Source organism: Lepisma saccharinum, chromosome 2 (assembly GCF_977018435.1).
Source record: "Lepisma saccharinum chromosome 2, izLepSacc3.1, whole genome shotgun sequence".
NCBI lineage: Eukaryota > Metazoa > Arthropoda > Insecta > Zygentoma > Lepismatidae > Lepisma > Lepisma saccharinum.
In genome coordinates this window covers 4,854,547-4,998,725 of record NC_139230.1, presented here as the reverse complement: position 1 = coordinate 4,998,725, position 144,179 = coordinate 4,854,547, and the positions used below count along the sequence as shown (strand labels likewise).

Here is a 144,179-nt window from a genome sequence, read left to right as displayed (position 1 = left end):
ATTAATCTTGCAATTACCCATTCCTTTCAGGAAACGTTACATGCCTCTATGCAGTTCTGCAGTCTGAGATAATGGTAAAAGTAATGAAGTTAATTTTTGAAGTGAGTCTTATTTGAAAACAGCTACCTAAAGTTGTTCCGGCTAGAGAATGAACTTGAGGAAACCCAGATTTTCCGCCTCCAGTTCAAGGGGAGAAAGGCGGTGTTGCTACCGGTTGCTACACGTCTAATTTTTGTCCAGTCGAACACGACACCTCTTCCTGTCAACATGCCCCCTTCGCTCGCATTTCAGGGAGAAGCAGGGATCGGAGAACTATTCGCTTGCTGCGCTGCGGCAACCATTAGGCACCGCTGTGCTTGGCCTTGTTGAGGCTGCCACCTGTTTCGAAAACGACTCGAAACGAAAATTTTGGTAACGCGTCACCACGGTAACTCGACAAAGCCGATTGGTTCAGCGGTTCATGTGACCCTCTTTGGCTTTCGACAGAAAAGATAAAAATATAATTTCCAAGTCCATTCTCCAGCCGGAACTATTTTTTTTGTAGGGACCTTGATTTTTCGCAAATGCCATAACACAGAAAAATACTAATTGTTGTAAAAGAAAAGTGTTTGTATATGTGCAGTGGCATGTTCTAAATACATTTTTCATGCATCCGAAATGGCGAAATAACTCGAATTTGACACAAAATGCGAATTGAAACCTTTTCCGAGAATTTCAACACAACGTGAACTTCATAATAATAATAATAATAATAATAATAATAATAATAATAATAATAATATAACGGAAATTCAACATTACTCGTGCTTTAGGCTTAAAAAAATAAAATGTGCAACATTTACGCGTATATGACATGTACGTTTTCCAAAATTGTATCCTCCAAAAATACTAAGGTGCGTGCTATACATGAAATAATTCCGACAGCCACATGCAACCCCGTGGAAATGGACGTTTCTCACAATTTTTCACCTTCTATCGGAACGTTTTACATCACCGTGCAAAGCGGCGGGATTCTGGCAGGAGGTAGAGTGCCCATCTACTGTCACATGGGAGACGTAAGAGCGGTATTTGTTCCGCGAGAAATAGTGGAAAATAACTTTCCTCAATAATATTTTCCAACGCATGAAACTGTCACGAATAGGTGTAGCCCATGTGCCCTACAATTTAAAATACTACTTTAAAAACACAATGAAGGTATTATTTTAGGTATATTTGGCAGGAAAGTGTGCTAAAAGAACACAGACATATAAAGAAATAACACCAATTTTTTTAAAAAATTAAAAAAACACCGAAATATCTAGGATTACACTTGATCTGAATCAATTTGGAAATATCTAAAGTTCCCATGCGCTTAGCTCTATGCTCTTTGCGCCAAGACCGCAGTGCATACGTGAGAACCAATGAGGCGAGTAAATCGGCCACTACAGCTTGCCGAATCACTCCTTGACAGGGTCACTGTCCACTGCATGCCCATGGTTGTTCCTCTCTGACAACACCCGCTTGCTGAAAATAGGAGTTTTTTTTTCGACATACGTAGAAGTGCCGTGACAGGTTAAGTTCGGATACCAGAAACATGGTGCAGAATGTATACCGACTTTAAAATGAACATAATAAGAACCAAGATGATAAACTATCGTGTGAGAAATCCTTGAGCTGGCTACCGCGAAAGGTCCTTCCTTCTAAAAAACTGCGCCAGAGAGAGGTGGGGGCGGGGGGGGGGCAACAACCTCCCTCTCGACCAGTCCACCCCCCTTTTGCGCCCCCGTACCAAACAAGATAGGCTAATCTGGAGACTGGGCCTACAGTTTAAAGGGAATTCGAGCCACTATATGCCTACACAGAGTATCGAACCCGGGATTCCTTTACTACAAGGTGACGACGTCCCACATTGCGCCACTGGGGATGCCAAACTATACAAATCGTAAAGTTCCCCGCGCCCGTGCCATGAAGGCTCGATCTAGATCATTTTGGAGGTGATGTGATCAGCATCACGATCCGGCCGCCTTTACCCCTCAGGGTTGTCCGAGGTACCCATTGATTTGAGGCTGGGTGAGCCCCAGAGCCGCTTTATGCGGGGACAAGGCCGGAGACTACCATTTTTAGCCGTGGATATATGTGTTTGGTGTTTTTGTTTGTTGCCTCCCCAATCATTTACTTTCTGCTGCCAACACTGCTACTGCAGACAATTCGAACACCTTCGTTCAAGTGACCTCACACTCTCGGGCGGAAACAGCAAAGGGCTAGAGCAAACATCTTAGAACACAAAGTAAAGAATAATAACAACAACGTGATATCAACACCAACTTAATGCGATTCAATTTGTTCTGCCAGTTGAACTTACCCGTTCGTAGAAATCACGTTTTCAGCCATCGTATACTTCTCCACTGAAGCCAGTTTCAGCACAACCTTTCCACACCACAAGTGACCAGAGTCAATTGGTAATAAGTTTGTCAGAAGCAGAAATGATAACATTTGCAGATAACAGTCAACCAATTACAATGCAGGGTTGAAGGCTACGCAACTTGCAATAAGACACCTCGTGTCCTGTCATACACAATCGTAACGTTATTTCATACGTAGATAAGGAAGGGTGGAATGTAAGGAAGCGCACTTCCATTGTTTTCAAATTCCGTACCAGCCACAAACACCATATACTTCCCGTCTTCTATGATTCTTGCATTGCAAAACATCCTGTTTCAAATTGGACTTCTTGCATTGAAAGAATGATCTAATGTGCACTAGTATTTTGTCAGTGCTCGAAGGTGCGGTACACAGTGGTACGTACCCTTCCCACAAGGGATGACTAAGTATTACAAGAATGATTGATAGCTTTTTATTACAACAAACAGAAAATGTTTGAGTAATCCTTTTCCAGATAGTAAAGAACAAAACAAAGTTTAGCCGGCTCCCGTGGCGGAGCGGTTAGCGCATCGCGCTGAGACGCCAGGGGTCCCGGGTTCGAATCCCGGCCTGAGCATGGATGTTTGTGAGTCTCCATTCGTCAATTTCATCACATCATCACTCACCCCATCTTCGCAAATTAGCCAAAAAGTTGCACAAAAATCGAAGCAAAATAAAGCAAATCAATCAATCAAAACAAAGTTTAGCATAAACACATTGATTGGGATGAGATTTACTAGATATTTAAATGAGTCGACATCGGAAAGCGAATCCGAGGTTTCTACAAGGCAATGACATTAACGATGATTTTGCACAAATTGGTTAATCGGAACTGGACCTACAGTTTAAATTGGAATCCGAACCATTATGTGTGCCTCCACGGGGTATCGAACCTGGGATCCCTACGCCATCGTGGAGGCCCTCCCCCCCTGCGGGTGAGTGTGTGTGTCAATGTGTGTGTATGCACAGACACACCCGCACCCCCCCCCCCACACCGTGTCCTTGTCCCGGGTTCGATACCCGGTGTGGGCAATTTGCACTGTGGTTTGAATCCCACTTTAAACTGTAGGTCCAGTCCCGATTAGCTTATCAACCAATATTCTGTGCCCCTCCCAGAAAAAAATCTAGATCCGGCTATGGGGATAGAACTCAGATTACACGAGCAAGAGTGCTGAGTGACGAACACCAGATCTCGCACCGACTGTCCCATGTTCGAGCTCTGCTGTGGGCGTATGTTGTTTCTTCGTGAGTGTCTTTCATCCGCTTTATCTAATCATTCATCCCTATCATCGTGATTGGGATAAAGAAGCAGAAAAGCGACGTAAAAATAAAAAAAAATATGCAAATTAAAGAAGAAACACGAAACCAAGCCCAATTCGATCATAACCGGTTCTGTATTCCCTTCAGAGGACATTGTGAGGGCCAAGTTGATACCTCTGGTCGGGAGGTCGCTGGTTGGAATTCTATGGTGTGCATCCTTCCTATTTTTTTTTTTACTCGGCACACACCCCGGCATGGTACATTTTAAGATAACCAATCGAAGAAGGAAAGTGTGAAACTTAATTCTCTATTTAGGCACCAAAATATAACACGTATTCTGATGATCCCGGATAATTCATGAAATAATCCCTAATGCCCTGGTCTCTCGACTTCACTTTTAGCGTGGGAAGTTCCGGATTCAATTTCCGGTGGGAATCCAAAAGTATCGTATTCAGCAATAAATGGCAAACACCCACAACCCCTTCTTCCAAAAGACAAACATATAATTTCTACAGAGCCTCCCCGAGGGCGTAGTGGTCACGTCACCGCCTTGTAACGAAGGGTTCCGGGTTCGAATACCGATGGAGGAACAGTCGGATCCCACTTTAAACTGTAGGTCCAGTCCCGATTAACCTTCCTGTGCATAAAGTGGACTCAATTCAATCAATTCAGTATAAGTCCTATACTCCTAACACAACAAATATTACAAATAAAATATTTTTTTAAAAAAATATTCAAAACATCGAGCAGTGAGTGGTGGCTAGTAGTTTCGAACCTCACCAAAATCTCCCTACTTACAATTTCAACATGCAGGATCGCAAATATTCTCAAACATTATTCCTTATATTTAAGTTTTATGTTATGTTCTCCATTGCTGTGTTGGATGAATTTAGTTCAGGGTGTAAAATCCTGAAGGGGGAGGTTCCCCACCAATAATCTTGCCCTAAAAGATCCCCCCACCAAGAGTTTTGTTACAAGAACGAAGATAAGCAATTCGTTTTAACCGTAAATATAATTTATTAAAAATTAATCAAAAACACAAAGAAAGAAGTAAGGATAATGTCTGTCTTTTTGTTTGTTAGTGTTGCATGCTTTCTCTTTCTATCTCTTTGTCAAGAGACCATTAACAAATGTACGAGTACTTACTTACTTACTCCACGGCTCTACAGCCCATGCAGGGCCTTTGCCTCCTTGGTGATAGCTGCCCACTCATCTCTGTTCTTCGCTCTAGTTCTCCATTCTCTTATGCCCATTCGTTTAAGGTCTTCATCCGCCTGGTCAAGCCATCTCTTCCTGGGTCTTCCAACACTCCTTGTCCCTTCATGTTTCCCTTGGTAGATCTTATGTACTGCTCTGTCTGGTTGCATCCTTTCTACGTGCCTCAGCCAGCTAAGGCGTTTGGATCTTATTTCACTTGTTATACTTGGGTTCTGGTAAAGTGTTGCTAGTTCTTCGTTTGTCCTAATTCTCCAGATGCCATGTTCATTGATTGGTCAATATATCTTACGTAAAAACCTTCCTCTCCCTTATATCTAGCATTTCTTCTTCCTTTCTTGTCGGACACCAGGTTTCCGACCCATACATCACTATTGGTATCATTATGGTTCTATGCAGTCTTAGTTTCAGCTTTCGGTTCACTTGCGAGGATTTTAAAATATTTCCAAATGCATGCTAGCATCTGTTGCCTGCTGTTATTCTTGCTTTTACATCTTCGGCAATGTTATTATCTTCTGTTATTGTTGAACCTAGATATTTGAAATTTCCAACTCGCTCAAACTTTTGACTGTGTGTTTCGAACTCATTTATAGTCTGATACGTGATCTTGTTTCTTGTTGTTATCATGTATTTTGTCTTATCCTGGTTTATTTCCAGTCCAATTTCGTGTCCACCTTGTTGTAATTGTTTCAGGGCTACTTCTAGTGCTTTTGGTGTTCTGCTTAGTAAGGCAACGTCATCAGCAAATGCAAGGTATTGTATTGTCCTATTTAAGATGGTTCCTTCAGGATTTATTTCAATTTTTCTAATTACATTTTCCAAACTTATGTTAAACAGCAGTGTGGAGAGGCTATCCCCTTGTCGTAGTCCTTTTCCAATTTGAATTTCTTCGGATAGTTGGTTTTGTATTCTAATTTTACATTTCGAATTTCTTAAGGTCATTTATGTCAATTTTACTAATTTTTCTGCGATATCCATATCTCTCATTATCTTATAGAGTTTGTTTCTTTGTATACAGTCAAATGCTTGTTGAAAGTCAACATATATTTGATGTATGTTAATATTGTGTTCAAAACTTTTCTCTAATATCATTCTTAATACAAAGATTTGGTCTATTGTTGATCTATTACTTCTAAATCCGCACTGGTAGTCCCCTGTCAGTGTTTCTACGGATGGTTCTAGTCTTCTTGCCAGAATTTTTGTAAATATTTTGTATGTCACGTTAAGGAGAGATATGCCCCTATAATTCTTACAACATGTCTTGTTATTCTTTTTGTGTATCGGACATATTATTGCTACTGACCACTCCTTTGACATTTCAGCTTTTTTCCAGATCTGTTTAATAAGCTCAAAGATTTATTTAGTTCTGGTCCTCCATATTTGAGCATTTCAGCAGTAATTTGATCTTCTCCTAGTGCTTTGTTATCATTAAAGCTTTGTATGACTCTTGTGACATCCTTTAGTTCATCCCATTGTTGATCGACATTCTCTTCTTTTCTCTGGATTTTTTATCAAGTTTCACATTATATTTAGTCTGTCTAATCCCTTGTTCAGGGCCTCCCCCATGGCGCAGTGGTAGCGTCGCCGCCTTGTAATCAAGGGGTCCCGGGTTCGATACCCGGTGGAGGCACAAGTGGTTCGGATCCCACTATAAACTGTAGGTCCAGTCCCGATTAGCCTTACTGTGCATAAAGTGGACTTAAAACACCAAATCAAACCAAACTAATCCCTTGTTCATTCTTGTGTTTGAGATCCGCTGTCTAATATCTGATGGTTACTAGGTAACGGTCACTCGGAGTCCACATCTGCTCCTGTGTTAGCTTCGTACTTCTAATATATCACTGCAATGTCTTCTGTTTATTAATATATGGTCTATCTGATTGTTTGTCATACCATCTGGTGACTGTCAGGTAGCTTTATGTATGTTTTTTGTGTAGGAATGTCGTGCTACTCACAATCATATTTTTACTGGTAGCAAAATCTACTAGTTTTTCTCCATTTTCATTATAGTTTACGTGTAAGCTATGCTTCCCAATAGTTGGTTTATATACATCCTCTTCCTATCTTGGCGTTGAAGTCTCCAAGAATTATTATAACATCATGTTTTAGCTGTTTATTATATATACTTTCCAGCTGCTCTTAAAAGTAGTCTTCTGCTTCCTCAGTTGGTGCATGTACAGGGATAAGTGTGATATTGAAGAGTTTCGCTTTTGTTCTTAATTTGCATGTAGCCTACGTTCACTGATTGGTTCAAAATCTATAACAATCTGTTTTATTCTTTTTGTCACTGAAAAACCACTTCCAAAGGTATTTTGACCATGTCCACTTTAGAATATTGTGTAGTCTCCCGTATCAATGATACCTCTTCCTTTCCATCTCATTTCTTGTAGTGGAATAACTTCGATCTTATATTGCTCCATTATTCATTTGAGGTTATTCAATCCTCCTGCTCTATTATGGGTTCTCACATTCCATGTTGCCATTTTCCAATCGTTTTTCCATTTACATTGCCTGTGTCGTACCTTCATATCCATCCGGCTGCTATCATTTGGTTTCGTAACAAGGATTATTTTTCTGGGGTTGAACTGTTAATCCCACGCCCAACCTGGTAAGGGATTGCCTCTCACAGCTCCCAGGATCTCTGCTTTTCTGTCAGGGTTTTGTCCCTTAGCCTTTGAAGATCCCTCTTCTTACTACAAGGCAGTAGTTTGCTAGTTTTGGTCCGCCCCGGATCTCTCCGGTACCTTCCATATCTGGAAGGCCTTCCCTTATCCGCCACCTAGGGAGGCGCCAGATGGGGGACTAGCAACCCCTCATGGGTAACAAATGTACACCAATAACAAAATATGCACAATAAAGGTAAAACAACAATGCAAGACAAATTGCATTGAAGGCTAATTGATTTATAATAATTAGAAGCAAATATAAACGAAACCTTACACATAATAACACAATATACACTATTTATTGACATTTTGAACCAGTTGGTAAAGGACTTAGTTTGCCATTTTATAACTAACTGATACATATAAAAGCAACAAATGAATTCCTTTATACAGGACGTCATTTTAATGGCGCCCACGGACCATAGAAACGCGTAGAGGACATCAAAACAGACAACTTTTCTCCGTCACATTTTTCTTGTTGATGCGTCATTTCGGCGCTGCAGTTGGTCAAACAAAAAGTTTTACCTCCTGAATGCTGCCAACCCAACCCAACATTTGATCGCATTTGTGATGCCAGCATTCAGGCGGCAAAACGAGCTTTCTGAACGACGCACCAACGAGAAAAATGTTACTGAAAACAGTTGTTTGTTTTGATGTCCTATACGTTCCTGTTTCGTTTCGTTTCTGCGCATTAAAATCAGGGTTGTTAAAGGTCCAGGAATTTTAAATATACTCAATTCCGGTCCAGGAGAGAAAATCAGCAAGCGTAAATGGGTTGTGAACCATAAAGAACCTTTTATCTGTAAAGTATTTCAATTCGGTCCAGGAACCTTTTTTCCCCGATCAATTTAAATACGGTCCAGGAACCTTTTTTTTTCGAATCAGTTTAAATAGGGTCGAAGTTCCGTATTGAAATGAAACAATATGCAACTTGGATCGATTACGGACCTGACGATAAACAATTATCCACTTGTGAGCATGAAAGACTAATCCAGGTGCTGGCTGTCTCGAGAATCTAAGGTACAAGGTAGAAATGGGCGAAACAAACGCTGCGGTCAATTGCCCCTCTCCATGTAGCCCCATTCTCTCTCGCGCGTTCCTTCGCTTGGTTGTAGCATCACTTCCCGTCCCTATCTGTTGTGATATCTGCTGGGAACACAGCATCCTCACGTCACCTCATCGACGGCTCCTATTGGCTGCGGTTCCTGGAGCGGATGCCAGAGCAACACGTGAGTTTGTTTGAACTCAATGTGACGCCACACTAATATAGTCCATTGCGTTATGTACAGTAACTCTTCGACAAGGAAGTTTTTTAACCTGACCCACGAGAGAAAAACAGCTTTTTGATTTATTCCCTGCGCTACGTTATCTACAACCGCAGTGTGACATTCTAATGTAAAACGTACTCGCGGACATTTTTAGAAGGCAACTTTTTATAGGTCAACCCTGGTCCAGGAATTGTAAATAAATTAAATCCCGGACTGGGAGAAAAAGTCATCAAACGTAAATGAGTTCTAGACAGTGTATAGCCGGCCCCCGTGGCGGAGTGGTTAGCGCATCGTGCTGCGACACCAGGGGTCCCGGGTTCTAATCCTGGCTTGGGCATGGACGTTTGTGATGTCTATTCATCAATTTCATCGTATCATCACTCATCCCCATCTTCGCAAACTAGCCAAAAGTGGCACAAGAAGCGAAGTAAAATAAATCAAATCTAATTCAAATAGACAGTGTATAACCTTTTCATATTAAAAGCATTTCAATTCGGTCCAGGAACCTTTTTTCCGGAAGAATTTCAATTCGGTCCAGGAACCTTATTTTTTAAAAAAACATCAATTTAAATACAGTCCAGGAACCTTTTTTCAATGTAACAATACGAAACTTGGACCGAATTTAAATTGTGCGAGAATGAAAGGTTCCAGTCCCGCAGCGGAACCCAATAGAACCCATGTCCTTGTTTGAATAGAGCATGCCGCATTTCTTTGTGGAACGCCCTTTGCCGCGGTCATATGTTTGGCCGTTGTGCCAATATTTCCTTGTAAACATAATTTTCACACTTTTTCCCACTTCAATAACTCCGAATGGGTGCCGTTTTCGACATTTCGTCACATGAACTTTTGTGTTTATTTTCACTTTTCACCTCCTAAGCGTTGGAAACGAACTTTAGTAACACCCTGTATATATATGTAATACACACAGCCTCTCTATGCATGTACTCTCCCCCCCCCCCCACACACACACACACATATATATATATATATATATATATATATATATATATATATATATATATATATAGTGCGTCCATTTCGATCTTCAGCCGAGAGATCGGGAGAAGAGTGGCGGGCGGCGCTGACGGAGATGCCGACATTTGCGGCCTCTAATGCCCGCTTATTTTTATGGACATATCCAGACGTTTATAAAATATTGCAAAACGAGCACTAACCTGTGTTATAAGAGTACGGTTTTAATTTTAGTAGCTTAGTGGCTGTATGTGCTGATGATTTTGACACGCCCATCTCCTGTGAAACACGGCGTAGAGGTTTGTTTGGAGAACGTTCTAACGCTGCACCAATTTCATCGAGTTTTGCTTCGGTTAGAATCCGTCGTTTTTGCTTAGGTGTTTTAAAATTTAACGATACAGTTTCTCGTAATTTAAGGACAAGATGTCTAACCGTATCTCTATATGGAGTTGAAACGCCTGAGAATTTCTGTACAAATTGCCTACACACGTCTCGACACGAGTCTGTTTTCACGTAAGTGTCATACATAAAAATTATTTGTTCTAACGTGAACCTTGCGGCTGGCATTCCAATCGTCTCACTGACACAACACACATATACACTGCAATAACACAAACATGTAAGGGCAAGTAACCAAGAATAACACACTTGCGCACAGTACGAAATTAACACGCTCTTTGTTTACATCTGCTCGCCACTATATTCACAGCTCTGTCTTCATCTAGTCGCGAAGAAACAAACTACTCGAGCTCGGAGATTTCGGATTGCAAGGAAGCTCACGAGAACCATTGACTTTTAACGGTTTCGTCTGCAGCGTAATCTTGATACCGTGTTGCACATTCGAAACCTCCAAACGATCCCCATCGACACAAAACTCTTTCAAGGATATAAACTTAAGCAGGACGTTCGTTACTGGTCAAAACTATGATTAAAATGTTTTATTATCTGTGGCTCTTAACATCGTTTCTAAAGCGTATTTATTTGTGTATATAAGGGCAGAACTTGGATGAATTACAGAAGAACTTTTGCGTGTTATAACACAGGTTAGTGCTCGTTTTGCAATATTTATATAAATGTCTGCATATGTCCATAAAAATAAGCGGGCATTACCGGCCGCAAATGTCGGCATCTCCGTCAGCGCCCGATCTACGCTTCGCCCGATCTCTCGGCTGAAGATCGAAATGGACGCACGGTATATACCGTATATATATATATATATATATAGGGGAAAAAGAGATTGTAAAAATAGGTTGATAAATTGGAAAACCTGCCCCCACCCCCCCCCCCCCCCCCCACTCTTGAATAAGTTCAGACGTCCCTGCATGTATCTGCAGATATAATATGACTTAAGTAAATGATCACACTGCGAGCGAAGCGAGCAAGAACATTTTTAGAACTATTTATTTGCAAACTGATAATGCATATTATTAATTAAACATAGCAACAATACTTTCATTTCACAATATCCCACAATGTGTACTCTTTACAATCTTGCTTTGCTCGTTCGGTGTCCTCTTTACCTCAGCACATGCCCCCTGCCCCCTCCTGTTCTATCTTCAGTTAGAAAATATGCATACATATAATTTTAATAGTTCTATGTTGCGAGCGAGTTCCAAATGCTGCTGGTGTTTTCAAATCTCTGTTTAAACAATGATTCACAAACTGAAATCAAATAATGAAACTCTATATAGAGCATGGCCACGAAGACTTTAAAATATAGTGGGAAGTTGAGATGCACGTTTGATAGACACCTGAGGCCTCCCACATGGCGCGTGGTAGCGTCGTCGCCTTGTAATCAAAAGGTCCCGGATTCGATACCCGGAGGTGGCTCATAGTGGTTCGGATCCCACTTTAAACTGTAAGTCCAGTCCCAATTAGCCTTACTGTGCATAAAGTGGACTTAAAACACCAACTCAATCAATTGATAGACACCTGGTATTGCTTTTGAATGAAATCGGTCAAGGAATTCCATATTGAAGTTTTTTTTACCCTTACAAAACATTGGAAAATATGCTTGGCGCTGTTGAGAGTTTATCTTTCAAATACTGAACGAGAGACTCTAAGGATTTGTGCCTCTGTGCCTTAAAGAAAACTAAATAACATGTGCAAATAAACGCATGGCATGTTAGCTGCAAAGGGAAGGCAAGGCATTTTCACTTCTAATTTGAGGTAATGCTTTATTTTAAATTATTTAGAAATTGAATAGCATTTATTTCACTTTCCAACACAAAGAGCACAATGAAACAAGCGAATTTTTTCTCTCCACGTTTTCCAGCAGGCAGTGGCAAGCACCGTCGTGCCCCCACTGGTGCGCCTATGGTCAGATGTAAATTTAGGACTTAATGTAAATAAAATTTCTTTTTATGTTTAATTCCTTATACTTCCTTTGCTTTCTCTGAAAAGTTGAAAAGAAAAATGAATATGTTATTATGTCAGGGAAGAGACTAGATAAAAAGAGGAAGACAATTTTTATTAAATCTATATCTTTGCAAACTGATAATAACTTTAATAGGGTGCCAGTAATTTCACAGGGCACTACAACGTTAACGCTTTTTTTATTTATATCTGTTTTTCTTGTTCGGCAGCGCATTTGTCCTTTGCGCCCAGGCAAACCCCGAGCGACCTCCCCCCACTTTTACAACTCTTTCCAATTTCTTATAAAATATAATTTCTTTTACAAAGGTAAGAACTCTTAGAGCCACAAAAATTGTCACACACATCAACTATAGACGTGAATGAATCACTTAGGTTTTTCATGAAATACTTGCCGTTTTATATCGAATAATCGGTCAGTAAATTTTATATTACGTAGTACTTTATGAATGGTTAGTTGATTTGGTGTTTTAAGTCCACTTTATGCACAGTAAGGCTAATCGGAACTGGACCTACAGTTTAAAGTGGGATCCGAACCATTATGTGCCTCCGCCGGGTATCGAACCCGGGGGTACTTTATGAATATCCGGTGGAAGAAATCATACCTACATATAGTGTCACTGCTTCTCTACTCGCCACTTTCGGTTTCTTTCTATCCGGTTTCAATTTCTCGATCTTTTTCAGCGAATTTTGCAGTAAAGTTTTAGATATTGTTACACTAAGTAGAACGACAACACACGATTAAAAAAAAAAGTTGGGATATTCACTTTCTCATTGCTGTATGTTCAAAATACTAGACTAACCCCTTCCTTCTGAAGCTAGTTGAGGAGGTGTCGTGAGCGTCTTTCACCGAGAGCCTAATTTCATCTTTCTCATATTTTGATAAATAATTTGCACAGTTGGAATGACATGCCAACTTCCCGGAGTCGCGGTGATCTAGTCTGACTGCCACGCAGGAGACCCGAGTTCGATTCCTAGGGTGGGAATTTCTCCGGCCTTGTTTCCGCATAATGCGGCTCCGGGGCTCGCCCAATCTCAAATCAACAGAGATAACTCTGCGGTGGGGAAGCTGACCGGAACGTGGTGCTGATCACATCACCTCAAAAATGACAGAGATCTCCTAAATATGCCTACACGGTACGGGGAATGAAATGCAACGTTATAACCTTTTAAGACATATACAAAGACGTATTAAAAATATCCTCAATGCATCATTGATCGCAATTTCCAGATAACTTTCAAAATTTTCGGAGAAGCGTTGATCTGGGGAACCCTGTCTTGACCACGACTGTGGCCCCGGGCACTGAAAGATAAGTAATTTCGAGATAAGTTATTGCCAAAATTGCTGCAAGAGCAGATTGGGCCAGGCTGTGGGGCGTCAACTTTCACCTGAGGATCTTGTGTGTGTTTGCGTGGATCTCATTCACAAGGGGCGGCTAATTCAAATTTCTCTGATATTGATAAATAATTTGAACAGCTAGAATGAATAATAGCAAATACTGTGACATTTTACGACACCCATGGTAGGTCTGTAGGTAAGGGGCATAGGTGCTGAATTTTGTGAGGAAGGGTTGGGGGGGGGGGGGGGCGAAAGTTCGAAACACTGGAAATAACTTTAGGTGAATGGTAGAGATAATTGAGGATGGGAGAAATATATTGTTTCTGTTATGTTGGGAAGGGGCGCCGTAAAGTTGTTATTCCGTCACTGAGGGAAGAGAACCGATATGATCGAGACGTTACTTGTCAGTCTCTCGTCTTGTCTGGAAGGAGAGGTTTACCAAGTTCTCCGTCTTGTCTCCAGTTGTAAATGCTTATCTTGTACTGGGGTCTCGTCTTGAAGTGTAAATATCCGTTATGTTCGCTTCTCCTTCCAGATTTTACAGAGATCTGTGTCATTCGTCTCGTTTCGACAAGTCTTGGAGGATCTAGTCTCGACTTACCGTTATTGTTAAAAGGTCGTCTCGAATATTCTCCACCTTGAATTTTTAAGTTAAAAGGCTCAAGCTCCATGTGGCCCCCTTGTTCCGAGCCCTTGCCACGTAGTTGTAGATGGAAAAGAAGAGATTTAAAATGAATGCCCCCTCGTCTCCCACCGGGATACACTGTGTTTTTTATTTCACATCGACCTCGCCTGTACGTACAAAACTTGGTTTCAATGGAAACCTGGAAAAGGAAGCAGCGAATTCCTAAGGGGATAATTCCACGTTACACTTGATTTGTGGAGACGTGGCTGCAATTCTAATCTGCACGTCAATCTTTATGTCACGTACTTCTTGCTGGTAGCGAAAACTTGAAGCTACGTTGATCCTACTAGTGCAAATATTTCTTTTCAAAACCAGAGATAACTTGGAAAAAATATAGTCTACTTTAGACAGGCAAGAGCGCACGCACCCATGCAATGCATTCTCACCGATATTTCATCGATGAATTGGGATCCCTCCAAGATAATATCGGAGTTACACCTACGATAAGAACCATACAAATACAGTAAAAAAAATATTGAGCAAGTGTTCCTAATTTCTTTATAACCAGCTTAAGAATTGCATGAAATGATCCCTGGTATAATATCCCGCACACCCCTAGTCTTTTCGGGTGCTTGTCTTTTCATTTTCCTTTTTTCAATTCCTTGTTTCTTCCAGTTTTTCTCTTTGCGAATCATTGACGTTTTAGGTAACCATTCCTTTCAATTACCCGTCTTTGCGGTCCCTGACTTTTCGGTTAGCTGTGGTTGTGGTCAGCTTTCGATCAAACTTCAGGTAAAGGATTGTCAGAGAGTTGGTTGGTTAGTTAGACACCTTCTATGATGAATTTCACCCAACTTTTAAGTAGAAGAAGATATAAGCTGGCAATTCAAGCTCTTCACAATTTATCAGGATCAAATTCTTGCTGGCCTTGATATCCAGAAAAATACATGGAAAACTCATTAGAAATTTTGGTCACATTAGTTGATTTCCTCACAAATGCCTTCATATTTCAGTAAACAAACATCAATGATAGATGGAAAATGAACTGAAGAGCTCAAATATATGACTATCAGGCGCGTGCCCAGGATTTTCGTAAGGGGGGGGTTATGAATCCAATACATTTTCCAGTTCACATTTCAAATTTCTTGTAATAAATTAGATAATTAATATACTTGGATTTTACCCCAATGAACGCAATCAATGTATTTGCTATGGATGCTTCATGTTTTTATTGCATCATATAAAAGCACCTGCTTGAATATTTCCAAATTATTAATATTTTATATTTAATTGCTCAAATATAATTTTTAAACAAAAAATATGTACACTCAACATTGTAACAACATTAAAGAGATTAAGACTACTTGATGTCTTAAAGACAGTAATAAATAAGGTACCACAGTTCAACAATTTAAATTCTGAAATTTAGGCACCGAGATTTCTGTGCGAGTTCTGACAATATGTCGTCACAAGTAACTTTTATATCCCGGTGAATGTTCAGAGCAGCTAACCCATTTAATCTTTCTTCGCAAATGGTATGTCGAAGATAGGTCTTCAACCACCTCAAAGTTGAGAATGATTTATCATTTGATGTTGTTGTTACCGGGATTGTACATAATATGCGCAAACGTGTTTACCCAGGGAAATATTGCTTCACTGCACATATCAATTGCTTCAAGAGCATTTACTGGACGTGTTTGCATTGCTGCAAGATGACGATACCACAGTCTCATTTCAGTGGGAGCGTCGTCGCCTTGTAATCAAGGTGTCCCGGGTTCGATACCCGGTGGAGGCACATAGTGGTTCGGATCTCACTTTAAACTTTAGGTTCAGTCCCGATTACCCTCACTGTGCATAAAGTGGATTTAAAACATCAATTTAATGAACATTGTACTTGTTGTGGAGATGATTTTGCTAAATATTGTGTACATTTTTGGCATTGTATTATTATATTATTGGTCAAAACATTTGTTTGACAGTCGACAAACAAATACGAACCCCTTCAGTAATTAACATTTTCTACTACAGTGTCATTAATGTGTCATATTCATTTTCATATTAGGTCTATGGAGAGGAATTTTGTATAATGTTAACGTTATGGAACTGCGAAACCAACAGTTGAAGGGGCCACTCCCCCCTTCCCCTCCGAAGCCCAGTACCGCACCACAGGATCTGTCACTGAGCCCGACAAAATCTTGCCACACAGTGCTCGAAATAGAAATTCGTAGCCGAAAAGGGAGGGGATATTTGATCGATTTTGGAGATACGAGGGGGTACATCCTTGTATGGATCAACATGGAGACAATACAGTAGGTGGAGGATGCTCAATATGCAAATTATTCTAATTGGGGGTATGATTTGTGAAACTTTCTTAACTGGAGGCAGCATCCCCTACTTCGACCACTGATGCCAGAAAAGATGCTTTCAGAAAATGAATTTATTACTGCACACACATATTACTTATTGTATTTGTTGCGTTTGTACAAGAGAAATATTCAGAAGATTTGTAAGGAATATTTACAGTTAATAGGATGCCTATCTAGTCTATCCCGTGTCGTAATACAAATTTTATCCCTTTCCTACAAAATAATAAAACTCTCCATGGCAACCGTGATTTTATAATGTGGTTGCATACATATACACTGTATAGTAGCACCAAGCTTTCTGGGACCTCGGAAAATACGTGCCACTGCTCCGACGCCAGGGTTTCAAATGCCTTGGTGGATCTATAAGATAGGTAATATCGTTTTTCGAGGGTTCGTGAACAAAACAAAAAGTAAATGATTGTAAAGTCCATTTTATATTCAGATACGTTAATCGGGACTGGACTTAAAGTTTAAATCGGGATACGTACCACTGTGCAATGCACCTTCACAGGGGATCAAACCCAGGACCTCTTTGATTACACCACCATCGGTGAGGCCCCTGAAATCATTGAGGGAACTTGTTCATCTTCATGTTATCTCGCCCTGCGAAAGTTTATTGGTGACATCCTACACACGTCTTCCAGACATACACACGCGGGCACCCCCCCTCCATGCACACACACGATTGTATGCTTACAGCACATGCTGTGGTCTCCCAGAAAAACAATTCTAAATCCGCCTATGGATATATCTGCTATCAAATAATGAACGTCACTTACCTCGACAGTTCCTTGACATAATTTTGCAACAAGGTTTGCAATAACTTCTGTTATGCCTTCTTGTTGAATATCAAGAGTCTGAAAGTTCGCACGTTTCACTCTTGCAATTCGGATGGAATTCCTCTGAACTTAAATCGACCATTTATGACGTTCTATTTGTGGAAGGTGAAGCTTCAACTTCCATTTTTTGTTTCTTTTGGAAATAATCTAATACGTATTTCTCCTCTTTTCTCTATCCATCTTTAGTTCCACGTCAAAAATCTATTACACACGCAGAAACGTAACACACAACACGACTACTTCGACTTGCTACCTTGCAGACTGCAACTCGCTACAACCCCAGTGAACACCAGGACTTGGGACAAAGATACCGGGCGGTCGAATGTCTGAACCATGCATCCAGCTTGGTCCAGCTCAAATTACGTCACCAGTGTTGACAGCAACCAGTAGTGTCAGTGTCAGTAGTGTTGGCAACTGCTAAATTATTTACGCACAAATTCAAGTGAGATGTTTCACACATGTTACAAGAAAATTCAATAAACTGAAGGCTGAAAATTGGTTGAGAAAAAAATATCTAATTTGTAAAGAGCACAAGAGTTACCCCCACACCCCCTATACGCCTTCATGGCGTGGTGGTAAGCACAGGGGAACACTTTACCTTTACCTTTTTACAAGAGTAAAACGTATAATATTTTGGCATATTAATTGCTTTTATTTTGTTTATGAACTGACTGGGCCAGTTGGGCTATTGTTGCATCCTTCACCCCTCCCTTCCTCCCGGCATGCTATTGTACAAAACATCGCTTGCCTCCTCCTTCGTAAAACCATGCTTCGCTACTGCCTGCAACAATTATTATTATTATTATTATAATTATTGATATTTTGAAATAAATATGCATCCAGGTGCGAAATAAGATTTCGACTTACTTTGCCTACTAATTGTAGTGATTCAAATCTCACAGAACTTTGCTCTGCTGGCATAAATGGTATAACAAGGGGAAAAAAAGGAAAGGAAAGTTAGCAGCACTGTCGTAACAGGAAAGGGAGGGTCATTCTCCTAAGAGGGCCATCGTGGGTGAAAGAAAGGGGAGGAGGGATTCCTTCAGTTCGCATTCCAAGGGTTACGGCTCTTTTCTTGACCATACTGAGAAGGAAATTCTCCTTTCTTTTCAGTGACTAAGGAATGAATGAATGCTTGTGCATTGCTGTAACTCAACTCCAATATTATCAAAAGTAATTGAAGAAGCAAATACATTTCTCATTGCCAAATGTAAACATTTTACAATATTGACGATTTATGAAATAAAATGTATTTCTGTTTTGAATTTTTTTAAATTACGAAACCAATGGGGGGGGTTTTAACCCCCACCAACCCCCCCCCTGGGCACGCCACTGATGACTATATTGATGCTGAGATCAAATAATACTGTACAGAATTGGCAAGTGTCCAAGAAATAGATGATGGGTTGAACTGTAATGAAAACATTAATGAGAACCAGCTCAAGAATTCCTTTCTTTCATCTCTTTAACGTTAACCCTCTGTCACCTGCATCCTCATAGTAGCACAAATGTCCCGCTCACAGCAGTTAATGCCACCCTATCAAAATCAACATTATTTACATGAATTATTGATGCAAATCGATGTTGAATTACACTAGCACTTACTGGAAATCAGGCGAAATATATATGAACGCAAACATGTCCATTTTGAACATTTTTATTACCCGTTAAAGGAAGTAAACTTTAAAAAATTAGAGAAGGTGTCTCGTAGTTACAAGATTATACTCTTGAAGCAAAAGCACCAAAATATTATTCTAAAAATAATTAAAACTTTGCCATATAATGAAGGAACTAAAAAATATACTCAACATTCACAAAATTTTCAACACATTTTTCAAAAATTTTCAACATACTTTTTTTTAAAAATGAATTGAAATCGTACAACTTATATGGGCTCAGAAAGGAACTATTTGTTCAAAAATTCTCAGTCAACATCTTACTAGCTCACAGAAAAAGCAATCAAATGTATGAAAAAAAACCTTGAAGAAACTTACAAAAAAATTAAAATGTTCAAAACCTCAGTGTTTCTCCTAATTTTACGAGATATATGTAAAAAAAACGACATACTGACTCCAAGAAAAGGAATCAAATGTTTTCTCTTTTCAATATCGTTATTTTGACAACTCTGACATTTCGTATGGGTACTGCAATGGATTCTGACTACAAATAATTTGCATCCCAAACAATGTGCTATCATTTTATTCTTCTCATTTCTGCCAAATTCATGGTAGGAAACATTCCTGCATGCGATACCGAGTGCCACCTAACGGAGACTGGTCACTTTACAGGCATGTAAGAATGCCAGAAAGAAGGTGCAAATGCCTCTATGCTTTCATGGGAACAGTGTAGATAGGATACCTAGTGCTTTCCCGGGTTATGGAGGGTTAATACTTGCATATTTCTTTGCACTTCAGTAGCACAGCTCTTACTGTCTACTGTTATTATTAGGTTCTTAGTAGTTAACTTGATGTTCCCGAAACAAACGTTTTATTACATATAGTCCTCTGAAGCACAGCAGTGTTGCTGGAATATGAACTGCATTAGTTAAAAATTACTAAATGCATATACAGGCCTCGTGATGGTGTGGTGTAACATTGTTGTCACCTTGTAATCGAGGGATTCTGGGTTCGATACCTAGTGGAGGCACATAGTGGCTCGGATCTCACTTTAAACTGCATGTCCAGTCCCGATTAACCTATTTGCATAAAGTGGACTTAAAAACTCAATTCAATATGTACCCTAATTGATGTATTCATTCATTCAGTACATATATCAGTCTCATTCACACAGCACACTCAAATTTCTTATGCAATTTTTTTTATAGTTTACAAAAATTAGCACTTTTCATTATTTAAAATGTGCTGTAAAGTTGCAGTAGTTTAGAACTATATTGTCTGTCTAACCTGTGTATCTTTGTGTACAATACCCAACATTAATGTTTCAAGCAAAAAGCATCAACTACAGTCACAGACGTTTTGTAGATGGTCAATTAACATTTCAAGTGTATATTAAGGGTACTACAGATACAAGACAAAGTCATGAACCTAGACAGCAATGTTATGGAGATGATGGTAAAGAATATTATGTTATTAACCCTGCAATTCTCTGTAACATATTTAGGGCGACACCTGTCATGTAACCTTTTAACTGTTCTTGAATTATGAAATACACTGTGAAGTACACTGTGCATGTATGCTGAACATCCTTTCTTTGTCCTTCTTTTAAACTCAGTCCTGCACTGTAGCAATGTGGTCTAAGGCATCATGCTTTTGGCTCCAGCTACAGGATCCGTGCAGGTTCGAGTCTCCTGGGGAAAGCGTAACAACTTTTCTCCTGAGATTTCGGCCCATGTATGGGACCAGTGGCCACCCACCATCGTGAGGAAATTGGGGAAGTGCGAATGAGTAGTGTAACGCAGTCAAGGAAACATACGACGACGACTTGGGATTCATCGTGCTGACCACACGTCACCCCGTAACTGGTTGGATGATATCCCACCTTGGTAGGTCGAAGTGAGGCTGGCAGTCGGTAGGCCCTTGTGGGCTGTTGCACCAGGGTAGGTCTAAGCTCAGCTGTGTAGTTCTGCAACACCTCTAAATGATGCAATATTGTAAGGTTGACGTCAGTAACATGCTTGGGTAACAGTTGTCTACGATGCATCTGAATCTGCTGTATGCTGTATTTACACACATGGTAAACAACAGTCAACCAAGCATGCGACTGATGTTAACTTCATAATATTATGTCACTTAGAAGTGCAGCAGAACCAGTGAAGATGTCAAAGGGGGGAGGGGGGCAGGTGCTCCCCAGCCAGACACTTCACCGCCCTTCCACCCCCCCCCCCAACTGACGTTAATGAAATATCAAATAATAAGAGAGTTCATTGCAAAGAGTACGATGATTTTCACCTTTCCTATGTGGTGTATTCTCCATATATCTTTTCCTGCTTATAATACCAACTTGACTAACAAAAATTAAACAGCATCAACCTGGGCATTGGTGATTTCTCATTCATTTATATCCTGTAATCATCTTGATTAACCAAAGTTTAACCAGTTTTAAGAACTGCAAAAGAGCGTTAAATGTGGATGGTTTTAAGACATCATGAACATTCTGAGGACCACAAAACATCATCTGCAGTAAGGGCAAATTATTCTAATAATGGATCATTAGTGACAACGCTAATTAGTGATTCAAAAGTGATTCAAGAAAACCGACACTGCAAGTCAGTTGTGGATGCATCATGGTTTCTTATTATTCAGCGACTTGCTCTTTGAGATGATGATGAGTCTGAGGTAAGTCTTAGCAGAGGGAATTTCTTGGAACTCTTGAAGTTAATTTCAAAATGAGGTGATATTATTCGGAAATGGAAATGTATTGAATGTGAACCTTAAAATGAAAGTTACACTCAAAATTCGATTCAAAGCAAATTAATCTGCGTGATGTCCACACTTATTCTCAGCGAAATATGTCAAGAAGTGGACGAGGTGAAAGTATTCACACTAATGACGGATGAAACAAAATACATTGCAAGAAAGGAACAGGGCAGATATTTGTATCGCGGGCAGATAAAATAATGCTTTTTAGGATTTACCATGCTTCAATCATTACATGCAGGTTCGCTCTTTTCACATATCAAAATCAAAGAACTTATTTCCACGAACTCCATAGATGCCTATAATTGTGTAGCACAAACATACTTTGAATGGTAGAGCAAAAGGTGCAACAGGGTCATAATATTTCTTGAATTATGAAATAACTGTAACCTTTTTCAGATTTTTATTCCTGTGATATCATTTCCCTGAAAGGTGAAGTGCAGATTTTGCCCAAAACTCTTCAGCGTTACAAAGATGGAACAAAAGTAGTCCACTTAACGGATTTCTTTGATATCCTAGGAAAGTATAAATTGGCATTTCATAAGGTTCACACTCTAGTTGTATTCTCTGTAACAATCCCAGTTTCCAATGCAGTGAGTGAAAGAACCTTTGAAATGCCTTGCTCAAAACAGGACGCTGGATGCCAGCTGCCTCATTTGGCTGTCCTTGCTATTGAGAAGAAGGAATGCCAAGTCTTGAATGTACCGAAGGTGGGCAATGTGTCCTCCAAATCACATATAGCAGAATTGTTATGTAGGGGAATTGCACTTCACTAAGTGACTTTTGTTGTTTCTAATACTTAAGAAAATTAATTTCTTCCAACATCATGATTATTTTCAAGAAAATCAAACTCTTCGAAACATTTTTTCGTCATTTATATTATTATCTTATAACTTGAATATTTATAATAGTTTCATCTCAAGAAAGAAGACGAATTATAAAAAATATAAATGGGGAACCTATTTTATACCATTTTCTGCCTGCCTTCCAATACTGAAATAGGCTACTAGAAACGATGTAACTTACGGCAGTTCAAAGGCATAAAAAATAATTCATCCCTTTATTAAAACAAATCATGTCAAGATAAAATCAAGAACTAAATTTACGCTGTAAACGTCCACTCTGAATAAAAGACAAACACAGAAAACCACACATGAATGTAATAACAATAATAATAATTATTATTATATTTATTATTACACACACATATATAGTATTTTTGGGCATTTTAATGTTACTGGCCCCTAAAATATTTTCTCTCCCCCCCATCACTGAGCAGAACTATGGGGCTGAAATTAGAACAAAGACAAGAAAGAACATTCAGCCACACAAAGGGACACACACACAGCGTAGTTCATGGCGTTACTATCTTGCAATGAATATTGTTGGGTGACACTGGTTAGTAACATACATAACGGAGGGTTAAAAAAAAAGGCTCAAATGTTCCAGAATCAAGAAAAGTTGTTCTAAGGCATGAAACAAAACACACATCTTTAGCTCTTGTGTGCAAGATTTGATTTTCAGATAGAATTCCCACATTCATATATCTTTACAATGATATATATAGGTATATGTAGAGCTCAATTAAAAAAAAAATACCCCATTCTTACACCTTAGTTATATTGATTGGTTTTGGTTTATTTTACTTCACTTTTCTGACATGTTTGGCTAATCGCGAAGATGAGTACGCTCACAATGAACACCCATGCCTACCTTATTTGTAGAAATTGAAATGTATTTTTAGGTTAGCACTTCACTCACAACCCTCTCTTTGCTACTTTTGTAACAAGTATGCATAATTGCACCTACAAATGTACCATTCATTCACATAGCATTTCATTTCAATGCAGTGAATCTTTCTGAAAGTCCACCAAAGTTTACTGCTGGCCGGTCTTGTGAAAATGGGTTACACTTTCTTTATTGCACTTATTTTACGTTACTTTTCTATCTTACTGTAACTACAATGATGAACAGATAAGTGTAAATACAAAGTAACATCTACACCTTACTGTGATCTGACTTGGCAGCACCAATGCCAGTTACCTCACTACATCAACCAGAGGGATGCACTCGGCACTTAAAACAATTAAAAAATGCATTTAATAAAGTTGCAGCTATCAGAGTGCTGTTGACAAGAGCAAGTTCAACAAAAGTTGGTGGTGCAGCAAGAGTATGCCCAGGGGAAATTAATATTAAAAATAAATTCTACAATATTAATATGAAAAATAAACATTAAGTATCCCATATTTCAATGGAAGAATATTTGACAATAAGCAAACAAGAAACAAAGCTTACTAAGAGATGTGCATGACACTACAGTGAAGATAAATGGATAAATAGTTATCGAGTCCGACTGTGTGGGTGTGTACGCACATACATGCACACACACAATCTCATAACTAAAAAGTACAAGATGCCTTCGCTGTTTGATATTATGATTTCTAAGCTTCAATAAATACTAGGTCATTCAAATATGACGGGGACTGATTTTCTTTCTCAAACAACCTGCCATAGGCAGCAGTTGTGCATCCTTGGGAGAATAGAGCCACAACCCCTACCCTCCCTCCCATGCAGGAAATTTTGCAGACTCAAACAACAGTATGGGGAAGTGTGTCTCTCATGAACCTGCGTGTTTGAGTGGTGTAAGTACTTCAGAGAAGGAAGAGAGCGTGTGGAGAATGAGTCCCAGCAGTCATCACATGAGTGGCGGCCATACCGGTTCTCCCAGACCCAAGAAAGCACGGATGACCCGTTCGGTAGGAAAGTGATGGCAACGTTTGTCTGGGACTGGCAGGGGGTTATCCATGTAGACTTTCTTACAGATGCCAGAACAGTCGCTGCAGCTTATTACTCAGAACTCCTGACAACAGAAGTGAAGGAAAAGATCCGATCCAAGTGGAAGGGAGGTGAAAAGTCAATGCAATGCCTCATACAGCCAAAACAACTATGACAACCCTCAACAAATTGAAATGGGACCTTCTGCCACACCCGCCATAGTTTCCCGATTTGGCCCTAAGTGATTTGTACCCGTTTGCTAGACTTAAATGAGACTTGGACGGCATGAGGTTTGCGGATAACGACACCGTCATCAGCAGTGTTTGGGAGTGGATACGCAGCCAACTGAAAAGCTTTCATTAAAAGGCCATTAAGATGCTTCCAGAATGTTGGGAAAAATGTATAGACTCTGGAGGGGAGTACTTTGAAGGGTGACATGTGAAAATAAGTATTTGACTATAAAAAAATTTGGTAAAAAAAAATCAGTCCCGGTCACATTTGAATGACCTATCTGCGTTTCCATCATGAGAGGACTTAAAATTTGGATTGAAAGTAGTAAATTTTTCCCACCTTGACACCATATAAAGTGGCTCTGGGGCTCACCCAGCCTCAAATCAATGGGTACCCATTGGCAACTCTTGGGAGTGATGGCAGCCAGAGCATCGTGCTGATCACATCACCTCCAAAATGGTCAAGATTGAGAATGTGTTGGGCCTACTCCCACACACCCTAAATGTGCCTTCATGGCATGATGCAACATGCATGGGGAACTTTACCTTTTTTTTTTACCTGTCATTCTAACCTCTAATTGTAACATTTATCCTAAACCATATTTTGATAATGACAGCCATGTTAACACAAGCTATTAAGTATTTGTATTTTTGATATTTTACATTGCTTTACTGCCACTTGTGGTTAATTGCGACGATAAGGAAGAGTGGTAATTAGATGAAATCGATGAACACACACTTACAAAAATAATAAACATCCATGCCAAGGGAGACCTGAACCCAGAAGCTTGAGTGGCAAAATTGAAAGTCAACCACCTAAGGAAGAGTACTTACTATATTACATACATATGAAATAAGATTATGGTAGTGCATTAGAAATTAAAGGAGATATTGATAATACTTGAACAATTACACATGCAAGTGTGTTAAAAGCCAATTTGATGGAATTGTTATCAAAGGCTTGAATTTATTAAATACATAAGTTAGAAAGGATGGAAGTACATGCTGTGGGCTGGCCCACAAGGGAATAGTTACAGTCACAAACAGGTAAAAGACGGTAGAGTATCAAGTGGAGGTGGTGAAATGTGCAGGCCAGGGAAGAGCACTGTTTAGACAACAGTCCAGTTCAAAATAATTGTAGTTGAAGGACTGCAGCTCTCAATGACATGAACGAGCTCGTCAAATCTTATTTTGAGAGCATCATTTTGTCTGCCTCCAAATATCAACTTCTTTTTTCTCAATATGCTACAAAGTATTCAGAGCTGGTTTGGCTCAGACTGCCACGTGGTTCAAGTCCCAAGGTGGGAATTTTTCTACAACATCCCCACACGGAGTGACACGAATTCACCCAGCCTTTAAAAAATGGGTACTTGTAGGTAACCCTGAGGGTAAAGGTGGCTGGAACATGGTGCTGATCACATCACTTCCACAAATGGGCAGGGTTATGAAAACCTCCACATTTCCTGATAGCCTTCATGACAAGTTGCAATGTGAACAGGGTAGCTTTACTTTATTCCAAAGTATTCAGATTTTAACCACATTCTTACAGGTTGTTGAACTAATGCTCTATAAACCTTAAAATTCCATAAAAAAATCAGGAGTTGCAAATGAAGTGTGTGGTGATGAGAAATAATAAAGTAATTGAATATTACCTCTGAAAACAAACACACCAGTAAGTTTAGATAAACTGGTATAACTGACCTGTAAAGTTTGACATATGTCAGTGGTTGGGTAGGAAATATGGAGGGAAACATGCAAATTGTGCACAAAAATTGGATTCCACTTCCGAGTCAACGATATTTAAGGGCATGCTTTAAATACAATGAACTTGTAGTGAAACTGCAATTGTACTAAATGAATACCAGTCAATTTAATTTTTAAAAAATGAGATTAAAATATTTTATTAAAAGTTAGATATAGGGTGTGTATTATATATATATATATATATATATATTTCTAGAAGCAGCAGAGGGGTGAGAAAGGAAAATGCATGGTCACAAAATAATTTTTTATGTAACATTATACAATTATGACTGAAAAATACCGCTGTGTCAAATGCTTCATTACAGCTTCTTACCATATCTCATATATATATATAAATTAAATACTTAACTATACTACAACTTTTGTATGCATTTATGGAAATATGTTTTGTGTTGTCATAGCTAGTATATATACACCATGTTTGCGTTTGTTCAAATGTTTCAGTACAGGAACATTCGAAACAAAGATGGAATGCCTTTATATCAAAAAATGATATGTACTGCAAGAGAATCTGACTCTGCAAGTTCCAACTGATTTTCCACTCAGCATGCACCAATACTGAATATTTCTGGTACTCTATATATTGTTTGAATTACAGAATAAAAATAAATGGAATCTCTACATCAGGACTAATGTCATTCTATGCCAACATGACTCCTAGTCTTTCCACAATATGGAAGTAAATGATAATGTGGGAAAAAGCTTCTGCAACCATTAGCACCTCTTGAAAAACTGTAATGTATTTCAGAATAATATCAACCAGATAAAACATTTTGCTAACTGTATATCAAGAAGGAAATCTTGTATATAAGTTATCAAAAACTGTGTACTTGAGTTAATAGTTAATGTAGATTTGCATTTATACTAGGTCCTTCAAATATGACCGGGACTGATTTTTTTTTTTTTTTTTTCAAACAACCTGCCATGCGCAGCAGTTGTGCATCCTTGGGAGAATAGACACACAACCCCCGCCCTCGCTCCCATTCAGGTTACAACCTGCTCAATCGTGTCTGGATGTTGCTAGTAATGAGGGAACAGAAGATGCCGTGGAGAGTGGAACAATGCATTGTGATCAAATTTCTCATTGGAGAAAACGTCCAGCCATCTGAAATTTTGCAGAGACTCAAACAACAGTATGGGGAAGAGTGTCTCTCGTGAACCTGTGTGTTTGAGTGGTGTAAGTACTTCAGAGAAGGAAGAGAGCACGTGGAGAATGAGTCCTAGCAGTCATCACATGAGTGGCGGACATACCGGTTCTCCCAGACCCAAGAAAGCACGGACGACCCGTTCGGTAGGAAAGTGATGGCAACGTTTGTCTGGGACTGGCAGGGGGTTATCCATGTAGACTTTCTTACAGATGCCAGAACAGTCGCTGCAGCTTATTACTCAGAACTCCTGACAACAGAAGTGAAGGAAAAGATCCGATCCAAGTGGAAGAGAGGTGAAAAGACAATGCAATGCCTCATACAGCCAAAACAACTATGACAACCCTCAACAAAATGAAATGGGACCTTGTGCCACACCCGCCATAGTTTCCCGATTTGGCCCCAAGTAATTTCTACCCATTTGGAAGGCTTAAATCAGACTTGGAAGGCATGCAGTTTGTGGATAATGACACCGTCATTGGCAGTGTTTGGGAGTGGATACGCAGCCAACTGAATTTTTTTTTATTAAAAGGGCATTAAGATGCATCCAGAATGTTGGAAAAAATTTATGGACTCTGGAGGGGAGTACTTTGAAGGGTGACATGTGCAAATAAGTATTTGACAATAAAGGATTTGGTAAATAAAAAATCAGTCCCGGTTATATTTGAATGACCCAGTAATATAAATGTTCATAAATTAAGTAAATTAAAGAATGTAAAAAGGCTATGTACTGAATATGATCACGAGTTTTAGAAATATGGATTTTAATTAAAAATGTTTAGATACGCTGAGTGAGTGGGTGAGTATGTGTACATGAATGATACCAAAAATTCTGCAATTCATAATTGTGATGTGTTTTCCAGCAATGTTGCTATGAGGAAATTTAAAATTTAGCCATGTTAATACTAATTACACTCTTATATTAATTTATTTACCTTTTTTCAAGTGAGTATCATTGTAATGATTAATCATAACTGAAATATATAACTGGAGCACATAACAAACATATGAGATGATTCTTCAATACGCTCCTTACAAAGCCAAGATTAATTCCAGTGAATACTTTAGTTTGCACATTAGAATAGGCCATGCTAACATTCAAGGCTTCTGGAAATGGGATATTCTTTCACGAGTATTACTTAAAATGTTTGTACGAAATAATTCCAGATGCAGAAAATAGAGCAAGGTGAAAATAAGAAATTTTACTTACTTCATCACCTGAACATTTTATGCATTAAGGGTTATGGATTCAACTAGAGTTGAATATTCTTCAAAATTGTGCATCTTCCTAATTTATAATGAAGAAATTCTGTTTGCATCTTATAAATAGTATTTGTTATGTGTATGTTGTGATAATCCTGTTCAGCATTGTGTAAGATGTTTAGTTTCATATTTATAGTTATTTTTTCAATTGTTATTTTAATTATACTAACTCTAGAATGCAAAAGACACAAACAAATAATGCACCAATATTATGTTATCAGAAGAAATTCTTTATAATATATTGTTAAAAATAGAAGTTTCAAGAACATAATTCAGAATCGTAAATGCAAAACACAACTCGAACAGCAAACATTATAAGTTATATTTCTTCCCAAGAACCATATATGTTAAGTAATTCTGACCGGAGAGTTGTTAATTGAAAAGAAAGTAAGTAAACGCAAAGAATGAAGTATGACTGAAGAACTAAATGCAGGTACTTATAGAAAAATCAGGAAGCACAACTTAGGTAATACACCCTGCTATTCCCAAGACAGAGTGAAAAATACAAGTATATAATTTTTTTTTAATCCTTGCCGAATGTGATTTCAAAATGTGCTTATAATGTACATGCACACTATTATGATAGAATGTTGCCTTCCCAGCTTTTGTTTTGTCTTTTCTTAGCTCTATTGTGAATAATATACGTGTAAAATCGCCATAATTAAACACAAAGAGATCAAAGTCAAATTGCAGTGCTTAACTAGATGATTTACACTAACAATGAAAAAAACACAGTGAAGCTAAAGGAAATGGATACAGATATAAAAATAACACAAGATGCAGTACAATGAACAAAGGATTCTTCTTAAACAACATTGAATTTACAAATCTAACAAAACAAATATAGTGAAAAGAACTTCCTGAGCTACTGAGGAATGCAGTAACATATGAATACATACATAAGTCAACAAGAAAATAATAATAATATGGATTGAAACATCATTCATGAAGTTCATTGAATGATTAACTATTGCACACAAAAAGCATAATAAAGAAGAGATTGGACCATGTTCTAAAAAATATTTCTAATTGCAAGGAATACATATTTGTCAGATTTTACATTTTTACACTGTAGATTTGAAAGAAAACAAACTTAATTCATGAGCAAACTCTGATGATAAAAATTACTGCATTGTGTATGTCATACACATTTCAAAATATTTATACAAGCATAATTTATGTTTACAGAAAATGCATATTTAAAAATTATGTAATTACAAACAGAGATTTCACATTATAATTACAATTACTTCCTAATTTTTATAAAAAAAAAATCAATAAGGTATGTCTTCAGCACTTTTTAACGAATCAGTCTTTTGCTTTATATTAGTGTAAATAAATTCAGTAGTAAAATACTGATTTCATTCATACATATGTATATCTGTCTACATGTATATATAAGATGCTCATTAACAGCAAAGAAATACAGCCTTCCCATGGAAGTTCTTTGCAATTTTACAAATCAGAAAATTCATTTGTATATGAAGCAAAATATAACTGGGCAAGTTCATCATGGAAGCAATGTAAATGCACAAAAAGCAAATACATACATATGTACATAACATCTTGTACTTTAACTTTGGCCACACCTGATAATGTTTGTCCATAACTCCATTTAAAAAGTGGATCATAGACACTCCTAACTGAATCCAGACAAGATAAACTACTTTAAATTGACTATACTTAATGATTCTTCAGTATTCACTACGGAAGGATTGTTCTAACACATCAACAATCTTACATATTGTGGAATTCCACAGATGTAGGACATATTTAATTCAAACCTCCCCCAGTGAAGTAACATGAATGCTTGCTGAAGGAAATAAAGTAAGAAGAGCCAGATATTCAAAACAGCATCAACATTTGCAAATATGTGCCTGACATTCAAGAGGCACAGGAATAAAAATAATAAGACTGGGAATTTTTCATGACAGCCACAATGCAAGTAGCGGAGTACACAGTTTTTATTCAATACTAATGTTAGGAAAATTCATTTTAATTTAATGAGGGATGAGAAATGGGAAGAAGCTGAGAGGTATAAAGGGACAGAAGGCAAACCTCCACAAGATTTAATTAGCAATAAGTGAAAATGAGCACGTTAATTATTTTTATTATTTTCAAGGTAAGTGATCAGTTTGACAAAATCTCATTTTCAATTTTACCTCATGAGGTTTGCTATACAAAAAAGTCAGTTTTTGCTCCAAAACTGTTGTGCTGTTTTAAATTTTTCATAGCCGTTTAAAATCAATTTTTCACATTTAAAAATTGGAACAGTGGAACCTTGATTATATGTTTCTCATGGAACTGTGCCTAATGAACTTACAATGTAGGGAAGACTATAATCTGGGAAAATTTTTACTTCAACTGGAACCAGAAAAGTGAACTGCATAAAGTGTGGAAATGTAAAATCTGGGAATGCAAATTCAAAGTTACATTCTATTCCTAAGCTCAAGACCAAGCTTTCATTCTCATGGATTGTGTCAGAAAATTAAATGATGTTTAGTTCATGGCAATATGGCATCTGCCTGTTCTTTAAATATCTTCATCAAGAGCTGCAAAATTTTCACCCAGTAATATATGTACAAAATTAATGCACACAATATTGTATTTTTACTTCAACAGCACGAATGTAAATTAAGTTACCTTCTCCCTACTTATCCCTCTGATCTAACAATACTTCCATCAAATGATAGAGATCTATGACTGACATTAGAAAATAGAGTTTCTAACAAAAAATACCACATCCAGAACTTTTCAACTAAAAATAATACAGAATCATAAGTGAAACAATGAATATTCTCTTTGAATAAATTTACAAAGTTGAAGGTTGAATTAACTTATCACATACTTTCAATCACTAATTTCCTAGTTTTGCAATTGTTTGATATTATAGTAGTGTAATATTATTCTGGCACCTAACTAGGATTTTTGTTCTCAGTGTTGAGCAATTTGAAATTAGCAGTTAAACATATATCAAGCAATTTTCTATTCATGGACTCTAATGAAATATTCAAACTAAAACACAATTTGCAGTTTAATGACTTTCAATGCATTCCATATACAGTGAAACCTCAATTTTACGCTTTTCAGGGGACCAAGCTGAAAAAATTTAAAGTGGGGGAAAATGTAAAATCGAGAAAATTCTATAACATTTTGGTATGTTCGGACCATCAAGATTGAATGTACAATGGGGGAAAATATAAAATCCGGGAATGTAAAATGAGGGTTCCACTGTAATTGGGAGATTCTCAACGTGTTTTTTCTAATTGAAAGATATAATTTTGATGCAAAAGACTTGCCAAATTATGCACCCAATTTAATCCTGTTTCACTTTCACATGGAACTACAAGATAGACAAAAATAGGAAAATATAAGAAGAGTAATTTGTAATATAAATATATCATCGTTAATAGTACTTCTCATTGATAGCAATCATTAATAAATCAAAATGCTGGCAGACACTACATAACCATGAGCAGATTAAGTGTTACCTATTTGAAAAAAATTCAGAAATAGTCCATGTGCGATTTCTGTTGAACGTGAGTTTATCATCAACAAGATGCTCCCCAAATTTATTTATTTCATACATGATTTCTTTAGAACTTGCACTTTAGCTTTTATAATGATGTTGCTTCCATATATTGCATCTTTCCATCATAGGTCTTGTGTACTGTTAGAAATTACAATGCTTGATTGTCATATTTTAGTTATAACCCATTAATATGAATTTAAAATAAAAAATATCTGATGTATTTACTAACAAACTAACAAAGGTGCAATGTATGAAACAGAGCTTACAATTTATATTCCAACAGTCCACACGCTCCTCAGTAAATGTGCCAGTGAAATTTTCTGTGTAAAGAAAAAAAAAATCCAACTTGCAAATGAGGAGAAAAGAAAGATAAAACCAAAAGTGTAACCAAATGAAATACTGAGTAAAACTTATTTTTTTAGCAAATTAAAACAATTGAAAAAAATTAAGTTTTCTAAATATTGGAAAATTACTAAAAACAAAACAAAAAATTGAAGCTTAATTTTAAGAAGAAAATTGCTTCAATACAACAGGATATATTATTTCAATTAAATAAAAATATGTTTCATCCTTACAGCACATGGAACAAGAACAATAAAATGCTAAAGTTTGAAAGGATTTCATGAAAGATAAGAGCATTGACTTGATTCGAAGAAGCAAAATTTGAAGGTGAAGTTACGTTAGAAAATATCAAACATCTGTTGAGCTACTAAAACACACAGAGTTTGATAGCACAAAAAAAGAAGGTTATCACTGAGTTATGTTGTTCCCCAGCATTTCATCAATGGATCCAATCAGGTATCAAGTTAGTACGTATCTTCAGCTCAAAAACATCAAAATGAAATATGATAATTAAAAGGATTTTTTTTCTGTCTGATGAGGCTACTAACAGCTTTAAACCAAAATATTCACACATGGCTTGTGAAACATTATTTAAAAGTTTTTTTTCTTATGTACCTTTGACATTATCCCACACTCATTTTTCACATCACTTAAAACTATGTGAATGTGATGCACTTCCCCATTTTCCTGCACATTTTGAATAACACAAAATATAATATAATGAATGTAGATGTCTCTTTCAATATAAATAAATGGATAACAACTGTTAGCTGATTTTGCACAAATTTTGGGTGGCATATCATAAACTTAAATAGAGAAGCAAAATATATTGAAATGGAGTGTGCCATGCAACATAATCATCCAGTTTTCTTATTTTCCTAGGTTGCTCAACATGCAGTAAATCTTGTCTCGTAACTTTGGGCCCCAATTTATATGCAGATTCATGCAAAAATGATAACCATGTTGAAATACTCTTACACATTAATGGTGCACCATTTAAATTTCTTCATGGTTGGAAACACTAGCTTAATAGGAGACAAAAGATAAGGTCAAACCATTAGAATGTATAATCATTGTTAGGTGCCTATATCAATGGATCCATTATACTGAAATTTTCTAAGCAAATGAGGAGACATAGTTAAGCTTGGAATATACCACCCGATCACAAAACATAAATTATGCTGAAAATATACAAGTTAATATGAATGCTGGGCATATGCCAACCAATTACAGGACAAACATAATGCTGAGAATATATGATAATTAGGAGACATAACTAATGCTGGAGATATACCACACTCTTAGGAGACAAAAATTATACTGAGAATATACAAGAAAATTAATGCTAGGGATATACCAAGCAATTTATAGCCAAAAAGTCATGCTAATACGCAAACCAATTTGGAGATTTAAGTAATGCTGGTGACGTCAATTCAAATAATGCCATCCTTACACCAGACAATTTGATAAAATTTATGGAACCAATCACAGTACTTCAGCATGTAATATCAGCAGCATGAAAAATAAATCTTCATTTTCTTTTTAACTGTTTGAATTGTTTTTTTTCACGAAGTGAATATTATTTTACCAACATTTCCAGTGATCAATTTACCAAACAAATGGGAATGACAAAATCATCAACTCCTTAGAAACTTAATGTAATTTATGTGCATTAATTGCAATGCCATTAATTCATCACCTGATTTTAATACACAACACAATCCAAGGAAATTGCATACATGTGAAAAAGTGTTTTCAGTTTAATATTTGATGCGCCAAAAGAAATGTTCTGGGTACTGTTATAAAAGCAACTGCCACTCTTCAAGATAAACTCCCATCAATCATTCATCACCATAAGCAAAGCAGATATGGACCTAACATTCCCCATCTCACTTACTTATAAATACACAGGCAAAATTTATACATGCACCCAAGTTACATCTCTAATAGCAGGCAGAATAAGGAGCTTTGAAAATCACACTCCATTCTTTAAAAGTAAAATAGGGAAGGGTGTTTGCAAATTCATGTTAGGTAATGGAAGAAGAAACACAGAATATAAATGGCGGCAACTATAATATTAAAAAAGAAATATGTGATTTTCTGCTAATAAGAGATAAACAGATGTTTGAAAAAGACGAGAACAACGTAACATTATACAGCACAAATTCAAGAAAAGCAATGTGAAATGATGTGCTGTTTATTATCTACAGACTAGAGAAGAATTAATGCTGCCACATGTCTCCAGTACAATAAAGAAGGATAATCGGTAAGTATTTTAACATAATTGAAAACCAGAGAATCATACAGTCTGACAATAACAAAATACATTATTTCAATTTGTTTAAAAAACTATCATGAATAATTTATACATAATATATACTCAAAAAATTGACCAATGTTAAGATAATTTTTAATGTGGCATTGCAATACATGTGTGCTATTATTTCTGTTTTAAAATTACAATAATAATAATAATAATAATATACACACATATTTCTCTGAAATATGAACGAAAATACATTAAGCTGCATTTTTCATGGCCTGTGCATCTTATAATTTATTTGCTATTTTCTTCACTGATGGATTTTTAGTATAAAATTTCATCACTATGACCTTGTATTGAAATCAACTTTGAATTTCATAAAATAAACAAATACATAAACATTTTCTCTTTTTTTGTACATATACATACTTGTAACTTGTAACAACTTTATAAAACATCATCACTATGTGATGTATGAGATTTCTACCTTTACACAATTGTGCTGCTAAAGAGCTGCAAGCACACTTGTCACACCATTTCTATGCAATGTAATGGCCATTGTCATATTGAATTTTTTTCATACTTTAACTCTACGAAAATAACTTAGCGTCATTATTTGGCATTTGATTACTGAACAAGAAACATGAGTATGTTTGCACAATCAGCCGTCAACATGTCCTTCAGCATTCAATTTTCACACAATACACAGTCAGTCTCCTGCACTGCAGGAATTTATATATTATGGACATAATTATATTAACTACACTGAAAATTTCTTTACAATTGCATTGACCTGTTTCAATGCTTTTTAACCGATTCCTTTTGTTTATAATAACCAGCAATTTTAATAACCGGAAATTTTAACTCCCTATAGAAGTTACTCAGCCGTAACATGCCTTATAGAAAAAACAGTATGTAGCACTAAACATTTGCAAGTGCACTTCCAGAGCACCAGACACGTTACTTTCTTCCAAATATCAAGACAAGCTCTCTTCTTCCAGTCCTTCATAAAGAAAATTATTATTACTACATACAACTACTTCTCTCTTTTCTTGACTTGAAATTTCAGTCTGTATCTGGCTGATCATTAGATGGGCTCTTATGAATGGATAACATTCCAAAATGGAACACAACTACAAACTTGTATATTGTTACAATAAAATAGAACAATGCTACCAACGGCAGCACTAAGAGCCACTGGATCCTGGAGGTGCTGCATATCTGAATTTAGGATCAGCATCACCTTCGCAGATATACTTTCCTAATGTAAAAAAGAAAAATAGAAAACAAATGCATTAATTTATATATATGTACATAATTTATACTAATAATAAAATTTAGCTCTTTCAAAAGTAAAAGTGTTTCTAATACACACATGAAATATGCTTATGCATCTGCACACCCATTTCCTACCAATTTCAGTGACCACTGTTCACCACTCACATTGGAGCTTCCAGTCCTACTATATTAATATCTTACTGCGTCTAAAGTCTGTAACATGAATAAAATTGCATACATGAAGTTTCGTGTTTTCACGTTGTGAACCACATGTTATCTTTTTCTTTTTCATTAATTTTCCACAGCCACTTCTTCCTTCATTACCTGAGGATATGGTACTCCAAAACTACCCAGTTTGCAATGCAGAAACACAAAACTTTATGCAATATTAAAAGCATGTTTACTGCATCCATCATGAATAAAATTATTTCACTAAAAGAAAAGCACAATACCCAGCAAGCACTACATAAAATAGCCAGACTTAACTCTGGAACAAGATCTTTAAGGGAACTTTCACACCAAAGTGATAAGCGACATGGGCCCTGCCAGTCTGTAAAAACACAATCACCGTGCACCAGCAACCAACAAACTGTGTGCTATTAAGAAAACGTTCCAGTCAGAGGATGAAGCAAGCGACATGTGCAAATTGCCTAAGTCTCTTCAATAGAAAATATTGCATTTAGTTCTGAAGGTTTCTTTCTAAATGACAAGTGTCGCCTTGTAGCTTGTCACTTCAGCCTGACAGTAAAAGATATAAAAGGTAAAATACACATCATGAGTTTTCAATTTACAGATTTACCCAGTGCATGATTCACACACTAATCTGACAAAAATGTCACATTTAGTGATCTTGACAAGCTTTACTTAAAAAACAAGACTCTCTTCCCTCTCCATAATAGCTTTCCTTCAACCAGTGTTAATTTTTGTTACAGTGCAGAATGAAGACACCATAAAACAGTTCCAGGACATGGTTTCTGAAAAATTTTAACTCTACACTCGAGCTTCTTTCCAGTACATTTTCAAATTTGATTTGTGAACTATGCTGGCAACAAACTCGAACACTAACCATTATCCGGTACTGTAACAGTAATCCATATCTAGGAGTTCATCATCATCTTTCATCGTCTCCTGTCTCTGGCTGGGTAGGCATAGAAGTCAAGCCTCTCCATTTTTTCCTGGTCTTCCACCACTCCTCTCTTTCCATGGTGTTCCAATCTTGTCCTTTCTCCTAACACTCTCCACTATCTGCTCTTTTCACCGACATCTTGGTCTCCCCCTTGGCCTTATTCCCACTCCTTGTGCATTGTAAGCTGTTACTGGTAGTCTTTCTGCATCCAGTCTCTTCATGTGTCTGAACCATCCCATCTGTGCCTGATCTATCTTGTCCTGAAGCTTCACCAACCCCACTGTCTGTCAGACCTCATCATTCCTTATTCTATCCCTTCTATTCTTCCCCAATATACTCCTCAAAAATTTCATCTCCACTGCCTGCATCTTTCTTTTGTCTCTCTCTGTCATTGTCCAGGTCTCTGCTCCGTATGTAATTATTGGCACATAGTATGTGTTATATATTACTTTCTTGCATTTCATAGGTACATCCCTGTTCCATATTAATCTTTCAACACCTTGATATAGTCCACCATCCATTTGTCCTCTTCTATTTACCTCCTCATCTATTCTTCCACTTCTCTCAATTATGCTTCTAAGATATTTGAAGCTCTCCACTACCCTAAACTCTTCCATGTCCATCTTTATTCTTGGTTCATTTCTGGCTCTGTTTCTTATTGTTATTAGCACCTCACCCTTTTCTGCACTGAATTTCATTTCTACTCTTCTGATTTCCTCATTCCAACTATCAAGCTGTCTCTGTAATTCTTCTTCCCTGTTTCCCCAAATTACTAAGTCATCAGCGAACAACAGGGCCTTCATCTCTTCCTCTCCTGTCTTCTTCCCCACCTCTTCGTTAATTGCATCCATTGTAATTATGGAGAGTAGTGGAGAAAGAGCACTTCCCTGTTTTAGTCCATTACTTACACTGAACCACTCCGTTCTTCCCACTGGTGTCTTCACACAGTTCTGGTTGGCCTTGTACGTGCTCTGCATTCTACACACTATCTCTTCCTCTGCTCCTTTCTCTCATAGAACCTTCCAAATCTTTGTTCTGTCCATGCTATCGTAAGCCTTTTCTATATTTACGAATGTCATAATCAAATCATCTCCATACTTGTATTGCCTTTCCTGTAATTGCCTTATGGTGAATATCAGATCTACCTCTTCTAAATTCATATTGTTCCTCTCTCATGTTTAGCTCTGTTACTTCCCTTATTCTCTTCTCTAATATTTTCTCAGACACCTTTGCTGAGTGGCACATTAGTGTTATTCCTCTGTAATTTTTACATTCCTTTCTGTCCCCCTTCTTGAATATGGGAACTATTAGTCCCTTTGTCCAGTCTATTGACACTTCTCTCTCTTGCCACACTGTATTCAACACTCTGTATAGCCACTCCACACCAATCACTCCTGCTCCTTGTTTCATATCCACTGGCACTTCATCTGCTCCAGGTGCTCTACCTCTCTTCATTCTCTTCAGTGCTTCCTCCACTTCTTTCCATGTGAGATTCATTTTTTCCTTCCTGTTTTCTTTTCCTTCACTTCTTCATGTTAATTTCCTTTTTTCACAATCAGCAATTTCTCGAAATGATTTCTCCACATTCTCCTTATTTCTTCATCCTCTTCTACAACGTTTCCCCTTTCATCCCTTAGCTTACAGCTGTCTCCTCTTTCTCTTCTCCTTTCTCTCACTAATCCATACAATACTTTCTTGTTCCCATCTACATCTTCTTCTAGCACTTTGAGCCATTCTTCCACCCACTTTCTTCTTTCCTCCTTTACTACTGTTCTTGCCTCTATCTTCCTTTCCACGGACTCCTTTTGTGCATTAACTTTAAACCATTTTCTAAATGCATCATTTTTGTTTTTCACTGCCCCTCTAGTTCTTTCATTCCACCATGGCATTTCTTTCTTTTCTTGCCTGTCCTTCCACATACCTTTTCGGCTGCCTCTACTAATCCTGTTTTAAATCTTGTCCATTCTGTTTCTACTCCTTTGGGTTCATCTCTTGGCACTTTGGTACGCAATATTTCTTGTTATTTCTCTTTTATCATCTTATCCTTCAATTTCCACACTCTTATCCTTCTCTCTTGTTCCTCCCTTCTATCCCTTCTATCTTTTATGGTGTAGTGATAATGTCTTGCCTTGTAATAAAGGGATCCCAGGTTCAATACTTAGTGGAGGCACATTGCACAGTGGTTCGGATCCCATTTTAAATTGTAGGTCCAGTCAGGATTAGCATATCTGTGCATAAAGTGGACTTAAAACAATAATTCAATTCTGGCAACTATTTAAAAACAGTTTTCTTATTATTCTTTTTATGCTGGCAATATCTGTCTTCAAACGTGTAATCTATGTTAAGGATAACATTAGTGGCAACTCTAATATCCCAGTCTGGAAACTGTGAGCATCATTTGCATTGGGTCATAAGAGACCACTTAGAGCACCAAAAGCAATGCACTTTAGAGGCACTGCTTGTTAAACAGACATTGCTTGCCTTCATGGCTCCTACAGTCTTACAAATTTGTTGTTCAATTATTTTGGAAATGCACAGATGGGCTAATCAAGGGTGGGATCTGAACTACTGAAATTGTCCCAACATGACAAGCATAAACAATAATATAGTTAACAAATAACGTTTTACAACACTTGATTCTCTACTTGGATGTTTTGCCACACTGAATACAAAAAGGGGGAGGGGATAACCAAAATGGAAGACAATGAAGAATGTTAAAGTAATAAACTTCAAATAAATTACCCATTCTACTAACTTAACAAGCATACCTGACACAAATCGCCGCTTAACCAGTGACAATCTATAACCTGGCCCCACAAGTTCAAACTCTGCTCCAGAAAGAGTTGTACCCTCACAGTTAAATTGGGTAGCAATGGTCCCCTGAGAACTTGGTCCATTGGTAACTTCAAAGCGAGCTCGAAGAGATCCCACACCATGATTTTCACTGTGCTGAGAGAGTTCCGTAAATTTCCAAACAGCTCGGTTGCTTTCAGGTATCCTGAAAAGAATTTAAAACAATTACATGGAAATTGCAAATCGGAAAAGGGCTGGGAAAGAAAGTGAATGCACATGATTGATTCACAGGAACAATAAAGATTACAGGTTGTGAGAAAAAATTACTAACATTTACAATATAAACTTGAATATCTTTAATATACTCAAATCAAGTGCACACTTCATCCACAATATTTAGTTATGTGGATAAAGTAAAGTACTTGTTTCGAGTATATTCATGTATTACTGCATTTTTTGTTTCTCAAAACATTAAATATATTTGGTTTTAAAAATGTTGTTAAAGGAATACATTACACAACTACTTTTTTAAACTTCCATCATTTAAAATTTACATAATAGAAATTAGAGATGGGACAAATGTAATCGGTACTGTATTGGTATCAGCTGATATAGCCATATTGGTGTACCAGTAAAATTACCGATCCGATATCTATAAATATTTTATAATTTACGGCAAAATTCTGCCATTTTGTTATAATTTTCATAGATAATCTCCATGCTCAACTTTTTAGAAAAAGTAAATGTCTAAATATGCAGCTTCTTTTGCACTGCAGTCACCTCGAAACACACATCTATTAATGAGGTCAATGAACCATTCAGGTTCTTCAAGTACCATTTGGAATTTTATATTGGATCGGTAGAATATTGGTACTTTATCAGTATCAGCCAGAATTTCATATCAACCCATCCATGATAGAAATACATTTCAAAACAAACAGTTTTGTATATTTAACAACACTAAATGAGACCTGATATCACTAAAGTAAGGAGCTTTACCGTATTTACGCATGTATAAAACATGTGCATGTGTAATGCGCACCCTGGTTTTGATGGGGAAAAGTGACAACAATTATATCTTGTATATAATGCGCAGTACAATCCAGTTTCAAGAAATGGCTTTATTAGTTGCAGATCGTAAAGCTGTTGCTATGCCGATCAAGATTAAATGACATCATACCTATTCAATCAGTCATCCTCTTGTGTAAACAAAAAGTCACCAACTTATGCCCCCCCCCCAACTCTCCCTCCACTGTGTTTAGCATCCCAAAGCTTTCACCTTTATTTAACCACCTTATTTATTCTGTAATAATAGAAAGCAAGATCAGAATTACGTTATGGATTTGCAGTGCTCAGGAAGTTATTTTCTATTATTTCGCACCCAACATATACCGCTGATATGCATCCCATGTGACGGAAATTGCCTTCAAACTTTTATATGTGGTTTTGCTCATTCCTTATTTTTTTTCTAAAAAAAATTCAAAATATATACTTTTCCCGTGAGTAATAACATTTATACGAGGTACTTTCAGGACACTCAAACTAGCAGTTAGCAGCACAATATTTCTTCCATTAAGGGCAGGTTTTTCAATGTCCAGTTATTCTTTCTGTTAACTATTTGCCAGATAATCGCAACTCTTAACCAGCACCAGGTTTTTCAATGTGAAAGTAACTGGCAGTTAGCAAATCATAACTTTGTACTCCAAAATGATATGTTGGTAATGCTGCAGTGCGGAAAAATAGGGAATCAATCTGCGTGCAATCTATTAGTATAGTTTCAAACCACGTCGATTGGCACACAGCGTTGTGTTTAAATACAGTACAAGTGCACCCCGCTCGAAAGCACATTATTGCATAGGAAACGAATGATTGAAACAATGGCTGCATATGCATTCTGTATGCTTACGAAATAAATTAACGAAAGCAAGAACTACAGATTTTGTGTTTTGTGGCCGCGGTGGCTCAGTCGGTAACGCGTCTGACTACCATGCTAAAGGTCCCGGGTTCGATCCCCGGCCGGTTCAAATCCGGGAACTTTTCTAACGGTGGAAGCGGCCCCGGCGCCTACCCAGCGTCGAATAACATGGGTACCTGGGGGAAACCCTGGGGGGTAAAGGCGGTCAGGGGCGTGATGCTGATCACATCACCCCCACTCACGACCGGATCAAGAAAGTGTGGGGCGTTACCCCCACACCCCCTATACGCCTTCATGGCGTGGTGCTATGCACAGGGGAACACTTTACTTTACTTTACTTTACTTTAAGAACTACAGATTTGGTTTTCTTCTAATAAAGGTCAATTCAATTCCATATTGGGGAAATGCTGTTATGAGGCGCAAGCACAGATACTTTGTTGTAGAAGAACTCTTGAAGAACTCGAAAGTCAAAACATTAATAATACCTGTTCGTTGATATAAACACTATTTACTATTTAATATGTACATGTTGTACATTTGACTGCATGCCTTGCACCTTTCTATGCATGTTTGTTGAGCGAAAAAATAACATGTTAGTCAGCATGCTTTGTAGGTAAAGTTCGAAAAATATGAAAGTAGGAGTAAAAATAATTTTAAAATTTACTGTAATATTTCTCCGAGATCATTCAACAATAAAGCATGAATTGAAGGCAACACATGTAATAAATAATTGACAGAAGAAAACATCTGTGACCAAGAGACGAACTCGCATTACAAAGCACAACACACTCCGAACAGTGGTGCTGCTAACCACTGCACCAAATTACCGTTTGGAGATTGTCCACCTAGTAGACCAGATATCCTGGTCACAAATTCTCCAACACAACTTCGCCAAGCGAATTCTAGCAACTACGCTGCTTAATTTCCATATTTGCATGGACAATGGTAAGCTCTGCCAAACAAAACAAGTCTTCTTCTGTAACAATTTAACAGTTTTATGAATCATATCTTGTGTACTCTGACAGTGAAATTGCGAATGTGGAACTTTGAAAGCTGCATGAGGCAGCCATGTTGCTTCGTAACTTCCAGTTAGGCTGACAACTGCAAGAAGAAGTACCAGTAAAGATAATTCCCACCAGAGTTCCAGTTACGAGCTAACTGTACATTGAAAAACCGAAATTTTCAGTAACTTCCATGAATCTTAACTGTACATTGAAAAATCGGCCCTCAGGTATTTACACCCTCCATATATATAATATATATAATATTATTTGTTATACATTGTAATTATTATTTTCCTCTTCCTTATATTTTCTTTCATCCAAATACCATAAAAATCAGAACGTTCCTTCATTTTGTGATGAGTTTATTTCAACCACATTTCACATTAGTGTCACTATCTTGAATGGAATACTGTTGCCATATTCAGAAACTGCAGGATTTAAGCTTTCCAATGATATATAACATGATAGGGTTCCGTAAACATGAAAAATCAATGCAAGTGTCACAAAATCATGGAATGACCCTGTACGTTTTCATGTTGGCTGTCAGAATTATCCCGTGCATAATACGCACCACAGTTTTCGGAGGCAAAAATTTTGGAAAAAAAGTACATGAGTAAATACAGCATTTAGGAAGATAAAAACCTACCACTGTCCTGTTGGTTTAGATTGCATATTTTTAACTCCACCATCAACTGGAACTGCTACAGTTAAATTCAGGAGAGGAGAAGGTGATGCCATTGCATGGCTGTTGTACTTGTAGTCTATTTTAAGGTCAGTATGGTTTGCTTCACACTTCCAGTAACATACAAGCTGGAATGGACACGAAGTTGCACCACTTTTTGGCTTGATCTGAAAGAAAAATTTCTCGATTGTACCCAAAGTAGTACAAAAAACAAATACTTAATTAGCATAACACTTCAATATAATGCTAAATTACCAGACAATATCAGACATTGGCTTACATATTCATTTTCATAACATTCATAAATTAATTTTTGCAATTAATGACAAAACTTCATTTGATAGTGAGCACACAAGAAATGCATACTCAGAAAGTAAGTTTTTACAGTACAAAAACACTGATCATAATTTCTTACCAGAAATATAGATATGTGAAGAGCTGAAAAATAAGAAAAAGTTTGGATCTGTATTTAGACTGTATAATCAAAACATTCTCCTGGGTACTAATCAGTATCTTGTGACTTCATCTTGTTACATGGCATATACTGCTCACCCATATAGACAGACAAATTGATTTTGAAATTGTACACATTCGCTTGGCTGTAATTCTGGTGACTTTTCCAGTGCATTACCTACTGTATCTGTCATAATTATTGGTCTTCTAGCCATGTGATAACTTTGTTCACAAATACATCCAGAGAGATGGGACAATTTTGATCTTTGCCTAAGGCCTATGCATAAAGTACTACTGTCATATATATATTTCTTGAGTTCGATTGATTTGGTTTATTTTACTTTGCTTTTCTATCACTTTTGGCTAATCATGAAGATGAGGTTGAGTGATTATATGATAAAATTGATGAGTGTACATTCACAAAGATCACCCATGCCCCAGGCCAGGATTGAAGCCTGGGATCTATTTCCCACAGAATGTGTGATTTCAGTAACCCACCTATTTAATGAAATGGAGAGAGGGACAGAACAATTAATTAAGGTAAGTAATAAGCAGGTTTCTCATCAATTAAATTTAATCATTGTAATATGGCCAAATGGATACTGAAACTGATGTATGCTTGCACTATTCCAGAGTTCAGAAATTGTGTGGAACATGCAGAAAGTGGAATTTTCAACTAATATTGTAACATAAAATGGCATATATGTTAAATCTGACTGACATATTTCTATTCCGATTTTGTATGCTTGAATTTATGAGTGACAACATCTTCACATTTTAAAATAAAGGGAAAGAAATAACCTGAATAGAAGATAAGATCAAAATTTAAGAGGATAGAATATCAAAATTAAGAGAAAACAATCTTGAAATATAGAGGAAAGTAAGTAGAAATAATACATCTTGTAGTAAAAGATATTTTCCAATTAAATTTTTCACACAAAAGTTGAGGTTTCCATTAGTGTTGTAAAGGGGAAATGTAAATCATGTAGCACAAAATCTCATTTTCTGCTAAAATTTCTACATTGGGATGCACCTGTCACTATTTACCTTATGAACAAATGTTAAATATTCACCTGATATTTTAAGATATCCACATTAAAATATGATGCTGATGGATTTTGTTCTGATTGTCTCCTCAGCAGGGCTGTTAAGGCACTCATGTTGAACTCGAAAACAGTGCTATCAGCATTTGACTGAACCGAGTCACTAAACATGAAAGAAAAATAAAATGGACAATATACACCTCACAACAATGCTATAACAACAAAATATAAAGTACATTTTTTATGTTTACACGAGACTACCATAATAATGATATGTCTAAAGCAATAGAGTTACACTGTAATGTTATAAACAAGACTGTAATTATAAAACAAATAAAAAGAAAAAAAATCAGAAATACTCTGACCTTACAATGTTTTCTTAGACCTGAAAATATGTAGACTGATTGACTTGCTTTTTTTTACTTTGCCTTTTGTGCCACTTTTGGCTAATTTGCAAAGATGGGGATGAGTGGTGATATAATGAAATTGATGAATGGACACTCACAAACATCCATGCCCTGGTCGGGATTCGAACCCAGGATCCCTGGCGTCGTAGCGCAATGTGCTAACCACTCTGCCACAGGGGGGCTGAAAATATGTAGAATTTGTGGAAAAATAATTACCATCCACTTATGCACTATATCCAGTACGTTTTAAAAAATCAGCAAAGAAACAATATGATAATATGACAGATGTAAATAAAAGTATTGATGTAAAAATTTCTGATAACTGAAAATGCACTGGCAATCAGCAAAATAATGAATATTTAAAGGGGATATTTAATGATACATTTACTTTCAGTATGCAGTAGTAATGTTTACAAATAATTTTCCAGCATGACATGCTTCTTAAACTAACTTTATTCTTCTTACATCCTTGTTAACTAAATAACACAGTCTTTTTGCCCTACATACATGAAGTGTTATGATGTACAATTATACTATCAAATTATAACTACACAAAATATAGGAAATGACCAAATAAAGCAAATTGCATCATTTGGAAATCTAAACAGACCATAAAATGAGAAAATAATATGTATTTGGTCTAGGAATTAATTTGTGCGCCTGGACAAGAGATGGCGTAATGAGTGTATCGTCCCACAGTTCCGTGTATCCACACAAGCGTTGAAAACTCCTGTCAGCGTGCATCGTTCATAGTATAGGGCAGTTGATTGACGCATCAACAACAGCATTTTGTAGTCAACTGAACATGGTGCAGTTCATGCCAGATAACATGTTTTTGCGGGGTGTTCTGCTTCATTACTTTAACATGCAGAAAAGTGCTAACCGAAAGTCATCGTATTTTGGTGGAAGTGTATGGTGACCATGCGCTAGCTGAGCGAACATGTCAGAAGTGGTTTGCACGGTTTAGAAGTGGTGACTTCGGCCTAGAAGACCAAGAGCGACCTGGACAGCCAAAAAAATTTGAAGACGAAGAATTGAGAGCATTGCTCGATCAGGATTCGCGTCGAATGCAGGAGAACTTGCAGAAGCATTAGGCGTTTATCAAACGACAGTTTCCAAATGCTTCAAAGCCATGGGAACGATTCAAAAGATGTCACATTGGGTTCCACATTAATTGAAAGACAGAGACGTTGAAAGACGAAAAACCATTTGCAAATTGCTGCTTCAAAGACAGAAAAGAAAGGGGTTTTTTTGCATCGCATTGTTACTGGCGACGAGAAGTGGATCCATTACGAGAACCCGAAACAAAAAAAGGTCTGGGTGAAGCCAGGTGAACCAGGTCCATCACAACCGAAATGAGATATTCACTGTGCAAAGGTTATGCTGTGCATATGGTGGGATATGAAAGGTGTGGTGTACTATGAGCTGAAGCAACCGGGTGAAACTATTAATGGAGAACGTTACCGACAACAATTAATGCGTTTGAAGCAAGCTCTGGCCAGGAAACGACCAGAATGGGAGAACAGACATGATAAACTTATTTTTCAACATGATAACGCTCGCCCACATGTCGCAAAACTGGTCAAAACCTATTTAGAAAATGTCGGATGGGAAGTTTTACCCCACCCGCCGTATTCACCAGACATTGCTCCTTCGGACTACTACTTGTTCGATTGCATGAATAACGATTTGATTGGACAGCGGTTCACTTCTTCAGAAGATATCGAAAAATGGGTCTCTGACTGGATCGCTTCAAAGGATGAGGACTTCTTTCGCCACGGAATCCGTAACTTGCCTGACATATGGGCGAAAGTGGTGGCTCGCGATGGACAATATTTTTCTTAAGGTATTTATGTATTTTGTGTTTGAACTACAGCTTCAATGTGTGCAGAACAACCGCACGAATTAATTCCTAGACCAAATACATATATGTATATTAGGGCTGAGCAGATGCTGATGTATTGGTATTGGTCGATACGAGTGATGTCAGTATCGGAAAGTATCAGTGCGAGCTGATACTCTTCTGGAGTGCGGGTGTTTCACAAGAGTCTGCAAAAATGCGATGTGGAACTCTCATTGAGTCTAAATATGCTGAAAATGATGCAAAATGAATGAATATTTTTCATTATTCTGGCTACAACATTGTGGAGTGAAATGAATTAGGTGAGTAAATGATTATCAAATATGTTCAGTTTCCATGTTGTAGAATTGGATAGTTTTTTTCAGATTAATTTTGAAAGCTTACTGCCTTCATTCACTAAGGGTGCATTTCATTCTGCAAAGCAGAAACACGAAACTTCACAAACGTAATACTTAAACTGAGTTTACCGCATTCATCATGAATAAATTATTATCGCATTCATACTATTGGAATGAGAGACCCGGTAATAGATAATTAAGGTACTCACATTTTCCGCGAAGCTGTTTTACATTATTTTCTATTAATTTCGGTAGCCACTGCCACCATCCTCGTTGGAATTTGTTGTGTTGTTGCTTGGCACGTTTGTTGTTTTTTCCTAACACACACACACAAAGCACACACTCTCATAGACACAAAAATTAAAGAAACACATGCCATCATGCACTACAACCATGAACTGAACATAGATAGTGGTCAGGCACACCACACCTGGCTTCCGTTATTGCAGCAATTAACACCGGTGAACAGCAGACGACATATATGCCGACATACAGGTGACAGCAGCATGCCTAGCAGCGATTTAGGAAAAACAACAGAAACGTGCCGAGCAACAACACAACGAATTCCAACGAGGATGGTGGCAGTAGCTACCGAAATTAATAGGAAATAATGTAAAACAGTTTCGCGGAAAACGTGAGTACCTTAATTATTATCTCATGTGAAATTATGGATATTTTAAAGCAAGAGGTTTAAATTTGAATACTTGCACAGTATTCAAATTTAAACCTCTATGAAATGCATGAAGGTAATATATAGCACATACTGTGTGCCAATAATTACGTATGGACCAGAGACTTGGACAATGACAGAGAAAGAGAAAAGAAAGATGCAGGCAGAGGAGATGATATTTGTAAGAACTAAGAAGTATATTGGGGAAGACTAGGAGGGATAGAATAAGGAACGAGGAGATACGACAGACAGTGGGGGTGGTCAAGCTTCAGGACAGAATACATCAGGCACAGATGAGATGGTTTGGACAGATGAAGAGGATGGATGCAGAAAGACTACCAGTAAGAGCTTACAATGCACAAGGAGTGGGAATAAGGCCAAAGGGGAGACCAAGATGTCTGTGGAAAGAGCCAATAGTGGAGAGAGTTAGGAGAGGAGGACAAGAATGGAACACCATGGAAAGGGAGGAGTGGTGGAAGACCAGGAAAAAATGGAGAGGCTTGACTTCTATGCCGATCCAGCCAGAAGCAGGAAAAGGCAAAGGAGGATGATGACGACTTGGACATTAAAATATTTGGAATTACTTTGAACTGTTACAATTTTCAAGTATTGGCATCAGCATCAGTGGGAATAGGTAAGAGTGATATCAGCTCAGCCCTAGTCATGTATGTATGTAAGGATGCATGTATGCCACCAATACATGAGACATTACTCACGTATAATGGTACCATGGTTACACTTGTCATTTTTTTTATTGCATATTTACTTACATGCTGACAAGCTGCTTATTAGGAAGAACATTCTCAAGTCTGCTTATATTTCGAATGCGAAATGTCAGTTGTGCTGGACTTGGATTGTTAGCAAGCACTGTAACGATTCCTGCTGGGAAGGACAGCATCATATCTCCTGACAATTTAACCTGGCACCTAAAAATAAACCCCATATCAATAAAAAATAATTAACATATTAATTTGAGGAGAGGGGAAATGGTGTCTGTTAAGAACTCTTTAACAGGATGCAGTTTAATTAAGCTAGTTTTTTAAAAACTTTCGACTGTATTATGATAAATTTATTTTAAAACAAGAATGTAAATTTTGTGAAACTCCAGTAGGCATCACACAGGGTATGCAGAGTTTGCAAAAATGCCACGCAACACTTTTCATTATTAAATTAATTAATGATTATGTAAAAATGACCAATTTCATTTAATTTTGTAATAATATTGTTGTCAAAGCTTAATTCTTTGAACATTTTAAAACAAAACCCTGATAGATTTATGGGGTATAATTGCAATGAATAATATATTGATATTTAAACATTATTCTGAACACAATTTTCCTTGTTACAATGTTCAAGCATCGGTATTTGTAGGAATCAGTAAGAATATCAGCATTGATATCATCCTATGTTTTGCTTGAAAATGTAGGATTACATTTTTCTTTTCTTTTACAATGATTTTCTGTGTATTTAGGCTAATACCAATGATGAAGATGAATGATATTTAGATGAAACCTGTGAAAGGAGAGTCACAAACACCCATTCCCAAGCCAGGACTCAAGCCTGAAACCTTTGGTAGAAACATTGTAAGTCAATCACTCAAAATGCTTGGTCACCAAGGCAGCTGTGACTATATCAGAATGCAGCAAAAGTTAAAACAGCATGTATCAAAGGCACTAAAAAGCCTCTTTTAACATAAAAGTACTGTCAAAAATTCAAAACTACTAAGAAACATCATGCACTTACTTGGTTTCATCAATCCCTCTGAAGTATGAATGCACAATTTCATGGAAAGCCACAGCCAAAGGTATAGTGTCGGCCATTCCAATTGTAAGAGGAGAGGGTCCCCGAGAGGATCCTACAGGAACACCTGAGGTACGAAACTCCAGACTACCCACACTATCAGCTCTACTAATAGGAGCAGGACTCATACGACCACGTGGAGATGGGCCCTGCTAAAAATATGTGTGTATTTTTATGACCACTCCACTTATGAACATTAAAAAAATGGACAAAATTGACCAAACAAATTATTTATTTGATATCTTCTAGATAGATTTAAGAATGTTTCTGCATTTTTCAGAGAATTCCAAGAAATGAACTCATTTTTACACGACTTTAAAGATTATAAGAAAAACTTGAACATCATGCCTTGTATTCACCCGCATCATAAATAGGTTACAAGACTAATGTCCAGACACATACTTAAACTAACAGTGAAGGAAAACTGGCTGTACATGACTTCCTGATGTTTAGGGAATTTTAGGTTTTTACTCTGTTTTTAACTATTTTATCCAATGCAACATCTTTCCTTTCTCAAATCCTGATGAGCAGACCAGGTGGGTTTGATTGATTGATTGATTGAGTTGGCATTTTAAGTCCAATTTATGCACAGTAAAGCTAATCGGGACTGGATTAAAGTGGGATCCGAACCACTATGTGCCTCCACCGGATATCGAACCTGGGACCCCTTGATTACAAGGCGATAACACTATCATTGCGCCATCGGGGAGGCCTTGCCCAGGTAGGTTTGAAAATGTACACCATTCTTAAGGTACATGTCTGGACATTAGTTTATTTTAAAAATAAATATAGCAAATCCAGCTGACTGACTGTGACTGTAATTTATATACTACACTAGTATTTATATACTGCCTTTAAAAACAAAAGCACAACTTGAAAATTTTAAAACTTTCAGTAATATATTCACAAATATTGTACCGCATAGTATTGCATTTTATATTTGATACAAAGGGACAGCATTATCACAATGTCATTGGAAAGGACATAGAAATTAAAATCAATCATTAAAAGCTAATACAAACGTACTTGAGTAGTGTTCTTTAACTTACGGTTTATTTTTTAATCTCATTTCAGGATAGTAGGTATATAAGCTGCTTATTTCTCTGCCATGTTGTTAGTATTTAATTATATAATTTGATTGATTGATTGAGTTGGTGTTTTAAGTCCACTTTATGCACAGTAAGGCTAATTGAGACTGGACCTACAATTTAAAGTTGGATCCGAACTACTATGTGCCTCCACCGGGTATCGAACCCGGAATTATATAATTTGTCATAGATACTCTGTGTATGTGACATCTATACAAATGTGTAATTGCAGTGGAACCCTGACTACATTCTCAATTTCCCACTTTACCACTGTATACCTAACAAAGCAAAAATGTTTCAAAATTTCCCTTGTAAGTTTTTAGCTACAGTTGCCTGAAAAACATATAATAGAGGTTCCATTGCATAAGAATAATCAGACATCCTTCTGGTTTACAATAATTTACAGTTCTATGTAATGTCATAGTAAAATGTTAATCTGCAACAACTGTCTAGTTCTGTTACTGATCACAATTGCATAAAATAATCCAAATCATTAATTACTTGTATTATGATTACCTACTTACCATACATATTAACACAAAATGAAAAATACATTCTACATTATGTACTTTCTTTCTAGGTAGATATAAATACGGAGAAACTGCGTCTCTCTTTTCCCAATTATGAATAGGTAGATATATGAGCAAATCACACAGACACAGAAAAAACAAGGGGCCTTGCCTTGTAATCAAGGGGTCCCGGGTTTGATACCCGGTGGAGGCACAAGTGGTTCGGATCCCACTTTAAACTGTAGGTTCAGTCCCAATTAGCCTTACTGTGCACAAAGTGGACTTAAAACACCAAATCAATCAATCAATCGACAGAAAAAACAACACAAATTAATTAAATTGTTACGTATATAGGAAGTATAATTTAGAAATTTGCATACCTCCCCTCTCCGCGATGGAGGCCTTGGTATTGTTACGGTTCCCGGAGTAGGAGTTGTGCTTTGTCTGGACTGTTTAGGAGGCAGGGCAGGCTGGATATCTCCAACTTCAGAAAACAAGTCTCCAACATCTAGGTAATTAAATGAAAAACATAAGTGATAACTCCACCTATATCTTATTCCTGGGGCATGCATATTTAGTTTTTCACGAAAACATAAAATGTGAAATAACACAATGTGTGGCCCTCATGGGCTGTTGTGCCATGGGTTATTTATTTATTTTTATGTTAATTTTTCATCTTTTTGAAGGTGTGAGGTACATTTTACTACCATGTTTTGTCACAAAAAGATGCAAAGTGAACTGCAAAATGCGAAATACAAAAACACAAAATTTAGGGTCCATTTTTGCTTCTCAAATATTCACAGCAAATATTATCATTTTATCCGTGAATTGCATAACTTGCAGGATAATTCAAACTTCAGAAAGTGTCACGTACGTAACTAAACACTAAATTTCATTTTTAAGAGTCTATTTTGCATTTTACAGTTCATTTCGCATTATTTCGTGACAAAACAGGGTAGGAAAATGCACTTCACGCCTTTCTGAAACATGAAAAATTAACATTACAATGTGTTATTTCATATTTCGTGTTTTCGTCGAAAACGAAATATGCATGTCTCTAGCTATTAGAAGTGAACATTAATTTTGTGTATTAAGCATAGTTTTTACATTACATTTAGCTTTTTATATCACCATTTTAACACCAAAATGCCATTTTATATACTGCTTTTGATCCCGAAATATGTACAGTTTTTGTACTGGAATCTTGATTTTTATTCACCATAAATATGTGGAATAAGTAGTTATTCCACATCAAATAATCCAGTGGAATTTCAGAATGATATCCACCATTGTCTTTTGTAGACCTCACAGTTAAGGAGAAAACGGAAGCTAACATTTCAGAAGTTTGCATGTATCAGTCATTGTTGAGGCCATGGTAGTAGCCTCTAGGGCTTGACAGAAAAAATCATCTCTCCAAGTGAAACTGACACATCACTATGAATTTTTTTGTCTCCAGTATATTCCATAAAAGAAAGAGGGCACCAATATTTCTTTACACTGAGAGTCAAAGTTCTTCTGATGGGTTTTGTTATAAAAAATACTATGTAATTTTTAAAAATGCAATTGGATCACACTGCACAGAGCCAATACATTTAGCAATACTATGACTTTTATGTAGCATAATATTGTTTGTGTATGCACTCATTTTTCATGCTTCCTAAATGTAATTAAAAAAATTCTTTTTAATCTTCATTGAGAATTTTGATTTGATTTGCATTATTTTATTTCACCTTTTGTGCCACATTTGGCTAATTTGCGAAGATGGATGATATAATGAAATTGATGAATGGACACTCAGAAACATCCATGCCCAGGCCAGGATTTGAACCTGGGACCCCTAGCGTCATAGCATGATGTGCTAACCACTCCGCCACAGGGCTGGTCTTCCTTCATTGAGAAGAATGACTGATTGCATTGAACTGCAGAACAAAATTTACAACTGTTTATAGAAATTGAAATTATGACCAATACAACACAAAATGTGATATACTACTATTAAATTTTAATCACATTTTACCAATTAATAAGTACCATTCTTAACATTTATAATTTAATATATTTCATTCCGGAAATAAAATTCACGCTCAACACTACCAGTATTTTCTGCAAGCACATTGATATGTCTCCCTTTATCCTTACAAAAAATTGCACACCCACAAAGTGCATACAAATACACAAAACCGTAAGTCATAATGAAACACATGTTTTTGAAGGAAAATAACTGGCTTCATGAACTCGGTGAAACCAGATATTTTACCTCTTTTAAGATGCTCCAGGTGAAAGCATCAGTTACAGTGATTTGTTTATGGATAGTTTTTACATGGCATTCAGCAGAACACCAGTTCTTCTGGGAGAAAATACTCTTTTCCAAATGCTAAAGCCCATTTTAGTCAGATTTTAATGGCAGTTACAGACAGGCCTATCTTGTGTATGCCATTTCATGTTACTTTCTGTCCAAAATGTATTGTATTTTCTGAACTACTGCAGTTTTAAAGCCACAGGGACTTAACAAGACCTATATTGCCCTCATTATAGTGTTACCCTCTGAAAAAACACCACTTGAGTTTGAAATTATCACAATCCTGCATTCCCATTATGATAATTAATGTAAATTACTGACTGAAATCAAATTATATGTGTGAAATATGTACTTTTAGTTTGATATTCATTTTCCAGGGAGAGGTGGGGGTCACCTTTGCCCCCCTCCTTCCAGATGTCCATGCACTATGTACTTTCACTTAGAAATTTAGTGTAGAGGAATGTTATTGCCGTTATTAACTCTATAGAAAGCTAACGCATCATCTGGCAGACTACGCACGTTGTGTTGTTTTCTTGTTTCATCCCCTTCGACTAAAATCTTCCACTCCCCTCCCATCTACCTTCATTTGGATCGAAGAGATTGACAGGGAAGTATCAGTGCCTCTTTACAAGCGTTCCTTCAGTGTGTTTTTAACAGTTTTTAATTTTGCATCGTCTGCTGGACGAAACGTTAGCGTCAACGTACACCAAAACTTCCATAACAACTTCGTAAGATTCTGCTGTCATCCTGAATGTGGAATGCAAGAAACTAATGCAGATGCTCAACAACAACAAGGAAGGAAAATTTGTGCATTCTGACCCTCAAGCAAGAGGAGGATGACCAGATTCTTCTGCTGCCGTTGATTCAAAGATGTGTGGTGAACACTAGTCAAAGTGTTGTTTTGAGTGCACACAAGACTTATAAAAATGTAATTTTGCATTCCTGCCATGCTACTCATGTATTTTGGAAGTAAATACTAACATTTGTAGTAAATAAAATAGCTTTTGCAAAATTTACGCTGTGTTTTAATTCTGAAGAAATCAGTAGTCCAGCAGACAAATGGTTAGCTTTAACATTTGGCACAGGACACGTTAGCTTTCTAGGGTTAAACAATATTATACTCTTAAAGAAAATGAAGTATTTTCAAGCCTATGAAAGTTCCAAGCAACTACGGGAGGAAGTGCATTATTTTCTATGTAATTGAACTATAATATGCCTAAAATTACACTAAGGGGATTTTTGGTAGGTCCAGGCACACACTATATATAGAGCCCTGTTTACCCATCAATACAGTAAACAGCGAGATGGATTGATGTTTTTCTTTACCGACTGAACTTTCATAAAGGTTGTTGCCTACGGTGGCAACTTCATATAAATATGTAGGTAGGAGGAGGGGGGGGGTTGTAATATTGACCTTTCCTTTATGTATAATGTATATACTTCTTGACGAATTTTGGGGGGCAAAAAGTGTCTTGCCCCACCCCTTAAGTCAGCACCTATGTTTCTGCCCTTCCCTCCCCTAATCAGAGGGTCTGTGCACGCCTATGTTTGAAGCAACCATGCACACATATTGTCTGTTAGGAGATGATTTCCATGGAACAAACCTGCCTCGCAGTCTGTGCATTTCATGCAAGAACAATTTCCACGCATTGCATGAAAACGAACTTTAGGCCATAACCAACTTCATAATATTTACGAGGAGTCAAATAATGACCAAGTTATTTAACATGTTAAACAAGTGCGACTTTTGGAATGTGCAAAAAATGTATACATAGTGAGAGCACAGATTTATTACTTACGATAACTTGCATATTAGGTATGTACAGGGTGATACGGGGCCGACTGACACATTTCAAATTTGAATACTGTGCAGGCATGATAGCTTGTCATGGTTGGCAGGAAGGGGGATGGTAGAGGGGAGGATGCCATTTAATATAGTCAGTTGCAATGGAGTGTTGGAAAATGCAATGTGTTATCTGTGCTCATACTGTAGTTATTACAAAACAAAGCCTGTGACAGAGCGCAACATGCCTTTAGACATCAGTTCAATGTTGGTCAACATGGACATCTACCATCTCTGAATACCATATTGGCTTGGGTGAAGAAATTTGAAGAAACGTATCACGAGTATTAAAAACTAAAACAAGCCATTCTTGAAGAAGTTGCGGCTATGGAGGCACATGTACGGTAACTTCCAGACACCCTTACAACAGCGTTGATGCACACAGAGGCCATCTGCCTGTTGTAGTTTTTTTTTTAAAAAAAAGCTTGTAATCTGTAAGTAATGAATAGCATAGTTGGTTGTATGGTTTTGCTTATTTTTCCCTGTTTCCATATATTAACTATGACCATTTGAAAAATGTCCGTCGACTCCATGCCACCCTCAAGAAATAAGCACATGACAGATCTAAAGTCTGAATATACTGTAACAAACCAGTCATTTCACACAGACACATACCTGAATAACGAGATGGAGGAGCTGAATCTGAGCAAGGAACTGGCGGACTGCTTAGTGACTGCATTGTAGGACTCTGCAGAACAGGAGGACTCTGGAGAGGAGCATAGGGATGAATGCCTGTCGGAGTGGAGGCACTCGATGCAGTAGGGCTTTGAAAAAGATTCAAGCCAAGTAAATCACTACTTGGTTTACTGAAACAAGAACATATGCATATATTCATTACACAGGCAACATTTTGTATAATGTTTAATCTTACCAACCAACGAGTTTACAGCCACCTTTTAAACAAAAGAACAAAAGATAAAGTAACAGAACAGAAGAAACCAAAGATATCCACTAAGAAGTTCATTTAATGACAGCATGACTAAACTGTCATGAACTGAAGTTGTACAAGAACATCAGGTCTGGGGAACTTGAAGGCTGATGCAGGCTGACAGTTGTCTTAAACAATTCAGTGTTTCATGTATTCCATTCCTCCATACAGCAGCCATAATAAAAATAATGGCACCCTCATCAATGATGATGTTGCAGATAGTGAAGAAAAACCTGAACATAAAACAAAAATCAAGAATAAAAGGAAAGGAAGACAACATTGAAGAGAGATTCACTTTTGTATTAGTAACAATTACTCGTGGAACAGATGAAAAATGTTGCAAAGACAACATGCATAATATACTTACCCTCCGAGTTGTTGTGAAACAGACTGTGATCTTTTCATGTGATGATCTGATTCAGCATTGGAGGAGCCTCTTCTACCCTGAAAAATGAAAATGCATGAATGAGAATTAACTTCATGTTTCCCCTTATAAGGAAACATAAGTAGTAGCAGCCACATATTTTGGAAATTTATTTTGCAATTCAATTATTATGTGATTTTCTGTTGTGGCATATTTACCAGCCATCATATAAGCCACAATAAAGGTTGGCCAAGAAAAATATTCCAATGTACATAGGAAGTATTAAGCTAACTAACTATATTAAAACAATGAGAAAAAAGTATGCATGATACATGGGGGAAAAGCACATAGTTTAATGTGTTTACGTATATACCAGGTGGTTATAATTAAAGTGACGGTGTTCAGAGTGGTACAGCACGGGCTGTAATGAGAGTAGCAGTCTGAAACTTCGTAGATATGATAATGAAGCAATGCGCTCGCGAATTATGCAAAAAAAAAAAAAAGTTCCAATTCTCGCCACCAGGGTAAAAAATGGCGCTGTAAGCAGTCAAAACGTGGAATTTTCCGTAACTCTGACGTCAAAGTCGGTGACATTGCCTAACCATTGTGTGAGCTCCCTGGTTGTTGTTGGTGACGCTTGTTGCTTTTTTTTCCTTTAGTGATGTGAATGTTCGCCAAACATTAAAAGTTTGATTTTTCCCGTGTAAAAAGCAATGGCTATTGCGAAGAAAGACCGTGCACTGCTAGTGAAGTTGTTTTACCAGAATGGGAGCAATAGTAACGCTGCACTGCGGAAATATCGCCAACAGAAAGGGCTGAGAAGAGGGCCCATGTCAATTAATGGGCTGAAGAAGATGATGAAGAAATTCGAGGAAACAGGTGAAATTGGGTGTTGCACCAGGGAGAGGAAGGCGGCCCATCCCCGTGGAAGTTGTGGACAAAGTTGCTGTAGCTGTAGCTGACCGTGCAGCACATGCCTCAACTTCTGCAACCAGTGCTAGAGCTGTGGCACGTGAATTGTCACTCCCCTGGTCAACAGTTCGCAAGGTATTGCGGTGCATTTTACACTAGTATCCCTACAAGATTCAAATTGTGCACCAATTGAAACCCCAAGATATTCCACAATGCCGTGAGTTTGCCCATCGGTTTTTGGCACGCATGGAAGTGGATGACATGTGGCCGGGGAATATTCTGTGGACTGACGAGGTGCATTTTACTCTGGTCGGTACAGTGAATACTCAGAACTGTCGCATATGGGGTTCCACTCGTCCACATGTTGTGCAGGAACAACCATTGCACTCAGTTTACGTGACTGCTTGGTGTGGGTTCACTAGCTCCTTCATTCTTGGTCCGTTTTTCTTTGAGGAGATGACACCTCGAGGGCCTGTTAGGTGTACAGTGACATCTGCACGTTATAGGGACCTCCTTGTGCAACACGTGATTCCAGCTTTGCAAGAACGGAACTGTGAACACACCACCATTTTCATGCAAGATGGGGCAACACCACATGTCGCTCGCCACGTGAAAGATTTGCTGCGAGAAACCTTCACTAATGACCGCATCATCTCTAGGCAGTTTCCAGATGATTGGCCTTCCAGATCCCCCGACCTTAATCCATGTGACTTCTGGCTGTGGGGATATTTAAAAGATCGTGTCTATCAGGGACATGTCCGGTCTCTGCCTGATCTGAAAGCTAGCATACAACGACATGTCGCTCAGATTTCACCAGACATGCTGCGAGCAACTGTCGATCATGCCGTGTTACGAATGCAGCATGTTGCTGAATTGGGAGGCCATATTGAACAGTTCTTGTAACCATAGTTCCTAATAAACATGCCAGAATCATTGTTCTCGTGTGTTTGATCTTTCCTGCCTATTTCCTGTAACTATACCACGTTTTGACTGCTTACAGCGCCATTTTTTACCCTGGTGGCGAGAATTGGAACTATTTTTTTTTTTGCATAATTCGCGAGCACATTGCTTCATTAGCATATCTACGAAGTTTCAGACTGCTACTCTCATTACAGCCCGTGCTATACCACTCTGAACACCGTCACTTTAATTATAACCACCTTGTACATGACAAAATTTTACAGACAAACAACTATTTGAAAAACAAGAAGAATGCATGATTCCTTTAGAGCCTATTATTAACAGAATACTATACTAATGTCCAAAATTAAAGCAAGAAACGGAAATTCTTTTCTGTGTCCATTTGACCACATAATACGATCAGGTGATAGTAATATTTATGATGTCATACACAACTGGTTTAAGATAGAAAATAAACTAACCTTAACGTGCCAGGATTTATCAACAAAAAAATCACGATAGCAACAGGTTAAACTTGGCAAATTTATCAAAAAAAAAAATCACATGAGGAAAGGATTTCTGTTTGTTGCTTTAATTTTGGACACTAGTGTAGTTTTCTCCATCTAAGTACTGTTGCAAGTATATAACAGAAAAAGAAAAATATTATATTTTAAGAATATCTATGACAGAAAAATAACAGACAGAAAAATAACAGAATAATTCAAATTACATGGCCAACTTAACCACTTATGCACACACATGAAAAATATAAGGATGGGGGAAACACTGCAAACAGCTAGTAACTACTACAAAATGTATGGGATGATACGGTTATAATTCACATTGTAACATAAACCACATCCTGGTTAAATTTATGCTCAAGTCATCAATCTGCTAGAAATGAAGAACAGTTAGTGTTTGTACTGGTTCCGTGTTGCATTTTCAACAAGTCTAATATGGTTTCTGTTACATTTAAGAAATGCAGCACATTCACAATTACACATCAACCATGTTAGTATGACAAACAAGCATGTCACACAAGTAAATTACCTTGACTCTCTCATGTGTTATTATTAAGTGCTTTGGTCTTGTCCCTGGCTAACAAAGGAAGAAAAATAATTCAATCAGATATCACACTGTAGTTTAGAAAGAAAAATGGAATACATTGATTACATACTCCATTGATCTATTTGAAATACAATCAATTGTTACAGACCCAGAAAAAATATAAAACTATAACTAGGGCTGAACTGATTCAAAGAAAAATATCAAAATACGTAGTGGAATTTTGCACTAAATTCAGGTTATTAAAGAAATATCAGGTCAGTAATTATCAGCACTTTTACCAATATGCTGATACATCAGCATATACTGACAGAGACTGATAATATCTGTCGCATCCCTAATAATTTTAAATTATTCTGAATCAACTGTATCATAAATATGCCAGTTTTTTTTTTTCACGAGATCACTGAATGAAATATTAAAATAGAAATCATTTACTCATAAAATCCACCTTTGCCAGACTATGTTGGTATAAAATCAATTAAAAGTATCAATTATGCACAATTTCCAGGATATTTAGACTCCACAAAAATTTTGTTTGAGTTTGTTTATAAGTTCACTTTATGCACAGAAAGGCTAATCGGGACTAGACCTAAACTTTAAAGTGAGATCTGAACCACCAGGTATTGAACCCAGGATTTATTGATTATAAGGTGTTTTTACCACTACACTATCAGGGAGAAGACAGTACTGTGTGTTGTTTTACTGACTAATTTCTCATATTGATATATTGGTATCAGTTCAGTCATAATTATAACCCTTATCAGTGTTGATGCACAAATGGATTGATTACTAATATGAAAACCAGGGCATTTTCTGCACTAGCCCTGAAAGTCACCAAAAATAAATTTCTCTGGATTTGGAGGGAAGAGAGGGTGAGGGAGAAGATTTAAAATTTATATAAAACAAGAAAAAAATACTTTGCCTAAAACAATCACCATTTTATACCATCCAAACTGCACAGATATAATTTACTCACATCCCGAGAAAGCTCTGCCATACACAAGTACTGTTGCACCTTTTATCTTGAATGAAAAATGTGCATCAACCGTAGCAATGCTCATGGAAAATACACATTACAATTATGGAGATTAAGTCAATATCACTATATACTTTCACAATGCCTTGTCAAATCTTTAATTGAAAACAAATTTGACACACGTGCAAATATGTGCATTCACATCCTGCATAAGTGGCATTTACGTTAACTTAATTCATGTGTTTTAGTAATGTTTAAAAAAAAGTTTGCAAATCGATATTTACTTGCAAATGAGCACCTACAACCACAGTGATTTTACTCTAAAAACAAACTATTAACAATTCTGTAACAATGTCATAACAGAAGACTGATCTAATACCATGAATATTACAAAAAATAAAAAGTAGGAAAAAATACTTACTGAAACTAGGCTTACTGGTGAAATGGACAGATTTCCAACAGTCTCTCTAAGCTGATCTACACTGGCACTTATTGGAGCAGAACCATTACTTAAAGGTTTTATTTCAACATGAATCTTTCTCTCTCGCTCGTCATCTGAAAAATAATGCACAAAGAATGGCTGCTAGTACACAATTTGCTGATATACATGCACACTTCTGTTCAGATAGTAACGTATTTCATAAGGATGTGCCGAACACTTAATATGTGTAAAGCATCTACCCACTTGTTTCATTCTCACCATGTAAAACCACCCTACCCACCCACATCTAGCCCCAAGGTTCAATATGTACCAACCACCCTGCTCCCTCTCATAAAACATTTTATTGTTAAAAACTAATTATGCTGACCAAGGCAGTAATTTATTTTATTAAAAACATAAACTAACGTAACGTTTCAACCTTCTAGCAAGGTCTTCTTCAGACTCTGTATCAAGTACAAAAGTAACCAGATACAACAAAAGGGCAATATATATACACAAACATTACTCCCTCCAGACTATTTAGAAAGTTGTTTGGAACTTTCTAGCAGATGACTTTCACTTCCCAACTTTACTTTCACCTAAAAGGCTAAACACAATTACTTCCATAGAATGTGGTTGGACTTTTTTAATCTCACGCTCTTTTCCCTTCATTTTTCTTCCTTCTCCTCTCCTCTTTTTCTCTTGTCCTTTCCACTCTTTCCAACATCTTCTTCCATTCTTTGTTTAACTTCAGTCCCCCATTCCAGTTCATTGTGTCTTCTTCACCTTTCTTCAGACACAATGAACTGGAATGGGGGACTGATGAGTGATGAAACTGATGAAGGGACACTCACACAGAACACATATGCACATGCCAGGATTCAAACCCGGGGCCCTTGCCATCGTCCTAACAAAGTTAAAAGTACTCAAACATATCAAGGTGGAAATATCACAAAGTAATCTGTAGTTGCTTATAACATAGTGGCTATAGCAGAATTGTGCTGATTTCTGTTCCAGATTTTCAGCTTTGTTATCACATAGCTGAGGTCCATTGTAACATTAATGAATGGAAGAAACAACCAACTTGATTGCTTCCTATGCATGTTTCTTAAACAAAGACACTATTTCATGTTAAGGGGACTAAACAACATGGTTGATAATATAAGACGTAAGCGAGTTACTAAAGATATATTGTACTTGTACTTGTACGACAACCTAACCTACACCACCCAGCCAACAGCAATAAAGCTAAATGGTTTGCCTTCCCTTACCACCAGACTACATCCAACCGCCTAGCCAAGACCTTGAAACAATATGACATAAAACTCTCTCACAAACCAATGAACAAAATAGTCAGTGCCCTAAGCAAACACAAGAGATCATTCCTTTCCCCACTAGACAACCCAGGTGTATATGGCACCCAGTGTGAGTGCAACTCACATTACATTGGCAGATCCATCAGATCTGTCAACAAGCGTATACAACAGCACTTAACGGATGCAAAAAAATCCCAACCCACTACCGGACTAGCAAGGCACCTCAAGTTCAACAAACACAAGATCCAAAAAGTTTCTGTTAGCCATACATCGCACACCCTAATCGACACCAAAATCAAAGAGACGCATGCAATTATGCACTTTCCGCATGAGCTGAACATCGACAGCGGTCAGGCTCATAATGTTTGGCTCCCGCTATTACAACAGCTCAAACCCATCACGCGCAGCAGACGAAATGGCTACATGAGCGCCCCTAGCGGTAGTCAAGGAAACAACAGGAACCGGAAGTCGACCTAACAGTAAAGCATCGAGTTCCAGAGTGGATGGTAGCAGAGGCCACCAAAATTAATAGAACATTTACAAGTAAGTTTCGCGGATATATCTTTAGTAACTCACTTACGTCTTATATTAATTAAAGACACTATGAGTAGCAAGTCAGACAGTTATTCTTTCAACATGCCCACAGAGATGGAATTAAGGCCAAGCCATTTTCGAAATTTCATCTCCTTTTGAAGAAACTATTATGATATTCCAAATTATGAAACATTGCATCTGTTTTAAATTCTTTCTAGAGCATTCACATGAATCTTTGCGTGGTTTGTTTCACTGTTGTCTACATATTCACAAGTTTTATGGCTACATAAGCCTATTTTCCATCACAGATATCTAGACAACAGTAAAATCAATCCATACAAAATTTACATGAATGGTCTAGAAGGAATTCTAAGCAAATGTAATTTTTCAGAATTTCGAATATCACAGTAGTTTCTCAAAAGGAGGGAGAGAGAGAGAGACTTTCTAAAACGGCTTGGCTGGCATTAGCCAAATGTTCGGTGCAGCTCTATTACACAAACAGTAATTTGCATGAAAGAAAAAAATATGCACTTCTATTTTTGCATATATTATCTGGAAAGTATATCACTATATTCCAACTTATATTCATACCTGAATCTGTATCAGAACTGGAATAAAAACTGCCTTTATCATTTTCCCATAGCTCAACACGCGGCCTAATACTATATCCTTCTTCATCCACTTCTGGCGTTGGTGTTTCAGACTTCCTACTGTCATCCTTCTCTTCACTAAAAATTTTAAAAGAAACACACAATCCGTACATAAATTAATTTATTCGAAAGAACAAAATTATTGTCCCTGCAATTAAGGTAAATGTATATATACCTGCTATGCTATTATTACATGCATGCCAATACTATTTTAATTTTAAAAAGTCTACCCAGATACCATTTACACATTTTGTAACAAATTCCTATTAATTAAAATTCTCTGCAACAATCTGCACATTGTCATGTGCACCATTAATAAAATAATACATGCAAGGAAAAAATTATACCCACCGAGATGAACTGTCAGTGCAGTCCATGTTCTCTTCCTCTCACGAATCAACAAATCTGTCAGACTGCAATCTAATATACCATAGAAGGTACATTTTTATTCTTTTTTTAAATTATTGATTTCCTATCAATTATTTCAGGAATGCAAATCTGAGTTATGGATGATGCCATCGAAGTTAGTAAGACTTTAATTTTTTTTGCTACAGTTAGTGGGATAACTAATGCAAGGTACAAAAAAAAAGAAAAGAGTTCTATTTTTCTTGTGGGGTGTCTCCATACTTGCTTTTCATAGCCTACCTGCTCAAAACTACACTAAAAGTATAAGGAGGCAAGTCTCAGATCTGTAGAGGGTGGGGTGATTATGTATTTATTATTCAGTAAAACAATGATAATTAATTTATTTGGAAACATTAACTTAATAGTAATCATCTGTTAACTCCATTAATTAGCAATGAATGAATGGAACTCATGATAAGGCAACAAGAACTTCCATGAAGATGAATGCTATTTACACTCCCCTGTCAAGAGCTATGGGTATTTTACTGTACTTAACATTATTTCAATTCATTCTGTAGAATCGCTTTGATGCCATTACTTTTGATGCCATTACAAATATATCAAGCAGAAAAAAATGTAAAATCTGGAAACATAAAATCGAAGTTCAGTGCTATTTTGTAATTATCAAGGTTCTGGAGTCAGTTGTGATATTGTTTTGCAACTCTTATACTGCAGTAAGTTTGTGCACTGCAAAATTTTTACTGTTACCTACATTCATTAAGAAATATTTCATGTAATTTTGGCTGCTACAAACATAGTTCTCCAGCAGAACTTTTCACATAGCCATTGTTGTCAGCAAAACTCAAGTATAATTTTATGGACACCTTTTGAGTTACACAATGACAAGCTGCCTAAAGTCCATGCAAAATATCACAGAAATCGAACACAAGCATTGTATTCACAATATAGATGCAATACAATGTTTAACTTTTTGATGTCATTTAGGTAAACGATTTAAAGCTTGGCTTTCAAATCTACATGAAGATGCTACATCATCATGCAAGATATCAGACAGATACATATGTTGTTATTCTATCAACAAATGAACACGTGTACAATTTATTGAAAACTAGGGCCAAACAAACATATTATTACAAGAAAAGCATACATAGCAATTAACACAACATGCCAACAAAATTACAATTTTCACTATGTCAGGTATATTCTTCAATGAAAGACCTGTAGTAGTGAAAATTAGATCAAAAGTAGACAAACACTCATTGGCATTTGAATATTATTACTTCCAACGAAGTTGTTCTCATTTAAAGTTGCAAGCAACTGTCCAATCTGAGGAAGAAGTTGAAATCTCATCAATGGAAAAGTCCAAAAATGTCACAGGAATGTCCAAAAAGGAAAAAAGGGCTGAAAGAATCTCTCTAGACAGTGATACTTAATGAAGGTTTCAAATAATTACCTGGTTGCATTATGAATCAAAGGAATGAGTCTACAGCAGACTGATGTTTGATAATTTGGGGTTCAGGTTCATGGAGTGCCATGGATAAGAAAATGGTGGAGTGGGCAATGAAGTGCTACAGCAATTAGGAGCTCTGTAAACTACAAAAGAAATGTCAACAGTGGGAACTGAATACAGCTAACTGAAGTCTTTCAAGGTGTGACATCTTGGAGTAAAGGGGCCAATACAAAGTAAGATAATGTTGGTTGGAAGCAGTGCTACCGAGTTAATCCCACTCTGAGATAGATCACAAATAACTAATTTACTCGATGCGGTATCCCACCAGTCATACACTACCGTTAGCAGCTTCACTGCAGATTACAACTGCGTTGGTAAGGTGCAAATTATGCAGAATGTAAAGACAACTCAAACTCCTAATTTTATTGTTTCCCAACGAACATCCGAGTCCACTGCAATCATCGAACATGGAATGAAATCTAGTGGTGAAAGGAGGAACTACGTTGTATGGGGTTTTGCAGTCCACAGAAACAGTTGTTGTAAATGAGTATTTACACAAAATTATGACAGAATAGGAATCATGCCATCATAAAGGACAGGAGCATTAATGCTGGTGTACAAAAATTCCTACAACTTACACCCTATCCCATCAAGTATTGCCTATTGATTTTTACAATTACCTGCATGTCTGTCAAAAAGGAATGTACATTGTAGGAAGTTCAGGGTGTGTTTTAATGATCTGCAACAATGACAATGTCCTCCCAACTCTACATGACATTTTTGACAATTTTACGATAAAAAGAAGTGAAATTGTCTAGAATTCCCCCAACTACTTTTGAGTCATGCACAGAGTCAGATCCTTCTCTTCATAAGTTTTCACCAAATTCCAGACAAGCTTGGCAATTGCTTGCAACTTTATATATCTCATACTTTGAAAAATAAAAACTGGAAGAAACATTTAAATTACAAATATAAATAACATTTATCACTACCTCAATAAGTCTGCTAGTATTACATCCATGACCATGAACTATATGTTGGGACACTATTCTAATATTTTCATACATACCTATTGTGCATATTCATTTTAAGAAAGCTATGCTTCTGGCACAACTTTAGAGTGAACAGTAATACACTATATGTTGTTCTTTCCACATTACTGTTTGACATTCAACATGTGGATACTTGGGTGCTACAATGTGAATGCAAATTCATGAAACAAGTGAAAAAAATCAATTTCACCATCTGGGAAAATGAGTTGAAAAATTGTACTAGGAATAATTTAACTTATACCTTGCAAATTTAGTGTCTCTTAGAGTAAAACTGAATATCACAAATAGTTTCTAGTATCTGCATTGCTTTTACATACTTAGTGCCTATAATTTTGAAGGATCACTGCCTTCATTGTTCATTCCGGAAACAAGCTATAAAAAAATGATATTATGTGAGGCATTACTGTTGAATTGATGGACAATATTAAGTAGGCAATTTTTTTTAGCATCAGTAGATTAATCATTTCTCAAGAATAATTCCTCACAAAATATCTACTTCTTGTGGTTGGCACAAAAATTTTTGAGCATTACTGAATATAAATAGTTGTAGTTCAGCACAAATAAAGGCACTTTCAATCTGCATTTGTCAAGACAAACCAAACTGGTTGAAAAGCTCTGTACCCATGTTTCTAACTTTAACTTGCATGGAACCTATTATCTCGAAGGTTTTCTGCTTTTATAAGAGCTTCCATGTGAGTTAAATTAAGCAACATGGGTACAGAGCTCTTAGTGTGATTTTAAGCATGTTTTCCACACAACACCATGCATCCAAATTAGGTTAGGAAGAGACTAGATTGTATACAATGTACAGTCACGGACACTGCCAGCTTGTAATGATTCCATTGAAAGTCAATGTATTCATTACAAGCCGGCAGTGTCTGTGATTACTATTGTAATTTCCTATAGAGTTTACAGTTAATTCTGAATTACTCTCCTCATTGCTGAACTACAACCAGTTTTGATGTTGACTACAAAAATCATCTGCTTCAAAAATATCTATTTCTTCCAGTTAATCCACATGACTTGGCTCAGTTCTTTTATCATTCAAATATTTGTAACTTTTCACTTTTTTTAGTTAATGTTGTCATGAATGCTACAATCTTTTAAATTCTAAACTTTTCCAAAGCCTACACATGCTACCCTTGAAGCAATTTTGCAACTTAATATGTTAATAGAATAGCAGTTTTCAGTATTTAACTTACACATCAGATTTTTCTTCTTTATTACTAGTATTATCTGAATCCTTTTTCTTTTTGGCTTTCTTTTCCCTTCTTTTGTCTCTCCTACTCTTTAAAAACCCTGAAAAATAAAACAATTCTTAATGTGGCACTCTGAGCAATTAGATGATGTATTGTTATGCAGCACACGTCCACTTGACATTAATAGATTGATGCATGTATCAAATATTATACAGGCTTTTTAATCTAATTTTCAGACAAAAATTCTAGTTCACATGAGCTCTCAAGTCTAGTATGTTTAATGTGCGACAGATTTGAGCACTGAGCATGAGAATTCCACAATGTTTCAATCCTTTACAGAAAAAAAGTACCATGAAAGAGACAATAGGAAATATCAAGCACTGAACATACTAAAGTACTGTCAATTGTGAAATACATACCCACACGTAGCTTAGACTGCAACTCAACAGATGCTTTGTAACATGTGTAGGCAATACTTGCTACCCAAGTAATCATCTTGCTAAATTTAAGAACATAGGTTTTATCATAATATTACAGAAAATGCTATTTTGCACTAGTTACATTATTATGTACTTTGGAAAGTAATTCTGTGTGAATGGAGGAGACAGAACACTACTTTTTAATAACCCTGTTTTTATTGTCATATATTCTTCTGGGAATGTGCATTGATAATCTTGTTCAAACATTTGAAACTCTGTCAGCCCCGTGGTGGAGTGGTTAGCACATCATGCTACGATGCCAGGGATCCCGGGTTTGAATCCTGGCCTGAGCATGGATGTTTGTGAGTGTCCATTTATCAATTTCATCATATCATTACTCATCCCCATCTACGCAAATTAGCCAAAAGTGGCACAAGAAGCGAAGTAAAAAAAAAACAAATCAATCAATCAATTTGAAACACTGAATATCTTTTAATTCTGTGAAGAGTAATTTGCTAGGAAAAAGACAAGGGCATTCACCATGGTGATTGTTTCTCAACAAATCTCACCGTTGCAAATGTTGGTTATACGTATACAGTAATGGGCATTTCTTTGGTATATTCTCCAACAATCTTGGAACTGGCCGGAAATATTTTGTCCTGAAAATCCTTTCTCACCAGAAGAAAATAAAAATTGAACAAGATCACATTTTGAATATGTGGAGAATGTATGTACTCTCTTTTTAAGAACAAGTCAAATGCATCAATACATTAGTATTCATTCATGTCCAGGTAGAAAGCAACTCGATCGTGAGCAAAAATTAGTTATTCATATTAACCATAAGTATTAATGCTTTTGTCTACATTACTCCATAGACACTCGGTGGGCATTGGGAATGGACGATATCAGAAATTTGATATCACAATATATCGTCACAGATGATACAATCATATTTTTTCCATATCGTGATATTGGCAATATATCATCTCCACGATATATTATATCACCAAATATCATGGCAATATATTGCTGACACGATATATATCACTAAAATATTGTGATGATATATTGCCAAACACACGATAAACAGGGTAGTCCAAAAGTGTGGAGACACCTGAATAAAAGTTGAATGACACATTGTTCCGTAAAACTAACATTGTAGGTTTGTAATAGGGGTGGGAATATGACGATGATGGCCACCATCTTGAAACCCACCATCTTGAATTAAACCTCAAAACTTTAAATGGGAAGGGGGTGATATATCAAATTAGGGTAGAATTTTACTAGAAATGAAACGACGAAGGGTTTCGTGAAGTATCTTTAACAAGTAAAAAGTTATGACTGAATTCTTGTACCAATTTGTTCCTTTTCGAGGTGTCAGAAAAAAGCACTAAAATGTATTTAGCACATCAGTAACGCATCAAGATCAAAGTGACATCTAGGGAGAGAAGTTTCGATGCCATTGCACACAATTTTAATTGGATAAATCCACGAAGAGCTGCACATTATGAATGGTTGTCTCAAACAATTACAGTGTGATGCTTGCATTGAATGAAAAATCCTTCACAGTGACGAGGCCAATTTTCATGTTCATAAGGAAGTTCATAAACAGAATATTAGATGCTTTTTATCTGATAACCCATTTTGGACAGATCACAACTGAATGGTTAGTGCCAGTAAGTTAATGGTGTGGCATGCCGTGTGGAACAAGATTGGTTAGTCCATTTTCAATCGACGGAACCTTAAATGCTTAGGGCTACTTGGATTTGTTAAATGAACAAGTTTTTTCATCCTTTCTTACAGAAGAAGGCACTTTTTACATAGTTTTCTTTTTTCAGTAGGGCGGAACATCAGAACACTATGGGAACGTTGTGAGACAGTTTATGTCCAAGTGTCGAATATTCTGTTTATGAACTTCCACATGAACATAAACATTAGCCTCGTCACTGTGAAGGGCTTTTCATTCAATGGAAGCGTCACACTGTAAGTGTTCGAGACAACCATTCATAATGCGCAGCTCTTCGTTCATATATCTGATTAAAATTGTGTGCAATGGCATGCGAACTTCTCTTCCTAGATGTCACATCGATCTCGATGCGTTACTGACACGCTAAAGACATGTTAATGCTTACTTCTGACACCTCGAAAAGGAGCAAATTGGTACAAGAATTCAGTCATAACATTTTACTGGTTAAAGATACGTCGAAAAACCTTCACCATTGCATTTCTAGTGAATTCTAGCCTGATTTGTATATCATATCACCCCCTTCCCATTTCAACTTTTGAAGTTGAATTCAAGATGGCGGGTTTCAAGATGACGGCTGTCATCGTCATATGCCCTATAACATTTTCCCCCACCCTATTACAAACCTACAATGTTAGTTTTGCAGAATAGTATGTCATTCAACTTTTATTCGGGTGTCTCCACACATTTGGACGACCCTGTACATCACCAAATATCATGATGATATATTGTTGACACAATATATATCACCAAAATATCGTGACAATATATCACTGATATGATTTTATATATATATATATATATCACCAAACTATCATGACAATATATCGTCTAGTTGACATTGCCTGGGCAATTTTTTTTTCAATATTGTGATATATCATCTGGATGATATATTGCCCAACACTAGTGGCCATTAATCTTGCTTTCAAAGGTTCTGTATCAGACCATGCACATTCCATTATTTATCTTTTCACTTGTTTCATCTAACCATAATTCAACCTAATTGTCTTGTTAGATTAAGGAAGTGGGTGAAAACAAGAGGCATTCAATAATAAAAATGTTTTACTGAATATGTTGAACTTCAATGTATGAATTTGATAGCAGCCAAATATAAAATTTCTTGAAATTATGATAAGTATGGTATTTTAAGAGATTATATGTAGCAGTTTAAAAAAAATGTTAGTAAGGTACCCCTTAGCTTGAAATCACAAGCCACATTCTTTGACTACATAGCAATGCACACATTTCTTTGTCATAATTCACCCCAAGAAACACAATTTCTCCCAACCTACATGCACAATCAATCAGCTGAACACAAAGGGACGGACATAATGTCACAGAATGCAACATTTACCAGGAGAAAGAAAATTACAATCTTTCTTTCTAAATATGAAAGTAGCAGCACCCTCACTTGACAATATGTATACCCCAATTTTAGTCTGGGCATGTGTAGGTCGCACTAATGGACTCCCTCTATCAACTACATGGGATGTGTATATTTTAATTTTTTTTTAATTCATAGGTTCCTACTGAAATGCAGACTTAAGAACAGAACCAACTGAATGTAAATAGACAATTAGAAGTATTAATGACTTCGACATGATCAACAATAACATGGACATGTCTCAGCAACTTAGCATTTTTTATTATTCTTATAACTATTCTCTGGTATTTGCAGTGTACTTCATTCTATTTATTTTTTGATCTCTAATGTATATTGAAGTTACAATTGAAATCTAGCTTGCCAGATTTATCTTTTCACTGGTACATTCAGTCAGATTTTTTTTCCTAGTCAGAACTTGGAATTCTTTAAATTATAAACATTTCGCGGAAACAATACAACTTCCACATGATGTGTATTGTGAGCTCTCCCCTACATAATAAAAGCAGCAATGACAATCAAAGGACTAAACCTGCAATGATAGTAATAACATTATCATCAAATATTGAACTGCAACACTCCCAATTTCATATTTAGCCCTTTTCATTGCACCCTAACCCATCATTAACACACTATTCATCTTTGAGTAGCTCATGTAAAACATACAATAATCATGTCTATATGTAACTTATTACACGTAAGTACATCATTCAATAATGTCAAGTGATATTACAAAGTAATAAAAATCAAGCAAGTAAGTAAGTAATGATGTTGAAGCACAAAGATTCAAGATGAACAATACAAAACAAAGCATTAATATGCATAGTTTCTCCACTATGAAATAAAACATCTTATTTTATCTGAAATATGAATGTGAATTTGAAAGCTTAACAAATTAAAAAAAGAGGAAGAAGTTTTTAGTGGAAAAAAAAAGCTTCTTGCATGACTACCAGTGCATGTGCTTGGGAACCATATTGAATAATGAGATTGTTATTCTCAAATAATTTATGGTATATTTTCATTAACATAATACTGCAATGTCAATTGTAGCATGTGGTTCAACCAAGCAAGTGCACTAAGCGAAAGAGCATGAACAGAAACCTGCAGTCCAAGATGACAGACTAGAATAGGGAGACCACGATGGAGAATCCCCTGATTCCATGGGTCAGCAAGAAAAAGAAGAAAATTAAATACCTTAGAAGATAATCTAAAACACAAACATCTAACTAAATAGTCACTCTACAAACATAAGACAAACTACTTGAACTAATTCTATAAACTTGCAAATCATCCCGCCAACACAAGGTAGCATATATAAGGTAGAAAAGGTGGTGAGAAAGGGTGGCCTTAAGGTAAGAAATTTCATGGGGGTGGGGTTTTCCTCCTTTTACCCATTTTTGTCTTGAAGGTAAGTAACCAAAAAAACTTCTCACAGCCCTGTGATTTTTCTTTTACACAAATTGTTCCACATCCTGAATGCAGATTCTTCTTCTTTTCAACATGCCACAATCGGAATCCCATCCAGTCCAAAGTTCAAGGCCCCCGAATGTCTGCCGAAAGAAACATTAACATAACGGGAACAACACACAGTTACAATCATAATGGCATTCATATTACCATGTTATGTATAAGCAGTATTTCTAAGGCATACACATAATAAAACTGGTAAAGGTAAAACACTGTTGCAAACACATAAATACAGTTACATATGTTCTAATGTAATGGCTATGCATAGCCATTTTTAACCCAAATCAAATCAGATAAACTGACATTCATTAGCCTAGCACATGCAAAGATGTTACTTAAAATTATATTTATACCAATACTAAATGAATAACTTTTGTGAATCTTAAGTGTTGTGAACAGTACAATAAAAAAAAACATAAATATCAGTGGACTTGTATGATATATTTCTGCTCCTTTATTTCTCACTTTTAGAAAAGGAAACCATTGTAAAAAAAAACAAACTCAATGGTGCAACAGCTCCTTCAGGGGCAAGGTCTACCAAGTGGCTTTTCATTAGGCGATGTGTGGTTAGCACATTGAGTTCCATCACCACTACTTTCTGGCCTTTGAGACCTAGTCTGTTACCATTGATTTCAAGCAGCTCACCACTTGTCCTCACAATGCTGGGGCAACACCAAAATTTTGGAGCTGGTGATCAAATCCTGGACCACTCACACAAAAGCAAGTGTACTAACCATTCTGGTACGCCAGAGCTCAGAAAAAAAAGTATTTTATGGAACAGTGAAATGTTGCAATGGAATATGAGTAATTAATATTTCATCCAAAAAAATCATACTTTGGTACACAAGATAATCAAAATATGATAATAGCTGTCATTTAAAAATGAAATCCACTTTTACCACACAATCATGGTGCTGAATTAATTTTAAAAATATGCATTTTGCATAATTTCAGAATATTCAGGCTCAACAAGTGCATAGTATTTTGTGCTGAATAGAGGAGTAATAATTCTTTTACTCTTTATTACATTCCAACATGCTTACTGATTTCAGATTTGAGACTTCTAGAGAATAACATAAAACTCCAGGACTTTAACCTAGTCAATAGCCACTCCCTATGACATAGGGACACCTTTAAATATACCATACATAAAATTAGGAATACCAAAATTTAGCAGTGACTGGGAAAGTGAAAGAGTTGTACTGCAAAACATTACATAAGCAAGATAAAAATTTAGACTGAATTTTCTATTAATATTTTTATTTTCACGCGTCATCCAAAAATTATTCTTCACTCACTTCTGTGACTAGTACAGTCATGGAACACTTTTGTATTGTAAATATCCCATTGAATGCATGACCGTACAATGCATACTGGTGTATATGCAGATTAAAACCATCTCACACTCAATTCAATTGTTAGAACAAACTGCTAAATATAGAGGATATACTACCACACACACTGTGTTTACAGCAGTACTCTTACTTCTCCTTCATGTGAATACTGGCATGATATAAGGGCAAAGTATCGTAATATTTCCACGTGTCTTAATATAAATAAAGAAGCAAAGATGGGAGGTAGAGAGCTATCCCTAAACAATAGGAGCTTATCTAACACAGAAAAGAAAGACAAAGAAATCCTCTTAAACTCATAAAGTGTTTCAACTCAACATGTTTTGTTAATCTGGCACTTCTTCAAGGTATGTGTTTTACAACAACAGTAAACAACAACGCTGGAAATTGCTGTGTGGTTTTTAATGCACACATCTGGAAAATGGAAATATATATGTGAAAGTTTGAATGTTTGTAAATGTTCTTGCCAAGGTTGCTTTTTGCCCGGTAGCCAGGGAAGTCAACAGTTAGTTTTCCCCCAATGGCGTTCCTGTATGAAAGATAACAATAGGGCCTTTGCCCCTGTGGTTGGGGGTGGGCCAGTTTGTTGGAGGTATATATACACACCAGGTTCCGACTCGTTACAGGCACTCAGACACAGGGCCAGATGGATTGACACAATTAGACAGACACAGAGCTGCATAGATACATAGAGAGTTACATAGAGTCAGATGAATACATAAAGAGTGAGTGCTGTATGAAGGGGCCTCTGCATGATAAACTGCAGGGGCAGGTTAGCGCTATGATAAAGAGTGCGCCCATAGCTTGTCTCACATGTACAGCATTTATTGAGAGAACTGCGTAGAGACTCTAGTGTGATAAACTCTGAGAGCAAGTTAGCACTATGATAAATAGTGTGCTCATATAGCGAAGTCCGAAAAACTGCATTCCTCGGTAATGGGGCAAAAAGTAACTTAGAGCATTCGTTACTGGATCTGTAATGGAAAGATGTATATACAGAGAAGGGGAGGGCTGTAAAATAAAGTGTACATACATTATTTCTGTGAGACATTACTCTTTACAGCAAAATATACAAGTTGAGAATACAAAAGGTTAATTTTTTCAGTTGACTGGATCACAAGTGTGAACTCAAATTTGTCACCAAGTAACATAATGCTACTTGAATGTTATATGTGTGTGATAGGTTGTTATGCCAGAAAAAATCAACAATAAGTAGGAATTGTGTCAACTTTGATGTTTTATTTTATCATAATAACTAATTGCTCCATTAATTAAAATCAATCATAGATTCCAGAACAAAAAGATTGGGAGGGGGGTATGAATATAGTTAAGTTTGTTGGAGTATTACAAGTAGATTTATTTTACTAATATCAACTACAGTGCGTCCATTTCGATCTGCAGCCGAGAGATCGGGAGAAGCGTGGCGGGCGGCACTGACGGAGATGCCGACATTTGCGGCCTGAAATGCCCACTTATTTTTATGGACATATGCAGACATTTATATAAATATTGCAAAACGAGCACTAACCTGTGTTATAAGAGTATGGTTTTAATTTTAGTAGCTTAGTGACTGTATGTGCCGATGATTTTGACACGCCCACCTCTTGTGAAACACGGCGTAGAGGTTTGTTTGGAGAACGTTCTAACGCTGCACCAATATCATCGAGTTTTGCTTCGGTTAGAATCCGTCGTTTTTGCTTAGGTGTTTTAAAATTTAACGATACAGTTTCTCGTAATTTAAGGACAAGATGTCTAACCGTATCTCTGTGTGGAGTTGAAACGCATGGGAATTTCTGTACAAATTACCTACACACGTCTCGACACGAGTTTGTTTTCATGTAGGTACGTGCCATACATAAAAAAATCTTTGTTCTAACGTGAATCTTGCGGCTGGCATTCCAATCGTCTCACTGACACGTCACACATACACACTACAATAACACAAACAAGTAACTGCAAGTAACCAAGAATAACACTCTTGCGCACAGTACGAAATTAACACGCTCTTGGTTTATATTGCTCGCCACTATATTTACAACTCTGTCTTCATCTAGTCGCGAAGGAACAAAAAACTCGAGCTCGGAGATTTCGGATTGCAAGGAAGCTCACGAACACTATTGACTTTTAACGGTTTCTTCTACAGCGTAATCTTGATACAGTGTTGCACATTCAAAACCTCCAAACGATCCCCATCGGCACAAAACTCTTTCAAGGATATAAACTTAAGCAGGACGTTACTGGTCAAAACTATGATTAAAATGTTTTATTATCTGTGGCTCTTAACATCGTTTCTAAAGCGTATTTATTTGTGCATATAAGAGCAGAACTTGGATGAATTACAGAAGAACTTTTGCGTGTTATAACACAGGTTAGTGATCGTTTTGCAATATTTATATAAATGTCTGCATATGTCTATAAAAATAAGCGGGCATTACAGGCCGCAAATGTCGGCATCTCAGTCAGCGCCGCCCGCCACGCTTCTCCCGATCTCTCGGCTGCAGATCGAAATGAACGCACGGTAGTATGTGCCTTGTGCAAATTTAATTTCTTTTATTGTGATACTATACATTGTTAACCTACCGTACTGTATTCTTATATTCTAAACTTCTACCATGTTCCAATTTAAATCAAGTTTAGATGTTAATTAAACAAGATATGTTGATATCAAATTATATTGTACATTCATTGGACATCTTGTTCAATCTTAAACTAAACTACCTATTGAATTCCTGTTAGTAAATTATATACAAAAAGCACAAGCTTGTTATTTTGGTAACAATCAAATATACATAATGTGGATTAATTACGCATTATTAGCAAAGTTTTAATTAACAGTTGATGTAAATCATTAAATATTTGCATCTTGATGTTCAATGTTTTAAAATCTATCACCCCATAATTAAATTAGTAATTTCTACCAGCATAAATTTTTAATCACTATTTACATTTAGCTACAAATAACAAATGGGGTGTACATGCTTAAATGTAATTCTAATTTTATTGATTATCACATCTTAAGTTTCTGCTAGTAGTTACCATTATACCATTATAGTCTCTTCTGGTGTGTCTATGGCATATCCATGATTCACAAAAGCTTTCTACCATAAATGTCACAAGCAGAGCTGAGGCAATGACAATACACTTACTATTGTGCAACATTATTATGAGACTCTAAAAGTTATGCTCTACGATAATCTTGCATTCACGTAATTACAGAATTATCTTTCGGTGCTACTGGACCTGAGACCTGTGTTGCAAAGCCTTTTTTTTTTTTAATTTTCACTTGATTCAAAAATCCACTATGGTATTAAAAATTCTGAAAATTTCATCTGTTTGAAATTCCATCCAGAGTATTCAAGTGATTTGTGTGGTTTTCATTCACTGGTGTCTAGGTATTTGTGATAGAAAATATGCTCATAGTACTATTACTATCAAAAAATCTACACAGTAGCAGAAGCAAAAGCATGAAAATAAATGAAGACAAAACAACCGAACTAAACATAAGGAGAAAAGAAAATCCCTGCATAATATACTTTGAAGAGGAAGATTTAACACAAGTACAAATTTAAAGTATCTAGTGTTACAATCCCAGGGTGGCTACAAACAAGCAGAAATGAAATTCCCTGACTTTTCCAGGTTTTCCAGGACAAAATTTACATTTTTCCCTGACAATTACAAACTAAACTAAATCAATGTTTTTACAAATGGAAATAATAAACTCGTACAGATCAAGGTATGGATTTGATAAGTACCAATATCATCATCTATGAAATTGACTTAATTTCTCTATTCTCTATGATTTGAATTCAAACAGCAAAATAGTGAATTTGGAAAATTATTACAATTCACAAGCTAGGGAAGGATTACGGAATTTTATCATACGCAGTAAGTTTAAAATAAAATACTTGATTATTTTTAAAGTTACGACTAATGAGATAAGAGTGAAGAGTGATTCATTAAGAAATAAAAGGTAAAGTGTTCCCCTGTGCATAGCACCACGCCATGAAGGCGTATAGGGGGTGTGGGGGTAACGCCCCACACTTTCTTGATCCGGTCGTGAGTGGGGGTGATGTGGTCAGCATCACGCCCCTGACCGCCTTTACCCCCCAGGGTTTCCCCCAGGTACCCATGTTATTCGACGCTGGGTGGGCGCCGGGGCCGCTTCCACCGTTAGAAAAGTTCCCGGATTTGAACCGGCCGGGGATCGAACCCGGGACCTTTAGCATGGTAGTCAGACGCGTTACCGACTGAGCCACTGCGGCCATTCATTAAGAAATACAATTTGTAATTTATCAGCTTCCTTATACATTCTCGGTATTATATGTTGATATTTCCACTGAGGTTTGGAACCATCTGCTTGCAAGAACCATGAGTGCGGACTCATTTTTTTGATGCATAAAGCTACTTCTCTCTTCACTGTAAAGCAAACAACTTAACTCTTGCATATAAGTGAAACAATTGAATTGTACAAAAGAAAGTGTCATATTTCCTTACATTATCAATGGGATTTCTGATTCAGTAAGGTATATCCAAGTGAAGTACTGTGAAACTGACAACATGCAGTTATACCGTTATTGCTGATGAAAAAGGTATGTAGGTATTAGAAATTTAACGCAAGGAATTTATAGAATTGCATTGTATAGGTACCTGATTTAGCTAACCACACATTAAAACAGGACCACTCTGTTAATAACAGCTTCTGAAAGTTCATATACGAGGGACGTCCTGAAAAAGCTCCAATGGTGTCTGTACGCAGCACTAGTGGCCGGAAAGCGACACACACATTCAGGCAGGAAGATGTGGCATGTAGCTGTAATCTGGTACAGTCGTAATGCAGCTGTTTTAGGACAGTTCTAGGTTAAAGATTGCAGCTCTCACACCGACTGCGATGTAGACTACGTGTACTAATGAGATTTTTGCATTCTCAGAATTTGGCACAGAGCCACCAGCAATCGTGTGAGGTGTGCAGACTGGACGTCATGAGTGATAGTACGGTCAGACGATGGTGCAGACAATTCACGGAAGGCCAATCGAATGTGCACCCACCCCATACAGCTGAGTACACACGGGCCCTTTGCATCACTTCAGGTGAGAGATCTTGGACCACTCCCTGTGCAGCCCTGGCCTTGATTGTACCGACTTTCATCTCTCTGTTCAACTGAAGAGGTTTCTGGCAGGACAAGGATTTGACAGCTACACTGCGGTAGAGATAGTTCCAGTCTTTGCTGTCAGACACATATGCCAGGGCATACAAAGTTTAGTGCCATGCTACGACAAATGCCAGAACAACGATGGTGATTATGCCGAAAATTAGGTTAGGACTCACTGTTACTAATGCAATAAATTACAACTGATGTTCTTGTTTTATTTATGCCTAATCGGTAGGGACCTTGAATTTTTTGTTATTTTTCAAATTTGTGTATTTTTTATTTTTTACTATTCGGTGTTATTTTTCCAAAATTCACATTTTCATTTTAGCACATTTTCTGGCAAATATCTGAAATTATACCTTCATGTAGTTTTTAAACTACTGTTTCAAATTGTAAGACACACGGCCTATGCCTCTTCGTCAGAGTTTGATATCTTGAAAGTTATTTTGGGAAGGTTATTTTCCATACCCCCTTTTTAATTTTAAGGTATGGGTTTTAGATAATGGAATTTTCCCCGTATATGCTCAAGGGTGCATAATGACCATAAGTGGTGACACACCCAAAAAATTTAAATCGATCAATCTCACGTGACAGATACTGATATATTATGGCACCAAAATTGGCATTATCTTTTTTTTTTACTTGTTAGTGTTACGTTTCCCAAAATTCGCGTTTTTGTTTTAGAACATTGTTTTGCAAAATATACCGAAACTTAATAGTCCATTGTGCTTTTAAACTATTATTTTAAATTGTAGGTCACATGGTCTACATATTTTCGTGACAGTTTCATATGTTGGAACAGATTTTGAGAAAGTAAAAGTAAAGTCCTCCCCTGCACTTTGCCATGAAGTTGTATAGAGGTGTGGAGTTAGGGCCCCACACTTTCTTGATCACGGCTGACGGTGGGGGTGATGTGATCAGCACCATGCTCCTGGCTACCTTTATCCCTCAAAGTTTCCTCCAGGTACCCGCTTGAAATCACGTTGGGTGGGTGCCAGAGCAGTTTGAACAGGTGGAAAAATCCCAGTTCTCCCATGCAGTGAATCGCCCCGGGGTCTCTCGCATGGTAGTCAGACACCCTAAAAACTGAGCTCCATTATTTCTCACTCGACAAAATGCCGATGATGCGCACTTAGCTTGGTAATTCAAAACACATCTCGCGCGACAAATACTGAAGATGTGGCTCCCATGAGACAGTAGATATGCACTCGATCTCCTGTTAGATCCCTGCCACTTTGCTCTGTGATGCAAATGATTTTGATAGAAGTTAAAAAAAATGTGGGAAATACATGATTTAATGTGGTTGTCGGAATTATTCCATGTATAACAAGCATTATAGTTTAGTCTTGTACAAAATGTTGGAAAACTTGCACATTCTATGTAGACAAACATGGCCTAGAAAAGACAAGAATGTTGGATTTCATGGAATTTTTCGTTGTTTTAGGACATTTTTTTTAAAAAAAATGCTAAAAACGCCAACCATTCGCATTTTATGCCAAATACGCATTATTTCGATATTTCGAGCGGGCAAAAAATGTGTCCAGACAACACTGCACATTCATAAAGACAACTTCGCAGCAATGAACATTTTTCACGGTTTTCGTGTTTGCGAAAAATCAATGTCCCTACTAATTGGAAATTACTTTCTGGCCACTCCTTGTATAAATCAGTATATGGAAAGTGAAAATTTAGCAGGGCTGGCAGAGAAAAGTCAATTCTTGAAGAAAGTGATTTGCTTTTATGATTGAATGATTCGAGTAAATATGATGTTAAAATATTTACGTATTTATTATTAGTATTTTATTTCATAATATTGGACATTAACTTCACTCAGTAAGGAGATTAATGACCATCTCTCACGAGTTTAAACAGACAGGACAGCGAGTGGCATTAATTTCATTGCAATACTAGTGTTGCAGTAAATTTGAGGTTGGGAGCATGCACTTGCCAATTTTTATAACGTTCACCAATGCAGATTTATGTTTCACTTTTTCGTGATAGTATTCAATATTATATTTTGTTGGATTCTTCTTGATATCTAAGAATAGTGCAATGTCATTGTAAACGTATGTTAACTTGTGCGAAACCAGTAATATATCAGGATGATGAAAGAAAACCTGTGTAAGCACTGCTACATTAAATAAGGTGAAGTGAGCCAGAAGAGTAATAAAATTCCAGCAGCATATTTGCAGTCTACAGCTCTTCTTGTTTATGCATGCGACTTTTCTTGGATGTTGCAGTCCGAAGACATCCAACAAAAATCAATTCCATAAGAGTGTCATGCATGCAATTTCTGTCGCATGTTGTAGTGAGATACTTTGTCGACAAAACTCATATGTATCAATGGAGCCTTTTTGTTTCAATGTTCCTTCAGTTTGTCCAACAAAATGCCTTACTATGACGTTCGACAACTATCGCTCGAATCCCCTCCATCTGTTGACAGTTCTGTCCCCTTATTACTCCCATACGAACAAGAAAAAAATGATAATTCAATGCATTTTCCACATAATATTTAGAGCAGTGGTTCCCAACATGTGTGTTGCGAGAATCTCCAGGGGTGCTGCAAAGCTTCGTAGACTTTCTGATATTGCTGGTAAAAATTATTATGACACTTGAATTTAGAATTTGTTCGTTCCCACTTTTGTCACTGTTCAATGATAACTGTCTCATCTTCAACTTTCCTCCTTTTCGACAAAAACTTGTCCATACTGAAGCTAAATAATACCAGAACCCGGACAAAAAGACGTTATGCCTGCCAGCCTACAAACAACTGACTTGTAAAGGAAGCTGTGGTGTTGCCAAGTTGAACGTCAGTCACCACTCGCACCGTCGCCAGCTCGTACGTTCGTGGACCATGGGATATCACTACATAGTATAGTGCACCGTGAGCAAAAAAAAGGTTGGGAACCACTGATTTAGAGGCTTAACACATTTTTCTGCCCTTCCGGAAATTTCTTTCTCTCTCTCTCTCTCTCTCCTCCTGCCATCACTAGTTTCTGGTGCTGTGGTTGTGTTGTGCATAAAAGGGGCCTTAAAGTTGAGGCCGAAACTTAGCAACAAGATTTCCTGTTCCCCTGCAGAGTTCCATAACGATATCTTAATAAATAAATAAATAAAAAAAAAATAAAAAAAAAAATTCCCTGACTTTTACCAGTTTTCCAGGTCTATCGCCACCCTGAATCAATAGTAATGGAAAAATAGATGAGGAATTAACACTAGAATAAATAATACAAACCAGGTGTGTATATTCTAGGCTAGCTAGGCTATGTCCAAAGCCCAGATTAAATACAGGAAATAATAGACTAGCAAATGTGGCTGATGTTTCACTCTCAAATAACAACCGTGGGAGAAAATGATAGTACATGGGCTACTTTTCTTTAAGCTATCGCCAGGCTGCTTCTTTTAGATTCATCCCCAACCAGTGCCTGGAGGTGATTGGTGACGTATTTGTAGTGGCTTCTAAGCCCAAGCACTGGACAGGGAAGTCTTCATTTTACCACGGAGGTAAAACCTTACAGCAATGCCAATTCGCTAACCAGCATGGGATATTTCCCACGAAAGGGAAATTTTTATGGAACTACAATTACAGGAATGGGAAAACGGTGGCAAAGTGACAGGAATTTTTTTTTTCCTCTGGGCCAACACTGTCCCATTGAACACATGCAGAAGCGAGAGGTCGCGCTGACCTTCAACCAACCATGCTTTACAATGGTGACAAAAGTTTTGAACCCCTCAGATCCTTTATTTATGACTGGGGGGAGAGTGGCTGACCGCATTGAAGGGAGTTTCAGATACTGCACACATTTTATTTAGTGTATTGAGTGAATGACATATACGTTTTGAATGATCTGTGCTGCGTAGTGTAGTGAATGAACATGAGTGACATAATTAATGAAACAATTTACTCTGCTTTTGTATGAAGATAAGCTTCAAATCGTGAAGATATGCAGGACTGGCATCCCAAAGAAGAGCAGAATGGATTTGCTTTAGTTTTGTTATTTAGCATCGCTTTTCTGCCACTTTAGCTAATCACGATGACGAGGATGACCGACAATACAAGGAAATTGATGAAGGGACATTCACAAAGAATACCAATGTCCATGCCTAGATTTGAACCTGGGACCCCTGGCATTATAGTACACTGTGCTAATAACAAATTTACCACAGAGGTCGGCAAGAGAAGAACAGAGTTCCAGTTCAAATTAAATATTCAAGGTAAGAAGTTTATTATATATTTTATTCTCGCACGTAGACCTACATAAATATTTCACAATATGGGCATCTATATTTTAAAAATAACCATGAAATATTTTAAATCTTTCCTCAATGTTTCTATATTAATGAAACAGTGACATTTTTATAATTATTTGTAAATTGTAATGTACGTATTTTAAATCACAATGTCACATCACTTCAAAATCGAAGAAATTGAACGAAAAATAGCCTGCCATTTGAACATTATGATATGAAGAGAGAGCCCAGGTTTTGAACCCAGCATACGCCACTGATACAAACAGATTATACTATGTCACAAATAAGGGATTCTTAGGAAAGAAGGAAATAAGTCAGTAAAACAAAAATGATAGTTTACAAGTCAACTTTTACACCAACATTGATATGTGGAAGTCAATCCTGGATAACTAATGAAAAACTAAAACAAAACTTGCAAATAGTAGAAATAAAATATTTGAGAAAAAGAGTGGGAAAGACAAGAATGGACAAAATCAGAAATCAAACAATCAGAATAATGTTAAATGTGAAACCAATACATCAGGATGATGTGCAGGCACAACTCAAGATGGTTTGGACACCTATGCAGAATGCAAGAACATAGGATACCTAAACAGGTATGGGAGGCAAGAATTGGAGGATTGGGTTAAGATACCAAAAGGGACCACACAGAACATGAGACGTGGATATGAAGGATATCCTGAGCAGGAGGAACATTTAGTGGAGTGAAGGAAGGAAGTTGGCAGAAGATCGTGACCAATGGTGAGCTCTCTGTAAAACCTCAACATCAATAGTTATAACAGGATCAAAATAAGAGTAGGCAGGCCAAATGTCCAGTGGCACCTTAAGAAGATCATTTTGACTCATCTCAGTCTAGTTCATCCCTTATTTACACAGCACAAACTGCTTATACATCCTAATAAGTTTTAATAAATGAATTTGAATAAATCTACAAACCTACACCATCTGCATTCACATGCTATGCAAACTACATCCCACTGCACGTGATCAATTATGTATTTGCACCAGTGTTTCCTTTACCATTATTGTTGTTATTTATCAACCTGAATCTTTATAATACAGATAATTAAGATATCCCTTTACAATACTATTTACAACCAGCATTTGGGACAATATTTACAGTTAGTTTTCTAAATTTAAAAAACCACAACAATAAAACAGTTAAGCACCATTATGTGTGATGTGGATAAACTTTCTCTGAATTATTTTAAAGTTATGGCGTGCCAAGAAAATTAAGTTCTAGGCAATACTGTATCTATTTGTGTTAAAGCTGAAATCAAGTGGACATTTCAGCCTGTGGAAGGGCATATGCTCTTAATGGTAAAATTAGAATGTTCAAAATCTCATGTGTAACATTCAACAACTCATTACATTTATATTGCATATTTACTTTTAATCAATTATCTCAGTAAAATTTCTACTTAAAGTTTAACAATACTTATTACAACATTAAATTATTTTTGTAACAAATGAAAACTAACTGTAAATTACAATTTCTTTAGGAGTAAAAATTGCCCACATGCTAGCACTAATGTTGTTTTTAAAGTAACCAAGCAAATTCCTTGCTGTCTACATGCTTCACTGGAAAGCAAAACTTGGATCCCAAGAGCTGTATCCATGTTAAACATGGAACACAGCATAAGTGATGGCAGTTTCTTCAACACTTTAGCATGGTACCTTGAAGCATTAAATAGGAAATTAACTTGTGTTAATTAATATTACATCTTACTTTCATTACTTATCAAGTATCAAGATTGAATAACAGAGTGAAATCCTATCATTAAATATCTTTATTATTAATCTAGAATATAATTGTTCATTTTATTAGTATTGTAAATTAGTTTTGCCAATGTAATGTGAGTAGAGACAATAACTGTAAAAGGTCTCAATTCAATTTTCATGCTATTGATGTATAAAAAAAAGTGATCAAAAAGTTTGGAGAAGACCAATAATCAAGATATGTGTGTGTGTGTATGTATGTATGTATGTATGTATGTATGTATGTATGTATGTATGTGTGTGTGTGTGTGTGTGTATATATGTCTTCTGTTTCTTCTCACACCGATGATGCTATAAATTAGCGAAAATTTTGAATTTTCCTACTGTCCGGTGAGTGTTTCCTTTTACCTTATTTGATTTTTACTTAGCCCTTTTGGCCCTCCTTGCTTTTATCCATTATATATATATATATATATGTATTAGGGGCAAAACAGATCTGAAATTTCTATAAATAGCCTTTAACTTGGGCAAAATTATTTCAGTCATAATTTTTTCAACATTAAGGTATATCATCTAGATATTCTGATTTTGTAAGGTAAATGTCAAAATACAGTGTGTGTCTTCTAAGGCAAAACCCAAAATCAAATTTTTAAATACATGAATGAATTATTCAGGCTCTTATGGACCAATGCATTTTTATATGAGATTAGTAGAACATCAGTTATCATGATGGATGCGGTAAACATGTTTTAAAATTACTTACGTGAAATTTAGAAATTTCACGTAAGGGATCGGTTATCAGTTCTAGTAAATTTTATTGGTATTTGCAAAAATTTCATATTAGTTCATCCCTAATATATATACAAAACTACAGGGCACATTTATTACACTGCACTTCAAATTTGATTGCTAACAGACAAGTTACTTGTTAAATAGGTTTGTGTGCATGTAAACCTTCTCCCATCAAGTGCAATAGGAATAAGAAGAAAATGCAAACTTTACACAAAAATCCCTTTTCAGTGAGTTCCTACAGCCCTAACAATAAACAGAATTGAATAGAAAGATACCAAAATGTAGTACTGTAATGAACTACAACCATGCAAAATTATGTTGAAAACCATTTGATATTTTAACCTTTAAAATTAAATTGTGCAATATATATAATTATCCATGCTAATATATACAGGGTTGCAACAACAGGATGTAACAGGTTCCACAGGAATGTGTAGAGGACATCAAAACAAACAACTTGTTTCAGTCCCATGTTCGTCATTACATACATTAAAAAAAAAAAACATTTGGATACATTGTTCTTTCACTGTTGCTCAATCATTGGTTAAACTCCCGCCAGGTTACTGGATGTATTCCTTGCTAAGTTTTACAGTATATAAAGTGATTGGTAGCTTGTCATTCATCACAGTTGTTCCTTGCAACACTAACACATGCTGTTTAATGATGAAGAATCACAGACACGATCAAATGTAATGTTGGGTTGCCAGCATACGTTTGTAGCACTAAAACAATGCACCAATGATAAGAATGGTAGGGACAAATTATTTGTTTTGATATCTCTGTGTGTGTCAGAAGTCAACAGGTGCCATTTTAATGTGTGTGTATGGTGTGTATGGTGGTAATGCATGAATGGATTCCTCATTGTACTTCATTAGGCAGACCATATTTAAAAATTTCTTCCTCATAATACAAATTTTTGTACCATGCATCCATTTCCTTGCAAGGCCGAGAGATCGGGAGAAGTGTGGTGGGTGGCGCTAGCGGAGATGCCGACATTTTTAACCAGTAACGTTTCGCTTAAGTATACCCTCGAAAGCATTTTGCTTTGCTCGGAATTGTTTGGAGGTTTTGAATATGCAACACTGTATCATGATTACGTTACAGACTAAACCGTTAAAAGTCAATGGTTTTGTGAGCATTGTTTGCAATTTGAAAGCTCCGAGCTTGAGTTGTTCTTTCCTTCGCAATTACAGGTGCCCTGGTTAGAGCTGCGAATGGAGTGAAGAACAGATCTTGAACCAAGAGCGTGTTAATTTCATACTGTGTGAAAGAGTGTGGTTTTTTGTTACTTGCCATGTTACTTCTTTGTGTAATTGCAGTGTGTGTGTGTTGTGTGTAAGTGAGGCAACTGAAATGCCAGCCGCAAAGTTCACGTTAGAACAAAGAAATTTTATGAGACTTACGTGAAAACAGACTTGTGTAGGCAATTTGCACAGAAATTCCCTGGCGTTTCACCTCCAGGTAGAGAGACAGTTAGACGTCTTGTTCTTAAATTATGAGAATCTGGTCATTAAATTTTAGAACCCCTAAGCAAGAACGGCGGATTCTAACTGAAGAAAAACTTGATGAAATTGGGGCTGCATTAGAATGCTCTTACAGAAGAAGAAATTTTACATGTGAATCAAAATTTCATCAGACGATGCCAGGAATGTGTGAATGTAGGTGGACATCACTTTGAACAACTCTTATAACACAGGTTAGTGCTCGTTTCGCAATATTAATATAAATATCTGCATGCTAAAGATATGTCCATAAAAATAAGCGGGACGTCACTGGTCAAAAATGTCTGCATCTCCGCTAGTGCCGCCCACTACACTTCTCCCAATCTCTCGACCTCGCAACGAAATGGATGTACGGTATTATGAGGGGAAGTCAATATATAAGTCGCAAATTGAAATATCTTCGAATTGCTGCAATGTGAAATTGTTTCATGAATATCAGTAGTTGCACTGATCCTTTCCGCAAGTGTCGGTGTAGGTGGCAGCACCACTGTGTATCGTATATGGCGCTAGTATCACGTGCTAGTGAGGCAGCGAGTCATTTGAGTGCCAAGTGTGAAAGATGGCAGGTGTTCAAGGTCATCCAGTCAGCCTGGAAGGTGATGGTCACTGTGTTTTGAGACAATAAAGGCATCCTACTAGTGGAATTTCTGCCCCAGGGTCACACTGTCACTGCAGCCACATATTGCAGAACCCTGACAAAGTTACAGTCAGCCATTCGCAGGAAATGTCCAGGTGCCTTGAGAGATGAAGCTCTTCTGTTGGATAACAACACTCGTCCACACAGTGCCAATACCACAGTGGCTCACATACGGTCGGGAATGACTGGAACATCTAGCCTACAGTCCAGATTTGGCACCATCCAACTTTCATCAATTCGGCCCACTGAAGAATCACCTGGGTGGTCACAGGATCCAGAATATGGAGGATGTTCATCGGGAGGTTACCAGCTGGCTACGACACCAACCACAAACCTTCTTCGCTGCTGGCTTTGAGGGACTCGTGAAATGCTGGGACAAGTGCCTAAATGCTCATGGAGATTACATTGAAAAATAATCCACATTTCATCAGGTAACTATTTCAACTTTTCTTTCTATTCCATTTTGCGACTTATATATTGACTTACCCTCGTATTTACATTTAAGTATCTACCCCACATAGAAACAATTTCCAGGAACAGGTAGCAATATGAATAATCAAATTAATTTCAACATGACTTTATACAAATGAACGTATACAATGCTACATCCTAGAATTTCTCTAATCACTTTAGTTCATTGTTGCAGCCACACTGAGTCTCAGAATAATATTTGTTTGTTTTTCTCCTCCCCCTAGCTGCACTTGTTGGGAGCTGGGATGTCTAATTTTAATTTTCTGTGAAAGCCTCACCTCCCTCAAATAAAACTAACTTGAACTCTACAACAAACAGTTATCCTCCCATGGTTATTTTATTACATATACCTGCAACATTTGATGTTCCAGCCAGCATTAGCGCTCGACACCCACCTGAACATACAATGTCCTGGTTTGAATTTAGAAGCTGAGTATGTGTGTGTGTCATGTCTACTCAACAAGTACTTGACAATGTCTGCAACATTAGGGGACTTTGCTTAGGATATTTCACCATCACCAATTTTGTGCAAAATTTAAAAAGGGGTGAACATCATGAAGACATAAAGCATGCTTCAAACATCTATGTTCACTCTGCAGAGTCTCTTACAGTTTTAAAACAATTCTCTATCATGCTGGCTCATTTTCGTGTGATCAACATTTTAACCATTCAGACCAACTTGTACTGCAGCATTACATTTGCTTTCAAACTGCAGCAATTTTTACTCCTTACTTTTCCTATACTCATACATTTACTAAACTTTCAAAACTTCCAATTATTATATTCAGAACTCAAACTCGGGACCTGTTACATATATTTTCAAGTTACATCCACACTGATAACAGTTACATCCCAAATCTCTACCAGTTTTCAACATACTTTGACAAAAAGTTTAATTATTGCAGCAGTTTACCTAATGAATATGTGACACTGACAGACAATGGAAACTTACTCAGTGCAATAATCTTAATTTGTCTAATTATAAGTGGTATTTGCTACAATCAAAATATCATGAAAAGGTTTCTTAATGGCATTAGAAGTATGTAGTTTTGCATCATAAAAGAATAGAATAATGTTCAAGTGAGTTGTAAATTATTACTCTTTTTCATTCAGTATTTACATGACTGCAATGTGGAATTATTAATCAACATCAGTGACTACATATCCAGTTGCTTTATGGATATATTGTCCCAATGAACAACAAAATGTATGCAACAGTAAGATCTATGTCTTTTGGAAGATGATGAAGCCATTCAAGTTCAAAGATTTTCACAACCTTTACATGCAAGAAACATTTTGGAAAAACAAGAGACAATAATCGCATGAGAATAACCTATGAAGTGGACAGAGGGAAAAAGTGGCAATTTCTATTCCATTGTACCCAGAGTTGAAGTGGTTGAAACTGGCCATGTCTTGCTTCATACTGGACACAACTAATTTCCTTACCCAGAACTATTTCACAGCAATGTAATATTATTCAATACTAACTGTTCAATTACTTGCACGTATACAGGGTGGACCAATTAAATCGATAATGCAAAATCTCACAAACGAAGCATTTTTTAAAGAAATGTTTCAAATAAAAGTTCATCCACTTTAAGGGGGAAAGTGAATGCCATTATGTATGTTTTAGTAGGGGGACATTTTCAAGATCATTTGAGGATCACTCAATTTTTCTTAATGGAGACCTAATTTATTTGTTTAATATTTTTATTCCTCTCTCAAAAATAAACAACTTTTGTAGAAACTCTTTTTCTATTCAGAGTTTCACAGATGTTTGACAAGTAAAAAGTGATAACAGATATTCATACTATTTCATAAGTATTTATTCCAAAAATGAAAGAAATTAACTTTATAACATTATCAACATTGTACAAAAGCAATTACTTACAAATTTTCAACTTACAATATAAAATTAATTCCCTAATATAAATTAATAATTGTAATAATCTCTGTAATCATATTGTGAGGATCCACAGGAGCGTCACAACAGTAAACTAAAACTGGACTCAAAGGCAGTTGGAAGTAGAAAGGATGGATGGTTGTAGGCAGCTGTGCTGCCCCTGTATCATGTACAATAATTAAAGTTAATTTTCCTAGTGCTTCCAAGACAGTGACATGATGTGCATGTGCAGTCCCTCTCCAAGTACTGCCGTTATTCAATTGGTCACCTGTACGCACACCCTCCATGTTTGTTAGAATGTGTAGAACACTTCAGATTGAACTGTTTTACAACAACTTGTTTGCTCATATAGGATTATGGGGATTAAGCCTAGAGTTTAGAGTGGGATCCGAAGCACTGTGCAATGTATAGTTGCATATTTAATTTCTATCATTTTTTGGAATTAAAATTTCGGTGCTTATAAAAAAGTATGAATTTCTGTTACCACTTTTTAGTTGTCAAATATCTGTGAAAGTATGCACTGAATAGAAAAATGGCCTCTACAAATGTTGTTTATTTTTGGGAGAGAAATAAAAAATATTAAACAAAAATTTGAGTGACCTTCAAATGAACTTGAATATGTCTCCCTACTACAACGTACGTAATGACATTTGCTTTCCTCCTTAAAGTTAATTAACTTTAATTTGAAACATTTCCTTTGAACTCTTTGTTTGTGAGATACTTTGCATTAACAACTTAAATAGTCCTCTCTGTATAAATGCATATCTATATGTTTCCCCAATCATTTACAGATTTAAAACATCCGAAAAAAAAAATTTTAATGGAAATCATTCCTAATTTTAGGCTTTTCTAAAATAAAACCTGAATTACCCAATAATGTTAAAACACATGTGTTACTTGTTGCAATAAAACATTGGGTTTTGCAGGGCCATTATAGCACAGTAATGGATTTCAATAGTCCAGATTACTAAACTGAAGTACAAGATAGGTGCAGAATTGCATGCACACAGACAGCACAAGAGGAACAGAAATCCTTGGATGTCTCATGCTCTCTTATTAAATAAGAATTTACACTCCACCGTATGACAATACACTATCCATCTGATCCATTTTGACAACAGACAAGGAAAATACACCACTACCAATTCAATAATTTCAGTGAAAAGAAACTAAAACAAGGACACAAACCTATACAATGGTGTAATCTACAGCTAATTTATGTAACAATTTCACAGTAATGCATGTTACAAATATCAATAAGTAAGAAGTACTAAAGAAAATAGCTGTTTTCTCCCATTCAGTTTTCCATTTTTCAAATGAGAAATTAAGGTGATGTCTTGAATAACATCATTTCAAATATACAACAAAACAACAATGTCATACCTACATGTACAAGAAAACAGAGTTTGTTAGTGTTAGAACTACCACAGTACATTAAAAATACTTGCACTTCATTGTTAATGTATTAAATATTATAGGAAGTTGCACGACTATTCACAAAATACTACACACATTACAAAAACATGCAAACTTACAGTCACAAGCAACAAAAGAAGCTGTATCAAGACACACAGTCAGTTACTTGCATGCGCATAAATAATACAAGGTAAAGCAGGCAGAATAAAGGTGAAAATGGAAAGTGGACCATCGGGTACATCACAGTACATCTACAAAGTGTGCTTTCAATATGTAGTTAGCATTAGTTCTAGAAGCACGATGTACTTGCATTTCTCTCTCTTGTCTTGTGTTTAAAAATGTAGAAACTGCATTTACCCAATATCATTTGTGTTCGATATAAGAAAAAACATTGTGTTCTGGGTTTGTCATAAAGAAGAAACCTTCACTTTCCCCCTTTCATTATATTGCTACACTGGCAATTTACATGTATCTTAAATATTTCAGCTATAGTACAGAAAATGCAATGACAAATAATGTATGTACTTTGTGTCCACAATAGACATTTATATGAAGCAAGACAAACCAGTGAATATTCTGGTACTGTTATAAGAATTTTGCATTCAAAAAAAATTTGCTGTAGCCACCTGCTACCCTTAGCTTCTCCCCTCCATTTTTTGAATTGCTTCAAAATCCTTCCTCAATTTCACATATTTTCCAAAGTTGCAAGGGCAAAGGGAAACTGAAGAAACAGCTCTTCGAGGGCCAGCAGGGTCTGCCAAGTGACATTTCATTAGGTGACTCGTGGTCAGTGTTGAGTCTAATTGCTGCTGTTCTCAACCCAGAAGCCTGATTACAGATGATCAAATCTATAATGTAATTGTAACTGAACATGCATTTATTATAATTTTCTTCATAGTTATATCATTTATAATTGGTAAAAAGATAATAACAACAGCAGGCCTCACTTCCACCTGTTGAGGTGGGAGATCATCCAACCATTACAGGGTGACATGTGGTCAGCATGATGAACCTTCAGTCGTCGTTGTAGGTTTCCATGACCAGGTTACAGAACTCATTTGTAACTCCCCAATTTCCTCACAATGGTGGGTTGCTACCGGTCCCATACATTGGCCAAAATCTCAGGCGAAACCTGCGCATGTCCCATAGTCAGAGCCCAAAGCATGATGCCTTAGACCACACGGCCATGGTGCGGGACAATTATAATTGGTGGATTTGGAAATTGGCTAGTTCCATTAATTACAGCAATGTCTTACCTTTTGAAGTGGTATGTGACTTATCTCACATTTCCAGCACCTGAAGGTGGCTTATCAGAACAGGTTTAGAGCATAAAAGATAATATATAATAGTTTTTGTTAGCATGCAATTTTCATTGAACATTATCCACTGCCTATTCTAGGATGGCTTAATGAGTTTTAAGTCAGTGCTATGTAAGAGGCTTCTTTAATTTTAGTTTCTCTCCAACTGAGTTCTTGGTCTGTGTAGTAATGAATGAAGCCCATACAATACAGTGGATCAATATAACAGTACCATGCAAAAAATCCAGTGAAAACACTAAAATCAAAGAAGCGTCCTATTTATTTCCGACCCAAACCAAATAAGCCATTCTAGAGTACAAGCAAATAAGGTTACATCTTCTCAAGGAATAAAAAAATAGTAATTTAAATGAAGCACAAAAATAGTAAAGAATTCAGAGGGTTATGGTAGAGTATTGACAAATGCACTGAATCAGTAAAATAATAAGTTTAATACCCAGTATGGGGATAAGAGAGAGAAGGTGTCTTTTGTTGTCTAAATGAAATGTTGAAATAAGAAAGGTTTCATGACTCAGTTGCACTGGCACAGGAGGAAAAGGTGCAATGATGCATATGGTGTAAGGGCTTTCTGTTAAGCACATAAACACAACTGCCTTGAATACAAATAGAACTGTTGTGGGGCACAGAACAGATTAGATATCCTTATCATTCTCGTAATCTTTCCTCAAACATAACACATTAAGAACGTAATGATGCATGCTCTTTTCAATTAGTTTAACCATATTGCTGATCAATACAGGTGGACTATTCCACCAGCACCTCCATCGAAAAAAAATGAATCTGACAAGTTCTAGCACAAATACAGAGTAACAGCACACCACCACATAAAACCAAGCTCTGACTGTTACACTTGTGATGACTGAGATCATTGAGAATATATGTGTATATGTGTGTGTGTGTGTGTGTGTATATATATATATATCTGTCTGTCTGTGTGTGTGTGTGTTTGTGTTTGTTTGTTTGTGTGATATCAACCCTCCTATTATGTTAGCTATATTACCTATGTATGAAAACAAATCTGCAACTGTAATGTCAGTGTACTATTGAACTGCTTATGTGGGAACGATGTATTGCTTCACAACATAAGGTACATACTCTACTTCTTTTGTACATCTGTATGCAACATTAAACGCATCTCTAGAAGAAACTGCCATACTTGTGAAGCAACTACTGTTAAAACTAAGCAGGAAAAAGCAAAGAAAGGCAAAATTGTAAAAATGACATAAAGGAGCAGCAGTAAGTTGAAGACAAACAATCTTAAGACGATAAAAAAAAATTGAAAAATTGAGTTATGTCCAAGAAAGCTGGGCCAAAGCTACTATCTAAGTCCCTTTCTATTTCTACCATATTAGGGTGCAATTCCCAAGAGGATGCAAAAATCCTCTTGGGTAGGAAACATATCCCTAGCATTTAACTGCATGAAGTGTTAGAGATTACACTTTGATCCTCTCAACGGATTCCTCACTAGTGAAGATGCACTTCCATTAGGTGGTGTACCACTGGTTGGACTGGTAGGGGCCGAGGTGGGAAGACCACCTCCTTCTGAGTTACCACTGCTTTCTTTGCTTCCTGCAAACATACAACAATGCTAATGGATTGGTGCTACCCAAACAGGACTTGAGGGGTAAAAGTAACTGTCATGCAATTATGAAATGCTGCACAACTGCTTTTGTTTAGTGCCAATCAATACTGTGTACTGGTTAGTTAAACAAAGTAGATGTGAGTGCAGCATTATCTTTCAAATCACATGGCAGAGTGGGACATGGAAGCCTTTGTGCCACAAGTTCAGTGTTGATGTTTAGCAAATGAAAAATATTACTATGAGTGCATACTAATATTAATAAATTTGAATCTTTTTGAGTTTGAATGTTGTGACAAATCAACTACATACCAAAACTGAATAAATTATTTGGTACGATTATATCCCTTAACCTAACCAGATCATGGCTGAGCATATTTGTAAAGTTCCATCAAGTAAATGGTGTGCAACTTCACTTGCTGCATATGCAGCAGTATGATTTAGCTCTCAATCTACCTACACATCTTTGTTCAATTCCATACCCATACTCTTTTGTAATATTTTACAGCTATAAATGTCAGTGTTGTTACCGACACCCACGGCATCATATCATTAGTAGTCTGACTGGAAAACTAAATAACTATGAATATCGCTAAGCAAAGAAATACAGCAATTTGTGGTTTTTAATATGCTATTATTGAATGCAAGCTACTATTCTTATCTCCTTGACTATTCTATTTAGAACTGCATGATCTACAGTAATTAAAGTAAGTGAAATGGAAAGAACAGTGACAAACGTGATGTATATTTTATACAAAATGTAATTCAAAGAACGGCAGAAAGGAAAATGAAAAATATCAGAATGAGCAACCAGAAACTGAATTGTGATATTCCACATTTGGTTCATATTCTAGCATACACATACACATCTGTAATATTTCACCTTCATGCTTTCATATCCAAAAAATATTACAAATTAAATGCAATCCATCACAAAAGCTCATAAAAACACAGTGCTCCACAATGTCAAGTGTTTTGGTTCATTTTACTTAGTGGATCTGATATGACAGCACTGCACTCCTGTGAAGGAAGATCAAATACTACGTTAAAATGTATCTTGTGAATCCATAAACAGAAAATCAATTTCTGTCTGAAAAAGCATTATTTCCTAGTGCTTGCTTTTAAAATTCATTTCATGGATGTTTGCTAGTTCAAAATAATGATGATTGTATAAACAAACCTCAGGAAACCTACTCAGTTAAACGATACACACACATTTTATATCCAATGGAGTTGTTAGGAACTCAAGAACCTACATAGAGAAGTGCTAAATAAAATCCATAATAATTGATATCTGACTCAATGAACTTAAACAATGCACAGTGTAGCAGCAATTCAGCAGTTAGCAGTAAACATTTTGTAAGGGCATGTAAATATACAGTAGAGTGCACTTTAAGTGTCCATCTCATTACAACTGATCAGCATGCAATTCACATCACGAGATCCATTGCCCAAGGCTACTTGTAACATGCAATATTCAATACATTGAAAAATAGCTGCATAATGTCAACAGGAAAATATACCAAAGATAACGAACTCCTAAAGTTATGAAGTAACAATGAATGACAAAATGTTGCACCCAATAAGGCAATCAAAAATCTGTGTGAGTGTGGGTGTGTGTGTATTGAATAATTAATTGAATTGAATTTGAATAATATAATTACAAGATACCACAGTTTCTCCTACATTCTCAACTTATATGCCCACTAAATATTACTCCAGGGTGTTACAATATAATTGGAATATTATGTGTATGCTTGCAAGAATTAGTTACAGAATTCTTAGCTGTCTCATATGTATCACACACAATATATTGCTGACTGCAATAGAGGCAATCAATGTGTGTATTTTAATTCATCTCTGTTAAGGGCACGCATTAAGGAAGTAGCACTAAAAGACTTTAAATTCAAGGCTTGCAAAGTGACTTTTTGTTAGGTGACACCTGGTCAGCACACACAGTCCTATCATATTTACACAACAAACACACAAAATTATCTGAACTTCATCAAAATGGAGACATGGAAAATGAGAACAGCACTTCAGAGAATGTGATTTTACAGATAGCAAAAAGGTAGTAAAGCAGGTGGAAATTTTAAAATTTACTTTAAATTTCATTTCTTTGTTACACATGTTTGTTTCCTGTACAGTGTACATGTTTGAAATGAAGAGACTTTTCAAGATGTGACACAGCCCCACTTCTCATTGAAATACTTTTAAAGAATCCCCCCAGCATTCACCTACTTGGGCACCCCTGTAGTTCAAAATATCACCCAGAAAATCATCATGCAAGTTTCTTGGGAGTGTAATAAATAGAAAATAAAATAAATTTCTGGAAAAAAAACAATGCTAAATGAAGATAGTAAAGAAGTCAGTACTGTCAAAAAAAAAGTAACAAGACAGCACAAAAATAAATAAAAAAAATTATAATTATTTGCTAAGAAACCATCCAACAAAATCCAAATGATATTTATGTAATGCAACAAAATCACACTTGTTATGGTAAAAAAAAAAGTGCACAAGAACAAATTAAAACATGCACATAAAATCACTCGTGCCTATTTTTTTTTCACGTTTCACATTCTACCACACTAGATTAAACAAGGTGATGAAAATTAATGATGGAACAGACACACATCAACACCTTACCAGGATTCAAGCCTAGGATCCCCAGTGTCAGTACTTTGTCAACTACCAGGGTGGCCACTCTAGGACCATGATAAAATTCAAGTATAATTCCCGGTTTCAAGGTGAGCTTTTAAAAAATTCAAAGGTACAAGTAGATCTTTCCTCCGTTTCAACCTTAAGGATTACCGCCTCTCACCACCCACACACGTACACAAATAAATATAGTAACAATATGAAGGGTCTATGTATTTCCAACGTATCAAAAAATTCTAATTCAATTAAATAGTATGTATGTACATTATATATATATATATACGAGATATACTAATCTATGAAAAATTGTTAATTGTACAAGAATTTCGAACTCAAATTTACCTAACTTCAAAATATCTTATCTTGCAATGATATTCTACAGTGTGTCCATTTCGATCTTCAGCCGAGAGATCGGGAGAAGCGTGGCGGGCGGCGCTGGTGGAGATGCCGACATTTGAGGCCTGTAATGCCCGCTTATTTTTATGGACATATGCAGACATTTATATAAATATTGCAAAACGAGCACTAACCTGTGTTATAATTTATCATCTGTAATTCATCCAAGTTCTGCCCTTATATACACAAAAAATACGCTTTTGAAACTATGTTAAGAGCCGCAGGTAATAAAACATTTTAATCATGGTTTTGACCAGTAACGTCCTGCTTAAGTTTATATTCTTGAAAGAATTTTGTGCCGATGGGGATCGTTTGGAGGTTTCGAATGTGCAACACTGTATCAAGATTACGCTGCAGACGAAACCGTTAAAAGTCAATGGTGTTCGTGAGCTTCCTTGCAATCCGAAATCTCCGAGCTCGAGTTTTTTGTTCCTTCGCAACAGAGCTGTGAATATAGTGGCGAGCAGATGTAAACCAAGAGCGTGTTAATTTCGTACTGTGCGCAAGAGTGTTATTATTGGTTACTTGCCGTTACTTGTTTGTGTTATTGCAGTGTGTATGTGTGTTGTGTCAGTGAGAGGATTGGAATGCCAGCCGCAAGGTTCACGTTACGAGGGGGGCTGATAAGTTATCTGCCCGACCCAGAAGGACTTTAGCTACAAGCACGAAAGTTTCAGGCTATTCAACATATTCTTCCCGAAAGTCTACACACTTGGCACTTGGTGGATATCAGTTTGAACAGCTCTTATAACACAGGTTAGTGCTCGTTTTGCAATATTTATATAAATGTCTGCATATGTCCATAAAAATAAGCGGGCATTATAGGCCGCAAATGTCGGCATCTCCATCAGCGCCGCCTGCCACGCTTCTCCCGATCTCTCGGCTGAAGATCGAAATGGACGCACGGTATCTGTGAGATAGATTGTTCTGCAAAGGACACTAACAAAGTAGAATGAATAAAAATTAAAGCTCAACTGTGAAATACTTGCCTCAGGGTATTTATAAATATGTGTAAATTCAATGGGATTTGGATTAAATAAATGTTGCAATTTTTCATGTCTAACGAGAAAAATTCACACACAATTTCCGGAGGCAATAATAATTCATGCATAATTCCCGAAAGTCAAGGAATTCCCAGTGAGTAGACACCCTGACTACTCATCATAGAGGTCAGTCAAGTAGGGCTGGGTTACTGCACACACAAATGTGTCAATGTGACCAATATTTACTGGTATAGATGTCAGAAAGTAATGATTTGAATGCAATTTCTAATGCTAGCCCGTAGACCCTGCAGAGTTTGCAAAATGCCAACCAACTCTTGAAGTCCAAATATCCTAGGAATTATGTAGAATGCACAATTTTCATTATTTCTGCTACAGAACTATGTGCAAAGTGGATTTCATTTCAACATCAAATCAAATCTTTTAGTTATCTCTTATATGAATATAATTTTTTTAAAGTAAAACTCTGGCAGTAAGGTTGCAATGGAATTCTAACATCTCAACATTCATAACTAAAATGAAATTTAACTTCTGCAAAGTGTCAGTATTGGTTTAGTCTTAGATAGTGGCGAACCACTTACAGTTAATAATTTTGTTCTGAAATAAAGTAATAAATTCTCAACCTACTACTGAACATTTTAAATTAAGGAATCGACACACTACAGCAAGGTGTACGATATAGAATCTACTACCGTATTGTTTCATTGAAGGACAATAGAAATTACAATCACAATTACTTGCCACTAATCCAACAAGTTAATAGTAATATCCTGTAACTACTGGAATCCATCAATACAGGGCATTGTTGACTACTACACTAACTCAAAAGTATCCAAGAATGTTGTTGGGACAAAACTGTCATTCATTAGTAGATGATTACTAACTCTTCAAACTACAAAAAAGTCATGTCACAATTGTCTATAAGAAGTGTCAGAACAGAAGATGAAACTAATAAAAGACATTTTCTGATCACAGAGCACACAAAAATGTAACACGACACTTTTGCATTTTATATCCTGGAAATGATGCAAAATGCATAATTTTCATTATTTTTACACCACCATTGTAGGAAGAAATTAATTTTGTGATTAAATGGTTATCTCAGGTGAAATTACCAATATTTTAAAGCCAAGCTCCAGTAAATAGGTAAGGTTTTCCAATGGGAAACGTATATTAAAATTAATATTCTAAAATACTTTGAAGAGAGCACCGTGGTCGAATTGGTAGGGTGTCTGACTGCCACACGTTAGACCCAGGTTTGATTCGCAGGGTTGGAATTTTTCCAGCCTTGTCTGTGCATAAAGTGGCTCTGGGGCTCACCCAGCCTCAAATCAATGGGTACCCGGGGGCAACCCTGGGGGGGAAGGGTGGCCGGAGCATGATGCTGATCACATCACCTGGAAAAATAAATAAAACTTTTGGGATAACATGTGGAGCCCTACCTCAAGATCACCTAAATGTGTGCCTTCATGGCACAGTGCTATATGCACGGGAACTTTACCATTACCTAAAATACTTTGAACTGGTACAATTTTAAGAATCAGTATTGATATGCGTGGGAATCGTAAGAGTACCAGTTCAAAGTGGAATCAGCTCAGACCTAAAAAGTACTGATTATCTTACTGAAACTGTAGAAACTAAATCATTGATTTTCTCATGGGAATGGTGTAAATATTTATGAATGCAGAACCAATGCTGAAAATGTACGATTCTGCAGTTCTTTCTTACAATTTTTGAAACTGGACATTACAAATGACACATTATATACACACGTTGAAAAAATGTTTGCATTCACTTCTACCAGTATCAGCTCAAGCTTTGCGGCAGAGACAAGATTTTCACTTAAATCACGATAAAACTTAGTAACTTAAGGATAAATCTCACTTAATTCTCCTTCACACTTATATTCTGGATATAAATAAATTGACGAGTTTGATTTCTTTTCTAAACTGTCAATTTTTCATTGCAGCATATAACTTGCATAATAACATTTTCAGTACAGCACATGTACTGTTAGTACCATTTTAAAATGGAAAGAATAAAAATATGTAAAATAGAAACAATTTGATTTGTCACAAACACACACTCAAAGAATAATTGCTGCCTAATGGCACAAAGGATGGAAGGAAGTGGGTTAAATTTACACTAAGTTGTTAAAAAGCTTAAACAATGCTAGAACACACATGCAGTGCATGGACAAAAGTAAATACATTGCAGCAATCAACTGTAGGAACACAACATGTGCTTGTGAAACACAATATGTGCTCTCATTTGTGCAACCATCAACATACGGTATTTACCTTTACAATGCTGAAATTACTATGCTGTTTGATTAGAACATGAACCCAGGAGTATCCAGCACCTAGTTATATTACTTCTCAGTGTATCACGTATAATATTAACAATTTTTCTATAAAAGTGCAGCATTCAAACACACACTCACGCACATGAATGGTTTCTGCAACATAAAAATGCACCATTGACATGTTGTCCTACATGTGCACGCAGTAAATATTTCAGGCAGTCCCAATTTAACAGATACAAAAATGTGTTAAAGCCGTCATTTACACTTCTCTTATGACTTTTTGGGGTTAAAATAAAATAAGTTCACTTACTTGCAGCACTAACTTCATAAGCACAAGTAATGCAGCACCTTCATTTTAAGAAAGAATTAGGAACAGGTTACATCATAGTATGTTGACCACTGTACATATTAGAGGAAAATACTTGAAAACCCAGAGTATGGAAGTATGGAAAAGTATGGACAGGAACACAGGCTATGGAGATATATATTACTGTGAAGGTGAGGTCAAGTTTTATTAATATAGATGACAGACGACAAATTTTGAGTAAGTTTTTAAGTAGTTAAAAGCAACATGTATTATGGTCTGGTATACATACAAGAGGTTGAAGTTATGCTGTAGTAGGGGGTTATATTTACCTCAATTGGCCACTTCTCGTGTTAAAAGTGAGAATCCCATAATGAACCTGGTTATTGCCATAATTTTCAAATTATGTTTTATTTCAACAAAGCTACCAACAAATTGGTTCCTGTACTTTTTGTAACTAACGTGAAATTGAATAAAATGTGTACACTGAGAAACAAATTTAGTATGCAATTAAAATTTAATTATTACTATGGATACGTAGAGCAAGAAGAAAAAAAATATAGTCAAATTTCTCCGTACCATATCTGTACATAAAAATGTTTAAGATTGACAAAAATACAGTAATTTACCAGGTGTATAAGCTTAAATCTGCTGTTTGCTCATAGGTGGCGTTAGTGAGCGTATGAAGCTACCATGAGCACGCCATACCTGGTGTTTTTATGAGTTGGACATCTGCCAACACAAATCAGTGCACATCGTTAGCAGGTGCAGACAACAACAGACAGTGTTCCTGTGGTAAGCATGTCTAGTTTTGTGCCAGAAAAAGAGCATATGCGGGAAGCTCTGCTTTTCTGCTTCCATTTGAAGAAATCGGCTGTCGAATCGCATCGAATGCTTGTGGAGGCCTATGGTGACAGTGCTGTATCGGAAACAACGTGCAGGGATTGGTTTCGTCGGTTCAAAGACGGCAATTTTGACCTGAGCGACAAGAAGCGTGAAAATCGGCCCAGGAAGGTTGAGGACCATCAATTGCAGGCTCTTTTGGACGAGGACGATACCCAAACGCAAAAGATGCTTGCCGAGCAATTGGGTGTTACTCAAGCAGCCATTTCCATGCGTCTACGTGCCATGGGAAAGGTTCAAAAGATCGGAAAATGGGTGCTGCATGAATTGACCGATCGGCAGCTGGAGAGACGGCAAAACACATGCGAAATCTTGCTTGCCAGACAAAAAAGAAAGTCTTTCCTGCATCGGATTGTGACTGGTGATGAAAAGTGGATATATTTCGAGAATCCTAAATGCAAGAAATCGTGGGTTGATCCCGGCCAACCATCAACATCTTCCTCGAGACCAAATCGCTTCGGCCGGAAGACGATGCTGTGTGTTTGGTGGGATCAACAGGGCATCGTCTACTTTGAGCTGTTGAAACCTGGTGAAACTGTCACTGCCCACCGCTACCACCAACAACTGATCAAATTGCACCGTGCTCTGTGTGACAAAAGACCGGATTATCAAGAAAGACATGACAAGCTGATTTTCCTCCACGACAACGCCCCATCACACACGTCAAGACTGGTCCAAAACTACTTGGAGACACGCAACTGGGAGGTGCTACCCCATCCCGCCTATTCACCAGACCTGGCCCCTTCCGACTACCATCTGTTTTCGTCGATGGGCCACGCCCTCGCTGAGCAGCACTTCGATTCGTATGCAGACGTCCGAAAATGGCTTGATGAGTGGTTTGCCTCGAAAGAGAAGGACTTTTTTTGGCGTGGTATCCACAAATTGCCCGAGAGATGGGCAAAATGTGTAGCTCGCGAGGGCAAGTACTTTGAATAAATTTCTTGTTGCTTTCTATGAACAAACCATGTGTTTTTCTGACTACAAAACAGCAGATTTAAGCTTATACACCTGGTATATATTTTTTTTTCAGCTGGGCCTACAACTTTAGAAGTTAATAAGATGGGAAAATATTGTAACATGGTTTTTCGGACTTCAAAATTTAAGTGAAGAATGAGCATTTTACTGATACCAATGTAGAGCACAGACATTGTTAGTCACCATCTTAATAAATTTAAAGAACTGTGTACATGAATAATAGTGTAATTGTAGAAGAGAGAAGTAACACACTATTTGCACAAATATTGGATCAGCACAATTAGAATAGTGGATAATGCTGTAGTCTCGCAATCAAAATATCCCCTTTTAATTCAGAATGGGATTAAGGAAGTGCATGGTTCAGAACCAATTATAAACTGTAGGTCCAGTCCGAATTAGCCAATACGAGCATAAACTAAAGCCTGCAAAGTGGCTTTTTATTGGGTGATGCATGTTCAGTGTATCAAAGAGTCCCATCACCACTGTTTTCTTGCTTTTCAGACCGGAGCCTGCTACTACTACGTTTAGAGAAGCTCTACAATTGTTCTCGCAATGCTGGATCAACACTGAAATTTTGGGGGTTCCCACCAGGTATCAGACCTTGGACTACTCGCACCAAAGGAGCCCCATATGAATATAAAAGTGGACTTACACTTATTTATCAACAGCGTACTGACTACTGGTTACATCATGGTACAGTCACGAACTCTTCTGGGTTATAATGATACAGCTGTACATGGGAGGAAAATGTGAATTTGGAAATGTAAATGTAGTAGTTCAATACATTCACTTTCTCATAGCTAATGAGCTGGCCCCCGTGGCAGAGTGGTTAGCACATCATGCTATGATGCTAGGGATCCCAGGTTCGAATCCCAGCCTGGGCACGGATGTTTGGGAGTGTCCACTCATCAATTTCATCACTCATCCCCATTTTCACAAATTAGACAAAAGTGGCACAAAAGCACAAAGTAAAATAATGCAAATCAATCAAAGTTAATGAAAGCCCACAGATGATCTGTGGCTAAGTACACAATGGTTAATATAACAAGTGCTGAAGATAAAATCTTTCTAGTAAATACAAAGAACTACCATCACTGTGAAAGGTAACGTAAGGTGGGTTCCAAAGGTTACCTAGAGGTTAGGGCTTTATCGTAAGTTTAATTGCAAAGTTTACTTCTTAACTAAGTCAAATGAGACCAAATGGGCTGACGCTTAGATAAAAAGTAACCAACTCTGATCCAGAAAATAAACTAGCAGAGTTGATGAACTATTAAAGTTGGTATTGTATTTCTTCATAATCTTATTTTACATTGCTCCACTGCCTCTTCTGTCTAATTGAGACAATGAGAATGAATGATGGTTTGAAGCAATGGGGGGAAAGGAGTCGCAAAAAAGCACCATGCCCAGGCCAGGACTCAACCCTCAACCTTCAGTTGGGTGATTGTAAGTCGACTGCTCAATGCACTCAACCACTGAGGTGGTTGCATTAACGTTAGTAAAATCTTAATGTATATATGTATACTTTTATAGATAATTAACAGATCATTTTAAATTGTGGTATTTTTTATCTCTACCTAAGAACAATAACAAATTTCAAGAATGTTAATTCCCATGCTTCCAATGTGTGTGTTTGGTTTCTCATGAATTTTTCGGCTGCAAATACAATATTGTGTTACTTATTTACACTGGATTATTTACTTTTGTCCAATAACTGCTTATTAAAAAGAAATATTAGTACAACAATAATAGATTTACTATATACATGAAAACAAAGACATCTTACCATGCACACAGTAACACAGTACACAACATACCAAACATTTACATTCCTGAAATTTAAAATCTAACAAGTTTCCCAACATAAAAGCAAGGCAAAAGAATCACACATGGAGATTCTGCAAAACCCACTCAGAACTGATCCATTGGGAGACTTCATGGTAACATCCAAAGTAAGCAGTAAAATAATTTTAGGAATTAGGATCAACCTTATTTTAAATATATATTTGTTGTCTAAGGAAAGAATTAGTGTTTTTATGTGTTATGAAATGTTTAGGGCACAAAAGCTTCTATTTTAATGTGTGAACATGTTCTATAAGGTAAGAAATATCAGACGAAGTAAGAATAAAAACTGAAAAGTTGTAAATATTTTGCTTTGGAAAACCATCAAACATGAAGTAACATAATAATTACTTTGGGGGAAATAATTTATTATTTAACTTGAGCATTAAAATCCTGTGTCATGCAACAGATCATATTATAAGTCATGTATGGTGTAACATAATTTAATATGCATTTTGACTTGTTTCATATTATATATTGTGAAACTGAATTTAACTAACCAAAAAAAATGGAAAAAAAAGGTAAAGGTAAAGTGTTCCCCTGTGCATAGCACCACGCCATGAAGGCGTATAGGGGGTGTGGGGGTGTATTTCAAATTCTTTTATGTTTTTATATATTTAGTGACACAAAAAGGACTTCTGTATGACTGCTTTAATGATAAATCCCACATAACATTGAACATATTACAATGGGGCGTTTTACTCACTATCAACTCAAATAAAAATATATATTAAAACTGATGAAGGAAGTAGTACAGGCTTCCGAAACGTCATTCTGAAACATTCCTACTCACTCACGTAAGTTATTTATATATTTTTATTTCCACAGAATATTTTAGTCATATCTCGGCAAAAATAATTTACCTGCCATGGCAGTTTCATTACCTTAGAATCCTGTCCAGCCTAATATTCAATTTGCATGAAGGCTACACTTGAATTTCTCAACATGAACAAATGAAAAAAAGGTACCAGTTGAAGACAAGGATGAATCAGTTATAACGGGTGTCCTACTTAAAAGTGGTACGACTCACTGACTGCTTTTCATACTAGTTGAATTGTTTTTTCATATGTAAATACTGCAGAGTTTCAAGACATGTGTCATCATATAATTACATTTTCACATCTTATGTTAGGTTAGGTACACTTACTGTGTAAAACTGTAAAACTGTCTGGTTTATAACAAATGCTGAAAGTGCCATCCACCAGCATCCAGGCATCGTTGCGCTCGCAGTACAATGTTCTGAGAAACACGTCGTAATTCTTCAGGGGAGATGTTATTTATCTCGTTTGTGATGTTCTCTTTCAGTTGGTCTATCGTATGAGGGTTATTAGCGTACACTTTTCCTTTCAGAGCTCCCCATAAATATCACAGAGGCCAAAGGTTTTTGCTGACAATCCTGTTTTTGGGAAACACTTCACTTATACGGGTCATACTCTGGTTGGAGGTGTGGGCAGTGGCACCATCTTGTTGAAAGACGCCATGTCTTTTTTCATTTTCTGTTAACTGTGCATAGAACGACTCAAATATCTGCAGATATCTTTCGCTGTTGATAGTCTCTTCAAAGAAAATTGGTCCGATAATGCGTGTTCCCGACACTGCACACCAAACGCCTATCTTCTCTGGGTGAAGAGGTTCCTCATGCACGACGTGTGGGTTATCCTGTGACCAAAATCTACAATTCTGTGAGTTGATGTAACCAGAAAGATGAAACCAAGCTTCATCTGTCATGAAGAAGAGCATAGGATCCAAGTAACCATCAGCAATCGAAGATAACATCCAGTTGCAATAAGTAACTCGTTTAGCTTTGTCTGGTTCTTTCAATTCATGCACTACGGTCACACGAAATGGTCGGAAATGGAGCTCTTTTAGTACACGATGGCATGTTGTGCGGGATACACCAACTTGTTGAGATAATCTTCGTATCGATTTCTTGGGGCTTCTCAATATGTTACTGCGAATTCTGTCCATTACCACCGGGGTTTTCACTGTGGGACGCTTCTTCTTCAAAACATTACTAACGGATCCTGTAGTCCTCCATTTGTTATACATCTTTTGAATTGCATTGGTTGTGGGAGGCTTCATACCGACATATTTCGCCACAAACATTTCTTTAGTCTCTTTAATGGACCCTGTCTTTATGTAAAATTCAACAATATCTATCCGGTGTTCAATTGCAAACTGCACCATTTCTCTGCAAACTTTTGCACAACAATCTCCGCAAACAATCACTTTTAAACTGTCGAACGCGACTCAACAATTACATGTGACTTCAAGTAATGCGATATTTCAGTGAAGGCAACTACATTAATCTGATTCCACCCATTTATTTGTGAACGCCAGAATGAATGTTAGGCGTACCACTTTTAAGTGGGACACCCAGTATAAGTTACATACAAGAGCAAGACATATGCACACATTTGTGTGTATCAGAAACAATGAAACAAAACAGGTGGAAGGAAATGTTCACACAAACTTGGCGCACACTCTTCCTTAACTTTCACCTTGATAAGGCTTGTATGATAAAAACAAAATACAAAGAGCTTGTCATGTTATAATATGTTGTTGTGTGATGGAACATTAACATAAAACAATCTGCAAAAAGTAGTAAACTCTCCACCCTGAACAAATCCCAATCATACAAAAGTGTATGCTTCATTTCATATGTATTATGTTGAGGTAACTAAACAATATTTCCTGTAAATTTTTGCAAGTATGCAACATAAAATGTTGTGCTTAGAATTTAAAAGCACACACATATGCAGGTAAAAAAAATCAAGCCTAGAGGCAACAACTAAGTCCATTCTTAAGACTTCCAAATTGGCCTATATTTGTATTTCTAAAATTTCATGTTTTTGATTTTATTCCTATTAAGTACCTGACAGAACAGTAATTTTCATCTAATCAAAAACTTCAAAACAAAAAATTGGCACAATGTAAGTAAGTATTTTATTTATCTCAGGTTGTCAAGTGGAACAAGTGTGCCTTTACTACAATCAGTTGCAGAATGAAAACAAAGCAAGCATGTGGGGAAAAAACAAACTGCTGTAACTGTCATTATGCAAAGCTCAAGGCAAAATAACTTTGATGTGTGTTTACTTTAATGCATATATCAGTGTTCTTGCATCATTGTGGAAAAAAATATACAAAGAGTAGATGGGTATCAAATTCTGAATTTGGAACAGATAATGAATCATGGATTTGTGATTTGGATAACTGGAACTTGTATTTGACCACTCGCCTCTAATAAACATACTTGTGTTTCTTCTTCATGAGAAACAAAATCAGCAGCAAGATCCTCATTCTCCTCATTCTTGGATGTCATTATCATGACTGACATGAGTAGTTTTCAGAAGTAAGTTGTTTATTGTTTGCCAAATCATGGCATTATGCAAAAAGGATTTGACAGAGCAGTTGTGTCACTTGACTCTCCATTTATGGGGCCAAATACCCAAAACTGGCCATTCATAATTTCTATTTTGTATTTTATTAGGTTAATTATTATTACTAGAGGCATGCATACTAACTCCCTAGCCTTCTTAAACCCGAAGGTTCATGGCTGCAGCAACACAGGCCTTCCATCTTTCCCTATCTTGAGCAAGTTCTATATACTCTTTTCCATCCCTACCGATTTCCCTTAGGTCCATCTCAACGTTGTCCCTCCATCTTCGTCTTGGCCTTCCTACAGGTCTCTTACCATCAGGTTTCCCAACAAGAATCCTGTAAACTCTTCTTTCCTCTCCCATTCGTGCCACATGGCCTGCCCACCTAAGTCTTCTTGATTTAATTATTCTAATAATATCTGGACATGAATACAAATTATGTAGTTCTAAATTATGTAACCTTCTCCACTCACCTGTCTCCTCATCCCTTTTAGGTCCAAAGATTTTCCTAAGGATCTTATTTTCAAATACTCTCAATTTATGTTCCTCTTTCAATGTAAGGGACCAAGTTTCACATCCATATAATACTACAGGCAAAATTACTGTTTTGTATATTTTCACTTTTAGTTTCTTAGATATTAAATGAGAAGACAAAAGTTTATGAAGAGAGAAGTAACATGCATTTCCTGAATGAAGCCTACTTTTTATTTCCTCTTTAATATAATTTTCATTTGTTAATATTACTCCTAAGTATTTGAATTTGGAAACTGTTTCAAACGAGTTTGTTATCAATAATTAGATTTTGATTATTGCCTAACACTTGGTTTCGGCTTGTAAGCATATATTTAGTTTTCTCTTTGTTAACTTCCAAACCTATCTCTTTAGCAGTTTTGAAAAATATTTTAGCATTATTCTTAATTGTATTCACATCATCCCCCAGTAAGTCTACATCATATGCATATGCTAACAACTGAGTCACACCATTTAATTTTAGTCCTTCTTTAGTTTCTTTTACCTTCCTAACAGCATATTCTAAGGCAAAATTAAAGAGCAATGGAGATAATGCATATCCTTGTTTTAACCCATCATGAATTGTAAATTTGTCAGACATATGTGAAATATCACATTGTAATGTTAATTTTTCATGTTTCTGGAAGGTGTGAGGTGCATTTTCTCAAAATGATTTGTCACCAAATAATGCGAAATGAGCTGCAAAATGTGAAATAGACTCAAACACGAAAATTTAGAGTTTATTTACCGACGCAACACTTTCTGAAGTCATAATTATCCTGAGTGTTATGCAATTCATGGAAAATTGGTTATTTCTGCTGTAAACATTTGAGAAGCAAAATTGGACACCTTTATACAGGAAAAACTTAATATTCTGGTAACAACATAAATGTGCTATTAGAAGGGATATGTTTATTTTGTGTAATAAGTGCAGTTTCTAAATTAAATTTTGGATTATATTCACATTTTTAAATCCAAAATGTAATTTTATATACCGCTATAACAGTGAAATTTTATTTTATTTACCACTTTTGAACCCGAAACTGACTCTGTTTTTGTACCGAAATGTTGCTCTTGTATTTGCCAAAAATATGTGCCTCTAATTATTATTAATCACTGAATTTGCATTCATGAGTACATAACTTAATCATCTCACATACTCTTTCCAAATGTTTTCTAATGTTCAGACATGAATAAACATAAAAGTAAAGACATAATTTTGATAATTGCCAGAATTATCAGTACTTTAAAAGAAAAGAATATGAGCTGCATGATTTTCATAGTAGTGTAGAGATCAAACCTATTTTTCTGTTACAAAAATCCAAGTAAGGCACAACATTCCATTCATTGCTCTTGTATGCCCATTTACTTTTCAAAACTCTGAATAACCATTCTATTAATTGAAATATTTTTTTAAAAAAATATTTTTGATGAACAATTATATTATTGTTTTGTAAAAGACACATCTAGTTCCAATCTGTTTTAATTAGGATGACATTTTCATTGAGGATATAGCCTACACATATAGAATTAAATATTTTGGAATAATATATAATACCACTGGCTTTTTTTTCCGTGTGACATAATGTAAGGGTATAGTGTTAAAGGTAAATTTGTCACTCTAGAGAAAACACTTATGCACTCATTTTCTATAACATTGTAAGAAATATGATGACTTGGGTTTAAAAGAAAGCAATAAGCATATGGAGCACCACATTAATATGTTCACACATTAATATGTTCAAACAAAAAAAAATATTCTTCATAAATCGTGAATTTACATTCTTCTTTAGTGTAATTCCACATGAAATCACTCAATTGAAGGACAAAATATTGCTCCATAGTTATGGATTTGCTTCAATTCTTTTTCACTGATAGATACTTGGTCCAATATGACAAATTTGTACTAATGTTAGACTTGTCCAACAAATATGTCGAAAGTTATAAATTTTTGAAAATTTGAAGATTTTCAGAAATTGGGCGAATGAACAATTGCACCATGTGACACAAAACATGTCATATCTTGGAAACTGTGTGTGGAGTATTGTGATGATTTAGGTATTGTTGGAGAGAAACAGGACAGTCCTAATTATGGTATTACCACTCTTACCTATTCAGAAAGTAGAAAAATCATTAAAGTAATATTTTTTGATGAAACAGACTCCAATTCGGGTAATTTTTTGGTAGAGAGTCCCAGGTTTCACCACAACGAAAATTGTTACACAGCATAATCAATACATGTCAAACATAATATTAAAAAATGAGAAAGGTAATATTTTTCATAGTAAAAATATCACATGTTTCAGTATAGAGTGTATGAACCAATTTTCCACTGTTATACAGCTATAATTTTTAAAAATGGCCCCAAAACACTCACAAATTACCACTAATATGAATACACATAACATTATTAGAAATGTTGAATAAGCGGGAGAAGCATTACTATGATGTTCATGCACTTTTAGTTCACAGAAATTGTACTAGATCAGAATTTTTGTCCAGAATGCATATGGGTCAGTCCATTCCGAATGTTCCAGCACTGGTTGCTTGACCACTTTTAAAATAATGCCTGCTTTAAACTACCCTTGCATGTGTGTTAAAACAACAAAAATAGTGAAAATTTTAAAAGTGGTAAAGCAACCAGTGCTGGAACATTCGATATGGACTGACCCATATGCATTCTGGTCGTAGTACAATTTCTGTGAACTAAAAGTGGATGAACATCATAGTAATGCTTCTCCCACTTATTCAACATTTCTAATAATGTTATGTGTACTCATATTAGTGGTAATTTGTGAGTGTTTTAGGGCCATTTTTAAAAATTATAGACGTATGACAGTGGAAAATTGGTTCATATGCCGTATACTGAAACATGTGATATTTTTACTATGAAATATATTACCTTTCTCATTTTTTTATATTATGTTTGACATGTATTGATTATGCTGCATAACAATTTTCATTGTGGTAAAACCTGGTGACTCCCTATCAAACAATTACCTGAAGTGGAGTGTCTTTTTCATCAGAAAATATTACTTTACTTAAAGATTTTTCTACTTTCTAAGTAGGTAAGAGTGACAATACAGCAATTTTCTGTTGGACATTCCTTCTCCTCTGCAACAATACATAAATCATTACAATACTCCACATAGTTTCCAAGATATGACATGTTTTGTGTCACATGGCGCACTTGTTCATCCACCCAATTTCTGAAAATCTTCAAATTTTCAAAAATTTATAACTTCCGACATATTTGTTGGATAAGACTAAAGGTAAAGGTAAAGTGTTCCCCTGTGCTTAGCACCATGCCATGAAGGCGTATAGGGGGTGTGGGGGTAACGCCCCACACTTACTTGATCCGGTCGTGAGTGAGGGTGATGTGATCAGCATCATGCCCCTGACCGCCTTTACCCCCCAGGGTTTCCCCCAGGTACCCATGTCATTCGACGCTGGGTGGGTGCCGAATGACATGGGTAGGATTTGAACTGGATTTGAACCGGCCGGGGATCGAACCCGGGACCTTTCGCATGGTAGTCAGACGCGTTAACGACTGATATTTGTCATATTGGATGAAGTATCTATCAGTAAAAAAAATTGAAGTAAATCCATGACTATGGAGCAACCTGCTCTGGGTGATTTCACGTGGGATGGCCCTTTAGCAACACATTAGCCTGATTGTGTAACCTAACCAATGCCTGACTAATTTCACTGTTAGTGGTTGATCACGATTCAAGTCTGAAGAAAAAAACACTGAGGCCAAAATGCAGGAAATGCAAAACCCAGAAAATATAAATTCTAGGTTCAATTATACTAAGTATACAGCACTTAGATAAATATATCATGAGCAGGGAATGGATTTATATGTAGTAAAAATGTGCTAAATATGTAAATACATATTTAGTTATTTATGCCAAATTATGGAGTTAAATATGGGCTTAAAATTGTAAAAAATTACCATTTCAATTGTTTAAGACCCAACACAAGCTTCATAAAGTACAGCCTCGACATTGTAACTATTACCGTGACTGTCTTGAAGTACAAAAACTAGAAGTGAATCCCATATGTGCACTGCCACAAAATCGTTGCTTCTGGCGTAGTTGTCAGGCATGCATCTAGTAGCAAGGGTGGGGTTAGCAACTTGGAATTTATCTTCCAACATTGCCAAAATAACGTTTGTAACACCCAGGAGCCGATACTTGACCCATCATTCTATATTGTTGACAACAATTGTAAATAAACAAGAATTTCAAGTGTTTTACAACATCAAAAGCAAGCAGTTAGGAAGTGTAAAATTGAAGAAAGAAAAAAAATCATTATGAAGATGACAGAAAACTTGTAATTAAAGAAATTGGAGGGTATAAAAAAGTCATAAACCTTCGTTTGTTTGTTGCTTTAGACTTTGTCAGATATTTGCAAGAAATTCCCCCAACTCTTTCGGTCAGACAAGGACATGTAGGTATTGCACGAATATGGAGTATGAATATATGTTGAGAAATGTTCTGAAATATGGGAATAATATGTAAAAATAACTAAAATGTGTAAAATATGATCCAAAACCTAATATATGTACAAATATGGAAAATAAAAATTGAATTTCTCAAGTCTACATGCCATGATACGCAAAGATAATACAAAATATAACAGATTTCAGCTTCATACATAAATATGTATTTACATATAAATCCATTCCCTGATCATGAGTGTGAAACAGTGAGGTGATATTTATCTGCAATTACTGACTTCTTTGGTGGTAAGGGCAGTAGTCGTGTTCACATTGATTCCCATTAGTCTTTACTTGAATTTGGTTTTGAGTTGCTTCAATTGGGTACTTTTTTTCTGGTAATTTTGTATCACCAGAATTCTAAAGAAAGTGCATCAATTTGTGTATCACAGGCAATGTTAAATAATAAACTTCCAAACTCATACCAGGTGCAAGTACAAGGATAATTATTTGATAAAATCTGTACAAACGGTACTACCTGGGATATTATTAAGAGCTTGTAAAGACTAATTTGTGGTAGGGGTTAATAGACGCATCAAGTAATTGTAATTTGTGGTAGGGGTTAATAGAATCATCAAGTAATTGTCTAGTTGTGTAAAAGTCTACAAAATAATACCTCAGATAGCATCCATTTCCTACAGGAAAAAATACAAACTTCTATACTAGACTGAAAATGCAATGTACATGTCAATGTTTTTGGAATATAAAGTCTCCATCATCATGATACATGACAGTAAGGAAGATGAGATAAAAATATCCAATGAAGCCATTTTAGTGTACATGATTTTACTACTTCTCATTTCCTAATTTTTGGCCCTGACAACAGGGATGCCATATCCATGAAACATAGATAGCCCCTAGTAGCTTTATCATTTCATGCTTTGTGGTGTGTTTAGTTTTTCTTGATTTTCACACAGGTAAGACTATGCACTTTTCTGCACTAGGCATCTTCACACATTTGGAATAATAATTCTATACATTACTTATAATTATCTCATCACAACTTACTCAGCTATATATAATGCAAATATTTGTACTTGGCTCAGAAATTAAACACAATGTTCACTAATTTTCCATAGTTTTTAGTAATTCTCTTCAGGGACATTTGAAGCTAGGCTGTAAAATATAAAATCTTCATATTGTCTGGTGAGTGTACCGTATTTCCCCTTTCATGTATTTTAATATTTGGAGAACAATTTAAACTTCAATTCACAACTACCTTGAATGTAGCAAACATAGAAAGTTTGTAGCCATGCATCCAGATGTTTTGATAAACTTTCACTTCAAGAATAAAATTAGTTTTATTATGAGGGAATCAATTATTGACAAGGGAATCAATAGAATCAAGTACCGATCATTTATTTCTTTTACAATACTTAGTAAAGGAATTACTTAGCTTTAAAAAATATAATTTATTCATGTGCTTGCCCCCAAAACATAAAATTGCAAGTAGAATGAAAATAAAAAGTGTTTCTTTGGGGTCTCTAATCATCTCTATCAAGGAAAAGAAGAGATGCAAAGTGCACTATTACAAAGACAACTTTCACTGTTTCCTACAGCAATACTAAGAGACTCTTGAAACATTCAAGTTTCTATATTTGTTTCAATTGAAGGTACTTGCGACTTAAAAGTTGTAAATGTGAAGAACTTGTACCTGCTAGCATGTGTCACGAGACATTGTGTGTTCTAATTATTATTATATATTATTAATATTACTACTACTATTGCCATCATCATTACCCACCTCAGTTTCACTTATAACAAAGTACTTTTTATATGTGCATTTAGCACTTGTTCATATGAACAAAAAAATTGAGTTCCATTTAATAACGTGCAAACTAGAAAATACACTTTTAATGGAATCTCAGAATGTTCAAAGATTCAAATATTATATTCTCTGAAAGTTAAAAAATTTAAAAGAGGAGATCCAACTGTTTAATTATATAATGTATTTCCTGGAAATTAAAACTTTAATCTTTTATAAGGTTGTATCATGACCACTTAGCTATTGGAAAAGCCCTTGATGTTCTCAAAGAAACTGAGTCCTCGGGGTAAATTTCTATTCAAGATTAACCACATAAAAAGCTACAGTTACTACATGTGCCACTTATGTAAATGCTCTGATGTAAAAACATAAATTATGGTATTTCTTCTAAATACAAATTTTGTTAATATAAGCTAGAGAAAGAACAACGAAAAGCTGTGCATCATCTAAGCTATGCAATATTAGCATACTTGTCATAAAAATTACATTGAAGAGCAATGGTGCTTTAACATTAGGGAAGAGGGGTGTAGCCATGTGAACACGACTAACAAATGCTACGTTTCAACTTCCCAGCAACTGTGAAGCCACACTTAATGCAATGCCCAAAAAATTTGTTAGTAATTTTAATTTAGTATCTTCCTTGCAGCTATGCCAGTGTGCCAAATAAGTTTTAGTTTTTAAAATTTCCTGACACAGCAGCGTGTCATTAGACATGCAGTTTACAACAATGTACCTCGCTGTCTTCTTTTGATGAGATGAGAGTAACATGATTCAGTAGCAGCCTTGAAAACAGGCCACAGTGACGACCGGAGACTTTCCATAGAGAGAGAGGACCATGAAACAAAATACAGCTACAAATATAGAGATGAAACACACATACCCTGGGAGTTAGACATGAAGAGGTTCAGAAGGGAGGTAGTGCGGCGGGATGTTTTGCTTGGTTTTTGACGACCAGGCTCTATATTACCTTCTTTTTTGGAAGGCTTATCACCATTTGTTGTTTTGTCTGAGGAATCAAGTGTCTGGCTATTACTTGAAGATAATCCAGGCACATGTATTTCCTCAAATTCTATTGCTCCTGAAAAATAATAAAAAAAAACAAGTATTTTACAAGAATATCTGCCATATTGTGCATAGAAACATTTCTGGTATTTAACATAATGATGGTATTTAAATTTAATCACCATACTTTTAAGTAATCTGGGTATCTCACAAGGTATGCAAAAAAATGACAACACACTGGGTTCAAATATCCTATGAATTATGCAACATGCACACTTTTCTTCAGTTCTGAACCAAAATTGCATGCAAAGCAAAAAATATAATTCTTGATTACATGAAAACCTTTTTAATTTTCTGACACTCCCATGTGTGAACATCTGAATACTTAAAACAGAAATGAAAAGCATTGGTAGATTGGCATGGAATAATTGCATTGCCAGACATTTGCTAATTAAGCAGAAGACTTACACCATAGTTAAGTTAGATTTTCCCTACTTTATTATATTAATTGGGAAGGTTTTTCTCTATTCTGTTTCTTTTGCAGAGTAGAGAGTTGGATATATATTTTTTTGCATGGTCCTACTTCTTCAGTAATCCCTTTTCAAAAATTCTTGCATACGAACATTTTTACTCTTAAGAAAATATATGAAATCTATTCATCAGTTTCATCTACGTCATGATATTATTCTGTTAATTCAGTCTAAATGTTAATTGATAGTATGTCAAAGACTAAAATGTGTATTGTTAGTCTGTTACAAGTGCTGAAGTATCTTGCTTTGAATGCTTTCTGTATTCAAAATCTTCTCAGGCCATTTGCTAGGATAAACCTCCTACTGAATTCTAATCATCATGTTTCTATTACTTCACATATTCTTCTTAAAACAGTGTAACTATTCATCCTTCACCAGGTTTTTCTAAGTCAAGTTCAGTAGTCCATGTGCAATACATCTTATACCGAAGAACATTATGAAACACCCTGTATATGTGTGAGTATAGTGAATGCAAGGAAGGAGGCTAGTACATAACATTTATAATTGCTGAAAAGGACAAGCATAAGCATTCTGATGAAGTGGTACTAGCTCAGTCCGACTTGCTTGCTTCCTGTACAATCTCAAAACCTAACCTTCATGGTAATAACCAATAGATGAACATTACTCTTGTAAATTAAATTATTCTATAATATAATCTCTGAGTATGTTCAGTTTCCTTCTGATTTTGCAACAGCATCATGCATGATTTTTTAACTAACTCTATGACATTCCTAAACACAAAAGTTTATTACCATAGCAACATATTTCTTCTACCTGTCCGTATTCTGGGCAAGATCAACCCACTCTTCACCATCCTTACCAGTTACCTTCAGCTCCATCTTAATATTATCATTCCATCTTCACCTTGACCTTCTCTGACCATCAGGCTTCCCAACAAGGATCCTGTAATAATTCTATCCTCTCCTATGTATGACACATCTACCACCGAAGTCTTCTTGATTTAATTATTCTAATAATATGTGGGGATAAGCATAGATTATGAACTCTCAGTATTATGTAAACTTCTCCACTCCCCTGTAGTTTATGATGTATGCAGTAACCATTATTCTTACTACTATTCCAGATTTCATATTTTGTGAATAAGTGAGTACTTCCTGCATACTTCCTTTGAGAACCATTAGCAAGTACTTCTTTTCAGTATATTGTTATTTTTATTATTATTGTTATTGTAATCCAAAGTAACATTTTAAAACGATGCCTTGCTTTCAGCTCTCTCGTATTTCTCTAAGTTAAAATGTACTTTTAAAAAGAAATTACCTGGCTTTTCTAACCCTGTGTATTTAGTCAAAACAAACTGCTCAAGAAGTTTGTCCACAGTCATTTCCAAACACTGGCGTTTAAACTCAACGTGCACCTATAAAAGAGAAGAGGAAACACATACAAACACTGACACTCCATATTTAAATATGTAAAGCAGGCAAGAAGATACATGTTAATAACAATATTTTTGAAAAGCATCTGATACCTTCCTCAGGAGAGAAAAAAAGAAATTAGAAGATGTATGCCCATTTAAAAGTATTGTTAAAGGTGGTATAAAAGAATAAAAGGAAGCAGGTGAAGGTGTCCCGGTCATCTATAACATGATTGCCCTCCAACTTTTGTACTTTTAAACTACATACATGACTTTTAGTTTCTTGTTATCTCTCCTGAGAAAATAAACACCCTGGACAAAATATTATATCAGCATTTGTCGTGAGCCTACACTGTCACGTATCTGAACAGAAAGGAGGTGAAAGTCATATAGGAACGTCGAACGTGTTGTGAAACGAGCAGTGTGTGAAGTTGGAAATGGGCCCCAAACAAGACTTCACCGACTGGCAAAAGGGGGCCATAGTGTTTGGCTGAGAACACGGCCACAAAGTTGCAGAGATTGCGTCATTCTTGAGTGTGACAGCATCTACCATAAGTACAGTGCATAAGCAATGGTGTTTGCCTGGAACAAACAACTCCCGGAGATGCAATGCCGGCTGAAAGACGATACTATCTCTGAGGGATCGTCAGAATGTGAGGTGCACGGCTACCACTAATCGCTTCCAAAGTAGGGACCAATTGTTGTCACAGATCAATGCTCAACCAGGTCTGTCTATTTCAGAGTGCAACCTGCGTCGGGAGCTGCATAGCATGGAATTATTCAACAGTATACCCCAGTGATGTTCACGGATCACAGCAGCCCAAAATCAGACAACACTCCAATGGGCACTGGACTGTGGATGACTGGCGATGTGTAGTATGGTCAGATGAATCATGCTTCTGCTTGTATTCCAATGATGCACATTCCCGCATCACCACGAGCCCGGAGAGGTGTATCATCCGGACTGTGTCCAGAGATCAGTGCAGCTCAGGAGTGGCAGTGTGATGTTTTGGGGTGTATTTCGGTGACTGGCATTGGACCACTGGTGCCAGTCAACACTTGGATGAAGGCTGTGTACTATATCCCCATCCTGGATGACCATGTCCTCCCTTATGTGGACTTTCTGCGTGAAGAGGGCTTTATCACCAAACCTGTGTACCAAGATGACAATTGTGCCATGCATCACACCAGATGTGTTCAGGACTGGTTCGCAGAACATGAAGTTTAGGTCCCACACCTCACTTGGCCAGCCAATTCGCCTGACCTTAACATCATCGAGAAAATGTGGGATGCTTTGGAATTTGCTGTCAAGAGGAGTGTTGCATGTCCGCGGTCACTAGTGGAATAGACAGCCAGATCAAGTGGGCTAAAATCACTGCAGATGTTATCCGGTGGTTACTGAACCTTTGACAAACAAATCTTCAGGCACATGTATGTGTTATTCAGGACTTATTACTACATTAAAAAGGATAGAAACATGTCAAAAGGAAGTTAAATATTTAGGAAATAGCATTCTTATATACATACTGGTGTTTAAACTATGCTCTGTCATGGTTACTGCACCTTGGCCTGTGTGACAGTATTGTGAAAAAATGAACCAGTACATGTCAGGACTCATATTCATATTTCCATTATGTACGTAAGACATGGCATAAAGTATTTTTTTTTCCATGAAGTAATAAATTAGTAATTTTTGAGTCAAACTTCATATCCCCTTTAACGTCCCCAGGTAAAAATATTACATAAACTTCTGCGCATTACAGAACTGAATAACATTTAACAAATCTATTTTTCTTTATTGAAAAAATTAACTGGATATCAAAAATCAAATTTTATTCTGTAAAAATATATGTAAAAAACTGTCATCCTGAAATATGAAAAACAAAGAAAATGTGGAAAACAACATTTAACTATCAGAATCCGAAACCACAATAAGTACATTATTACATTAACCCTTATCCGGGCAAGCAGTGTCTGTCAGACACTGCATTGTATTAAATGGATCTTGCCCTTCTAATGCGAGATTTTTAAGTTTCATCGCTGTGGAAAGAAGCGAGTAACATGATATTTAACCTAATCATCATTGTTATGTCCATAATTCTTGTATTCTTGTATTCATCATCATCGTAATTGCATTTTTTTGCAGCATAGTATATGAAACATACTAGACCGGAAGGTATTGTGAGAAAATTGTTTTATTTGCTCATATATTTTTCATTTTTTCTATTTTAGCGTTAATAATATTTTTATGTGATGTCTTATACTTTACTTTTTATTAAACATTTGTTAATACATATTCAAGTAATATTACAACTTTTGTTTGTACAATGTATCCGACAGACACTGCTTGTCCGTTTACGTAAGTGAAACTGAAAATATTTTTTACGCCTGACGTTCTTTATCAAACAGTCAAATATTGCGAAATGAGAAAAAGGAGAGAAACAAAGTAAAAAAAAATATCATGTTCGCAGGAAGTATCATTTGGAGTATGTGCCCAGTTAAGGGTTAAAGGTATAATATGGTATTTTATGTACGTGGTTAATATTTGGTATTTTTGTATTTTATGCTGTATCCATTTGGTAAAATTTGCACATTACTCTACAATACGGATAGAACAAAAGAAATTTACAAATTGCTTAGTCTGGAGCTTATCCACTAGATGGTTGCCAACACTTTGAAAACAACATTTCATTTTTCAAGGCACACTGACTGATGTATATTACATGTTAAAAACTTCCAATATAGTCACATACAAACCTCCAGCTGAAGAACAATGATGGTTTTAATTGTAATTTTAATAATTTTTATAATGGACGACACCTATAAACACCAAAGATCTACATCTGAAGCTTTTTAATATGTCACTGTATATCATTCTGTATACCTTGAAAAAGAAAACATGAAATGTGGGTAATCATCTAGTGAAGAAGCTCAAGACTTGTGCTTTTTCAATTATTTTTTCTTCATAAAGGTCTGCTGCTGCTTTCAGCACCAAATTAAATTAAATTAAAATAATTAAATATTATGTAAAAATAGGGCTGAACCAATACCACTTTGAACTTGTAGCTATATTGATGCTGATACTCTTACAGTTTCCCACTGATACCAAGACTGATGATTGAAAATTGTTACAATTCACAGTTTTTCAAATTGTGTAGATATTATTGTGCAAGTATTCCATTCCAATTATATGCATCAACTTCCTTTAAAATATTCAGGAATTACATCAAAATATTAATATAACTGGTATGGAGAGACAGAATTATTTTTTTTCCACAATGCTGGAACAAAATAAATGAAAACTTTAAATTTTGCATAATTGCAGGGTAATTAGCTTCCATGAAAATGTCGCATAGCATTTTTGTGGATTCTGCAAAAGAAAAATGCAGCAGGGATCAATAAATGTCCTGTACCGTGGCCATTTTGTCTGTGGCATGAGGCTTTGGGTTCAGGCTACGGGATGTATGCTGGTTCGAGTCTCGTGGTAAGGAAGGTAACAACTTTTCTCCAGAGATTTCAGCCTGTGTATGGGACCAGTGGCCACCCATCATCATAAGGAAATTGGGGAGCTATGAATGTGTAGTGTAACCTGGTCATGAAAACCTACAACAATGACTGGTTGTGCTGGCCACACATCACCTCATACCTGGTTGGATGAACACCCACCTTGGCTGAAGCATGTGGGAGCGAGGCTGGCAATAGGTAGGTAGGCACTGGCCCTCACATGCTGTTATGCCATGGGTTAAGTTAATATACGTAATAATAATACCTACCTACCGATTGCCAGCCTCACTCCCACCAGAGGTGGGCAATCATCCAACAAGTTATGGGGAGGCACATGATTAGCACAACCAACCCCCAGTCATTGTTGTACGTTTCTTATGACCGGGGTTATACTACTCATTCATTGCTTTTCAATTTTCTCACGATGGTGGGGTAGCCACTGGTCCACTGGCCATAATCTCGACAGAAAAGTTGTTATGCATCCCTCCAGGAGAGACAAACCTTCATGTGTCCCTTAGTCGGAGACCAAAGCTTGCACCTTAGGTCTTGGTGCAGGACACAGGTTAAATTATCAGTACATAAATTCCAACTGATAATTTCCAATATCGATACATCAGCATCGGTATCACCTCAGTCCTATATAAAAAGTAAACCATTCCTAGAGATATTCAATGTACCTACAATTTCTGTGGTCACTGCTATTTCAATTCATTCATTAAGCCAGATAGCATGTATTAAAGTTAAGGATGAAAATGTAGCCATGCTCATTTTTATATTTTAGACAACCATGTTATGTTCAGAAATACAGTTGTAGAGGCACATATTTTTGGTAAAAAAAAAAAGCAAAATTTTGGTACAAAAACAGAGTCAATTTCGGGTTCAAAAGCAGTAAATAAAATAAAATTTTGCCGTTATAGCAGTATATAAAATTACATTTTGGTTTTAAAAAATGTGAATATAGTCCCAAATTTGATATAAAAACTGAACTTACTACACAAAATAAACATATCCCTTCTAATAACACATTTATGTAGTTACCAGAATATTAAGTTTATTCCTGTATAAAGGGGCCCATTTTTGCTTCTTAAATATTTACAACTGAATTAATCAATTTTCTGTGAATTGCATAACTCACAAGAAAATCCTGACTTCAGAAAGTGTCGCATCGGTAAATAAACTCTAAATTTCGTGTTTAAGAGCCTATTTTGCATTATTTCGTGACAAAACAGGGTAGTAGGAAAATGCACCTCACACCTTTCAGAAACATGAAAAATTAACATTACAATGTATTATTTCACATTTTGTTTTTTCATGAAAAATGAAATATGCATGCCTCTGTACTGTTGTAATGTTAAATTAATTACCTGACCAACTAGTTCATGGTTGTTCTGTAGTACTTCAGCATAGGTATTTAGGAATTCCTTCATCTGTTTTAAGTGCGCCTCTTCTACATCTTGGAAGTGCTGAAAAAACATGTTTTAAAAATACATCAGGGCACACAGACAAGATTAAATTTTGAAAGGAGCAACATGTTATAGCTCATTAGAACATAAAGACAGGTACTTGCAAAATAATTGTTATTACATTGTATAGTCAAGTGTAAACAAATTTTTCTACTTTTGATTTGTTAATTGCAAAACTTTGACACTTCCAGACATCAAATCACTTATAATAATTGTCAAGCTAGATAAAAAAATGTCTCGACAATTACAAGTGACTTGATATCTGAAAGCTGTCAAAATTTTGCAAATGATACCAAAAGTAGAAATGTTTTAAACTTGCAAATAGATTACCAACATGGCCAAATTTCCTTTAGCTAGAGCATGTACTTCTTTTTCTAATTTGGATCAAATCTAGGAGACTCTGCACTTTTGGTAACTATCTTAACTAAGAGCGGTGCCAGGAGGATGCAAAGGGGTGCTTGTGCACACCCTATTCAAAACCTATGTTGAATGAACATTTACTCTTACTAGCTTGGTATAGCAAATCAGATAAGTATATTACTAAAGAACTCTACAAAATCAAGTTAGAGTGGAACCTCAATTTTATGCTTTTCAGAGCATCAAGATGAAAAACATTACATGGAAGGAAAACATCCATGAAAATGTACAATTTTGCTTTATTGACCACAAAAATTGAATGTATAATGAGGAAAAATGTAGTCGATACCAGGTTGCTTTGCAATTTTCCAATGCATGCTTTCATCAACAGGTCACACTGTATAGAATGCACAGGTGTAAGATAAATAACAAACATACTTTTAAAAACTTCTCTCTTTTCTCGCATTATTATGCTTTTGGCTGTCGGCTTATCAGGCTTGTCACAGCCTACACCTGGGTGGTGGGGCTACAACCTGTGGGTTCTCAGGTACACCCTTGTTTTTCTGTCAGGGTTCCAACTCCCTTAGCCTTTCTGGGTCCCTCCAGGTCCACAAGGCAGTGGGAGGAAACACTGTGACTCATCCAGTAGCTGAGGAAGCTGACCCAGCCAGCAGCAGGAAACTACAAAGGATGATGATGACTTTTAAAAACTGAAACAAGACTATTAAAATATGCATAAAAATGTTAATATATACATACCCTACATGCTAATGTCATTTTCTTTTCAAAATCATCCTTTATGGCAGTGTATTTTTCAACTAAATTTTTATAATCTTCCTGAGCTTTCTTGAACTTTGCTTCAGCTTTTTCCAATTCTTTTGGGGATGCATTTTCTTTTCTCAATTTATCAAATTCTAATCCTTTTTGTGTATATGTGTCCTTAGCCTTCTGTAGTGTTAAAGTTGTTGACTGGATAGCTTGTACTACTTCTAATGTTCCGGATTCCTCTTCCTTTACCTTTGAAGAAAAGAAAATATAACTATCACAGGTCACATCTCTTATCTACTTTAATAATATGTACACATCAAGTTCAATAAATTTCCAATTAAATTTAACACACAATACTTGCCTTGTCAACCTAGAAATAGAATAAAGTGCTTCTGAATGAACAGATAAAAACCACACCCTTCAAGATACTTACATATACCCAATTTCACAGTATCTGCACTTAAACTAAAGATATACAAGGGTTGATCAAATGAAAAGGTACAAAACGACACTGTCGGTGTAAATGAATACTTTATTCAAAGTATCCTCCATAGGCCTGAGCACATTGATCCCATTGATGAACGAGCTGAATGATTCCTTTTTCCCAGAATTCCTTTGGCCGTGATGCGACCCAGTCCTTCACAGCGTCCTTGAGTTCATCGTCCGAGGTGAAGCGCTTTCCTTTGAGATGCTTTTTCAGGGGACCAAACACATGGAAGTCACAGGGGGATAAGTCCGGACTGTAGGGCAGATGGTCTAGCTGCTCCCACTTGAACCTGGCCAGTTCCGCATGTGTGACCCTGGAGACGTGTGGACGTGCGTTATCATGGAGCAGAACCACACCCTCCGTGAGCAGCCCCGGTAGTTTGTCTTCCCCGTAAATGTTCACCATCCAGCGATGAATATCGGCCGGTTTAACACCTTCCACTGTCAGAAAACGGATAACGCCTCGCTGCTCCTCAACAGTCGAATTTGCCAATGTTAACGCCATCCTGTCCGAACACGCACTGCCGCGTCACTTGGATGGCACTCTGTATTGGAGCCTCTGCTCTCTCCTGCGCATGCGCATTCCCCTGCATGCTCCGATGCCGCATCCTACATATCACGCTACGTTCTCCCATCGCGGCATCGGTATTATATAAACGATTCCGTTGTTACGACGTTTCGTACCTTTTCATTTGATCAACCCTTGTAGTAACACAGTTAACCTTGTTTCCATATTAAATACATTAAAGTTGCTGACCAAGGCAGTTTATGAAAAATAAAAACCACTTTACACTACATTTATACCACATATCAGTGCTTCTTTTATTTTTAATAAATTGCCTTGGTCAGCAACTTTAGTGTATCAAATTATTAAAAAATATGGAATAAATTAACAATGGTACCCAATTACATCCACTTCAGACCTGACATCAGTGGCATATTCTGAAAATGTACCTGGTATACCATAACAATTTTTACTTATTGTATATATTTATTACATATTAATTAGATATAATAGAAATAAAACACCAATGCAGGCATGCAAACAAAACAGAAACAGAAGTCCAACAACTTCAAATTTTGCAGCAATATCTATATACACTCTCTGTCAAAAATTAATGAAGCACCTAGAAGGAGTGGTGGAAATTAAATGAAACTGCACCTGTTGACAGGTTATGTGAGTGTATTGCAATAATTACAAAATCAGATCAAACGGACACCAGAGTGCGCACTATGGGCGTACTGCACTACTGACCCCATGTAAGTAGGATCAGATCACATATTCATGAAAATGTGTGATCAAATACGTTTATAACTCTAATCTTTCATTATCATTATAATAAGCATAGTAAAATATTTTTCTGGATTTTCATCGATTGATCTGATTTATTTTACTTTGATTTTCTGCCACTTTTGGTTAATTGCAAAGACGAGGATGAATGGTGATAAGATGAAATGGATGAAGGAGCAGTCACAAGTGCATATGGAAAGAACACAACATAAACCCCAGAGAGGATTATACTGGCAGTGAGTCCAGATGTCAGAACCTTGTTAGTCTGCAGAATGCAGTCCAGGGTGTATTACGTGAAAAAGATGTTGACATTTGGGTGTCTGCACAAAGGGTCACCCCTTATTTTGCAGGAAATAACAATTTAAGAAAATTATTCAGTGTCCATTCTAAGAAATTCTGTAGAATATCACTATACTGCATCTTTTATTTCTCTCTGGCAATATGTTATGGAAGATGAAATGTCTTACAAGCTTCAAACCAACCCTGATACATTTTGTTGATATCTCTCTCTCTCCCTCTCTCTATATATGCATGAAAATATCCAAAGGAAACTGTTATCTTGTTGAAGTAAATAGAAAAATAAACTTTTTTTCATAAATCTTTTACCTAATGCAATTCACCAAAATGCAAACATTATTTTCTCTACATAAAAAATAAAAGCAGCATTAACTAATCTTACTCGAAACCATGTTTTGGCTACAACCACATCATCACACAGGAATGTATCAGAAAGTATTATTCCATGTATGATAGTGAATGCTTAGTAGACTTACCATTTTATGTTTCTTATGCAATTCGTCTGCATATTTGGTAACTTCCTTCAACAGTTCTTGCACTTTCTGTACCATCTGCATGTGAAGATTTGACAACTTTTCTGAGGAAGTTTTGAGCACTTGCCATACTGGTCCAAATGTTCCCTGAACACATCCACTCCCGGCCTGTTTAGCTAGCTTACTGAGAAGTTTAGAGTGAACCTCCTCAGCACTTGACCTGGAAATAAATGAACAATAAATGGATGCTTCTACTGGAACATAGCAATTTATACTACAGACTTGAATATAGGGAGCTTACTATCCTTTTCTTGTACGTTTCACTAGAAATTTGTAATATGTACCCAAATGTCTCACATTAAAGGCTAAGGCATGGAGGAACACAAGAGAAGGTAAGATTGCAAATGTCAATAAAGTATATGTTTTTTTCTTTGCTATAGTGCATATTTGGCCATCAGTCATTTTCTATCTGGTTGTTTCAAGGTAAACATGACCCTGCTTGCACAAAAGAACAGTGAGTAGTGTGTATGGGGGATGGGGGAGTTGAAGATGTAACAGGAACAGAAATGCACTGAAGGCTTGCGCATAGACTCCCTCCCATTGGGCCTCTAATTTTTGCACTGTTAAAAAATAGACCTGTCTCATAGTATGTACATGGACCTACTTTATCACACTTTATAAAAGTAAACATATTAGCAAGAAACAGTTGTTGAAAACTAAATAATCATAGGCCACATTTTTATGTTATTGAAAATTTTCTTCTGAAAGAAGCTCACTCTTCAAAATTTGTTTACTAGAAACCTTTGTGATTTGAGTATATTATACCCTCATATGTATACAAACGAACAAACAAACAAAAAAATCACATCACATGTAGTTTTGGGGAAATAATGCATTAATTTCTGCCATGCATTGGAGGTCAATATATCAACGACCCATCCAGAGCACAATACACACAGTGGTCAATATATTGATTGCACATCCATAACGCAATACAAGCAGCGGTCAATACATCAACCATCCATCCGTAGGACAATACATGCAGTGGTTGATATATCAACTACCTGTCCACAGAAGGCTCAACTCATCCTTACCTTTCCCTGAAGAATTCAGCTAACTCTTTGCTGGCTACAAGGCCATACTTCATATTATGATACAGAACATCAAATCCATTGTTCTTCTCTCCCTGTAAATGAAAAAGAAAAATATCAGTTGAACAGAAATTAATGTCAATCAAATAAGCAGTGGGAAAAATATATACATAAAAATAAATCAACCACATACATTTTCTAATCACATTAAATACAACTGATAATACCTTTGTATCGGACAGGACCATGGAATTGCTAATAATTTCTTTGCAGAGTACTTGCAACTGAGTGAATGGCTGTGGGACAAAGGCTACAGATATGTGTTAACGGGGAAATTAAGCCAAGATCCCCTTGAGCGACATTTTGGGATTTTATGTTCCATCCCTCCACCATAGACTTCTCACATTTGCATTTGTTGCAATGTATTTATGTCACAGTTAAACAGGTGCTATCTTCATCTGTAAACCGCGAGGTCAGAAGTGATGTGCCACTTGCTTCGTTTGTCAATCAGATGTGCCTATTAGCAAAAAAACATGAGAAAATCAATTGAAAATTGCACTAAAGATAAAATTAATTGTACTGTAACTCCTGCTGAATACTCCTATCAATGTTGGGAAAGTAACGTATGCATTGCAGATGAAGCCTCTATTGATTATGTTGCAACGGAAAGATCCTTAGTATACTATTTGGCAGGTTACATAATAAAACACTCGCATACATTTATTTTGTGCCAACAATGCATCAGTTCTCTTCGCAGTCATAACATGGATCGAAGAACAACACATCGTTTCTCACTCATCCATCGGACAGCATTCTCAACATCCTCCTGCGTGTTCAAAGGGCAATCAAAAGTAAACTATGTTTGCCAAATCCAATGTGGAGCAACTTATTTTTTGACTGTCTCAATGCCATAGAAAATATCCCTGTTCCATCTTCAGAAATAAGTTGCTGTGATGAACACTCCAGACATTATTCCTATAGAGCTACATTATATAAAATGCAGATTTTTCTTCCCAACAACATAAATTCGTAAGGAGTTACAGTCATCCAAGTCGGCAAAATCATCCCGGAAACTTTCCAAGGTGTCGAACCACTAGCTTTGGTGAGTACCTACATATCATTATTTATTTTATTATTAATTATCATTTCCGTTAAATAAATCCTGTAAATTTACTTCAGAAATTATTAAATATGTATTTTAAATGTTAAGAGTGTTTTGAATTAAAATTGTGTGGCGTATTGTCATAATTTACAACAAGTGTTACTTGGCTAATCGAGTGGGCCAGCAGAGTTCAACAACAGAGCCACCTAGTGGCGGAACCACAGAACTACATCAAGTGTGCACACTTCCCTCTTCTACGTATATGCTCTGCTAGGAGGTCAAGCAAAGTTGCATTATTTCTGTACTAAATTTCTTTCGAAGACTATGATATTGAATGGTACTTTTTGATGAAATAAAGAAATGGAGTCACCAAAATATCCATCTCTTTGATCACACTTACTATGAGACAAAGTAATATTGTGCATAAAAACACCAAGCAATATGTGAAGAAAGATTGGTAATGGTTCCGAATGCTTAATGATTTTTCCAAAGTTTCATAGGAGAAAGATGAAGTATTGCAGAATTGTAGAAAAGATTGTTTCAGTAAATTTCAACCATGGTGAAAGTAATTACCACCAGTGCCGGATCTACAAATCTTGCCCACCCCCATCCCCCATGCAAAATATTATTAAAGGCCCCTCTACCTACCTACCTTTACACACACAAATAAATAGTGCTCTCCTATGCTGTAAATGTGCCTTAATGGTAATGGTGCTATATGCACAGGCAACTTTATCTGGTAAATGTCTGTTATATCGGAGACACATTTCTATCCGATATTTTCAGTTTCAAATGGTTCGTACTTACCAATTGTGAATTGCGGAACATAGTTGAAGGTGCCATTATGCTTTTTACACGAAAATAACTTCGACTTTTCACATTACGAGTAATTCTTTTGGGTCCTTTCTTCCATTGCGGAACATACAATATGACGCACACAGCTGTGGATCATTGCGTGTCGTGCTTGTGTTTTGTCAATTTGGAGTGGGTATGCAGTGTTTCAACCTTCTTAACCGAAAAATACCTACTTTCGTGTTCATTATGTCTAGAGGGCTGCATAGTCTGCCTTTTACCTACCCACTGCCCGCTTGCACGCGAGAACAGGTATACCTGCTCGCCTGCCCACGGCAACGAGTCGACTTGCGTCTTTACCCGGGTTCTTGGTCTTCAAGGCGCTCTCCGCTTACAAGGTAACTGGGCATTCACCAAGACCCGGGCGTCTGCAAAACCTGCTGGAAGGAAACAGCCCTCCAGCAGCGTGTCGCTCCAGGTGTTTCATCACCACGTGGACGGCTACAGCCAGTGTTGCCTACTTACGTAGCTCCTAAATCCTACGAAGTCCTAGGAGGAGCTCTCTCCTCCAAGGAGAATTTATATACTTAGCAATTTCAATTCAGTGTAAGCAGTTTTTATCTTATTGCCAGGAAATGCACGCAGTATTACAGCTTCATTTATCTAAATGAATGATCGAGCAAACAAAAATCTCCTCACTGAAAACTAATTGTTTTTCATTGCATGGTGCCTTAACCAGGCACGCAGTGGCGCAACCAAAGGGAGCAGGGTGCATTGCTCACAACCTTGGACGGAAATTAAGTCTAGCGGAGGGGTCAGGGTGGGGGTCAAACATTAAAGTACAAGAAAAAACAGGCTAGCAGAATTTAAGAGTAGCAGGGCTAAAGGGTGCTCAAGATGGAATTAATTTCCATATTTTTCTTGCATTTTCATTGCAGACGGCCAACGGCACCTGCAGGGGGGGGGGAATGGAGGGGTAATTGCAACCCCTTGATTTCAAATTTTACGAAAGTAGAAATATGTTATAATATATTACATGGCCGTATTTAGAGGGGGGTTTCTAGGGTTCAAATCCCCCCGAAACTTCTGACATGTTGGATTAATTGATGTTCAGAAACCAAAATCTGTAACAAATTTTCAATTTTTTTTCGAAGCATCACAAAAATACAAGGAGACAATGTTGAAACGATCAAGCTAGAATTTTCATACATACGGAATTCTGAAACTTGAGTGAAACAGGATTTATTCTCGGAATCACAGCCCACCGGCGACCCCTCCATTATCACTTCTGCTGTCATCTTTCCAGTGTTGCTGATGCGTCACAAGGAATATAGACTGAAGATTCCCTTATGATTGTCCCAAAATTCCCTTTCCAGCTTTTTAATTCCCTGTCCGATAAAGTCGAAAATAAATCCCCCTTGATAGGAGTTCAAACCTAGTACCTGCAGTTTCGTAGCGCATTACGTTCGCGATTGAGGTTACAATCCATGCACCAGGCTAAGCTTTTAAAGAGAATAACTGGTTCCACACTTTTCAAAATTCCAAAAATGTAATTTTAAAGTCAAACAACGAAAACTTTATGACTAAAATTTCCATCTAAGTTTTAAAGTTTTTTCTTGAAGGTATCTAAAGCTTAATGACGAAGTAAAATAATTGTGCATTTCAGTACACACTGTATGAAACGTAAAAAAAACAAAAAAAAACTTATGCTGGATATTCACTCATCTGCTGCATTGAGTAAGCCCCCTCAAGGATATAACAATAATATAATAATAATTATTATTAGTATTATTATTATGGAATAAAATTGTTTTATTATGAAATTTTAATTATTATTGTACAATTATTATTATTATTTCTATTATTCAAATTTCTGGTGACGCCCTGGGAACAATTATGAATGAACCCCCCCCCCGAAAATTTTTCCTGCCTACGGCCATGAAATATTATACAGTCTCATCAAGTTCAATGCCGTAGCAAAGGGGTAGCGGGAGTCGGCCCTGAGCGCCGAACGATCTAAGTGAGAAAAGTTTTAAAACAGAGAATGCTATGGCGGCCCGTGATATTATTTGCTATTAATGTTGGTTTGTTACGAGTTGGATGAATTGATTATGTAATACGTCGCTCCATGTGAAAAGAAAATATTGTAGATGGAAATTTTAAATGCCATATGTATGTACATTCGGAATGCATTTATCATGCACTTTCTTTCTTTCAAAAACAGTTTGTGTGCTTGTTTTCCATTATTAGCTAATGTGAAATTGACGTGTTGAAAAAAAAATATTTCTAGTCCTCTGTTTCAACACAAATACGTGAGAACGGACTTCTACCCCCTCTTTGCATGCCCTATTTGCGTGATTTATGAGGATAATAATGCCTTTCATGCTACTTTATTACTATTATTGTGATTGTTGTTGTTGGCACGTTTATCTAAGTACTTGAAACCCCCCTCCCCAAACGAAGGTAACGGCAATGCCCCTGGCTGGCTACGGCCCTGGTGTTCGCAGTAGAACAGTGTGTTGTTCGACTCGCAACCTCGGCGTCGAACTTGACATGTTTCAGTCCTGCCCTATATCACTATATATACGTATATTGGTTGTTTACGACATATACTTATGGATCCTGTGCCACGTAAAACCTATTTAAATGTGTGTGTGGGGGGGGGTAGCAACATTCGTAAATCTCTTTTCATTGGTGATGTGGCTTACGAAGCTTTGAGTTCCCTTTTTTAAGTAGTGAAAATCTATTGCAGTTGGCAACACCGCAGAACGGTGTGGGCCCGGTGCAGTTTCTACTCGAAGCAACTACGTCATGCAGAGGGAGGGGCCTGCAGTTGATGGAAAGAACGAACTGAGACCTACTAGGTATCGTAAGACTGCAGGTACCCGGCAGGTCTACAATGCCTGCCAGGAACGATCTGGGCAGGTGGGCACACAAGCTGCTCAAGCGAGGGTGTTGCGCAGGTTGCATGGCATTTCAGGAGCGATGTCTCGCGAACGGGTCTGCTCCAGGTCTTGTGCAGGCCTCTGATTATGTCATCACAAACCATTGACTGATAGCCTCAAAAACCATTCACGATAGCCCCATGAACCATTGATGGATAGCCCCAAAAACCATTCATGATAGCCCCAAAAACCATTCACGATAGCCCCACGGACCATTTCCAGCAAGGTTAGGTTAGGTTGGGTTAGTAAAGCATAGTTAAAAAAATAATTTTAAAAAATTCTCTTAAAAAAGGCACGTTTGGAAACACTGGCGAGACCGCGTGACTTTCGACGCTCGTGCCATCTGCAGGTACATAATGGAAATAACAGCATAATGTTGTCGCTTTGCACAAAATGCAAGTTTATTATATCATTATATATTGTTGTGCAGCATTCTACGGTGAGAAATACCTCCACGAACTTTCAAAATGCTACAGAAACTAATTTCCGTAAGTAGTTTCTTCTGTAAAAATTAAGAAATGTGTCACCGATATAACAGACACTTACCCTTTATCTTTATCTGTATATATTGTCTTCATTTCTGTACCTCTGAGTAAAAGTAAAGTGCTCCCCTGTGCTTTGCACCATGCCATGAAGGTGTATAGGGGGTGTAGGGTTAGGACCTCATACTTTCTTAATCTCAGCCGAGCTGGGGTGATGTGATCAGCACCATGCCCCTGGTCGCCTTTACCCCCCAGAGTTTCCTCCAGATACCCACTTTATACGATGCTAGGTGGGTGCCGGAGCGGGTTGAACAGGTTGAAAAAGTCCCGGTCTATCGCACAGTAGTCTGTACCTCTGAGTACCTGCGTATATTTTCTACATACACATATATGAACCCTGTACAGTCACGGACACTTCTGGATTGTAATGATCTCATTGAAAGTCAATGCTGTTGTTACAACCCAGAAGTGTCCGTGACTGTACAAGGTCAATGAAGTTAGTAATAAGGTGTGTTTTATATAACATATATTGATACCCTTGAAGATTGAATTGTATCTTCTACAAATGTGGTGTATAAAGACACAAACTGCCAGAGTAACAAGTGAAGTGAATGTACTACGCCAATGGCAGAGGGCCCCCTAAAAGCTTACTTGCCTCCAGTCCACCCCCCAAACTGCAGGGTTTTGCGGCTTGTAGATCCAGCACTGATTACCACTGCTTCGAATTTCGAAAAGTGTAATTTCTCGGCAAAAAAGGATGTAAAAGGTACATTATGCAAGCAATCATGCTTCCCATCGACATGGCATTTTTCGTCCATAAGAGAAAGAGAAATTATCGCAGAACAGTGGGAATAATTGTGAAAGTAAATTTGAAGCTCTCTGAAAGTAATTAGCACTGTTTGCAGTTCTGAAAAGCCGTATTTATCAGCGAAAATAAGTTGTAAAAAGGTACCTCATGCAAATATCCCCACTTTCCATTAACAAGGCACTCCACAGAACACTGCTGACACGAGGCTCAAAGGGATGTTGTGCTTGAGACCAGCACCAACATGGTGAGATATTGAAAGTATTTGCGGAAATTATTATAATGCTAAAAGCCCTAAACCTGGCCTACCTAACCTAGCCACAAAAGCATTTAGAGATGTTATTTGAATACTAAGAGCCCCAAACCTGACTCACATAAACTAACTATGAAACCCCTTCGCACCACACACACGTGACCTAGATGGCAGCAGCAGTAGTCTGCAACCAAGATGACAGTTATTGAATTGCTGGTTGCAAGAGAAGAATCATATAGGAGTATATGGAAGTGATGAACCATTCTCAAGCAAACATCCAAGACATAAACAAAAATTGAACCATGATAAAAAATTCCTGTGTACGATGATGAAATCCGATTTAAACAATCAGAACTTAAGCTGAAAGATGAATTAATTAATTTGTTTAATAACTAGTTTTGTGATGTCCCAAATGTCACACTCTAGATATCTCATGCCCAATGCCACAGCTTTCTCAGACTAGTGGTTAATTTGACATATAATCCTCATTGATAAAACTAGTAATGCTGAAAAATGTGAGAGCATTTTAAGCAATAATGAGACTTTCACTGGTATGAATAGTGGAAATCAGTGTACTAGCCCTGCCATAATAGCAAATACTGCCCTATGTTGTTCATGCATATCTGGACTACACATCACCAGTTTCACATTCATAATGTATGGATGAAAAAAAGATTATAAAGTATTGTGTTTGTAAATTACATGTAGTTACATGAATATTTAGATTGTTTGGATGTATATATTTGTACTTAACGTATCTGTATTGTTATTACTGTAATTTGTTTGGTACTAAGTTCACTGAAGTAAATGCTGGCAATACAGGCTTTGTTTAGTAGTTAGATATGCAGCCAAGACTTCCATATGCTGGTTGAATTTTGCAAGGTATACTGGTACATGAGCATAAGGAAAACATTTGAAATATTGGAAATATGTGTGAATTAATGTTTAAGATTTGTATAATGTAAATCAGTAATTTTTAAATCCTAGGAAAAAGTACAGGTAATTGTGAGGATATTCCATATTGGAAAGATACTTGCCTAATCTACCAATGTAAGCATTTGACTAAGTAAATGATTTAAACATAAAAAAAAATGATTGAACATGTAAATCAAACATTCATCTAAATTGCCCAACTGCACCTGATGCTAAATGTTTTGCAGATAATACGTAGTACTAATCCATTTAGGCAAGAGCCAACAGCAGCTGCTTGGTTTGAAATATATTTTGAAATTATCTGTATGAGAAAGAAATATAAATTGCAAAAAGATGCAGTAAAAAAAAGTAAAGTGCTCCCTTGCACTTTGCACCATGCCATGAAGGAGTATAGGGGGTGTGGGGTTAGGGGCCCCACACTTCTTGATCTCAGCCGAGCTGAGAGTGATGTGATCAGCACCATGCCGCTGGCCACCTGTACCCCTTAAAGTTTCCTCCAGGTACCCACTTTATATGACGCTGGGTGGGCACTGGAGATGCTTGAACAGGTTGAAAAAGTCCTCGTTCTCCCCTGCTGGGGATCGAACCCAGGTCTTTTGCATGGTAGTCAGACACCCTAATGACTGAGCTACCATGGCTTATAGGATTGGTATAACTGGTAAGATGCAGTACATATTTATTATGATTTACACATGTAGCAAAGTCATGTGATGTACAACAGGTGCATGTATAGCAAAGATATTAGCACCAAAATATCGGACAGTTCTGAACTTCAATTTCAAAATGTACTATGTTCCGAAGGTCATGAGTGCCTCCCCGATGGTGTAGTGGTAGCATCGTTACCTTGTAATCAAGGGGTCCTGGGTTCGATACCCAGTGGAGGCACATAGTGGTTCGGATCCCACTATAAACTGTAGGTCCAGTCTCGATTAGCCTTACTGTGCATAAAGTGGACTTAAAACACCAACTCAACCAACCAAACGTCATGATTCTGATGGTTTAATTATTCAGAGAAACTAATTTGTGCATATTAATTTGTGAGGAACTGTGTCATTAAAAGTACATCATGAATGTGATAGTCTTGTAAGTTGTCCATGTTTGAAGCACTATTTGTACATGAAAATGTATAGATATGTAGGACATGAAGGAAAGTGTTTAAATACTATGGCAATCAAACCTACTTATCCTAACTTAGTGGCAAAGTGTCCTATGAGGCCCGGAGGCAAAGCCTACCAAAACATATTTGACTATTTACAGATTTCATTGCTTATAATTTCATTAAATATTTAAGACGTTCTCTGCCACATCAGTCTTCATGACCAAAACTGGTGCACACCAATCATGCCATGTTGGTCATTATGAAAGTGCACTTTGTTTTCCTAGCACTCTGTCTGTAATGAGTACAAAAATGATGTGCATAAGGCATGACCAACAAGGCATGGGGAGTCGAGTACAAATAAAAATGTGTTTTGACTGTTCTATTGTTTACAGGGGATAAAAAGCAAAATTTGCGAATTTAAGTCCAATAATCACTGATCCAGGAGGAAGGAATAGATGAAACCACGCTGGTTGGGGAATGTGCTACTACATGAAAACTGAATTTCAAAGTCTTACACTAATAACCACAAATTTCCATCCCTGCCCACTACTCAATCTTTGCATGCACTGAGCCACCTTTGCAAAGGTCTACTCCAGTCCCTTTAAGATCCTATGAACTTCATGCGAGGAAGTCTAGTATCAGGGGCTGGCATGCCTATAGTATAAACAATGAGGCCGAGCTCATGTTGCTTCTACTAGAGCGAACAGTCTTCGTGCAACATTAATTTTCAAACAGGGATGGACACATATCATAAAACAGTGTTAAGTTGATCTTCACCATCAATTTTACTTTAATAACATCATTTTATGGCTCATAAAATATTACGGCATTATTGTATATTATTCCACAATAATAATGCTCACACCACCATAATCTGTAGAACTTGACCAAGTCAATTATGGAGACGTGGGAGATTGGGTCCTTCCATTTTTCTAAGTTCAAGTAGAATTCAAACCTTTGGGCCCCAATCAGTAGTAGAAAGCATTTTGGGATATTATTTTAATGCTAAGAATACTAAACCTGACCTGCCTAACCTAACCACAAAAGCATTTAGGGTTATAATTAAAATGCTACGGGAACTAAACCTGACCCACCTAACTCTGAAAGCATGTATTGGGAAGTTAAAACCCAGTGTCAAGGAAACATGCAGTAAGTAATCATTAAAACTCCACAGTATGTGTTAACGGAGGTAAATCGAAATCAACCCACGTAAAAATTGCATATGCAGCATGAAGAAATTGCAATAAAACAAAAGGAACTTGGGCCAAAATGCTTCATGTAAATCAACCTATGCATAAACAAAAACCTCTGACAATGTATTTTCCAAAAGAAAATGAAAAACTGACTTTCTTTCAAGTACCTTTGCCACTATGGACATAAGCATAGTTTCCACATCTAAATTATAAGGTAAAATGCAACCATTTTTGTGCATTTTTACATTCACTAATTTTGTATGCAGCGGTTTATATGGGATAGAGTGTAAATAAGTAGAGTTGCAAACTTTCCATATACAATTGAAATATGTGTTCGTGTACTACCCAATATTTTTTACAATGTGATCGAGACAAAATGATATATTTTAGTTTGTTGGGACGATCCATTTCATATTTAACATGTAAAACATTGCTATTAAAAAAATCACACCCATAACAACATTAACTAACCTCCACTTTCCTGTGTTATCATGCCTCGCCACTGTCTTAACCTACTTAAAATATGCTATGAGCTCATAGACAGGTCTAGAATTAGACTGATGTACAAAGCATGTGTGTGTATCATGATGATATTGAAATTACACAATCACAACTTGGGCCTAGATTTGGTTTAAGTCAGTTTTCTGCTCCTTTTGGCTAATCGCGATGAAATTTTCTCCCTTAAGTTGCATATCTTCCAAGTTACATGTGAAGCCTAAATCTTCCAAGTTACATGTGAAGCCTAATTTAAAATTCTGCAAGCTGCTAAAACATTATGTGAAATTGGAAAAGTGAGTACACTCTCTAATTGCCTTTTCCTTTGTAGTTGTTATACTTTAGTAATGAAGGCAGTGATCCAATCCACAGTTAGGTATGTGTGTACCGTTAATTAAATCAAGTATGTAATTAATGATGATTTTTTTTAGTGGCACTTCTGCTAATCTTGGAATTATAATTTATTTTGGTAAAAGTTCAGTATATCAGACATATTTCTTAATTTTTACACAAGAAACTACTTACGGAAATGAGTTTCTGCAAGCTTTCCAACATTCGTCGAGGTATTTTCTTTCATCGTGGAATATATTTGACCGGGAAATTATGTATTTTTGAAGAGAAATAACTCACTGATGCAGAATTGCCATTGCTTTCACTACGTGAACTGCATGCTGCATACGTTTGATGATGTAAGCCCCTGTCAGTGTTTCAAACCCCCTTTTTTTCACTATGTTGGCCTCACCGAACCAAACCTAACCTACCCGGAAATGGTTTGTGGGGCTATCCGTGAATGATTTGTGGGGCTATCCGTCAGCTACCCGTGCATAATGTAAAATTTTCACACGTGACAAACATGATAGTAGGTATTTTTCGGTGAAGAAGGTTAGAAACACTGCATACCCACAATGTGAGTCAAAATGTACCCACCATACAGAAGCGAAAATAGGAATAAAAAAATCACTCTGTATGTGAAAAATTGTCTTTGTTTTCGTGTAAAAAGCATAATGGCACCTTGAACTATGTTCCGCAATACACAATTAGTAAGTACAAACCATGAGAAACACAAAATATTCGATTTTAATGTGTCTCCGATATACCAAACTTTTACCTTTATTTTGTAAAGCACAGCACAAATGGTTATCTTTTCTTCACGTACAAGTTTCTCATCATATTGTAGAACACCAGATTTTTTTATTTTTTTATTTTTTTAATGTTCACCAGTTCCAATCGCTTATGGCCAAATTCTGTTTACCTACATCTGTATGGTGTCATTCACACAATTTACATGATAAAATACTCCTAAGCAGTATTAGTTCTCCTTACATTGCCTAAACAGTTTATATACAGAAAAATATATGTACATATAATGTAATTTTGTATTTCGTGTTGGTGTAGCTCTACTAGATTCGTCAAAAAGGGGAGGAACTGATAACACCCATCAGCTGTCGAATTATAATTCCCAATAATTAATAACCATTCCGATATGTTTCAAAATAAGTATGTTAACATAAAGTACATCGTGAACCATACATGTGAAGAACATATTTTTTCTGAATGAAAAATCTTCATATTTTTAATATTTTTGCATTCCAACAGGCCGATGCTAAACGTAAACAACTAGTAGTATTCAATTTGGTACCCTCATTATTAATTACAGCATCCAGGACAATTTTGATTCGATTGATCATTATCTTCTATGGGCCCTTACCCAGAAATAGTCACAAAAATCCACCGTCATGATGATATTATACCCATAACATTAGTAATACTACAAACTCTGCAGACATTCACATTTACAATCACACACTAACACGTAACATGGCGACGGCTGTATCTGTTTCATCAGATGACCGCTAGATGCCGCACGTAGGCCTTTGCTAATCAGTTTAAAATTGTTATTAGTTTTGTTGTGAGGTAGATTCGAAATACCATAAGTTATAAAAGGCAAATGAAGAAAAATGTAAATGTGTATTTTTTTCTAATACAAAAGTAAATTCATTCACAAAAATTGAAGAAAGCAAACGTAGGTCATCAAATGAAAACAATGGTTATATACAGGATGTTTCAAGTAAAACAGGCTTCAATGAGATGAAATAAGTAAAAAAAACACGAAAAATAAAAAAATCACTTAATTCATGCCAAGGGCGCCAGCAGAGGGGACACTTGCCCCCCTGAGATATCTTGAAATATTTCTTACAATTCAAATTTTGAAATTGTAGCGTGAAAACATGGACGTCGGTAGGATTTTTTCCAGGGGGGCAGAGGAGGCATATTTCCCCCCTATTAGTGATGCCTCCTCAAAAGACACTGCCTCAGTCTGAAATTATCACGTTCGTTTAACACCCTTAGACAATAATTAACATAAGTTACTGTGACTGGCATGAAATTATGTTTCAAATATACAATGTTTTTAATGGACATTCATTTTCCGGGGGGGTGGCCCCTCCTTGACGTCCATGACGAGGTGTGGCGTGAAAGACAGCAGAATAAGTGCCTATGCCAATTATGCTAGTGCTGGGGATGCTTTGTGAGTATATCTAACTGGGGGAAACATCACCCTACCTTTCCTGACTAGAAGCACTGCTGCCCCCTCCCCTGAGAAAAAGGCAACCTTGATTCATACACTCCAATGGTACATATATAAGATATGCCATGTGGATGTATAATCCAGTGGCCAAAGTGAGGGGCCTACCTCCTTGGTGAAGTGATTATCAGTGCGCGCTACGACACTGGGGGCTCCAGGTTTGAACCCCAGCCTGGGCATGGGTATTTCGTGTGTGTCCCTTCCTTAATTTCATTTTATCATCATTCATCCCTGTCTTTGCAATTAGTCAAAAGTGGCAGAAGTAAAATAAAGCAAATCAATGAAAGTGAGGGAGTGCTTGGTCGAGTTTGATGATAGGATGCTGATATGGTTCAACAGGGAGGCAATGAAGTGGGGGGGGGGTGTGATTACACAAATTATTCTAGCTAAGGGGATACTGTGTGCAAATTTTCTTAACTGGGGGGATAACATACCAAGTCTCCTCACTTTACATGCATATGACTAATTTAACTCAAAAGTTAAGTAGGCTCTGCTATGACAAGAATTTTGAGAAATGTTTTTATTTTTAAAGGACAAATTCACCCTGTACTTACACATCGTCTCTCTTTCTGGGGTAGTTCACCCAAAATGCAGAAAGTTTTTATTTGGAAAAAGCTGATATTAAAAATAATAATGAAGAATGTATCTCTCAAGCCCAACAAAACAAATATTCCCTCTACCATGTGTACATATTAGAACAGTGATCAGAACGCTACATTTTAAAAGTAGCTTCGCTACAGCTACAGCTACTCTTCCAAAATGTAGCTTCGCTACAGCTACAGCTACATTTACCAAAAATGTACTCCTATTCGCTACTCGCTACTTCTGCATAAAAAAAATGAAAACAACCATTGGTATTAAAAAAATCCCCTACTACTGGTAAATAGATTCTGTTATTTATTATCATGATTCCAGTCATTCGATAATTTTGATAGCAGTGTTACTTCAGTTACTTATTTTTACTATAGTTTTTGAGAATACCATATCTATGCAAGTGGCATATCAATTCAAATTTGATATATGAATATTGCAATTAGGGTGTTACCCAAATTAATTATTCCAACTATACACAAATAAAATTTGGTAGGATTACGTATTTATGTTCACATCAACATATTTTTCTTGAGAATAAATATTTTATTTTTTAGGGACTGATATGAAAAGTACCCTTTGACTACAAAAGGGCCCTAGGTTCGATACCCAGCGGAGGCACATAGTGGTTAGGATCCAGTCTCGATCAGCTTATCTATGCATAAAATGGACTCAAAAAAAAAACTAGGAAAGATGCCAAGTTGGGAGGATGAGATCCTCCTGCTCCTCCATTCCCCACACTGCTCATCATTCATAATTCTTCCTCGGTCTCACAATTAGCCGAAAGTGGCAGAAAGCGACTATAGATAAGAGAATAATTAAATAAACCATTCATCCTCATTGTCATGATTGAGAGAAGTGGAAGAATAGATGAGGAGGTAAACAGAAGAGGACAAAAGGGTGGAGGACTATATCTAAGCGTTCGAAGATTAATATGGAACAGGGATGTACCTATGAAATGCAAGAAGGTAATATATAACACATACTATGTGCCAATAATTACGTATGGAGCAGATACTTGGACAATGACATAGAGTGACAAAGAAAAGATGCAGGCAGTGGAGATTAAATTTTTAAGGAGCCTTTTGAGGAAGACTAGAAGGGATAGAATAAGAAATGAGGAGATCCGACAGACAGTGGGTGTAGTGAAGCTTCAGGACAGAATAGATCAGGCACAGATGAGATGGTTCGGACACATGAAGAGGATGGATGCAGAAAGACTACTAGTAAGAGCTTACAATGCACAAGGAGTAAGAATAAGGACAAGGGGGAAACCAAGATGTCGGTGGAAAGAGCAGATGGTGGAGAGTGTTAGGAGAAGAGGACAAGATTCGAACACCTTGGAAAGAGAGGAGTCATGAAAGACCAGGAAATAATGGAGAGGCTTGACTTCTATGCCGACCCAGCCAGAGGCAGGAAACAGCAAAGGATGATGATGTCATGATTAGCAAAAGTTACAGAAAAGTGACGTAAAAGTAGGAGAGATACATAAATTTGAAAACTATGTATATTAACTAAAGAAAATTGTCATTTCTGCAGGAAAGTCAATAACTCGTATATACTTTTTGCAATATGATAAAATTATTGAGGAAACTGTCGTGTAAACCTGAGTGTTCTAAACGTGTTGCAATTTTAAAATTTGTGAACAAATACTATCGCGAAAATAATTGTAATTCCAGAAACTCTATCATTCTTGTAACAATAATTGCTTGCTGGCGAGATCCTATATACTGACGATGATCAATGCTGTTAACGTACTGAGCCATTTATTGCTGGCACTATTCCCTTGTCAGTGCAGTGGAAAATCCATCGCTCATTTTTTCACTGCAAGTTGTGTCTTACACAACAATTAATGACATTTTGGTGTCTCTTACACCATGAATATCCACAGGATTCGTTCCGGGGGTGATGCAAACGAGGCACTTTTTTCCAGTGGTGCAGCAAACGAGGCATGTTTCTCCCCAAAATAGCGATCCAGCTAAAGAAACGTAGCTGTTAGCAGGAATATATTCATATATGTCAGTTAGTTATCTGGATATCTGAATTATTCAGATACTAATTCAATAAATTATGCAGATATCTATAATCTACAATCTAGATAATCTGTATATCCATGTAATAAACTGTCCTTATGAACCTCCTGCAAAATTAAGGGTTATTGTCGAATTTTTCTGACGCTGTTGCCACATTCAAAATTCACCTCAAAATGCTGAGAAAAATGTAGCTGTAGCGAAATTTTCGCTACAACTACAGGAATTTTGTAGCTTCGCTACTGCTACAACTACAATTTTCAAAATGTAGCATCGCTACCGCTACAGCTACAAATTTTGTAGCAAGCTACAGTAGCGACGCTACAAGTAGCCCGCTACTTCTGGCC

The 144,179-nt window shown here is 36.6% G+C and overlaps 1 protein-coding gene across 5 annotated transcripts; it reads right to left on the bottom strand.

Moving 5' to 3' along the window:
* Positions 1–30,674: 30,674 nt before the first annotated feature.
* LOC145983883 (F-BAR domain only protein 2) lies at positions 30,675–140,450 on the bottom strand. Of its 5 annotated transcripts, none has more exons than XM_083116967.1 (20): positions 140,336–140,450; positions 128,532–128,623; positions 127,441–127,657; positions 124,882–125,139; positions 123,667–123,765; positions 118,705–118,801; positions 116,775–116,972; positions 95,216–95,347; positions 68,262–68,358; positions 64,133–64,269; positions 61,692–61,825; positions 57,418–57,494; positions 56,738–56,928; positions 52,361–52,488; positions 50,327–50,535; positions 49,354–49,509; positions 45,338–45,470; positions 43,776–43,978; positions 40,186–40,415; positions 30,675–36,274 (listed from the first exon to the last, which is right to left on the bottom strand). In XM_083116967.1, the coding sequence occupies exons 1-20, from the start codon at positions 140,363–140,365 to the stop codon at positions 36,201–36,203; spliced, it is 2,892 nt and encodes a 963-aa protein (XP_082973093.1). In that variant the 5' UTR covers positions 140,366–140,450; the 3' UTR covers positions 30,675–36,200. The 5 variants fall into 5 exon arrangements, with proteins under 5 accessions (XP_082973093.1, XP_082973095.1, XP_082973096.1 ...); XM_083116969.1 differs by having other exon boundaries at positions 50,327–50,532; XM_083116970.1 differs by having other exon boundaries at positions 56,738–56,886.
* Between the last annotated feature and the right edge of the window lie 3,729 nt (positions 140,451–144,179).

What these genes read in the sequence shown, in the direction of transcription:
- LOC145983883 (XM_083116967.1), bottom strand. Translation starts at nt 140,365, where the DNA reads ATGACGGTGGATTTTTGTGACTATTTCTGG. An exon ending in ATTTTTGTGACTATTTCTGG is followed by an intron (nt 128,624 to 140,335) that starts GTAAGGGCCCAT and finishes TTTCATTTACAG; the next exon opens with GGAGAGAAGAACAATGGATT. An exon ending in CTTCATGTCTAACTCCCAGG is followed by an intron (nt 95,348 to 116,774) that starts GTATGTGTGTTT and finishes GTATGTTTGCAG; the next exon opens with GAAGCAAAGAAAGCAGTGGT.